The sequence below is a fragment of the Perca flavescens genome, chromosome 18 (assembly GCF_004354835.1).
Source record: "Perca flavescens isolate YP-PL-M2 chromosome 18, PFLA_1.0, whole genome shotgun sequence".
NCBI lineage: Eukaryota > Metazoa > Chordata > Actinopteri > Perciformes > Percidae > Perca > Perca flavescens.
The window spans coordinates 375,437-498,995 of NC_041348.1; the positions used below are offsets into that span (position 1 = coordinate 375,437).

At 42.5% G+C, this 123,559-nt stretch overlaps 1 protein-coding gene across 1 annotated transcript; it reads right to left on the bottom strand.

Annotated features, from left to right (window-relative positions):
- Window positions 1–18,611: 18,611 nt before the first annotated feature.
- bach2b (BACH transcriptional regulator 2b) lies at window positions 18,612–112,720 on the bottom strand. Its single transcript, XM_028605783.1, has 5 exons — window positions 112,373–112,720; window positions 45,779–46,033; window positions 30,746–32,254; window positions 20,172–20,378; window positions 18,612–19,156 (listed from the first exon to the last, which is right to left on the bottom strand). Exons 2-5 carry the CDS (start codon window positions 46,019–46,021, stop codon window positions 18,659–18,661), a joined length of 2,457 nt encoding a protein of 818 aa, XP_028461584.1. The 5' UTR covers window positions 46,022–46,033; window positions 112,373–112,720; the 3' UTR covers window positions 18,612–18,658.
- Window positions 112,721–123,559: the final 10,839 nt, after the last annotated feature.

The following is a 123,559-nucleotide window of genomic DNA, read 5'->3' on the forward strand; positions in this document are numbered from 1 at the left end:
CTGAGCTTCAACACACCTTTCTGAAATCTGATTCAGATTAACACAATCCAGGGGCCTGTTTCACAAAACCAAGATAAGGGATTAAGGAAAATGATTTAGCTAGCCTGGTCCTGACCAGGCTAACAGCCAGGATTTATTTAATCCTGGAACCTTTTCTTTTCACTCAGCAGTGGTTTAACCCTTTTGTTATCAGCCTGGATTAAAATACAACAGGTGCATATTGCTGTTCATTTAAGTACTGTTATTATTTAAAGCTTAGCTGCTTCTTACAGTGCAGACGCTCTATTGCTTGCTCCTGCTTCTGCTTGCATATTTCTGCTGATAATCTTGCTTTTCCTCTGAGAGAAACTATGAGCAGCGGCTCTTGGATACTTATAAATCACTGGACTATACATTTTTTGTAGACATAGTAGACTATTGTCATATTTGAACATTTTTCTGCGTGAGCGTGGCCTACCAATAGCTCAAGCCTGTCCTAAAGTGACTGTAGCTAAAGCTAATTAGCAGCAAGATGCCACCCTTCTCCATAGAGGACTACTACAAACTCCTTCAGAAGATTGCAGTTCTGGAAACCAAAATTTACCGGTTAGAAGTAAATATGGAAGTGAACGGATCATGTGGAAATGACACCACTTTACCAGTGACCCAAAACAATGGACAAAAGCATGCTAACACACGGCTAACTAGCACCAGCAAGACCACAAAGAAACAGGAGGGCTGTGGAACGGATAATAAATCAACAAGTGGCAGTCCTCCCTGGAACTCTTTTGGTGCAAAGCCTAAGAGTAAATCATTTTCCTGGGAAATGGGAGGACAACTAACGGGCAGAGCACAGTGCCCTGAGATTTGTGATACGACTGGCTGGCCTGCATTATCATCCAGAGCGCCTCTTCAACCCCTGTACTTAGCAGGACACAGACGCTGCAAAAGGGAAAATCAGCAACAAAATGCCTCCCCAACAACTGAGTGTGCAGGTGAAGAACAGATTTGCTCCTCTGCTGCAGGACCCTGGACATGACCTGGATTACGTCTCATCGTCACACAGCAGGGTAAGGACTAGGAGCAATTCTAAAAGTAAAAAGCTACAGGGAAAGCTAATGACTGGGCCCCAAACTCTGATTGTGGGTGACTCTGCTGTGAAAGATATAAAAAGCCGTAAAAACACCAAAATACTCTGTTTTCCCAAAGACATGGTGTCTGACTTGGCCCAAAGAATCCCAGATATCATAGCAGCACACCCAACCGTGAAGAACATTATACTGCATATAGGGTCAAATGATGTTGTAAAGCAAAAGTCTGAAGTGCTGAATCGTGACTTTATGAATCTGCTGAACACAGTCAGTATGGGGTGCCGTTTGTAAAGTGGCTCCCTCTGAAAATAACAGCAACATTTTGTCACATTTAGCTTCAAACAATGTTTAAAAAACTGGTATGAATTTTTGAGGGTCACTTTTTAGCACATTTAGAACAATATTTGTCGACTTAGACATATTTTAAATAGTTAAATCTAAACATTAAATGTTACACCTAAATGTTAAATTTAAATATAAATCTAAATATTAAATCTAAATGTTAAATCTAAATCTAAATCTAAATGTTAAATCTAAATCTAAATGTTAAATCTAAATATTAAATCTAAATCTATATCTAAATGTTAATTCTAAAATATTAAATCTAAATCTAAATGTTAAATCTAAATATTAAATCTAAATCTAAATGTTAAATCTAAATATTAAATCTAAATCTATATCTAAATGTTAATTCTAAAATATTAAATCTAAATCTAAATGTTAAATCTAAATATTAAATCTAAATCTAAATGTTAAATCTAAATATTAAATCTAAATCTAAATGTTAAATCTAAATGTTAAATCTAAATCTAAATCTAAATGTTGAATCTAAATGTTTCGAGTGAAACTAAATATTTAGCTAATATGCAAATTCAAAATACCGGTAATCGTAAGTACCAAAATAAAAGCTCGAGGAGGTCAGTGTGTGTTTATAGTGTCAAATAATGAATAACAAAACATCTCATCCAGGGAAATGGACTCTTGGACATGGATTATCGTGATAATAACTACCTAAATAATAAACACGTTTGGAGAAATAGGATTAGGGGTTAGAAGAGTATTTACATTACCATCTCACAAGTTTGAGAACATGTGCCTTGGTTGTAGTCTAAAACTTTGCTTTCCTTGGTCTTTTAACAGGTTATGTTTTGAGGCGGTTGCTGTCGCTGTTGAAAAGTTTGAATAGCCGCCAGGGCGGCTCTGCCGATGTTCTCGGCTAACGCCGATTCGTTGGACATTTTCGCAGCGTGACCATGGCCAACATTACCGTACCTGGTCAGGCTCTTGCTGGCCTTCATGCAAGCGAACATGACAGATCAGTCAAAGTGAGCCCCCTCGTGGCTGGCCATAGTGGCTACAGGTCATAAGTCTCGCCCCCTTCATAAAAGTGACACTAAAAACTCAAAGTACTCTTCAAATACAGTTTCTCCAAACGTGTTTATTATTTAGGTAGTTATTATCACGATAATCCATGTCCAAGAGTCCATTTCCCCGGATGAGATGTTTTGTTATTCATTATTTGACACTATAAACACACACTGACCTCCTCGAGCTTTTATTTTGGTACTTCCGGTTACCGGTATTTTGAATTTACATATTAGCTAAATATTTAGTTTCACCCGAAACATTTAGATTCAACATGTATATTTAGATTTAGATTTAACATTTATATTTAACATTTAGATTTAGATTTAATATTTAGATTTAACATTTAGATTTAGATTTAGATTTAATATTTTAGAATTAACATTTAGATATAGATTTAGATTTAATATTTAGATTTAACATTTAGATTTAGATTTAACATTTAGATTTAGATTAAGATTTAATATTTAGATTTAACATTTAGATTTAGATTTAACATTTAGATTTAATATTTAGATTTATATTTAAATTTAACATTTAGGTGTAACATTTAATGTTTAGATTTAACTATTTAAAATATCTCTAAGTTGACAAATATTGTTCTAAATGTGCTAAAAAGTGACCCTTAAAAATTCATACCAGTTTTTTAAACATTGTTTGAAGCTAAATGTGACAAAATGTTGCTGTTATTTTCAGAGGGAGCCGCTTTACAAACGGCACCCCGCTTTACAAACGGCACCCCATAAGTCAGCTCCCTAAACGCAAAGGTGTTTGTCAGTGGCTCTATACCACCAGTCAGAGGAGGAACTGAGAGTTTCGGCAGACTGTTGGCACTGAACAGATGGCTTTCAACTGCATGTACCAACAACCATTCTATGCAGTTCATTGACAATTTTAACATTTTCTGTGGCTGCAGACATCTTTTTAAAGCAGATGGACTATTCCTTAACAAGCCAGGAGTAAAGCTGTTCACCTCTAGCCTACTTTACTTTCTGCACCACACATCTGCTCCCTTGGCCAAGGACACGAGACAAGATGAACCAAAACAAGAGGAAGACACAACAAAGTGCGGCAGTGAGCCACCACAGCCCCCACCTGAGCAAAGATTTGACCATGGGAGACCAAAGACCGGAGATGAGAAATCTCAACCCCCCATCTCAATCTCAACCACAAAAGCTTTGAGGACCTCTTTAAGGATACGTAGCTCTCCCCTCTTTCCCCCATCCCCATGTTGGAGTTTACTGACCAGATGAAGCAGCTGGTAAATGCTGGAACCAAGTATGCCCCCCTTCCTTCTCCCATCGTAAAACGCCAGGCACCTCTGCCCCCTCAAGGACGGCAGTTAACTCCTTCTCCCCAAACTGATAAGGATGCTTGTGTGCAAAATGCAGTAAGCATTAACTGATATGGGCCGGGTCCAGGCTGCATGCCTAGTAGCACTCATGACTTTTTCCAAGACAAGCCTGGGCCCTGCGTATTAGATTCTTCCACAATTTATGTTGTGATAGGTAATAGAAAAAGAATGGTGAATAAGCACGGAACTGCAAACTTTGAAAATTTAGCATCCATTCCTCGTCAGCCACAGTCTGTCCCAAAAAATGAAAACACACTAACACTAGCACTACTAAACGTTAGGTCTTTGGCAGGAAAATCATTTTTAATCAATGATTTTATTATCAACCACAATCTTGATTTTATGGTTTTAACTGAAACCTGGTTGGACCATAATAACAGTGCTGCTGTTCTCATTGAGTCAGCCCCCCCTAACTTCAGTTTTATGAGTGAGAATAGAGTGAATAAGAAAGGAGGTGGAGTCGCCATTTTGTTTAATGACTCATTCCAATGTACGCAAATATCTTACGGAAATTTTGCTTCTTTTGAATATGTGGCTCTTCAGTTAAGATCCTCCCCTCAAGCTCTACTTCTAAATATCTACAGGCCACCTAAATACTGTGCAACCTTCTTTGACGACTTTACTGAACTGTTGTCTATAATCTGTATTAACTTTGACCGTGTAATTATTGCTGGTGATTTAAACATTCATGTTGACAACCCCCAGGACCGAGGGACCAAAGAACTGTGTTGTGTTTTTGAGAGCTATGGACTGACTCAGCATGTGACACAGCCCACGCACAATAAGGGGCACACTCTGGACTTGATTATCTCCAAGGGTCTAAACATTTACAAGGTTGTGGTGACTGATGTTGCTCTCTCTGATCATTCCTGTGTTTTCTTTAACGGCACTATCTCTCTGCCCAAAAGTGTTCAAACAAAGTTAATCAGAAAATGGTATATCACTGAAAACACCAGTGAATCATTCATTCAGCTTTTCTCCTCTACACCCACCCTCACTGGGGCCTCAGTCACTGAGCTTGTAGATAATTTCAACTATAAAATTACGAATGTTATTGATGTTATTGCTCCCACTAAGGTCAAAGCTGTCTCTGGTAAGAAAAGATCTCCATGGAGAAATTTTATAGTTGTGAGAACAGAAAAAAGAGAGTGTCGAAAAGCTGAACGCAGTTGGCAAAAATCTAATCTCCAGGTCCATTATAACACTTATAAAGAGAGACTTTGCATTTATAATCTGGAACTAAGGAATGCAAGGCGGTCCTTTTTCTCTGACATTATTGCCAGAAACAATAATAATTCATGTGCTTTGTTTGCTACTGTTGATAGATTAACAAACCCTCCAGTACCAATAGCATCTGAACTGTTGTCTACCAAGGCTTGCAATGACTTTGCCTCCTTCTTCACAGACAAAATTCAGAAAATTAGACAAACAGTCAGTGCTTCCACATCAAGTACAGGATATGTGTTGTCACAGTGTGCACGCAAAACAAATTCCAACATGACACAATTTCATACAATCAACCTTAAAAACCTGGAGGACATTATACAACATCTGAAAACCTCCTCCTGTTGCCTTGATATTCTACCAACGGGTGTTTTCAAAAATGTTCTGAATTGTTTGGCTTCTGATCTTCTACAGATTGTAAACACATCTCTGCTCTCAGGTATCTTCCCACAGGCCCTGAAAACTGCAGTCATCAAGCCACTCCTAAAAAAGAACAATCTAGACAAGACACTAATGAGCAACTATAGGCCCATATCAAACCTTCCATTTTTAAGTAAAATCATAGAAAAAGTGGTTTTTCAACAACCTTTTCTTATTGCTAAACAACAGTTTTGATGCCTTCCAGTCAGGTTTTCGACCACACCACAGCACTGAGACGGCTCTTGTTAAAGTCTTCAATGACATCCACTTAAACACAGATAGTGGCAAAATGTCAGTCTTAGTATTACTTGATCTCAGTGCTGCATTTGATACGGTAGACCATGACATATTGCTTGACCGATTGGAAAACTGGGTTGGTCTTTCTGGCTCAGTACTAAAGTGGTTTGAATTCTATTTAAAGAATAGGGACTACTTTGTGTCTATAGGTAATTATACATCTGAGCATACAAATATGACGTGTGGAGTTCCCGAAGGCTCAGTTCTGGGGCCTCTTCTGTTCAACATCTACATGCTTCCACTGGCTCAGATTATGGAAAACAACAAAATAAGTTACCATAGTTATGCGGATGACACACAAATTTACATAACCTTATCGCCAGGGAACTATAGCCCAATACAACAATTAAATATGTGCACTGAACAGATTAATGATTGGATGTGCCAGAACTTTCTTAAATTAAATGAAGAAAAAACGGAGGTGGTTGTTTTTGGAGCAAAAGAGGAACGATTGAAAGTCAGCGCTCAGCTTCAAACGACAATGTTAAAAACAACAGACAAAGCAAGAAATCTTGGTGTAGTCATGGACTCAGACCTAAATTTTAAAAGCCACATTAACATAATTAAAAAATCGGCCTATTATCACCTTAAAAATATATCAAAGGTTAAAGGGCTTATGTCTCAGCAGGATCTGGAAAAACTTGTCCATGCTTTTATCTTCAGTAGACTTGACTACTGTAACGGTGTCTTTACAGGTCTCCCTAAAAAATCAATCAGACAGCTGCAGCTGATTCAAAACGCTGCTGCTCGAGTCCTCACTAAAACCAAGAAAGTGGATCACATCACTCCAGTACTGAAGTCTCTACACTGGCTTCCAGTGCCTCAAAGAATTGATTTCAAAATACTTTTACTGGTTTATAAATCACTAAACGGTTTAGGGCCAAAATACATTTCTGATCTGTTACTACATTATGACCCACCCAGACCTCTCAGGTGGTCTGGGATAGGTCTACTTGTTGTCCCCAGAGTCAGAACTAAACAGGGGGAAGCAGCGTTCAGTTTTTATGCTCCACATATCTGGAACAAACTCCCAGAAACCTGTAGGTCCGCTGCAACTCTCAGTTCTTTTAAATCTAAGCTAAAGACCTATCTTTTTGATGTTGCTTTTCTTTAAATAATCTATTTTATTAACTTTAATTTCTTATACTGCACTGTAACTTTCATTCTAATACTGCACTATCAATTTTATTCTTGTCTTTTAATGTTTTTAATTTGTTTATTATTGTTTTTTAATTGTTTTCTAACTGCTCTTTAATGTTTTATGTAAAGCACTTTGACTGTTGCTGAAATGTGCTATATAAATAAAGCTGCCTTGCCTTGCCTTGCCTAAAGTTGCAACCATTATTTTTTTTTATAATTATAAATTTGTCATTGTTACTGTTATATTGCTGTATGAAGACTGCTGTTCATATTGTTGTAAGAAGTTTGATGAATATATTATGGCAGTTGTTGAGATAATTAGAAAAGGCTGATAAAATTTCAAATTAGTTTTAAATGAAGTCTGTTACTAAGGGCAACACATACAATGCTGTACATTTCTATAGTTCCCCAATGCACCTTAAATTATTTTAATTTATAATTTCCTTTTTTATTCTTTAACAATAAGGATCATGTTTGTTCTTTTGCCTGGGGGGAAATAACAATGAATATACTCTGTTCCATTCATGTTTATAGTGTGCATGGAATTTATCACTTTATTATCTTTATAGTTTCTAGATTTTACAGTGCAATTTCTTCAGTGTCTTTATTTTCCATGTCCATATATACCAGGGAGCAAGGCATATAATATGTAGAGAAGGAAACTCGTCCTCTATAAAAAATAAAAAAACGCGAGAAAAAGCGTGACAGATAATAGCGGATAGACTAAATGATAGTCTAAAAATATACATTTATGAACTACTGCTCTTAAATTAAACCATTCAATGTGTCACTTGTCATTTGCAAAAACAAACACCTGTACACTTTGCATTAAAAGCGAGTAGTGGAAGTTAATATCACTTAGGAAATTATTATTTTAGCCCATGAGAGAGAGGGAGGAACAGAGTGAAAGAGATATTTACGCTTCATATTCTAGCGTTATAGAAAATGGATCTTCATGGTAAATTTCCTGAGTAACATTATCTTCTGCTTACTTTTAAGAGTACAATTGTTAATTTGTGCAAATGATTAGCCTAATCATTGAATGGTAGGATTATGATGGTTTCCATTCAGAGCAGAGGTCAGGTAATGTATATATTTAGGCTGCTTACACATTCAGTCGGTCCGTGATCGTCTGCTGCTTTCTCTCACTGTTTCAGTATAGCGGTCGTGTTATTTTCTTTTAATTCAAATAATGTGTTTCACGTCATCATACTTCCACAAGAAGCTGATGCTCACTCTGTATAAAGTAGCCTATGTACAATGCGTATTCTCCATTTTGGCATCAGTAAATCTGTGCTCGACCTCGACCTTTTGAGGAAATCCATGGACGTGTTAAGAATTATCTAAAAGACGTGTTCGTTCTGATTTCTGGAGGAAGGAGGAGAGGCTGGGGTCGAATTGAAAGTTAAGCAAAAGGTTTAATGAAACAACATGAAAATGACAAGACAAAACACAATCAAACATAAAACATAAAACACTGCCAGCAGCAGACTGCAAAACATGCTTCCCCTGTCGGGTCACAGTTAGCAGCCACGCGACATGACAAACAATACACTGTAAACAGCGGACTGCAGAACCTTGTTCCCTTGTCGGGTCACAGGCTGTAGGGTCGAATCTTTCTCCTGCTCCCACATTTATTCCTGTCTCTCAGGATAAGGACCCACCTCTGAATTTCAAGTCACAGACTAAAGTTGTTTGTCATGGAAGTGTTGATTCTACAGTAATATGCATTTCCTTTGTTCCAATCACGTCTAGCTCAACAGGGGATGGCTCCCTAAAAAGAGACAACAGTCTCCTTTCCTGTGGGGACAATGAGTCTCCCACAGTATGCTAAATAACGGCCATGACCTAATTAATTCTTCAGAAGCCGGGCTTTGGGTGAGGCAGCCAAATGCTGATTAGTGTGGTGTGATGCAATCGGTTGATTCAGTGCTTCCTCCAGCTACAGTGTTCATTCAACTAAAAGTACATTTTTATCAGACATCACCAATGTTTAAACTTTTTTAAATCTAACAGACGCACATCTATCTGAATTAGTTCACCCTGGCTCAACTGTTGAAGTAAAAAGTTAAAACTATGCTTACGTTTTGAAAACAATGTACTTTAAGGTAAAAAATGTAACTTAAAAAATGTAAACTGTTGTGTAACTGAGTGAAGGAATGTTTCAATGCTGATTAAGCCTAATCAGCATTTGTCTGGCTCACACCTTCTCAAGCTTCTAAAGAATTGATTAGGTCATTGCTGTTATTTAGCATAAATGTAAAAGCGCTAGAAGACTTATTGTTTAAACAACTTTGAGAGCCATCCCCTGTTGAGCCAGACGTGATTAAGACAAAGAACGAGTATTGCTGTAGTTTGGAAACAATTGACACCGTCTCAGTAAGATCCTGTGACCGGGTGTAGCCTCAATACACTGATTGGGAATGTACACCTTTTCTTTTGAGAGACATCTGACCAATAGGGAAAGATTTAATTTGAAGGACGACCCAGGTGGAGGGAATAAATGTGTGATCTGGAGACTGTCTCAGGACTACAGCCTGTGACCCCGCAAGGGCAAGCTGCTGCAGTCCGCTGTTTACAGTGTATTGTTTGTCATGTCGCGTGGCTGCTAACTGTGACCTGACAGGGGAAGCATGTTTTGCAGTCTGCTGCTGGCAGAGTTTTATGTTTTATGTTTGATTGTGTTTTGACTGTCGTTTTCATGTTGTTTTATTAAAGGTCCAATATGTAATATTTGTACTGTAATAAATCCAAAAATAACACCAATGCCTCATCAGATATTAAGGAAACATGTTAAACTGAAATACTATCTTTTCTGACAACAATGCTAATTTCAGTATTTTTTCTTTTTGAAATTTACATTCCGTGACGGAATTTATGTTTATGTTTTGATCTGTGTGTTGTTATCAACGGCCCAGTTTGACAGGCAGGCCGGGTTGCCAGATATACCTGTAAAAACTTAAACCCAGCAGGCTACAGCTGTAACGGTAGTACAGCCATGAAAGCAGCAAACAAACGAACAGGATCAACGGAGATAGATTCTACATGACATAAAAAAAGAAAACAGCATGTTTCTAACAGTTGCGTGACCAGAGACGTAACAACACCCTGGTAAATATTGGAGATGTATTTGAAAGATGGAGACAGCTTAGATCCCAAAAGGATGCAGAGTTGGCTTATTTCCTCCTGAACAGGTAAGCATTAGCTTCAGGCTAATTTATCACAGCTACTAGGGACGGGCATTTTATGTCATTTCAACATTTGTGTACTCACATTGAATTATATAGCTAGAGTACCCGAGTTGGTTACTCGCAAAAACAATTGAGACATAGCCAGTAAAGTGATCCCGACTGGTCCTGGCTAATGCCGCCATGCTAACCCTGCTAACTGTTAACGTTACCGGGCAGCCCATGGCTGTTTACAGCGTGTAGCCTCTTCAGCGGCTGGAGCCAACAACGGTGAGTTATTTTAAGCCACGAGAGGGGGGCTGTAAATCAGAAAGAGGGGACTGTGAGTTTGCAGTGTGTTTAGCGATTGTTGCCATAATTCTAAGCCAATGAAGTGTGTTCCGTTGGCAAGGTAGTGGTATTTTTAGCGTTTCGTATTGTAATTCTAAGCCGAGGAAGTGTGCCTGATTGGCGTGTGGAGAGGACAGTGAGGTTGTTGTGTTTTTAGCGGTTCATACTGTAATTTTAAGCCGAAAAAGTGTGTCTGTTAGTTGGTTACAGAGCTCCACGTGAGCACGGGCTTTTATGACTGTCAATATAGCCAGCATCTACCGTTAGCTACTCCGCTGTGCTGTGGAGTAATGTCTGGCTATGTGAGACTAGCATCTACCGTTAGCTACTCGGCTGTGCTGTGGAGTAATGTCTGGCTATGTGAGACTAGCATCTAACGTTAGCTACTCCGCTGTGCTGTGGAGTAATGTCTGGCTATGTGAGACTAGCATCTAACGTTAGCTACTCCGCTGTGCTGTGGAGTAATGTCTGGCTATGTGAGACTAGCATCTAACGTTAGCTACTCGGATGTGCTGTGGAGTAATGTCTGGCTATGTGAGACTAGCATCTAACGTTAGCTACTCCGCTGTGCTGTGGAGTAATGTCTGGCGATGTGAGATAAGCGTCCAGCTACATTGTTGTGAATGCTGCGGTCTCAGCCTGGCAACCCCCGTGAACTTCGAGTCTGGGCAGGAGGGGGCGGGGGAGACGACTCTCCAGTATTTTGAATTGGTAGTGCAGTAACTATTTTAACCGCTAGCTGCCAGTATTACACACAATATTACATATTGCACCTTTAAACCTCTTGCTTAACTTTCAATTCGACCCAAGCCTCTCCTCCTTCCTCCAGAAATCAGAGCGAACCAAGTCGCTCCTCCTCAGCCTGGCTTGGCCTTCGTGAAACGCACCAAGCCAGGATGCACAGATTAGACTAGGTCAAGCCTCGCTTTATCAGTTATCCTGGATTTGGATATTCTGCTTTTGTGAAACAGGCCCCAGGTCCAGTTTAGGAAAGCCAGAAAGTTAAGTTGACTTAACTTAACTTTCCTTCATTCAATACTTCGTTTTGACATACTCTATCAACGCACTCTTCTTCAACATGATGCTCTATTATCTGTTTAACCATACTCTATCATGACTTTTTTGTTAATGATTCACATTGTTAATCTGAATCAGGTGTGTTAATGCAGACACATATTTAAAATCTTCAGGGCAGTTGTCCACAGCACAGTGGCTGATTAGATATATATATGATCATGCAACGCCAGGAGCTCGATCTCAGAACACAAACTAATGAGCTAATCATATCAGACAGGTGTGTTGATGCTAATAAACTTCTAAGATATGCAGGGAAGGTGTCCACAGTACAATGCCTGATGAGGTATAAGATGGTCAACTTGTAACTCTGGGGAGCTTGATCTTGCAAGCCTTGGGTCTGAAGGGAAGGGCTGGTCTCACTGAGCTATTGGCCAGAGGAGAAAGCAAAAAGCAGTGAATGGAGAAGAGGAAGAGGAGAAAAATGGTAGATACATGAGCATTCTGTCAGCAGAAGGGCCAAACTTTCCTGATGAGTGGTATTACCTTTCATCATACTCTATCATGACTTTTTTTTACATAATACACTATGACTTTTTTAAATACATCTTTCGAATTAAAGGTGCTCTAAGTGATGTGACATGTTTTTTAGGCTACAACATTTTTTGTCACATACAGCAAACATCTCCTCACTATCTGCTAGCTGCCTGTCCCCTGAACACACTGTAAAATAATGCGGTCTCACAGCTCAGACTCCACAAACAGCAACAAAAACAAGCCGTGCCAACCTGCCCCACGAACCATAACAAACAGTGTTCCAGCCAATAACAGACAAGAAGGAGCTGGTTGAGTTATGAATACACGTTATGGAAGTAGCCTACATGCTAATGCTGCTGGAGTGATGGCTCAACCAGCTCCTTCTTGTCTATTATTGGCTGGAACACTGTTTGTTATGGTTCGTGGGGCAGGTTGGCGCTGCTTGTTTTTGTTGGCGTTTGTGGAGTCTGGGCTGTCCTCAGAGACCGCGTTTTTTACAGTGTGTTCAGGGGACAGGCAGCTAGCAGATATTGAGGAGATGTTTTTTACAGTGTGTTCAGGGGACAGGCAGCTAGCAGATAGTGAGGAGATTTTTTTTTACAGTGTGTTCAGGGGACAGGCAGCTAGCAGATAGTGAGGAGATGTTTTTTTACAGTGTGTTCAGGGGACAGACAGCTAGCATAGCGAGTGTGAGCAGATGTTTGCTGTATGTGACGAAAAATGTTGTAGCCTAAAATGCGTCACATCACTTAGAGCACCTTTAATATACTATGACTTTTTATCATTTTTTTCAACTTACTATACTATGACTTTTTTTTAATAATTTGTTTCCCCCGACATACTATACTATGACGTTTTTAGAATTTTTTTTCTCAACACTGTATACTATGACTTCTCACAATATCTACAGTTGTTGTAAAAACATTTCTAGATTTAGATTTAACTGCAGAAATAGCACAAGTTTGCTCTGCTGCCCCAGAATGGCCAAACTAATGCAGCTTTCATACCGACCAACAAGATTTTTGTAGCCTAGAAATCTAGACTCCCCCTAGTGGCAGCAAATTTATTTGGCAGCCAGGGGGGAGTCTAGGCACTCTCCGTTGACTTTCAAGCTGCAAAAACCAAATTTTGGTCAGGCCAATCACATTGTGTATAGAGTCGGTGGGCGGGGCTTATGGCTGCTGCTGCTGGGGACAGCGGTCTTCTGGAAGACTTGGAGTTCAGCTTTTCTTTGATAAAAGAACAAAGAACGGCACAGAAATCATTCTTAAAAAAGGAAGATGTGTTCGGAGTTTTGCCGACCGGATACGGCAAAAGTTTAATCTATCAACTAGCTCCGCTACCTTCTTTGTTGCTCTGTCTGGTTGTAGCGCTATCCTATTACGTGCAACCGTTTATCCCGCCCCTCGGATCAAGCTCTGTCAATGGTGAGTGCCCAGACCCTACATCTGGATGTGGGTCTGGCTTGTCAGGCTAAGGTTTTTGTAAAAACATCCACAAAACACAACAATGATATGCATATTTCTTTATTTCATAAAGAGAAATGGTGTCTAGACAAAAATCATTTATTTAACACTAGCAATTGAAATGAATGAAAATGGGGTTTGCACAATACCGTATTTACAATGGTTATTAAGTCATTTTTAATTAATTAGGGTCATGTAGCATTTAAAAATGATAAAGGTAAGAACTCTTAGTAGAGAATAAGCAAATAACAGCTATTTCCAATTGACAATATTAACACAAAACAGTCATCTAGAAAAATGAAAGAAAAAAACAACTGAACTACAAGCTTAAGAGCTATTACATTAAAAAGGATGCACCAAAATCTACTAATACAATAATCCATATAATCTGTGTAAAAAGCATGTAGAAAAAACACCTGATGCAGTTTGCTGATACAGTCATTGACCAGTTATGAGAGGTATGAAGGATTTCACAGGTAGATAAGTGTGAGAAAGTCTGCACTGTTGACTCAGGGATGGGGGCCCAGGCCCCTGCATACACTCACTTCACTTGAATGTGAACTATGGCCTCTGCAAGTTCTAAGGCAAATATTGGAGGTGCACTTGTATCCATGTGACCCATCCAAAAGCTGGATTAAAGACAAGGTGTCTCTTTAAACAACACAAAGACCAGTACAATTGAACCGAGTGATTTTTACATGGCAAAATCTGATTAAACATGACATGACATCCATTTGTAAACATTTTCCATTTTTATATTTTACTCAATGATCTCAGCCTGCGCATTCCACCAGGATACCAGATTTCTGTTTTGAATAAAGTTGAGCAATCTGTGAGAAAGGCATGTTTTTGTTCATATTTTTTCATAGAACAACCTTTGGAGTTGAAAAGCCAGTGTTTGTTTCAGAGAAGCAGCAACAAAAATGTTTAACTGAACAAGACAAATACACAACAAAAAGGTACGAGCAATCAGTTACAGCAACAGCAACAGCAACCTGCTCTAATGGCCAAAACCCCAAAAGTATTCTGCTTAATGTGTCTGTGTATGCTTATTATTACTGTTACATCACTTAAAGCCGCACTTATCAATATTTTATATGAACACTGTGTAATGTTCATCTTATTAGCTTCGTTTAGCTCATTATTTTGGTTTCCAATGAGCAATCTCTGTTCTCGTTAATCTCTTTTCCAGCAGCAGGCAGCTTTGTGTGCTAGCTGCTGATGACACAGATACAAAGTTAGAGACTAGCTGGTGAACATAGTGGAACCAAATCAATGCTGTTGCTCTGTGTCTGCTCCATGCGCTAAAATTGTAAGCCATTAAAACGTTTTCAAGTGATAATATATCAATGTTTTGTTTCATTATTGTTCTGCTGCTTTAAGTAATATTAACTAATCATATTTAAGGGACGTTTGGTTTGACTCTCAAACAAAGCAAGTAAAAAAAAAAATCTGCTTCGTCGTGATATAGAGAGCAGGTTCAAATGCTTGGCACCCTGAGACACTAAAGGGTCGGTTCACCCAAATGGCAAAAGCAATATGTTTTCACTTCCCTCTAGTGGTATCTAGCCATGCATATCATTTGGGTTTTATTCACCAAAGTTTTGAGATTGTCTAAAAACAAAATACTGTTCACAGCAATGTGACTATCCGAGTAACAGGACACAACTTCTGCAAATTAATATTGCATTTCTTTTGTGATACACCACAAAGGAAATCCTCCACTGTCTAGAGTGGAGGCAGAAATCTCAACAGACAGATATCCCAAAACCTGGACCAATAAAACCCAAACTGTCCACATGACTAGATCCCACAATATATAAGTGAGAATTTTTTTTCTCTTATATATATTTTTTAACTTGAACTGACCCCTTAAACAACCGGGGAAATGTTGTAGATGCTGACATGAACTCATCTCCCCGTTGCAGCTGAGGATGCCTGTAACTCTACTCTGACCAATCAGAGGCCTCTGTTTACTCTATTACCTCTTTGTCTTCTTTACAGGAATCTAAACGTTTAAGTTGAATTATCGTCATTTGATTGGTATAAAATCCGCTATGCAAAAACAAAAATGTGATCATTGTAGGATTATTAGGATATCTGAGGAGAAACCCAGAGGCCTTTGTCACAATAGTTTTAACACAAACTTCACAAATGTATTTTCTCCAAACATAAAGTCAGAAGTCCAATGCAACAAACAAAAAGTACATAACCAGAAAATGAGTTGCATAACGTTTGCAGAAAAGAAGCTTTTGTAATGCAGATGGTTCCACTGTTTTTCTGGCTTGGACCTGGTAGAATCTCCACATGGGTAAATACTGCTCTGCTGCAGGAAATATGCAGGAAAGAATGAAAAGAGCAACAGGATAAAGGGCCGAAAACACGAAAAACCACACCAGTCGATGAAGAACAACGTGCTGTGTGTGTGTGTGTCGTATGAATATATACTGTATATATGTGTGTGTGTGTGTGCATGAATGGGTCTATGTACCAGTCTTTTAAAAGTTTAAAGACAGGTTTATAAAATACACTTACTCTGTCTCATAGTTTAAACTACATCTAAAATTTACATCAGTTAAAGTCAGGGGGAGAACATTTCACCAAACTTTAAAGCCCCGATACCAGACTTATTTGGCCAAAAATAGATTCGTTAAGAATTAAAATGTAGTCATTTTCAAAACGTTATACAACACTGTGTTAACAAAATGACCCACATATGAGGCTCACTGTCACTGTATTCTAAGATAAAGGAGGATTCACTACAGCACAGGTTTGAACCCTTTGTGATTAGAACGAAGGAAATGGTCTTCATTAAAGTTGCTGGTCCGCTTTTGTTGGAAATACAATATTACAAATGTAATGTGTGACTTTGAATTGTGTTTTTTAAATTTCACTTCAGCTGAACCTCCCTTAAATATGACTATTTTGTCAGACTACCTTTAAAGTATGATGTCATCAAAAGGGGTGGAGCTTTGTAGCAGCAGTTACATTATCAAACCAGGAGAGGGTGTCCAACTCAGGAAATAGCATTTCTTTAACATTATAATTCCCCATATACATATGAAAGCCTTTTTTTCTTTTTAATACAGAAGGGTTTTCTTTTTTATAGCATGTACTGTAGTGAAAATGAGTTTGTCTTAGAGTGCAGATAGTAAGCTGCCTACCGGAGACATTAGCTTCAGCTCTTTATTAGGCTAACAGGGATCGCCATCTTGGATTGGGGCTTTAAAGAATCAACGAATAAAGCTTCACATTTCAATTAAACTCAACCTTTGTGCTAGAGCTCGACCCTGGTTGGACTTATAGCCTGCCTCTAGTGAGCGTTGAGATAATTCAGCTTGTCTTGCCTGTTCATACATACAAAAATATCATTTTAAAATCAGAGGTAAACAGAAGCTAGACAAACTAACTAGGCCTATAGCTGTAGACAGCATGCATGCACATCACAAAGAAGGATGTTCAAACAATTAGGGCAAACGGATTAATATCTTATATGATTGTTACTCAATTATTTGGACAACACAAACACTGCTTTCACGTTAAATGAACTCTGAATTAGCTTATTCAATTCTTAAAGAAATACAAACATAAGGTGTGAACACTCTCAAACAGTAGCTTCTTTTATGTGGAGGCTTCAGATACACTTTATTTATGGAGATATTTGTAATTGTATATTTATATAATCATATCAATAAGATTGTTTCCTCTTGAAGTGCCAATTTAAGTGCTCCAGTCTGAGACGTTTGAGGGGTCTGAAGCAAGGACAAAGACCTTTATTGAAGTGCTAAATGGCTCGGAGCGCTTGGGGCCGGGAACAAAGTGCCTGATTTAAGTTAATATTTTTTTCAGTTTCTCAACAGGTGTTCATTTCTTTCAGGATCAATTTGAAAAACAAATGAAAGTATTTGTCACTTATATGTCGGCTGTGCTTTTTGCTATCTCTGAACAGCAACAGTGAAGAAACCCAAAGCATGTCTGCCAGAGTGGACACAAATATCGTCTTCAAATACTGATACAAAATAACATTTCCTCCAAAAAACACAATGCAGAACTCTTTTTTTTCACATTTAGAGAGGAGAGGAGCTGGCCTGAGCCTCACGTAAAAACGCGTCTTAAAAGTCTAACTTTTTATACATGCATGGGGCTCAATATTTTACACGTGTGTTGACGCATGTGTCTGTATGTACTGTATGTGTGTGTCACATGTGTATCGAGCTGATTTCCTGAGTTTAAGAACACTCACCGTGATGGGGCGCATTCGTTAGGCAGGACAGGAAACAGCAAAGCAAAGATTTTCCCTTAGCAAAAAGGTGCTTGATATAACCCCGTGAAAAAGAAACATCTAAGCCTCTACCTGTACAAAATCACTGTTACAGTCATCATGCTCCGTACTATATACATTTCTGCCAAACAAGCACTTGAAAGTCACCTTTACAACATCCAAATACAATGGTATTGCTGATGAGTGGGAAATAAAAAATAGCCATTTAACCGCCTGCAAAAACCTTTCTTCCTTTCAGTACAGTGCTGAGGAAGGCAAAGGAGGAATGTTTTTCGGTTACAGCCTGCACAAAGTTCTCCTGTACAGAAATACAAATGCCAGACGCTTGAAGACATTTTTTGCATATGAACATTTTACAGTCTAACTGCATCGTAACTTCCTCGTGTACAGAAACTGTATTCTCATTTTTGAATTAGGTTGAACATTCAGAGGATTTCTTTTCCTGAGTTTGAATTGCTGTGACGAAAAGGGCCACTTCCATTTAGCGAGAGGCGAACCACAGACAGACAGAGAGACAGAGAGTGAGACAGAAAGAGGTAGAGAAGATTTGAGACAGAGTGGGAAGAAGAGAAGAGCAAATGTGAGAGGGAAAGGCAGGAACAGAGAGACAGAGAGCTGCTGTTTAGGTCCGATGAGGTTCAACTTGGAGTCGTGATGCGTGACACATGAAGACCAGAGTCTCCAGTGCAGAGAGGTTGCTGTCGGGGTGAGAATAGCACCATCGAAGTGTTTGGTGAGAAGTTCCCACTCTGTCATGGTAAGAGGAGAATACCTGGAGAACAGTATTGCTGCTGTTAAGACAACTTTAGTGTCAACCGCTCAAAAAAAAAAAAAAAAAAAAAAAAACAGCACAAAAAGACATAAATACAAACAAAGCTTGTTTTTCAGTGGCGGAGGCTGAACGTCTCAGACACCCCGAGAGAGGGTTTGTCAGAAGAGTAACATTAAATAATAATAATAAAACAACAAGACTACTGAGTACAGTCCTTCCTCGGCTGCTCGTCAGTCGTACATTTGTCAGTCATTTCCTGGCAGAAGTCCACCGTTACCGTCTGGTTGGATTTCTCCAGCCCTGACTTTGTGTACAAGCTGGTGTCTCGGCCGTCCATTTCTCTGTCTGCCCCGTTCCTGACGGCCGAGTCGGGCTCGCTCTCCGAGGGGCCGGGGGAGCCGTGGAAGCTGGGCTCGGGCGTGGCCGATCCGGAGTGGCCGGTGAGGTCGATGCTGGTGGTGGTGTTAATTGTGGCGGGGCTGGGGGGGGGCCTGGTCTCGTGGCCAGCCGTGATGCTGGCAGTGGAGTTGGCGGGCCGCTGCACGGGGCAGTAGTGGTGGAGAGACTGGACCTGCTCAGGGCTCAGTTGGACGTCCCGGCAGACCTCCTGGGACAGGCAGGAGAAGTTCTCCCACAGCTCACCCATACACGCCTTCAGCTGGTTCCTCTCCGTCAGCAGCTTCTCCTTCTCACACACCTGCACGCACGCACACACACACACACACACACACACACACACACACACACACACACACACACACACACCAAACAAAGACTGTATTTATCCCCCATCACTTTGCATTGGGAAGGGATCTTTTAAAGGCCAGTATAAACGGGGGAATGAATACAGCAGGAAAACTGTTCCAATGTTCATACGGGCACCTGACTTGAAAAAATATCAATTCATACTTTAATGTCTCTTTCGTATACTGTGCTAACATCTCATGATATTATCAAAAAGTCAACTGTATTATCAGTTATCAGGTTGGTAATGATTGTCTTCCTGTTGCATCATAAAAGTCTTTCTCCCTGCATACATTACATTACATTACATGTCATTTAGCTGACGCTTTTATCCAAAGTGACTCAGAATTGCTACATATGTCAGAGGCTGCACACCTCTGGAGCAACTTGGGGTTAAGTGTGTTGCTCAGGGACATATTGGTGGATGTATCACAGTGGGAACTGAACGCAGATCTCCCACACCAAAGGCACGTGTCATAGCCACTGCGCCATCACCACCAATTCAGCTGGAGCCAGTCCGTGAGTGCTTTTTTATTCTTATTTCTGAAGGCTGACACAACAAATCAACACTTTAAGTTTCAAACCCATCACAGTTTCCTGCAGATTGAACCCGAGCTTCACCACACCCCCACGCTGCTCTGTTCACCTAGCATGGCCACCAGAGGGCACTGTGACGGGTGGCGGGGCAGAGAGAACGGAGCATGTGCTTGCTCAGGCGGTGAAGCTAACAGTTATTCCTGGTGAGAGGGTGTTTGATGGTAGACCCTAAATCAGATCTGCTAGAATGGTGGACATAGTTAGGTTTAGGCATTGGGAGTGGGGATTGGTTAGGGTTAGTGTCAGAATACCAGGGAAAACCAATACGAGGCAGAATAAGTCCTGTGGCTTCAACAGGTCTAGCAGATCCGATCTAGCATCTAGCATGCGGTGACAGCTGGGGACTGTGTTGGTGGAAACAGCGGACTCACCAGTTTTCTGATCTCACACTCCAGGTTCATGATGCAGTCGAGCTTCCTCTTGCGGCAGCGCTGCGCTGCGATGCGGTTCTTACTCCGCCGCCTCACGTCATGGATAAACTCCAGCTGCTCCGAGGTCAGTTTGTGCATTTTCACCAACATTTGGAAGTCGTTCCGTGGAAGATTCGTGATTTGATCTACAGGGAAAGGCAGCTTCACCTGGGGCAGGAGGAAAAGAAAACAGACATTATGTATAAAACAAATACATTTTCATTCATATTCTATTGAACATTAATTAAGGTGGACAGAAGTTGCCCAAAATGTACAAAATACTAAGTTCTTTTTTTGTATGGAGACTCAAGTGTGCCACTGGAATAATTATAGACTTTTCAGGTTTAATCCATTAATTTAACTTATTTTAATTTATAAACACAATTGACCAATTAAATTAAGGATGCATTGTGAATTGTGAGATGGAATCTGACACATGAGGACACAAAAACGAAAAAGGCAAATTAGTAAAAGCCTTCGTAAAACCAATTTTGCCATTTTAAAATATAAAGGTGTTTTGAGTTATTTTGGCTGGTTAGACCTGTGCTCAGGTTGAAAGAGTAAATAAGAATGATAGGGATGAATGTTGGAGACAGAGTGAAGAAGAGTCAATCAAACAGCCACACAGACCCGAGGGAGGGGCTTCATATAATATATTATATTACACTTAAATAAGTGACAATGGGTGTGCATTTTTTACTTTGGGTTTATAAAATCACAATTTAAAGAGCAACTTAACACTCCATCTGTCTTTGTACTGCCTTCAGTAGCTGCATCCAGGTTGTGGAGGTTGCATTATAAATATGCACAGAAATTACACATGGTGAGTTTTCAAGAGATACCCACCAATATCTTTAAATCTGCTTTAAAATACACAATATTTCTGCAGAGATACAATTGGATGTGTGGAGAGTTTTTTTTTTTTTAAAACAACTTATGACTACACATCACTAACTTCTTTTGCAGCATAATGTGTCTGGATAGGGGATGGGGCCTTGAACTCTGGGACAGAATTTCTGGATTTTCTGTTTTTCAAAGAATGTTGCCTGTTGTCATCAACACTACAGATAGGGACCACAATCATTTTATCGTATAATAAAGTGACTGAACATATCATTACTAAGTCAAAAGAGTGGATTTAGTATGAAGTCTTAGACTTGCTTTATTAGTTTATTAATTGATCATAATCAAACACTTAATTCTCCATACTTTGGAGCTGCAGTCCCTTTGACATTATTAATATCTTAATTTCAAAACACACAACAACAAAACATCACTGACTTGTTGGATTGGCTCAATAAACATCCCCTGTGTGATTTAATGAGGGAGATTAATGATGGATTATGGCTAAATCTACCAGGTACACAGAGGAGAATCTACAAGGTGAGTCGATGCATCATGCCTACTAACTGTAGGGCAGTTACTACACTTGACCACTAGGTGGCAGAAGAGCGCTGTGTCCCTGCCTCCCAGAGCAGGACTCAGTGAGCCTTCAGCGGTCTCCGCCTCACATTTAACATGTAGCACATTCTCAAGCAGAGGGGAAAAGGTGATCCAAGAAAAGAGTCCCTCTCCATCTGTCCCTTAGTGCCTGGAAAGGAGCCAGTATGACAGATTGAGGGGGGGCAGTGACTTGTCAACCTGATCCAAATCATTGTCAGGTGATTTCTGGGGGCATGAATATCTACACCGCCTTCACAGGCTGCAGAACAAAAGAATCAGTGCAATAAATGCAGCAGTGATTTGGCGGTGAAGAGCAAAACTGAAAGAAAGCTGTGTGGCATTTCTTCACTGATATGACACCATATCAAGGGTGTATGTGTTTATTCTCTTGTTCTCAGTTTGGAGCGCCTCTCTCCCTCAGGTGATGGCAAACCTTACGATAAGCTCATCATAGGCAGATCCACCCCAGCGGTATCTGTGTGCACCAGGGATCTGTAGCTGTAGGCGGCGAGGGAAGCAGTGGAGGCTTAACAAAGAGCCAGAGGAAGACAGCCAGCTCTCCTTCTCCCCTCACTTTCCTTTCCTTTCCTGTGGCTGCCTCTCAGTAGCGCAGGAAGTCAAACAATGGAGGAAGAGAGGAGAAAGAGAAGCCCTCCCACTCTACCTGGCTCAGAGGACTAGAGCACAGCTGCAGCAGAGGTGGCTCAGCTCTGTGCCCCCCCCTCCTCTGGGGGATAAAGCAACATGCCTACTCATGACAGAATCAAAATGACTCCTCAATGAAGAGCACATCTACATGTCAATCTATCCTGGAGAGAGAAAATGGCTTGAGTTTCCTCATTAGAAGTGCAGCCCTCTGCGCCGCCAGGAGCCCTCTTTCTCATCTCAGCGCGACATCTGCATGCAGACACATGAATAAGTAATGAGCCGGCTTGCAAGGCCACACTCGCCTCTCGCTCCTTTTCCAGGGCATGACAACTCCAGCCTCAAAGGGGAGCAGGACAGCTATCAAACATCAGTAAGAGCTGCCAGCTTCATCTAAAGCAGAGAGGGAGATGACTCTGTTTGTGATTAGATCGCTTGTGTACCATCATGCGCTGCGCTTACAGAGGTGGGAGCTTTCCCCCGACAGGGTCTGACGGAATCTTTGGCCAAACCAGGCTAGTAAAACAAGAGGAAGGAGACGCTGCGACCTTGTGATGGTTTCTTTCTCCCTCTCATCTACCAGTCACCAGTACGCAGGGGACGGCTAAATATAGTACGCTTCAACACTGGTCATAAATTCACACCACACTGTTCTGGATTCACATTTCTCTCTCTCTTCATTCCTCATCCGTATCCTCAGTCACTGTCTTTCTCTGGGTCATTAGGCTGCAGATGGGGGGAGGGAAACAGCGCTGTGCTGGACCTCAGCCCTGACACCAAGCACTATTAAAAAATAAAGGATGGATACAAAGGACAGGTAAAAAAAATTCTGTCAAACATGTGAGATGATCATTTTCACCTGCTGAAGGATGTTTTCATTCAATTCCTGTTCTATGGATACAATCGGTCTGATCTTCTGACTGCTGGCGTCTTTTGTAAAATGTTAATATCGTAGGAGGCATGAAAAATAGGCTGTAAAAATACTACCAACTACAAAAAACACACACGCACACAAACAAACAAACAACACACAACAGCAAAGTACAACTGATCTTTTAAAGGAGCAGTGTTTTGGAGGCTGGGCCTGCTGCTTGACACCTCTGCTCCAGGCCAGACCCTGAGTCAGATCCTAATGAAGATAATGTGGAGAGGTTCAGTAGGAACTGTTCTGTCCTGGGGGTTAGAGTAATAATCTGCAACATATCCAGATGCTGCTTTCTTGCTGAATGATATAGTCATGAATAATATCAATCTGTACTATGTTCATAAAAAGCTTTACTTATTACTATGTAAGAAGCATTCAGTGTCATGCAGAGATGCTTGTTACTTTACTGGCAGAAGCAACTGCAGTTTGTTTAGTATATACGCAAGAAGAAATGTGTAGTTATTAGAAAAACATGTCAAACTTCATCAACAGAAAATCCCACCAAAAAACAACACCAAACCTGCAGTACTGGACACACTGTTTGAATGCCAAGTTATTTCTGGGAATTTGAGTGCAAAAACACCACAGCACTAGCCGCAGTGCTGCAAAGACGTAGCCAAAATCAACACAACAAGAATCTTGCAGATTACCACTGTAAGGTGGACGCTAAATGTCTCAGTTCTTCCAGGATGGAAGGCCCTGCAGAGGACTCGTTTCTGAGCCCCAGCTGGCCCTGAGGGCCCACGTACTGTAACTCAGCTGCAGGAGCATCCTGATCACACTATCCTCTTCTCTGCAGACACGACAAATAAGAGCGCAAACATATCTCCTGTTTGGTCTCTATATTTGTCCCACTCCACTCAGCGCTCCAGAGCGATGCAGCGTTCGCTCCAGGGGCGATTTGGGGGGTAATGAAGAGGCACTGTATCTCATTACCTTGATACTACAGTTTTTGGAAATGCATCAAGCTAGATAAATATAGATTTCAAAGTAAAACGCCTGGGTAAACTGCACGCTACTTGCTCAACAAGTTTCCCTCTGCGTACTCTAAGGCTAGGAAATAAGGCTTCCTGTGATCCGTACATTTTTATATTCAACACCCTTGTTATGTACAGATTAAAGAGGGAAATGAACGAGCAAACATCTCCTAATGTTAAATAGCAAAAAATTGCCGGTGCAACACGGATGTCTTCTACTTGATGAATTTATTTCTTAAGGTGCATAACAGTGACTAACGTTTTGATGTATAGTTACATCTTCATCAGAGTCCTTGGAGAGAATGGGCAATGGAGCCCTTAATAAGGATCATCAACAGGTGTGATTGTGCTCAAAAGGGGCGGTGACAATCTAAAGTTACACCCATCTCAACCAAGGTGTTACACTCAGTAATCAGTCGTTAAAGGGCAAATGCCCATAGCCAAGCCAAAGATGAATATATACAAACAAAATATACAAAATACAAATGTAAAAAATGTATACAAATGTAAAAATTTTAAACGTTTTTTTACAAAGATGTTCACAGAGCAATGGGGACTAAAGTATATTTATCTAAATACTATACTATAACACACTTTGACATTAGAGAAAGTAAGTCAAATTAAATTCTTCATTTAAGCCTAGAGGTTCTAAAGAGCCGAGTGTATGTATCCAAAAGGCTTTCCTGCATAGGAGTTTATTGATAATATCACCACCCCTGGGTGGGGCTGTGATTTTCTCAATTCCCCAGAACCTCAGTGATGCAGGGGAGCCATGATTAGCCTGCTTGTAATGCCCCGCCATGGCATAAGTTATGTTCTGGGTCCGAATAGCTGTCTTGTGTTCAGATATCCTTAATTTGAGCTGAACTTTAGTTTGACCTATATACGCCAGTCCACAAGGGCATTTTAGAAGGGACACAACATGTGTACTGTTACAATTAATAAATGAAGAGATAGAATATTTCTTGCCAGTGCGGGGATGTGAAAATTCCTTCGTATTGGTCGAATTCGAGCATTGCGCGCAATTACCACATTTATAAAAACCAAGGGGTGGGTTGGAAAGCCAAGTAGTCTGAGGTGGGTTAGACATGTCTGAGTGGACCAGTCGGTCACGAATATTACCGGCACGCCTAAATATGAACCTGGGCGGATTGGCGCATATGTCTTTCAGTGTCGGGTCACTCTTAAGGACATGCCAGTGCTTGCGAATAACATTTTTCATTCTTCCTGCTTCTGGAGTGTAGCCGGTCGAAAATAATACACTGGGTGTTATTTGTAACTTAGGTTTTTTCTTCAAAAGTAAGGTGCGATCTGAACTTTGAGCCCTGTCCCATGCTTTTGTAATGTCAGATTTATCATAACCTCGTTGTTCAAAACGGTGCGCTAAATGAACTGCTTTGGACATAAAATCAGCTAAGGTACTACAATTTCTTCTGACTCGCAAAAACTGACCCACTTGTATATTACGGACCAGATGAGGCGAGTGGTTGCTATCGGCTCGTAACAGGGTGTTCCTACTAAGGGGTTTACGGTAAATGGTAGATTGTAGAATATCATTAACGTCCTTAAAGATGGTGAGATCTAAAAAATCAATGGACTGGTTATCACATTCCATAGTAAAGGACAAATAATCAGTGGAGGAATTGACATAGATAAAAAATTGATTTAGCTCACTAAGGGTACCCTTCCATATTAAGAGAACATCGTCTATGTATCTACGCCACAGTGATATTTTAGAATGAAAAGGATTATTTATGATATTATGTATATATTTTTCTTCCCATAGACCCATCACCAAACAAGCATAAGAGGGTGCAAAAGCACTTCCCATAGCAGTCCCTTGTAGTTGTAGGTAAAATTTGCCAGAATATTTAAAGAAATTATTCGATAGAATGATCTCAACAAGATTAAGAAGAAATTCTAGTGGAGGCAGAACATCAATGGGACGTTTAGCAAGGTAATGCGACATGGCGAGTAGGCCAATGTGATGGGGTATACATGTATAAAGACTTTGCACATCCAAAGACACAAGGACATCATTACTTTCACAATTTCAGGGGGGTAATGAAGAGGCACTGTATCTCATTACCTTAATACTACAGTTTTTGGAAAAGCATCAAGCTAGATAAATATAGATTTCAAAGTAAAACGCCTGGGTAAACAGCACTCTACTTGCTCAACAAGTTTCCCTCTGCGTACTTTAAGGCTAGGAAATAAGGCTTCCTGTGATCCGTACATTTTTATATTCAACACCCTTGTTAAATACAGATTAAAGAGGGAAATGAACGAGCAAACATCTCCTAATGTTAAACTTATGTTACATATCACATCAGTGTGCTGACAAGACTCGCTTGCTCTCTCTTTTGTTGTCTTTAACAGCTACTCCCATTCAGGTACACTTATCATCAGTGTTGATGCCATATACTTGTATTGCATTACATCATTTGAAAAATACTGTATTACTATTACTATACTACACTGATGGATGTTCTCATATTGCTTTAATAAATTACCCATAGTGCCCAGGGATGAAAGGGGAACCTCACTTAAAAAAGGCACTTGTTGCTAGATTTCATCTGACATCTTATGCATATACAGTACATTTATCACTATCAAATATGACTAAGACAAGTGAATAGCTTCACAGCTAAAATTGTGAATGGCAAATAGGAGTCCGACCACAGCCACGTCATATCTGGAGTAGAGCAAAGGTTCTCTGGCTGTGTGCAAGCCTAACACGACTGATATTAAGCTCTGTGCACTTCCTGTCACACGTTCTTTCTATTTCATGTTTTGCCTGATACAAACAAACAACAACAATGTGCTGATGTATCAGGACTACTTCCTCATTCCTCCCACTCGCTCTGAGATCAATATCTTCACGGCTGTGGCCAGACAATATGCTCGAATGAGCTCGCCGCCTCCACTTGAGCCATGAGCTGGAGCTCTGAGACCCAGAGAGAGACAGACGGAGGGACCACATGGATGATACATCTCTCCTTCAGCGCTGTGCTATCCAGGTGGGACTGTGGACGCCTGCTAGGCCTGTCCTTGACTAAAGAAATGTACCATGTATAAGTTACCAAAATAAAGCAAAGCTGTAGTGACAAAATGTCTGAGTGCAATGAATTAAACTAGAAAACATAATTCCCTTTAAGTTCAACTTTATTTTTTATTTTTTGGGTTTAGTTTTATTTTTTGGGAATTCTCAAACCCTGCGAGAAACAACAACAAACTTCGAGCTAGCAAGTTGCACGCTGAAAATGTCAATTAATATAATAATAATTATAATAATAAATAGGGTGTTTTCTATTGCAGGGTGCAAATGTTCCACCAAAACAAGTTCCTTCCTGAGACTATTTAGCAGAACCACCGTTGCTGCGTCCAGAGCTTAGCACCGCCCAAGACCATTGTGATTGGTTTAAAGAAATGTAAACAACCCAGAGCATTTCTTTCTCCTATCCCAGAATGTATCTGTGGTGTAGCCAGACCTTACTCCACAGCGCTGTGGAAATAGAGCTGGACATGCGAGACTGCTCTTTAGGAAACTCTGCTTCCTGCTGTGTGAAGCTGCTGGTAGTTCTCAGATGGGGCTCATATGAACACAACAGACCATAACCACAGAGCACGAGCTGCCCAGAGACCTCGAGTGACTCTGGCTACCTCGGTCGGACTGCCCCGCACTTTAACTACTTCCTTCCTCATCGGGATTTGCTGTGTCCAGTCCACAGTCCAGGGCTGCAGCTATTTTTACCAAAGCTGCTTTCCCCCCTGCCATTTGCTCTGCAAACACAGTGAGGCCAGCCTTCTCCATGTTTGTTTGTATGGCCCGAATTACAGAGAAAGAGAAAGAGAAAGAGAGCGAGAGAGAGAGAGAGAGAGAGAGAGAGAGAGAGAGAGAGAGAGAGAGAGAGAGAGAGAGAAAACAAGTGGCCCAGGAAGCATGAGGTAGCACTTCTTCACCACGTAAAGGTGAACACACCAGCCAGACGGCCAACCGTTAACAAAAAAGCCAGTATAAATGATCAGTCTCCCGTGTTGGTCCAAAAAGTGCCTCAGAACACACCAAAGAGACGAGACCTAATACGTCTCCATAACAGCAGGCGGCGCTAATCTGTATTGTTGCCCAAAAAATTAAAACCGGCAGCTGATTGGACGAACGCGTCACACGGGTTTGTTTTCTCCGGAAATTCAAAGCCAGACTGAAACATGTTTCTGAAAACATTTTAAGCGAGAAATAGGCCGTGCAGTTACTGAATCTGTCTTCATTTCAGATCAACAAAGGTCAGTTTAAAAGATTTTCATCAGATTTTGAGAGACTCAAGTCACGCTCATTCCGCTCCCCATTTCCGGGTGAGTCCCGACTGCCCTGCCACCGACTGATCAGGTCAGGTCGGTGAAAATGAACGCCGACAGCCCTTCAGACTGACGACGGCACGGGACACACCGAACAGACTCGAGTCAATGACCTCGCCAGACTGTTCAACGGCCGATTTTTGGCCCTGTGTGTCCCGGCCTTAAGACTGAGCTGCTTTTTGGAATTATCTCTCTGTGACCTCCACTTTAATACTAGAGCAAAATACTGTAGAGCAGGCAGATCTGGGAAACATTCATTCATGAAGGATCTTATCAACAGCCTGTGATGGTGAGTGGAAAGCTGGCAGAAGAGCTTGTGTAAGTCAATAGAGATTTGACAGAGGATATTGTGTGGAGTAATGGAGCACCAACAATGGCTGACACATACAAAAACACAGTCATACCCACACAAAGAACTGACAAAGGAAACCAAATGTCTCCTAGTCATCTTTGCTCTCCCAGTTGATAGCTGAATGCTGTAAATCAACCTTACATCATTTACAGTGGCACATTCAGCAGGCCCTTCAAAGGCCCATAAATGTAATGGCGATGGGTGTTATGTGCCATGCTAGGAAGGTAATAATTACACATTACTGCTGAGCCTCTTTATCTTGCAGCTCTGTTTCAGCAGTGGAACTGAATTCTTTCCACGGAAAAGCTAAATCCTGTCATGTAACTCCAACCACCGACTTGCTCTTTGAATCTGATCACCATGGCAACGCACCACTTTCTCTCTCTCTCTTTCTCTCTCTCTCTCTCTGCTCCCTCTGCACTTAGATAAGCCCTCTCCACCAAACTCATCAAAAATAATTCTGCCTGCACCTCAAGCAAACATCACTGAATGTAATATCACACGAGTCAAGATGGACTGGTGGTAACATGGAGCCTCCTGTAGTCAAAAGGTTGTGTGTTCAAGCTCTGCAACTGCCAACATGTGATGTCACAGTCTAGAGAAAGACATATGACAATGCTAGTGTCATGTGAAGACCTCATAATTGATTGTAGTGGGTGATGTATAATTTATTGTAAAAGCATTTCAAATCCCAACCAGGGAAACAGAAAAGAGCTCAAGCTCCTAACAGCATTTGAGAGACATTTTGGAGATACAGGCCTGAGATGCAGATGGAAATTTGAATCATTAATGTGAGTAAACAGCAGCGCAACGAGGAAGCAAATCTGTTCTCTGTAAATTCATTTTAATGCCTATTTCTTTCCCTCAGGTAGGAAATCTGCTCATTTTGATGTTATTACACCTGCGCCATACTTCAAGTGTGAATTAGAGGGTCCCTCGCTGATCTTTTCCTGGTAAACAACAACAGTGGTCCAGTCTGCAGCTTGGAGGACGTCTGCCCATGTGGATTAGGGGAGGATGATTAGAGGATTGGCTATTCATCCTTGTCAGCACTGTTGAGCTGCGCTACAGTCCCGCCATGAGACTGGTCTGAACCTCTCGCCCACACACATTAAACTCACAGCAACCGCCGGCCATTAAACCTTTATGGCCATAGAACATCACTGCTGTAATGTATTGGTTGTAATCCCTTTTGCGACGCACTGCACACCTTCACTGTGGCTGGGTATCACAGCTAATTATTGATAGTTCAGGAAGGTCAAAAGTCAGGCTAGGCTTCACTGAGAATTAGCATTATTGAATTTATAATTCATTAGTGAAATATGCATATTTATAGGGGTGGATTATAGATGTCAGTGTTTCTGCTGGGCTAAAATGAGCTAGTTAGGGTAGCTGGCATTGACAGGAAGACAGACAGAGCCAGAGGGAATCACTTCAGAGGCCAGTCCTACCCTGGGAGAATCCTGAGCCTTCAATCGCCTGCAGTGCCTTTCACACATATACGCTACTCTCAGCTAAGACGATGAACCACTCACAGTCGTAAAAAACAGCACCACAGCCTTCTGCATCGTCGTGGTGAATTTGGGCTCACATATTCAGACTCATTACACAGATCTCCAGCAGTGCATGAAGCAGATTAATAATATCAAAGCACATCTGTGCCCTTTGGTGATGCTGTAAATCTTGTTCTGAACACTCCTCCTTCAATTACATGATGATTTAATGACTGCTAATGCAGACCTGGAGAGCAGGGCACTGCGATATAATTAGCCATGGTGGAATTGAGTGTAATGGCTACATTGTGTGGTACATGTGGAAGACAATGTTTTACACTCACCTCTGGCCCTCTCTCCTGCACATGGCAGGACTCACTGTCTCCCTCTGAGAAGGAGCCCGACTCGTCGCTGGAGTTGGTGACATAGGACTGCTCACATTTGATCTTGGGCCGCACCTGGTTAAAAAGGGCCTCCCCACCGACACTTTGCTCCTGCTGGTCCACACTGAGGCAGCGCGCCACATTGGAGCATGGAGAGGAAGAGAACTCAAACTGGGGCAGGCTGCAGGGGGAGCCTCCGCTGCCGTCCTCCGCATAGGAGTACGAAGAGCAGGAGCTGGAAGTCCTGGTGCGCGTCTCACAAGGCGGCGAGCGTGGGCACACTTTGATTGGCACTGGGCAGCTGGTGTTGGGTCGTGGGCGGCACAGAAGTGGGGGCTCAGTGGAGGTGGTGCTGGGAGAATAGGTCTGAGAGGTGGGGAGGGACTGGCTGGCTCCTGCCCACAGGCCCTTTGGCATGTGATCAGAGAGCTCCATCTCCAAAGAGTTCCCACCAGGGTAGGAATGTGCTGGAGTTCCCAGACGGTTGCAGGCCCCTGAGGAAAATATGACACTACGGCGATCTAGCTCAACTTCCTGTTTGCAGACCCCATCGCAGGAAGCGGATTTTAGGGACAACCCTGCAGGGAAACCATCCACCTCCTTTGGGGATGTAACAGATAGACCCAGCTCCCCAGTTAAAGGCCAGAAGTCATTTTTATGATCTCCCTGAGAGTTGCCTTTGTCCTGTGGGCACACAAGTCTGTTGGGGAATAGCTGCTGTGATGTGTTGGGCAGAATGGGGAGGTCAACCCCTTTCTTGAAGAAGGCTCGGAGGCAGGAAGGGGACTTGGTTCTCTTGATTCTCTCCATAGATATGGGGCTATCCATCTCCATGGCTGTCACACTGTCCTTATCCCTGACGATCTGCTCATCCCCTGACAGGCACAATGAGATGGCCTCTTCCTCTGCCTGAGGTTCAACTTTGATCTGTGCCAAAGGCAGCCTGCCCTGACCCGGCACTGCCCCGCTAACGCTGTTCTGCTTTAATGTGCTTGGAAAACCTGAGGTACTGGTGTGTGAGGAGATGTCATTGTGCTTGTTGCAAGCCCACTGGTATTTCCTGTACTTGGGGCATCGTGGCAGGTCTGATGCTCCGTGCCGATCAAAGTCCAGCCGGCCATCTGTGAAATTACTGGGAATAGCTATTGCTAGCCGATCATCGTCAGGGTGTCCAAAGGAGGTGAGGGTGTCAGCACAGCGCCGTGCCTTTGGGGAGGTGGGCCTTTCCACCTCTGACTGCATGCTCTCATCCTCTGAGTTGTTCACCTCCGCTGCCACCTTGCGGCAGAGCAGCAAGCCATCCTCCTCGCTGCGCAGCTGAGCTTCCAGGAAGCGAAAGCATGAGTCCTCGAGGTTGTGCATGCGCAGGAATTCGGCACAGCGGATGACCTCCTGGATGTTTTCTCTGCTGAGTAACAGCTTAGCAGTGTAGGCAAACTGCAACAATGGAGCGAATCCCCTGGCAGTGACCTGCAAAAAACAGGGAAATTGCAAGAATTACCATCAGCACAGCCATTGTTCAGAGCACTTGGAGTGTGGTGAGACAACCCGACAGCTCCAACGACCATAAACAAACACTGTAAAGTACCGGTTAATCTTTTTATCAGGTCAGACTCAGCAATGAACATTGAGATCTGGTGCTCTGGGGATGTTAGTAGGTTGTGTGTCCAGCCTCATGTTCATAATAACAACCTGTGGGACATTCCAGCAGTTGACCACTGTCTGCCCTGTGGTCAGATCATTGGTTTTGCCTACACCCACTCATGTCACTGCTTTACATTTGCAAAACTCTTACTTACTTAAGGTATGATGCCTAAGCAGTAAGCACTAGTGCTGCTTTTTATTCCTTCAGTGACATGAATTCACTGTATGTCCAAAATGCTGCATTGCAGGAGGGCCAGGTGATGGTAACTGCTAAATAATAATCAGCAAAGATCTTTGTGACAATGAATTATACCTAGGTACTCCGTACTGAGGTTTGGTATCAGTTCCAAAAACTTTCAAACTGATACCAAGCTCATACTTTTCTGAACACCTTTTTCATTTCACAAAGGAAGCCAAAGTTCTTATGCGTTAAATATAGTTTTTCAAAGCGTATTTAAATCAGGAATTATTTTATCAAAAAAGAAGTAAACATGATTATGAATCAGACCACACTGATGCCAGCTTTTGCACTTGACAGTAAATTGCTAGTGCAATGAACTAAATATTTCGGTTTGATACCCTGCCCCTATTATAACTGGGACCTTCAGTTAAAAGAGTTTTACTTTCACAACACTGATTAGATGTGTCCAGCAGTGTACTGTAACCTAAGTGCCCTGTCAGCCCCACAGCCTCACTTTCTGTGTCAGTGCCCTGTGTCCTCAGGTCAAGTGCCTGTAAAGCCTAATGGTTTGTAAGACTATGGCTTATGCCTGTTATGGCCATGTGGCGCGGGATGATAGAGGGAAGCCTTCCATTTAGACTTAATACCAGATAATTAGGTAAACCCCTTAGCCTGCAGAAGTCCAGGCGGCCCTCTGCTGTTGTTGTCACAGAGCACACAGACGAGAGAAAGGAGCCAGAGGAGCCGGCTTTAATACGAGGCTTGTCTGCTGTTAGGAGATCAGCGTGAGTTTCACACTAGGTTGCATTCATCACTTTACTCAGGCTCTAGCAGCTTTATCCTGGTTCATTCTCTGACATTACTGTTAGTTGCTCGGGGAATGCAATCGAACAACGCACAGAGAAAAGGTGCGCTCACAAACACAATTGCAATGCGTTCACGTTGAATCTGAGACAGACGTATTGTTTGCTCTACAAAGCACCTTTTCAGAGACTGAGTGAGGTACAGTTTTTCTTACAAGACTTAACAGAGGCTCACAGATGTAAGGGAGGAGCGGCACAATGTGGTTTTAATGAGCCCACTGTTTACTGATTGTTTTGCTGCCTCTGTTGGGGGAAACAAGAAGATGAATTACCCTAGGTGAAACAGTATATACGCAGTGTGGGCACTGCAGCAGCTTCCAGTGTTCCAGCGGTCTCTGCCAGACACCCCAGTAGTAAAACAGGATTTTCCCTCTTTAGTATCAAGCTTCAAAAACCACAGATATTTGCTCTGTGGATTTTTCCGCCTGGAAAAACAACTAAGCAGTGTGCACGAGGAAACACAAATATGTCAGTAAGAAATAGCTTGAGGTCATTGGTGTGAGGCTAAGGCCTTTTTAAATCATCTGGCTTTGTGGATCTTTAGGAAGATGAATAAACATGTGCAATGTCTTGCTGGTTTTTTTAAAGGTTTGAAACTAGTAGAGCCAATATGTTACTGACTTTTTTCATGTTCACTTCTAAACATTGTGTTAAATTAGAGATAATACATGCTAGAGGCTCAGAACTCGCCAATTTGAATGGAACATGACCCCAAAATACAGACGGGGATTATGTGATTATAGAAGAGATATAATAATTAGAGCTTTTAATTGTAAAATAATCAACATAACTTTCAGCTAAACTCAATGATCTGCAAGGTAACAACTGTACTGAACTAAATCTGTGGTGGGATGGTACTGTCTACCACTGAATCCAGCACACGCCGCCGACGGTCATGATGCACTTGTTTAAAATGATCTTTAGCAGCACACACATTGTCTGAGCTTGTGCAGTGTCAGTGCTAGCATTTTAAAAACACTGAGCTCATGAGTCCACAGAGTTACAAATGTAGTTTTGGGGTAATCTAAAAGCTCTTTTAACTGAGTTTGATTGTGATGTATACAGAAAGTTTGTTCAAGTCTCCGGAACTCTACTGGAGGGATGAAGAGTATTCTTTTAAAATATATTCTCTCATTTGGTGGTATGATGATGATGATGATGATGGATAGCTCCAACATCTCCCATTGGTGTTTATCTGTTCAATCTGGTGACTGTGAGCATATGATTAAAATATATCATATCACGATGTATGTATGTCATCTTGTTTTCATGTCACAGAGCATGATGGCAACTTCTGTGTGTAACTTCCATCATTCATTTATTGTGTTGTCCCTCCATTTCACATTGTTCTCTGCCATGAGCCACTGTTGCTTATGAGGAGCCACTACTGTCTGTGAGTCCTTCTTAAAAAAATGCCATAAATAAATGTTTTCAAACTGTAATAAACTGCAATTGCAGTACTGTGAAATGAAGATTTTCTTGACAGCGAAAGCTGTCAAATCTTTCAATATTTCTTTCAACTGGCCCGTGACAGCTTGACATATTTCCCAGATGGGTTTATAAGCCATTACATGTGGCCTTGTCTACAATGTAGCGGTGACCACATTTAATCCACCATGCTATAAAAAGAAATGTAAATTTATACTTGAATAAGTAGATGTGTTTTGTGATTTTTTTGTTGCTGTTAAACAGTCAAATGGTTGGGATGTGAAACATCAAACCAGCACCAGTCTAAACAGATGTGTGATTTTCATCTGGATTTCTTTGTTGGGACTGCTCTAAACATTAAATAAGATATCTCTGTATTTTGGGATTTGCAGAGTGATCTTTAGCTGGGACAGGAAGGATGGTGCAGCCTCCCAGCATGCATGTGTGTGTGGATCTGTTGTATGTGTATAAATCACGCTTAACAGATGGTGCACATCATGTGCTGCTGACTCCATATCTATAGGGGAGGGGGGGGGGGGAAGGATGTGTGTGTGGATCTGTTGTGTGTATGGTGAGTCTGAGTGTGAGGGATTAGGGGGAAGGTAGTAGCTTTGAGTGGACTATCAGCTCTACTGATGAGAACAGGTCATCCTCCACACACACACACACACACACACACTTGTACTTGCTAAAATAATAAACCCAATCAATCATACTCTTTCTTTCATTGTATTTTTTATTTCTGCATTAAAGGGCTTCCACAGAGATGTACTATTACGCGTCTGTAAAACTTGGGTTAGAAACTGAATGGTCAAAATCTGTGAAGCAAAGACTGATATCCTCACTTTTAGTCACTATATGGATACATCTGCCAAAACCCTAGATTTTTTTTTTTTTTTTTTAATATAGAGCAACCAATACAATCTTTTCATAGGACCGTCTGCCTGGTAAATGCCCCGGTCTTTCAAAGTCCTAGCCCCCAGTTTGTTTGTCCAAGCGAGTTATTTCCTTAGAATTGACAAAGCTCCTTCAGAGCCACAGAAGACATTATCCAACGGTTTTCACTTGCTGAGTGGTGCTCCTCATAATGAATAAACTAATCTTCATGTGTAAAAAAAGGTGTAGTGTCCCTTTTAAGAGGCACTTCCCTGTGAGTATATGAAGCGAATAATGCCTGTGCATCACCATAACTTTGTATCTACTTTACTGTGGGCACTCCTCTTTGAAAGGTGTGAGATTGCTGGAAAGTAGCAAAAGGAAGTGGAGTCTCCTGGCGAGTTCTGAGGTCTGTATGAGTCTGAGCTGTCACACGCCAACCTAGAAACACTCGACAAACACACGGCACACACAGTCCAGTAGTGAGTTTGCACAACTAACACAAGGTGAAAATTTGCTTCACGGTGAGCGAAAACGTATTAGCATGCCTCACTGCTGTAGGAGCCATAAAAAACAAAGAGTTTCAACAAAGAACATGGACTGAAAGAAATCTGTGCTAACCCGAACAGGTCCGGTGGAATGTTCCTCAGCATTTGTTGTCATTTTAGTCAATGTGACTTCTGTATTTAAAGTAGTTTGTAGATGAAATGCATTTTATATTGTATGACTTGTGTATTGAGGATTGACATATACATTAAGATCTATTCTATTCAAATATACAGCACACACAAACATTTCAAAACAGCCTTCTAACCTTGTAGCAGCCTGAGTAAGAGTACACTTAAATAACTGCAAGTGGCCTCTCTTCACTCGTGCACACAGGCACACACACTAAGTGAGTCGATGTTGATGGGGCCACGGCGACTGTAATGGTGAGGCAGTGGTAGCTTAAATGAAGCTGGCCGGCTGCATCCAGGGCTGCTGATAAACAGCAAAGCTGCTGAAGGAAAAGTGCTGAGCGTACGAGGGATCTATTTTCAGCTAGTATCAGCAGCTGCTGCCTGCGGGAGCGCATCTTTATGTGCACCCTGCACCATATGTGATTACTCCACTGTTACAACCAGCACAGCAGCCTAATGAAGGAAAGCGTAAAGAGAGCGACACAGGATGGAGGGGCGGAGGACAGGGGAATATAAGAGAGGAAGGGAGACAGTCAGTGCATAGGAAACTGGGGAGGAAGATTGGGAAGATACACAGAGTGTTTCCTGGTCAGAAGCTGACTGCCATGACGTTTGATGCATTTCAGCTGTTAGCAGCACTTAGTATATGAGTTAAGACAAAGAGACAAATGTATCAACGTGCCTGACTGGGGCCATTTTAGGCTAGGAGTGGACAGGCGATACCATTACAGGGCAGGAAATTATAGGCAATGGCCAATCACAGACCCAGACAGTTCGCATGACATTTTTAGGAAGCCTGCCAAAAATCTTTTCAGAAACAGGCAGAGCAATACTACACCGCACTCCCCTCTCCTCCCTAAATCTATCTCCCTCTTTCCCCACCCAGTGCTCCTGCTTATGTCGGCCTTTTGCATCCAAAAAAGAGAGGGCTAATTTATGCAAATGTTCTCCAGTGAATTCCTGCATGTCATGCATGCTAATGAGGCATGGCATGGCATGACAATGGATTGAAAGAGAAAACCCTCCATCTCCATTGGGGGGAGCAGCCGATGCTTTAACATCAGATCTGCTGAGTAGCCTGACATTAACTTCTGTGTTCACGAACAAACAATAAGGAGCCTGAGTCACAGCACTAATGGGAATGAAACAGGCGCGGTACTGTACACTGTCATGACGCCATTGTGGGTTAAGATGTTATGCTAGAGGAGACGACAGGAAATGTGCAGGGACAAAGGCCTGCTGCGGAATAGAAAAGGTCTCGGCCAAAGGAAAGTCTTTTATAAAGACAGCTGGAGCAGTCATCCAGTCACTTACTAACCTAGCTTGCATTACATATATTATACTGATGACATACTTTATCATTACTAAAAGTCTGCATAAATCTGATGTGACAAGCTACTTGCATCACATTAGAAATCTACTGTAAGTAAATAAAGTGTCTTTTTATCATACCTGAGATTTTGCACGTTCACATCATTACAAATCACATTTTTGAAATGATTTTCAAAACATACCATGGTATCTAAGATTATTTGACTGATTCTTCAAGCAGCCATTCATTCCACTCATTTCGGTCTGGTATAAACATGAACTGTCAAAGACTCCAAACTTCCTTCAGTTAGATTATCACAGTGAACATATATGCTTTTGTTGTTGCCAATAGTTTCATTACTGCAACAAGTAACTTTATTACGGTAAGGTTTGGTGCACATCTGAATCAGTGTTAACAGTGAAAAGGATACTAATCACAGTGAAGACATTTTCACAAGGAAAGTGTCCTCCTCAGTGACAGCAGAAGCTCAGACGATCCTGGTGCTGAGCTGTCCCCCTGATAGAGGATTAAATCAGACGGTGTACATCCTAATCCTCTCCCAGTGCAGTTTACTGTGCAGGCCAGACAGTTGGGAGGACATTCTACTCCGCTGCACACACTGTGTGTTTCTGACCATACAAATATCAAATCATTGAATTTGTCCAAGCACATTACACAAACCAGGCTACTCTCAGCTCTGTGTCCATTTGTTTTGTCCAACATTGATTGTATTGCAGGTTTTACAGCCCAGACTGATGAAAGTCTGTGTATTCCTTTCATTAGGGGGGTGTTAGCTGCTTAACTGTGCCGGGTTTGGAGGTTAAATACAAAGAGGGTCACAACGGGGATCACCCGGCAGGCTGCCTGCTCAAGGTGCTCTTCTACCCAGCCTCTCACACTCAGACAGAGATCCTGCATCTTCTCTGTCAGCTTACAACATGCAATGTGTCCTTGTGTTGGCAGAGAAAGAGGGACCCCCTGCATCACTCCTCTCTCCACCGCCTCCTCTTCATCATCCACCACCCAACCCCCCACCTTTAAGGAAGGCAAGGCTCTGCTCCCACCATCTGTCTAATTGGCTGTATTTCTGTGACAGTGTCCTGGCCAGGCACTCAGTGTGGGGCCAGTTTGTGTGAGGCCCCCTCAGATTATCCGTGCAACTCGAGCCCTGATCAACAGCTTGACCCGAGGTGGTGGATGGATGTCACCCATCAACCCTCCTAAACCACCACAAGAGCATTACATTGACCTGTCTCTGGTCTATCTCAAGCTCCTTCTTTATCTCTGAGCAGCCAGACTTTTAAGTTCCCTCACAAGCAGCGGAGCCTGAAGATCTATAAGTCCTCATACCTAAACAACAGAACAGGTCTTTTAGCTACAACTTCCAAAATGACCTATACATGTATCTTGTGACCTGCCACCTCTATGGCTTATATCTGCTTTATGTAGGTAGCTAGAACTACTGGGTTCAGGTTGGGGCAAGATCATGGTCATTGTTACCAATGTTGTCAACTGTGACAAAGTCTGATGCTTTGCTGACTCAACCATTTTTGGACTGCTGTAACAACGTCCCCCTACTTTAGCCATTGCTTCCAAGAGAGTCCAGTCATTATTCTCACACAGCAAGAGGTAGCTGGTCAGGTTAATGTAAACATATGTCCCTTGCACTTGAAAGGGACACCAGTGCCGTCATTCTTTTTACTAGATTACCATGGGCTTTTCTGAGCAAATCCATGGTTCCCAATGGATGGTGGTGCTGAGGAAACTCCATTTTGGTCACTCTGTCACTTTTTCTTGAGTGACAACACCACTGTCACCTTTGCAAATGAGACAGTCAGAATCTAAACGTCAGATTGCAGTGCATGAAGTCCAAGGGATCATTTTATAACCTACTCTAACCCTAAACCGCCTCTCTTTTAACCTGTCTGTCCCATCTCTGTCTTGGATCTCTGCCCTGGCTTTTAATCCCTGGACCCTCTGCCCTCACCCAGACCGTCTCAGCTGGGATGTATAACCCCAGCTGGGTTTGCCTCACACATCCCAGTGTCTCCTGGATTCTGCTTCTCTCATCCCTCTCCTCCACTGACACTTTGTGGTTTAGGTGGTCCTCCTGGCTGAATGGGGGTCCACATAATGCATGGAGTCTTGAGTGTCATAGCTTTGGCTCCAGATTCCAAACTGCCTAACCAACGGTTGGAGCGGTGTAAAGTTCCATCAAAGATCTCTAACCCCTACACCCCTAACCACCATCAGGACAAACTACTTTTTTGCAGCAAAGGCTACTTTAAGTAGTTAAGTCACCATTAACAACAAACTCATCAGTATTCCATCCAACATGTTCAGAGTGTGTGGTGTAAAGAACACTGCAGCCTTTAGAGGCCACAAGCAGCACTTCAGACTTTCAGTCTTGTTAAAGTAAATCACAGCAAATCTTTTGCGACACTGCAGGTGGATACACTTTCCTTTTTAAAACTGGGGTCAGATGTGTGTGTGTGTGTGTGTGTGTGTGTGTGTGTGTGTGTGTGTGTGTGTGTATTCTTTCAAGATGATAGATGTGCAGTGTTCCTTGGCTCATGACTAAGGAAAGAACTGAAAAACAGGAGGTGGTTTGAGGTCTGTGAACCAGCGCTCTGCTGAATCACAGTGCTGCCCTCTCCTTTTTTCAGAATAAAACTCAGAGAGAGCAAAAATGGTAGGCCTGATGATCCTCCACATTCTGGAGCCCTCCACTGTCCCCACGAGTCTGGAATCATGCCAGCCAGTCAGCATACTCCAACACTGGATGAGGGCAACAGAATTATTCACTGATGAATTGAATTACTGCAATACATTAGGTTTCTGCTGTTGGGATGCATGGAACTCCACATATCAACTTGTTCATTTTTGCAACTTAAACTGCTGTTAACTGTTTACCTTTTACTTCTGTTAATGCAATGGTATTGATTTGATTTAATGCCATCCAGACCTATATTGTTGTAATGTTTGATAGCCACAGTTGGTGGTAGTTTAGGCCTTGCATGCAACTAACCCCTCCTTTCTTAACCTGGCACCTCAACGTACACAGACTGACTTTAAACATCTAGACACACACAAGTTAATAGTAAGCAAACCTCCTACCTTACAACCTTTGATTTGACTCAGACATTGAGCATTCTGTGAGAAGACTCAAGTTTCCCTCCAAATGTACTCTGTCTAACCCATGTGGCCTTAAAGTAACACTATGTAACCTTTAGCTGCAGCTGTAGTTCCAATGAGACAACCTGTAGGGGGACCGAAGCGGGAAAAGTTACATAGTGTTGCTTTAAAAAGATAAGCAGCCATCTTCGATTCGTTCATTTGTTTTAACCACATGTTTAGCTTCCCATGCATTCATAGCTCCGCCATCTTGTCTTTGTCTTCAACACACACACACACACACACACACACACACACACACACACACACACACACACACACACACATCCTTTCGCTCCTTTTAGCTTAGATATTTTAGTGAGTTAGATATTCTGTTTTACTTCTGCATTATTCATTAAAAAAAACAAACATTTAGGAATATACCTGCTGTCGATGTCATTTTGTACAAAAGTGAATCTTGCCAATCTCTCCTGCAACAAGAACTCCAAAATCCCTAAATTGATAGTTTAGTATATTTTATGAGACTTAAGTCACTTAATTGGCTATCTTGATGTTATCAAGTGGTGCCACTACAAGAGGTGAATTTAATCACATTGTTTAATTATAGTATACTTTTGATAGCCATTTAAATACTTTGACTAACATACAGTAGTTGGTATATCAAGCGTGAGGTTCCAACATAACGTGGCACCCCGAGGCCTGGTCCCAACATTTTGGTGCCTCGGCGTGAGGTTCCCAACAACAATCAATCAAGCAAATTTGATTTAAAGTGTAAAATTACCATTTAATATGGTCTCAGTGCACTTTACCATGAAAGGAACACAGAAATAACAGACAGCAACACAACTATTGAACATCATTAAAGCAGTAATGAGAAACAATACAAAACCAGCAACATGAGATGACGTGAAAAAGGTCTGTTTGTGAAGGACCCAGAAAGGATGCTGTGAAAAAAGTTCACTTTAATTTTCTGCACATTGATAGCTGTGTTGTAATTCTGATTAAACATTAGGCCCTAAATCACATTCAGTCTCCTTTTAACCTGCTATTGGCTGTAGTATAACGAGTAGAGGTGGGTTTTCTGAGTGAGCTTCTTTAACATGTAGTGGGAGGCCAGTCCACAGATGAGGGCCACGGTAGGAGAATGCTCTATAACCAACAGATTTTTTGTTTCCTAGGGGAATGACCAGGATACCAGAATCAAGGGAACAGAGAATGCGTGCCAGTGTATATGGTGTAATAAGCTCAACTACATTTGCAACTATAACTAAATAAACAACAGAAGTGAGGAACATCAGCTTCTTGTTCAGGAGAACAAAGGCAACGGTCTGTGCTAATTAGTAGCTGACAGCAGTCTGCTGTGATCATGGCGGTGAGTGATGAGTCACAGTTTTGCATACAGTTCCATCTCTCAGGTTATCTCTCTCTGTCACAGTGATGACTGCTCCTCTCCAGTGGAGGGCTCTCTTTAAAAGTCCTCTCCCTGGCTCCTATTTGTGGCACACTGATTCTTATGAATCCCCCTTTGTTCTTACACTCACAATAAATATGATGTAGAGAAACACTGTGTGTGTGTGTGTGTGTGTGTGTGTGTGTGTCTGTGAGACGTCATGCTCTTCTGTTCCTTCCTCCTGCTGGCGGGTCTGGAGGACAGCATCGCTGAGATAAAGCAGGATTGTTTTGTTCCCATGATGTGATGGCCAACAAAGCCCCTTGATGAAACTGGCTCCCTCTCTGCAAGCCCACAATCACATTAGATATAGATGATGTCACTCAGCAGCGCCAGCCCCGGCTACTCCAGGGGCGGCGGGGCCATGAGAGAGGAGTGATGAAGATGGTGGGGGAGGTGCTGCACCAACCTCCCCCTCTCTCCCCCCATGGCAGCCCAGGCCTTTTTGCCCTTTTTTACACATAGGTGGCAGCCTTCAGTAGCTGCTGAAGGACTTCTGTCCGTGACCCGAGCCACAGCTCCAGGCTGCTACTCTGAGCAGAGCCAGCCCTCCCCCATCATCAGAGAGAAGACAGAGCTGAGACACATGCGTCAGCATGCTTCAGTCACTGACCGTAAAGCAAACGGTGACAGGGACCTTAAAAGACTTGACTGGCCACATCAATGAAATGACATTCCTCCTTGATGCAACTGTGAATTGTCTAGACAGAGAGAGAGATGTACTACCTGCTGAACAGGGCAGAAGAAAGCTATTTAAAGGAAAATTCCACCTTAAATCGATGAACATAAGTCAGAAAAAGAGCCATTAGCAAAGTAACTTGTGTTTCTAAGCCAATTTGTTGTTACTCCTGTACTTGAGTATTTCCATTTTATGCCAGTGTGTACTTCTACTTCACTAAATTTATTTCACAGCCGTATTGTAATTACTAGTTCATTTACAGATTCAGATTTTAGATCCAAAATATTTAGACATAAAATAATACACAGTAGTTAAATGAGCTCACCTGCTTCTTACATGTGAATACATCAGTCTGGCCAATATATATATATTTTTTTTTACTGTTCACTATTTTCTGAAACTGACATTTTTGCATGTGTACACAGTGTATTGGCAGTGTGTTGTTAAATATGATGCAGTTACCTTATGTAGCCATTGTGACAGAATAAAGCCAATGGATTCATTATATGTTGTTTTGCCATTTAGATAAAGTGCTAAATATTTGAAATGTTGTCAAATTGAATGAGGATGGACAAAGGGAGGACAGCTTGGTTAAAACCTCCACAGGAGTAACTCTCTCTCTCTCTCTCTCTCTCTGGCACATTAAAGAGATGTTACTTTCCACACTCCATCTCACACCTGAAACACACAGCAGTGTATACATTATTCATGTGTGAAGTGAGTGAATGAAAGAGATGCTGCTCTGAGCATCCAGGAGCCGTTCCCTACAGTCCTTCTTTGAGTTTCGAAGGACAAAAAGCTCCTGATGCTCATTTTATATAAGACTACAATCTGATGCTGGCTTCTTTTTCAATGAGCGCAGTGACAAAGTCGTCGGACAAGCACTACTTTATTAATGCGCACTGGCCCCAGCGAGGAGCCACAACTACACAGCACATGGGGGATGTGCCCCAGTTTTCACAGCAGAACATGTATGTTCACGTGTGTGTGTGTGTGACATCAATCCGTCAGAGGGTTACTTTCATCATGTGTTCAGAGGAAGAGCTCTGAAAGGGATCAGTTGAAAGTGACAGTGCGAGAGCTGAGGTGAGCAAGAGTAAGGAGTGTTGCTAAACCTGATGAGCGCTGAGCCAGAGGTGACGTTAATCTCGCCACCAAACGTTACCTGCCACAGACAACGGCGGCGGTGGCAGTTGACAGGTGCTAATTGGCAATCACAGCCTTTTTCGGCTCAATAATTCACTTTCTCACACCTTTCACTGAGTTGTTATCATCCAGTGAATGCCACATCAAATTAAAACACTGTTTCACCGCTATCCTCTGGCATGGCAGATAAAGGCACTGCACACAGAAAAGAAACGAAAACTAGCTCTAAAAATATAGAAAACGCCAACAGCAAAGTTAAAGTTGGGTGATAAAGTGATAATATATTACAAATGCAGCAGATGGAGAAAATTGGATGGTGCCAGTGGGAAAGCCACACAAAATGCAGTTTAACTGGGCAAGCTGTTAGATATAAGATGATTCTGCTAATACAACATAACTTCTGTAGTGACTTTAAAACTAGCCAGTCATATTTAATGCGCCAACTGTACCAGCATTAGCTGGAGCTTACTATCAAAGTTCAAGTGCAGGTTTTTTGGAAATCAGAAAGTGTAAAGGAGTGAAAACAGAGGTGTGTATTTACAAAGCAGTAAGTGAGTGAATCAACTGAAACGTAGCGACCACACACAAAATTCATTTTGTCCCATCTGTCTGTTCTCCTCTATTAGTGATACACAAGATCCATAACAGTCCCGATTATTAATGCTCATCATCACTCATTTTTGTGAGCTCTTTGTGACACTAGAGAGGAAAAATATTCTCATGAGGCGCATCCTAAGATGCAGGATGACAGTCACTAAAACTGCCCAGCAAATGAGTTATCTGTCGGTCCATATGACTTCATGTTTACTTGTTCTTTTGTAAAAAGCCAGAGTAAATATGAACCGGACCAGAACTAAAAGGCAACAACGTATTTTATCTGCCCTTGGTTCGGACCAAATAAACTGAAGTGCAAGTGTGAAAGCGCCCAAGAGACTTTAAGGATTAATACCAGTGGCCAGCATCACCACAGTAGCAACAAATCTATTACTGGTTGTAGTTGGTATGTAGCAGAGAAAGGAGTGGGTTGTTGGTGTGAGTTTGACATCAGAATTCATGGACAGCAGGTTTACCAGCTATAGTCAGAGTGTCGAGGGCGTTGATTCATGGTATTGTAGCCTACTTTATAACACAGCTTTTATTTTTGCTTTGGACAAAAGCCTCTGCCAAATTAATGCATATAACTTATACACTTGTACAGTTATAAACTATATACTTGAAAATATAATTTACAAGTATGTGTCATACTTCCATGGATGCCCTTCGGACCCGTCAGTCATAATATTTTAGACAGCTGATTGCTTTTTTATGTGACAAAGATATAGTGGACATAGTACGGTAATTTCTGTGGCCAAGAGTGGCATTCGGAGCTGTGTGTTTTTTTTTCTTTTTAAAGGTGGAGGGTGGATACAGGGCCTTAGTCCAGTGGTCACACATCAGTGTGTGTGTCTATAGATGCTGGAGGAAAGTGCAGAGAGCCTGGTTAGTATTGCTTTTGTACTAGTGTCAGTGGGGAGTTTTAGTGTTGCATTGTCTAAAAGTCAATAGCACTTCCAGCCCTGCAAGTGAAAACTGTCAGGGAAAGAGTGTTTGATGGACGTACCTCTTCTGGAAGGCTAACGACTAAGCCATTTTCCGCCTGGCCCACCAGCGCCTGGAGGAAGTACTCGCTGCAGGCGGCCAGCACGGACCGGTGCCCGCGGAACTCCTTGCCCTCCACCAGGACAGTCACATCGCACAGGATATCCTGCTTCCGCTGGTCGTTGAGGCAGAGGAGGATATTGGTACAATGAACTGTAGACTCATACACATACATGGGGGCTTCAGGCTTCTCATCCACGGACATTCCGCTCACGCCCTGGAAATAGAAGCACAACAGAGGGGGGTCAGCTTACAGCCGAGCCCAGCGAGCGCATTCCACAGGGCTGACATCAGCCGGCACTCTGCTGATGATTCAACACATACAGGCCTGACCGACTGACTGCTGCTCTCTGCTTCACATGCTCACTCCCCCTTTAACATTTAAAAGCCAGCAAAATGTTGTTGTGCATGCTCCTGCTCAGTGTGGATTCACACAAGATTTCCATCCATGAGTCACAAAAGACTGCTTTGAGTGTAGTCCACACATTTCCACATTTCCACTTGTGCACATTCAAATCCCATGCACAAAAAAAGGTCAACAAATAAAACACGCAGAACACCTTTGATTTTTAAAACCAATTCCATTGAAATTAAAGGTAGCCAAGAAAGTCCATCTAAAGTACTGTTCCTTTAGTTTTTGCCCTTGAGATCCACATGTATTTGTAATCTAAGGAGGACTCACTGTGAAGGTATGCTGAGCAGCTCAGACACACTCAGCAAGTCAACAGATTAGCTGAAGAAGAGTAAAGTACAGGAACAGGATAAGAACTCAAATGACAGCACAGAGGTTGTTTTGTAGCCATGAGAGTGAAAACGATGAAAGCAGCTTTAGCGTCAGCTTTTAAAAAACTTGATCGACCCGACAATAAAGACACAATCTCTAGATCAAACAGCTAGGGGAGCTCTCACTGCTGCTGCTGTGTCTCAGTGTCTCATTTCAATTTAACACATTTATTTGAGATAATGATCCATGTACACATATTATCAACTGAAATATTAAAGGAACACATATAACACACATATATACATCTGTTTGCCCCTGTTTCTAGTCTCTGTTTCTAGTTCTAATGCTAGGCTAACCCGATCCTTCCTTGGATTTACAGGAACCCTTCCAAGAACAGCTTCAGAACACCGGAGGGACCGGTTGTCTCTGAGCATCGATCCACTGCATTTGCAGAACATTATCACATAAAAAGAGTCTCTCACACACACACACACACACACACACACACACACACACACACACACACACACACACACACACACACACAGCTGACATTTGTTCCATTTGCTGTTCTGAACCCTGGGGGGTTTGTACAGGATTCAAACTCTCTATAAGAGTAGAATTCTCATCTTGAGATAATGTGTGCTATATTTTACTGAATAACATGACATGTTCTGTCCGTTTGTCCTCGTTTTACACTAATAACATTTCCTCAGAAAAGTAGTTGGCTAGCAAGTTTTGAGACAAATGTAGAGATGTTGCAAATGTGATTACACACAGAACATGTCCACATTCATGGACTTGTTCTAATGAAATATCTCCTTGTCATGATTGGAGAGAAAATAATCTTAAGTGCTGGATGTTTGCATGTTGTAAAACTTGCTGCAGACAACACATGGTTTATGTTATGAAAGGGAAAACAAATTACTTTTTAACATCCTTGTTGTTAGCAATGACAAAATAACAGAGTTAAGCATAGGAAGCTCTCACTGACTCATATTTTTATGTAGGAAAACTGCTTAGCAAGAGTAGAAGTGGAACTGAAAATGAGGAAGCACAGCTAACATCCCTTAGGTAAATAAAGACACAGTGATGAGTTCCATCATCATAACCAAATCTGTTCTCAGAGTCTGTGGGACCTCCAGGATTGTCAGAGCCAGTGGATCTAGTAACGGCACACACCTCAGGAAAGGTGGTGTGTGTGTGTGTGTGTGTGTCACTATGACTACTTCAAATGTGAAAATGGAGATTGAGGTGTCTTTATGTGGCAAAAAGAACTAGCTCCCATCTTGTGAAAATAGGCCCTCACCGTGTAAGTGGGAAGAGCTCTCAACACTGCAGCTGATCAGCTGAGACTGGCTGTGCTTACATGAGAAAACTGTTTTCCTTCCGAAGGCAATAAATCCAGTTGACAAATTCCACAAAAAACATATAGGAGTGCTGGATGAAATCATTGGCCAGGCGTTCCGTTTGTTTCCATGTACCACAGTTAACGGTCCTGTTGACCGGTTCTACTTTTGAAAAACCTGCATCAAGTGTTTGGCACTATCCTGAAGCAACAATTTCATCAGGATACAGAGAAGTAAATCATGTACAATAAATGTATAATTTAAGAAATGTAATAAGGCGTGTGTGAGATATAGTCCGAGAAATAAATATATATAACTAACTGGTTGGAGCATTTACATGACAGCCCATAACATTGATTGTGTAAGGTTTAAATGTGGAAGTAAAGGCTGCATGTAATTCTCCAGGAGAACAAATTGGACTTGATGCAAAGATGAACAAGGTTGGAAAGAGATGGGATCCCTTTCCACATCCCTAAAATAAATGATTGTGTCATTTAATTGTGCAAAATCAAAGTTCTTAGTTTATTCATTAACTAATCAGTGATCCTTACATATTGCACTAATTCATTCTATGTGAGTTGTGTAGGTTGTGTGTTTTAGTCCTTGAATCAGCTGATCCTTAAAGTCTGGAAAACATCTGGACATACACCAACAAGCAACTGAGCCCAAAGAAAGCCATGTATAGTGTGAAGTGCTTTTTTATTTAATTATTATTATTTTTTTGAACCTTTATTTATTCAGGGAAGGTTCACTGAGAGGCAGCCTCTCTTTAGCAGGAACGCCGAAGCAGAAGCTCGCGTCTCTAACCTTCCGGCCACCACTGTCCCTTCAGTTGATGATGTACCTTGTCACCTTTAAAAACTCTTAAATGCCATGAGCATCTATGTAGCCATGCACCGCAGATGACATGACTCAATGAGTGCATGACCTATTTTTGACCTCAGGTTTATGAAGACTCTGATTTTGAGTAACAGTTGAGAGCATTTCTAGAACAATCAGCATCTTTGAAAACCAGAAGCAAAGATTAATCACAGCACAGACATCGATACAGAGAGCTCTTGTCAATCATCTACTATCTCCATTTGAAACAATCTCTTTTTTAACCTAATCTTACTTGTAACCTCATCTACTTAACTTTACTTTATTTACTTTGTACACTTGCTCTTTTCTTACTGTCATTTTTGCCTGACAGTGAGCAACTGCAACTAAATATTTTCCCTGAGGGGAACAATAAAGTTTTCTGATTCTGATCTATGTGTACAGCCGAGAAATGAAGTCTGCACCAGCAAATGCGTCCTGAGTCTAGTCCACAATGAAGGAAGTGGAAACTGTGGTCTGACTTTGCGGGGCTATACTAAGCCATACATTGCATTAAAGTCTTTTAATACCTGGCCATTTGTAGATGCAGGTTGTTAACTGTGACAGAGTTGACTGGAGTGTCTGCTGTGGGTTCTGTTGTGAAACAACTACAGTATGTCAGTCCAGACTTTCCTGTGGTTCTGCTAGTCCAACTGTTGTATAGTTTGCTTATTTCTACCAAACATTTCTCAGCTTTCTTCCTATGATAATGACCTGTCTTCCAAGAATAATGTTTCCAGTTTCCAGATGCGGTTGCGAGGTTCAGAGCAATCCAAACATGCTATTTCTGCCCTGGAATGCACATTTCGCTTCACTTGGACTTCAGATGGTTTGTCGCAGTGGGAGGAAAATGCAAAGATGACACAAACACACACACACACACACACACACACACACACACACACACACACACACACACACACACACACACACACACACACACACACACACACACACACACACACATGCACTCATACAGACAGACACAAACCGAGACAAACACACCACAAAATAGCAGGTTGTGGCAGAATTGTGATTTCTTTTCCTTTTTTGAGAATTCCAGGGTCAGTTGTTGACGGTAGCTCTTTCTGCCACACTAACACTGATGCCGCCAACCTTCTGGGTGAGTTGCTACCATTCCTGTGTAGCCATAAAGCCCAGCGTGATGGTGATGAGTGCGCTCCAGCAGCGGTCTGAGCTGACTGCAGGGTGTGCCACTGGCTGCTCCTGGTGCAAACCTGCTGATCTGAGGCAGGCTAAGGAACACTATGGTGCAGCGCTCCAAGCTGCCATAATGTCCAGAAGGTGCTCTCATTATGTTGACCTGTCACAGCCTTCACTGTAAATGGAGGCTCTGTATGACTGTACCTGCTGCTGCCTCACCACAGATTGATGCTTACTAACACACAGTTGGATTCTTTGGTTCACAGTATTTACTCAGATGTATTCTGTTGCTTCTTTCTATTTAGTTTGTTTAGTTTAACAGAAGTCATGCTCTCACTGCAGAAGTGTTCCCTCTCTGGAACTAGATAGACTTACTACACTATTATATATACTACTTCTACTACTACTACTACTACTACTACTACTACTACAACAATAGCTGAACAGTCAGACAGTTATTCCAACTGTTCAATCTTCTGCTGGCACAAAACTATCCAAATCTTCAATTGTTAATAATCTAAAAGTATTACTTTGAGATTTTTGCTTAATAACTCACTTCCATCATCTGAAATGTTGTCAATTAATGTCATGTTGACTAACTGATGAATGCATTTATCATTTCAGCCCCACAAGCTACAAAGAGAACTTGTGCCTGTTGGGAGAATTTAACACATACAAGAATGATTACTACAGGCTTACAGGCACATTAATTTATCTGCAACACACAACAAAGTGTGAACCATGTTTTTCTATTTTCTGTCGGTTATCAGCAGATCCTAGGTGTCACTGATTGTTACCATGGAAATGCAGCTGAGATACCCTAGGGGGTAGGTCAGATAATCAACCCTAGAATCAGTAAATCTTTATTTTCATGCATCAGTGCGTTAGAAGAGCTGAACTAAGACCGGACCAACAAACAGCCGAGGGAAAAAACACATCAGTGAGTTGAACTGGGCACACAGCAGGATGTTTGAGTCAGCTCATATGACGCCGTCTTAGTTTGGGGACTTTAAGCAGGAGGGGTGGTAGTGTGTGACATAACATGCCCTCTCTCTCTCCGGGCCTCAGCTGAATAATGTGAAGGGTGTGTGGAAGGAAGAGGCGGGGCATGATGGAATGAAATATATAAAGGAGCGAGGTTGGACAGACTTTGGGGCCTGAACTGAGCCCCCAGTGGCAGATTCATGACTGCTCCTATCATAACAAAACACCACTCAGGAAGCTTATATCACAACACATTCCTCTGAGACATCTACAGCACAATGATGGGCCAAAGAGCAATGCAAGGTCTTTTCACGTTGTTCATTTCCCCTTGAATCAACACCAATGATGATAGATACAGTATGAAGGATCCCTGCAGGCGAAAAGGTATTACACTCATGTGCATGCCTCAGAATAGATCTGCTTTCTATCTAAAGTTCAACTGTGATGCGGGCAAAAGCTCCAGAACAAGCCAATCAGTGGACCTTGAGTGGAAATTGACGACTTGGGTCTTATCTTTATAGTTTTGGCCATCATATCTATCAGTCATGACAACATTGTACTATAATACTATACTTAATCAAAGTCAGTGCTGAGATCATCAGATGCACAAGTGTTCCCAGATGTCAGCGATGAACTTGTGATCTTGGTGAATATAATGTCATTATTACCAATTGAAACAATGGTAAAGACCAAAGTAAGAACCATGTTGTAATAATAGGGACTATCCTGCTCCATGTCTAACACTTAAGTCTAAGAAATGCTGTTGTGTGATCAGCATGAATTTTCAGAATCTTTGCTGGAAAGGCAACAGATATATTAACGTATTGGTAATGTTTTCCATCATTTCCTGACAGATTAGGGCCCAATAAATCTGCACAGAGCAGAATGAGGCCCATGTTGAGAAACACCAGCTGCAAGCGTTGATCTCTTGAGTTACTGGCTGATTTTGTCAAATAGAACATCTACATGGCCGGATTATGACACAACATAAAGCACCCCGTGGCTCCTTGTAATAAACAAGGTTAGTCCCAACTGCTGCTGCTACAGTCTAATAACATTATCCAGTGAGCCAGTCCAGTCAGAGGGACAAAAACATGAACACTGTGTCACTGTGCACAGTTAGGGGGGAGGACTCCTGCCAGGTGACTGTAATTACACTCAGGATGAACATGGTTTTAATTGGAATTATCAAATTAGACCATGGCAATGAATGCCCTTGGAGCAGAACAAGGCAGCAAATGTCAACATGGATGGTGCTGATGATGATGGGGAGGTAAATGGAAGTCTTAACCCTGAGTGTAAATTACCACGTACAGTTCAAATGAAAATCACTTACAGGTCTGCTTTATGACAAATGCAAGCAGAAGCATTTTTAGCCACAAAGTTCATTCTGTAATGTATTGTTTTTGAATGTAACATGCAGATGATATTTTTGGAGGGGTTTCATTTCCTCGAATGAAACTATCTGCTTCCCCATACCCCCACATTAGTTTTTGTGGCAGTGTTGGGCAGTGTGTGATAGTACATATATCCATTAGTCTGTCTGACAGTTTTTAATACTTGCTCCAAGATATTGCCATATTGCAATGAAATTTGATTCAAAGTACAGCAGAGACGCAATGGCCAGTGGGAAGCACGAAAACTAGATAGATAGATAGATAGGCATAAAGCTGTGTAGGCCTGCTTGTCTGCAATGGATGAAATAAAATAAAATATGTGGCATCGGATTTGGGACTCAAATTTGGCACTACCAGATTTATTCAGTATTGTGGATTGGCTTCCAGCTTATATTGCAAGCTCCGAAAATACTACATTAATATACATAACGCAACTATCTTTTTTTAAACCCTGTCCTTCTTTCAAACTTCATGCAACTGGTTTGAATCGCAGGCTTCCTGTTATAAATGTGTGTCTCCAGGCTGAGGGAACACCTTGACTTGCTGTAAAATAAATGAAACACTACTGTACATTTAAACTTCATGACATTTTCACTTTACAAAGTTTAAACATTTCAGTTCATGTTTAAGATGGTACCAACATCTTTAAACATGTACATTGTACATTCATGCACTAGAGGTGGTTTTCTTTAAAATGTATCAAGAGGTGGTGCTAATCACACCCAGAGTGGTGCTTGGCTGCAGGATGAACTGCAGAGATCATCAGAAACGTGTTAATGCTTCATTAGGAGCATCAACAGGGATATCTGGCACGGGATGGATTAAACTGGGACCGGTCTACCTGGGCCCTAATAGAGAATGTTGTTGAGGATGGAGCTCCTAACGTTTATCAAATGTCTCCCTGGCTATATTGCTAATAACACACACACACACACACACACACACACACACACACACACACACACACACACACACACACACACACACACACACACACACACAAACACACACAAACACAAACACACACACAAACACACACACATATACACTCATTGTTTGAGACGCTGGTCTAAATGTTAAATAAATTCAATCATCCAGAATTGGTTGTGTAAAAAGGTTGTAACTATGGTGAATGGACTGCATTTATATAGTGCCTTTCGACCTTACTGGACAAAGCGCTTTACAATTTGCCTCTCACCCATTCACACACACGTACATACACCGATGACTATAACTCTGATCCAAGGTTTCCACTTCACAAATGATGTTTCTCACTGTAACGTTGAATCTTCAGTAGGATAATGTCTACACAACTCTCTGACCTCTGTAGCTTATGAAACTATTGCAATACATATGCATGTCATCAAGATTGTTTTTTTTGTTCTTGAAATTGTTTAATTACTCACTGTGTTTTTCATCTGCAAATGTTGGTATCCCAGACAAACAGCATGCTGTTCAGGCTTTATCATACACCTAGAGAACAGTATCAATTCAGCAGAAACTTCAGCCAACACTGTCAAATCACAAAGAAATGAGTTTTAGAGCAGAGGCCATTCTTAGTTAGAGGAAGAAGGCTGATGGGTCTCTGCATCGCAACAAGCAAACTTACTTAGGAAGTAACTGAGGAATGAATTCAAAATCTGAAGTGGCTTGAAACATAAAAAGAGAACTAATCTGCCAGTGGGATGAGATTTTTCCACGTGTTGTAACAAACTTCAGCTTTAACAAATTCCTTCACACCTTGAGGTAAGCATGATGAATATGAATGTAAATAAGAAATGTCCTGCATTAATTAACAATGAATAATCCCTGAAGTAATTTCCTCCTCTTAAAATTGAAGCCGAGCCGTTTTTTGGGGCTTTCCACTGCGACCACAGAAAGTTCACTAACATCCATAGCAGGAGTCCTCATCTCCACACTGCTGATAAGGACACAGCCCTTTAGAAGGCCACTGGGTTGCTGATATTGATCCTGAGATAATAAATGCACGGAAGCCACATCTGAGACACGGTGCTGATGCTCACCAGGCAAGTGTCCGTCTGCGTGGCCCAGAATGCACAAACCTGCATTTATCTGCAATCGGCCTAATTAACACCTGAGCTACTTCATCTCCTAGCGATGGAAAGGTCCAGGCAGTGACCTCCACCACGTGAATCAATACTCAAACCACCGGCAAGATTTACCTTTTAAAAGAAACCATTAGTGAGGAGCACAAGCTACATAAAACCATCAAATGCAGCTGGATTACATCCTAAGAAACTCATTATCAGAGCAGCCAGCATCTGCATTAAAAATGCATTGAGGCTTACGCCTTTGACAACCAAACAAGAGTATGTGGTGAAAGCCTGAGCAAAAAACTCTTGGGCTGTTTCCATCCCTGTGATTGACAAAAAGACCACGGTGTAGAAACACACGGTTAGCATCTTAGCCAGGTGTTTGAGGACGTGTTTGTAAGACATTGTGGTGTCTTGCACCTGTATCACAACAACAACAACAACAACAACAACACTTAAGAAGCTATTCATAGATGAATATTATTAGATTGCTGACTAATTGCTCGTGAAATATCTGCTCACTTCGAAGAACAGAATCAAGACAAACAGCAAAGAACACCACCCAGAGCTAGGGTTCACTATGTGGCCACATTAAATTACATACTATAGTATGCTATCCAGGAATAGTTGCATTGCTGAAATGCAATGAAATCTGTTTCACTAAAGCTACCTGCTGCATAGAACCAGTCTTGACTTTTACATCTCAAGAATAATCTTTTAACTATTCAAAGTCACAGAAAAAAGATAAAGAATGAAGCCTTGAAATGGTCAGCTGCAAGCATACATTGGCGTTACCTCAGAAAGGCATCAGCAGAGATCCAGTCATCTTGTTATTCCAGTCTTTGCTCTGACAACTTTCTAATGTCTCTCACTGTATGTTACCGACAGCATTGAGCCTATCAGTGCCTGTGGGTGGTGAGTATGACTGAGCAAGTGAGGTATGTGTGAGTGTGTGTGTGTGTGTGTGTGTGTGTGTGATAGTTGTATATGTGTTTGTGTGATGGCATGCCAGAGTATTTTTGGGCCCTGCCTGCTTAAATGCAGCTTGCATGAATCATGACTTCCCACATAGTAGGTTAGTGAGCAGGGTGAGTCATATTGCTGTCTTATATGGTAACACGCTGCACATGTCATAGAAACACTGGAGTTATCTATAGACTGGACTCACTGTTTCAAATGTGTCTCAGCTCTGTGTTGGCCTTCAGCTGATATTAGAACTCAAGCTCCTCTTTGTCTGACAACAATGTCTTTGATATTTGTGAATGTGATTTTCAGTTTTTAACAGTCTGCCCAACATTTTGGTGTGACTCAACATGACTCAGAGTCATTTGGTTTTTATTTGACACCGCTTCGGCCCTAAATGTAAATACCACAGCAGCCAAATGTTACTGCACAATGTGCAAGAGTCACCACAAAGGACAAATATAGACTTTGACAGAATATAGAAGGAATAGCATATCTACCTCGTGCTCGATATTCACACAGACAATGACAAGGCACACCTGCTCACACAATACTCTATCTGTCTGAACCTCTTCCTGGGCGATTGGCTGAATCAACAAGAAAACAGACACCTCAATCTGCAAGTACAGAGAACCACCTCACCATGGAAGCGAAACATCCCAAAACCATCACCGCCGAGAGGGAAAGTGGCCTTTCAGGGATCGGGATATGTGGTGTGTTTTCAGCAGCCAGAGAAAGAGCAGATCTTGTGCTAATTAGGCGAGTGATTGGCAGGCCAAAGGGATGCTAGCATGAGTTTGCCCAAGACTGGATTATGTGCTGCATTGTTAATGGGGCCGGTAGGAAATAGTTGCAGTGAAGAGTGGGGGGCAGGGCTGAGGTGGAAGCCTTTTATTTCAAACAATAAGTTCACTGTGTGCATGCAGTTGAAATTCAACTGTCAATTTTGTGAAAAAGCTCACACTCAGAGCACTCATGGAAAAAAGGCAAGCGGAAAGTCTCCCCACAGGAAAGAGTTGACACAGAGGAATCGCCCACGTCAATACCTTCAAAAACAATGTCTGTACGCATGTGTGTGTGTGTGTGTGTGTGTGTGTGTGTGTGTGTGTGTGCAAAGCCAAGACGTGTGTGATCATGTGTGTATGTGAGGGGGCTGGAGGGTATAACACCGTTGATAAGGTAAAGAAAAGCACTTTTTCACACATTGCTCTTGCATGTGCAACATCTAAAGTTTGAAGAATACATACAAGAACTCTAGTTGTTGTAGCAACATGCATAAATGTGCAAAAGTGGAGCAATGGTATCCAGCTGAGATCAAAGGGCTGCAAAGCCAGGCTGTGAGGAAGATGACAGACAACAATCTACTGATGGAACCGATTGTAATACACCGTTGACGAGCACAAAGAGACGTCCAACATGTCTGCAAATTCCAACTCTTCCTCGTTTCTTTGTGTGTGCTGTTGTCACATGTTTGTCTGCAGTTGTGGCTGTCATGAAGGACCACACAGGAGAGCAGAAGGCCATGTGAGGAGTTCCTGTCTTTCAGCCATTCACCAACAAGCTTGCTTAACAATGCACCTTGTAGTTCTTGTTTTCTTCCTTCACAAAAAGGGTCAAAAAGGGTGACTGTGCATCCAGTTGTCAATCATATTGGATGTTAACAATGACACCAGCATTTCTTCTTCTGATTATAAAACTTGATCATTTAGAAGTCTGATTTGAGGAATGTGTGGCACTTTTAAATACATTTTCACGACTGAAAGTTGTTAATTCATGAAAACTCCATGCATGCACCACCCTCCACTCCCGCCTCCCCCTCACAACGGCTCTGCTGCAAAGGGACGCCACACATTTTGGATTGAAAAAAAACCAAAACACAGCCAGTGAAGTAATCTATGTTTTCTCCAAATGTAGTACTAGATGAACATATTTACTAGGAGATATGCTTAAGCCACCAAGCATCGAGAGTTTGCATGGAATGCTTGGGCAGATTGGGACTTTCTTGATTCTCTGATCAAATACTTCCTCATATTTAAACAAAATCTGAACACTGACAGGTTTGATGTTAAATGAAAACAAGAAGTTGTAAAACATGTTTACATTGTTCAAAGCAAGACACTGAAAAGAGAATCATTTTGGTATTGTATAGGTCAAGGTTAATATAGTTTTGCATTTTTCATTAGTTTTTATTTTATTTCGTTTTGACTTTTTGTTTTCAAATTCAGTTTAGTTTTAATTAGTTTTTAAAGCGGGTTTGCTAGTTTAGTTTATTTTTTATTTTTTGAAAATGCTTAATTTTAGTTTAGTTTTTATTAGTTTTAGTGTTAGTCTTTTTTTGTAATGGGGGTTATTTGTCGGGGGTTTCAAAAAGGTCAGAAAAAGTATTGTGTAATAATAACTCAACAAAAACATCATACAATTTTAGAAATATGTATTCACAATGTATTCAACAATAACACCGGTACATAAAATGTACATATGATGAGCACAACTATGTAAAGAGTCTACACAAGACACCGCAGTAAGTACAAAATGTGTAAGTGACGTCTGTCAGGAAAAAACCTAAATAGCCAACAGACTAGAGAAGAAGACAGACATGAACAGGGGTCTCATTTCTAAACGTGGCGTACGCATAAAACGGGGCTGAAAATGTGCGTACGCTACTTCCCACGCAAAGGTTGTGATTTATAAAAAACAAACTTGACAGGAGAATGTGCGGTCCTCCACGCAAACTCTGACCCATGCCTACGCACATTTTGGAGACAATGGGAATTGGTGACGCAGATGGTGAGGTGGTGAACTGAAGTCAGACTGCAGAGAGTAAATGGGAATAAGATTACTCATAATATTTTCAAGTATTGATGCCTCACGCACATTTCTTCACTCCATATCATCCACTTTACCATGAAGATGAAATCCAGCAGTGTTATTTGCGCTTTGACTGAGTGATATCTGTTCCATAAACACCTCCAACTCAAATCTTAAATAAAAATTTGTTCTTAATATTTAATCAGCGCTGTCTCACCGTCACATTGTCTGCTACGGAGCGCAGGACGAGGAGATGGCCCGACTGCATGGAATACAGGATAGCATCAAATACCCTAGCATTAGATAACAGCAGAACACAGTGTAAATAACTAAATATCTGTCTTTAAAACAAATGTCAAAGTCTGAAAATACAGCCGTTATTCTGGCGCAATCGTTACCCTTAATGTCCTCGTTATCAGTCTGAACTTTAATACTGTTCACAACAAAACCTGCATGAAGAAAAGTGTGTTTGCTTACTACGCTTTCATCTTCAGATTGTATCTCGGGGTGGGGGATACCACTAGTTGATGCTGTGTTGGCAAGGTGTTAACAATCACAAATTGTTGTAAACATATAAATACTGCGGTGAGCCCCGTGCGTAATGCTGCATGACGGCCCTGCAGGAGGACTAACCCCCAATGGAAGAATCAGGAGAGAAAGAGACTTCAGGGACCATGACGATGACTTGCTCATATGCCGATTTAGATTCCCTAAAGCTGAGCTCTTGGATCTATGTACTGAATTGGGTCCAGTAGTGAGGGCAACGCGCCAGAACCGTGCCATCCCGGTCCAAATACAGGTCCTCGCCACTCTGGGGGCAACCGGCTGTATCCAGAGGGAAATATCAAACAGATAAGTGTTTTTTTTTTTAAATATTATATATAATCTTCAACTTTATCACTAAGGCTTGTTTGGATATAATATATAGTTCTGTTAAATCTTATCATATACGTCTGATATATCGAAGCTGTCCCCGAGTGCCGTAATGCCTGCCGTTTTGGACGTATTATTAATATACTGTATGTAGTCTATAGATCAGGGTTCCATACACTGTGCAAGAACAGGCCGACATTATAATTCAATTTGCAGCAATTCCTGAACGACTGAGAAGTTTTTAGCTTTTTCTCCACCAGTCATCATGATTCGGTGTAACAACTGCCAGTGTCATTCATATACTGATCAGCATTCATGAGGTGCTTTACATTGACTATTTATGGATAAAAATGGGCGTGTACAGGGCGGGATAAGAGGCTGATCCACGTACCCACGCTTGTAGGTAATCTCTGATTATTAAAGGGAACATTGGTTACAGGTGTGTGTACACATGGTTTTGTAACATTATACATCCAGGCCCTGTACCCATACATCCTGCCCTGTACCCATACATCCATGCCCTGTACCCATACATCCACGCCCCTGTACCCATACATCCATGCCCTGTACCCATACATCCTGCCCTGTACCCATACATCCTGTACCCATACATCCTGCCCTGTACCCATACATCCATGCCCTGTACCCATACATCCAGGCCCTGTACCCATACATCCTGCCCTGTACCCATACATCCTGCCCTGTACCCCATGTGCCCTGTACCCATACATCCATTACCCATACATCCTGTACCCATACATCCAGGCCCTGTACCCATACATCCTGTCCTGTACCCATACATCCTGCCCTGTATCCATACATCCAGGCCCTGTACCCATACATCCTGTCCTGTACCCATACATCCTGCCCTGTACCCATCCATGCACGCCCTGTACCCATACATCCTGCCCTGTACCCATACATCCTGTACCCATCCTGCCCTGTACCCATACATCCCTGTACCCATACATCCATGCCCTGTACCCATACATCCAGGCCCTGTACCCATACATCCTGTCCTGTACCCATACATCCTGTCCTGTACCCATACATCCTGCCCTGTACATCCAGGCCCATCCATGCCCTGTACCCCCATACCCATACATCCTGCCCTGTACCCATACATCCATGCCCCCTGTCCAGGCCCCCATACATCCTGTCCTGTATCCAGGCCCATACATCCTGTCCCTGTACCCATACCCATACATCCTGTACCCATACATGCCCTGTACCCATACATCCATGCCCTGTACCCATACATCCATGCCCTGTACCCATACAGCCATGCCCTGTACCCATACATCCAGGCCCTGTACCCATACATTCATGCCCTGTACCCATACATCCATGCCCTGTACCCATACATCCTGTACCCATACATCCACGCCCTGTACCCATACATCCTGCCCTGTACCCATACATCCAGGCCCTGTACCCATACATCCTACCCTGTACCCATACATCCTACCCTGTATCCATACATCCATGCCCTGTACCCATACATCCAGGCCCTGTACCCATACATCCATGCCCTGTACCCATACATCCAGGCCCTGTACCCATACATACCCATACATCCATGCCCTGTACCCATACATCCAGGCCCTGTACCCATACATCCTGTCCCCATACATCCACGCCCTGTACCCATACTTCCTGTCCTGTACCCATACATCCTGCCCTGTACCCATACATCCAGGCCCTGTACCCATACACCCTGTACCCATACATCCTGCCCTGTACCCATACATCCATGCCCTGTACCCATACATCCCCGCCCTGTACCCATACATCCTGCCCTGTACCCATACATCCATGCCCTGTGTAGGCCCTGTACCCATACATCCTGCCCTGTACATCCATACATCCCTGCATCCTGCCCTGTACCCATACATCCAGGCCCTGTACCCATACATCCTGTCCTGTACCCATACATCCTGGCCCCATACATCCTGTACCCCCATGTGCCCTGTACCCATACATCCAGGCCCTGTACCCATACATCCTGCCCTGTACCCATACATCCTGCCCTGTACCCATACATCCATGCCCTGTACCCATACATCCTGCCCTGTACCCATACATCCACATCCCTGTACCCATACATCCATGCCCTGTACCCATACATCCAGGCCCTGTACCCATACATCCTGTCCTGTACCCATACATCCTGCCCTGTACCCATACATCCAGGCCCTGTACCCATACATCCTGGCCCTGTACCCATACATCCAGGCCCTGTACCCATACATCCTGCCCTGTACCCATACATCCAGGCCCTGTACCATGCCCTGTACCCATACATCCAGGCCCTGTACCCATACATCCATGCCCTGTACCCATACATCCTGCCCTGTACCCATACATCCTGGCCCTGTACCCATACATCCTGCCCTGTACCCATACATCCTGCCCTGTACCCATACATCCTGCCCTGTACCCATACATCCATGCCCTGTACCCATACATCCTGTCCTGTACCCATACATCCTGCCCTGTACCCATACATCCATGCCCTGTACCCATACATCCACGCCCTGTACCCATACATTCATGCCCTGTACCCATACATCCAGGCCCTGTACCCATACATCCTGTCCTGTACCCATACCCATCCATGCCATACATCCTGCCCTGTATCCATACATCCAGGCCCTGGCCCTGTACCCATACATCCTGCCCTGTACCCATACATCCTGCCCTGTACCCCATACATCCTGCCCTGTACCCATACATCCTGTCCTGTACCCATACATCCTGCCCTGTACCCATACATCCTGCCCTGTACCCATACATCCTGCCCTGTACCCATACCCACATACCCATACATCCATGCACCCATACATCCTGCCCTGTACCCATACATCCTGCCCTGTACCCATACATCCTGCCCTGTACCCATACATCCTGCCCTGTACCCATACATCCTGCCCTGTACCCATACATCCATGCCCTGTACCCATACATCCTGCCCTGTACCCATACATCCATGCCCTGTACCCATATCCTGTCCTGTACCCATCCATCCTGCCCTGTACCCATACATCCCTGCCCTGTACCCATACATCCCTGCCCTGTACCCATACATCCAGGCCCTGTACCCATACATCCTGTACCCATACATCCTGCCCTGTACCCATACATCCAGGCCCTGTACCCATACATCCTGCCCTGTACCCATACATCCTGCCCTGTACCCATACATCCTGCCCTGTACCCATACATCCATGCCCTGTACCCATACATCCTGCCCTGTACCCATACATCCTGCCCTGTACCCATACATCCTGTCCTGTGTACATCCATACCCATACATCCAGGCCCTGTACCCACCCATAGGCCATCCTGTACCCCCATACATCCTGCCCTGTACCCATACATCCTGCCCTGTACCCATACATCCTGTCCCCCCTGTACCCATACATCCTGCCCTGTACCCATACATCCTGCCCTGTACCCATACATCCATGCCCTGTACCCATACATCCTGTGCCCTGTACCCATACATCCTGCCCTGTACCCATACATCCAGGCCCTGTACCCATACATCCTGCCCTGTACCCATACATCCCTGCCCTACATCCTGCCCTGTACCCATACATCCAGGCCCTGTACCCATACATCCTGTACCCATACATCCTGCCCTGTATCCATACATCCAGGCCCTGTACCCATACATCCTGCCCTGTACCCATACATCCATGCCCTGTACCCATACATCCTGTCCTGTACCCATACATCCTGCCCTGTACCCATACATCCATGCCCTGTACCCATACATCCAGGCCCTGTACCCATACATCCTGTCCTGTACCCATACATCCTGCCCTGTACCCATACATCCTGCCCTGTACCCATACATCCCATGCCCTGTACCCATACATCCTGCCCTGTACCCATACATCCATGCCCTGTACCCATACATCCTGTCCTGTACCCATACATCCTGCCCTGTACCCATACATCCTGCCATACATCCTGCCCTGTCATACCCCTGTACCCATACATCCTTCCCTGTACCCATACATCCATGCCCTGTACCCATACAAATTGTCCTGTACCCATACATCCCTGATACATTGCCCTGTACCCATACATCCTGCCCTGTGCCCTGTACCCATAATACAATTATCCACCCATACATATTTGCCCTGTACCTTCTTCTGTACCCGGGGAAGGGACTTGTTCTCCATACATCCTGCCCTTCTCAAATGTACTTTATTACCCATACATCCCCTTTAATAAATTATCCACATATTTTACCACCTTCCACTGCAAGGGACTTGCTTTTATCTGACACAGTCATAATCAAATAGGACAAATAGGGGCAGGGACTATGTTGTGTTCAATTTGACATGGAATGTCGGAATTTCTGAGTTCCCAGTTGGAAACTATACATGTCTACGGGTAATGTCATGGACAGAAAGATATAACGTTTTTTTTTTGCTCTATGAAAGACATTGACAAAGACGAAAGCTAAGGACATTTACTCAATAATTTTATTTTAGTTAGTTTTGCAAACAGACATTACACTTTTAGTTTAGTTATGTTTTTTTTGTAATGCCTCATTTTCATGTTTTTTCCCATCTAGTTTTCGTTAACGATTATAACCTTGGCATAGGTACCAAAACCCAGGTATTCAATTATTAATAAATTAATAATGCTGGAATCTCACATAGGTGAATATAGGCAATACTTTGCAAGTTAAGCGTGGATAATGTTTGACCTTTGAAATACTAGTTTGGCAAAGAAAAGACTTTAACTCACACACTTCTCTGAACTGAGCCGTTGACTGTGTGATGCAGTCAAAAGCTCCGTTAAAAGGTAGATAGTGGACCTTGAGATTTGCTTTTGTCTCCTAAGATCCCGCATGACAACTGTGCAACTAACTGATTACTGAAATGATTTTTGAAAAAATAGGAATTATTACATAAGAGAGTTGAAGTGACAACGGAGATGAATACATGTGCAGTGTATGGACTCATCATCTGCCAGAGAGCAGGAGAGTTTCAGAGATGAATGTCTGCAGCATCACAAGAACACACAGAGTGATATTGGTGCCAGTGTATTGTGATATGTTGCAGTATCAATGACCCTGGTGCACACAACCTCAGGAGCTGCGGCGCTCGTCTCTCTCTGTGGTTGCTTCCTATGGAAAATCTGAATCTCTTTTACAAGGGAGTCCTGGCTAATCACATGATCTACTATAAAGCATCAGTGCAGAGCATCATGCTTCATATATCAGTCAGAGGTGTCAACGTACGCCAACACAAGCCCCGACTGCTTAAAATCAAGTGACATGGCACAGAATGAAAGGTTATGGTTTCAAGTGTGCGCACATGTGACACAGAGTGCGGTTTAGTGGCTTTTGGGCAGCAGTATTGATGACTCAACCTGAGAAGAGAAAGCAGTACTTATTTGTTGGACACCTTCGCACGCTCAAGCATCACAGTCAGTCACAGTGGAAATATTCTCAGGGAGGAGGAACTGCATCACCACTGAACACTTCAAATGTCTGGTTCCAACTGTAAAAACATTGATGACCCCATCAAATACATTTCAAAATCAAGATTAAAAAGAATCCTTCAAATTTCTTTAAAGGAACGTACACCGACTTATTGGGACTTTGTCTTATTCCCCGTATCCCCCAGAGTTAGATAAGTCCATACATACCCTTCTCATCTCCGTGCGTGTTGTAACTCTGTCTGACGCCCCACCGGTAGCTTAGCTTAGCACAGATCTTGGAGGTAACCGGCTCCATCTAGCCTACTGCTCCCAATAAGAGACAAAATAACGCCAACATGTTCCTATTTACATGTTGTGATTTGTATAGTCCAAGCGTGTACAAATAACAAGGTCACATGGTTTGACACACAGCCATCTTCTAACTGTATATAAACTGGGAACTATATTCTCAGAAAGGCGAAGCACTGCTACTCTATGCTCGGGGCTTCTCAGGTGCTGCAAGCATATCACTCTGCCCAAATAGCAGAAGTAGCACTGCTTGGCCTTATCTAACTCTGGGGGATACGGTGAATAAGATAAAGTCCCAATAAGTCGGCGTGTTCCTTTAAAGCTTAATTCCACAACCTGTGACATCAACCTTTCTTGTGTCATAGGCTGGCAGAGAAAAAAAGCAGAGCTGTGACTTGTTCACACATGGGTGGGCCAGCTGTGTCATGCAGCCGTTAGAGCAATCTGGTAAACAGTGTAGCAATCTGACTATTAATGTGTGTTGTGCACGTTCACATTGGGACAGTAACAGTCTGGGTGAAGAAGCCATGACGGCTGCATCCTTACACACACACCAACACATCCAAGTGAAAGGCCACTGCTCCAATAACTCTGTCTCAGTCTTGGCCCAGTCAGTCAATACTCAGAAGATCAATATTTATCTCTGGGATTATTGATTTCTTCTTGATTAAAACACTGAATTGTAACACGTTCAAGGAGAAAGAGCACAGAGGGCAGCAGCAGGCCGGTGGTTCTGGAGGGCAGGAACCTGAACTCACAGCTCAGCAAACAGACTGGTATGTATGGGGGGGGGAATGACATTTTTCTGAGTGATGTGCGATTGATTTTTCCATCACAGCTGGAAATGACTAATCCAATAATCAGTTGAAAACACCATATCTATAGGCAACACGCAGCCAGCCAGAGCTGGACTGTTAGTTCTCACATATTGATCCTCTTCTGATGTGATTGGGTTTTTCTCACACTACAAAAAGGAGCAATGATTTAAACAAAAAACACTCAACAGTACAGACTCTTTGTTAAATATCCGATTCATCATCAAGTGCAGTCTTTGTAGTGACTGCAGCTTGTGAGTGCCATGTGTTAGTGTCATTATGGCTGAGGGCAGCAAGGCTGACTGATGAATCAGATGCCAAACGTCTATCCACCTTCTAATACAGACAATCCGATATTAAAAGCAAAGCACCTTGATATGCCAGAAGCCATTTAGTGTTCATCTGATGTAAGTCCTTTTCTGCATGTAAGTTTCCCTTTCAGAGCAAACATGCAGAGAGTGACTGAGGGAAATTTTTATGCTCGGTTTTATTCCCGAGTGAATCATAGAGGAATTAACGTAGCTCATATGCAAATGTTCTTTTAGTGTAACTAGTTCAGATTTGGAACCATGCAACTTTCCATCACAGTCAGAGAGGTGTTTTGCTTGCTGCAATGAAGTTAACATTTGTCGTATAAATATTGGATCAAATGACTGTGTCATGTAAAAAAGAGAATTTTCATTGAACAGGTAGCAGAAATAGCCCGTGTCTCAGAGGTCACTCTCCCCTCCTCAGCCTGAAGCCAAGTGCAGAGCAAATATGAGTGACGGAGGAGGCCAGCTTTCCTCTCAGATCAGCCTGTGGAAACCTCTGGGGGAGAAAACGCAGACGCAAGCTGCTGCTATTTGTGGATGAGCGGCAGCGTTGGCTGAAAGGAAAGGTTGGACGACGGTCTGCGGGAGGACGTTGTCTTTTCTAGTGGCACACAGTTCTTGGAAGGCATGATTGATGCACATCTCTGCTCGAGCGCCCTAAGCATTTTAGCTCGTCTGTGGCTGTGCAGCTGCCACACAGTGGACGCGGCCTGTGAGAGTTTCACTCTTAAGCTCTAAACAGGGCTAAATGGCCCTTCTTTATCCTGCCGTTGTTTCCTAACCGAGGTCAACCGCTCTGCACACCGCAAATTACTCGCTGAAAGGCTGCCAGACAGGGCTGTTTGTTTATGGGTAAGACTGTTGTAAGACACTATTTTTAGCTGCCTAATCCTTCAATGGATTCATAACGGTCCAAACTGGCCAGATGACAGAATAAACATAAAAAAGCTTCATGTCAAAGAGTATACTAGGTTTATGTCTAATCTGTCATTATTCTTGCCCTTTAAATTTCCATTATGCAAAAAACAAATCTCTGCATCATGCAGTTGAGGTTATGAAAAAAAAATGTACATCTCAGCTTTATTATGGAACATGAGGGCATTTCTGGGACAGCAACCATGATGATTATGTATAATAAAACCAAGCCACAGGAGGGAGAGTTGAGCCATCAGCGTTACCAACAGCAGCTTCTTCACGGAGAGCGTCTGATGAACTTGTTTCAGGACTGCTGGATGTGTTTCACACAGATCCTGGACATTCTAAGCAGTAACTGTGTAGCTAATCTGCTGAGGTGGGTGGGGGCAAACATGACCACACACAGACTGCATGAAGTCCCCCCTCAAGCTTTTATCAGGAACAAACTCTTCTAACTGTCTGGAATCCTGCAGACGCTAACATGGAGAGGCTGGGCTTGGCCTCAGCCTCTTGCGCTTTAATAACTTTCAAGCATCGCTCTGGGACCTGTTTTCCCATCATTATCTACCATTATTAGGATACACTGCTGTGGGCCAATGGGCAATCTACAACTCCACAACAAAACCATATGATGCATGTTGTTTTCAACATATTTACACATGGCGAAAGATACACTTTCTCAATAAGTCTTTTTTGTCTTTATGTAAGAACATATTCACAGGTGCTTTATTAGGTATTTTATTTGATCGCAAAATAAAGTATCATTAAGGTACATATCTGATATCAAAGGATAATTTATGACAACGTGCAGTTTTTGTTAGGACTTCTTTCAAAGGCAGTTGCTGAGGTCTGGAAACACAGGTACGTCGGAGTCAAGTGTGCTGCACATCCAGGCAAGCAAGCTGGAAATAACTTCACAGGGAAGCAATAGTGAAGATCTCGTCCATAATGGACCAGTACAGTCAGAGATTACAACAATTTGAACGATAAGGGCTAAGACCTGGCAGATGAAGCAGCGGACATGTACCGGAGAAGAAAAGGGAACATGAGAGAAGAGCACTTCTGGATGATGTGATGGTAGGTGATTTATTTCCCAGGAGTGCTGTTCCACATGTCAGAAGTAGGTACTCAACCCTAACCAGCGGCTCTCTCTGCCCTCCGTCCATGGTGAAGTCCTACACATGTCCCACTTCCCTGCCCGGTCCAGCTCGCTGCTCAATATGATCTAATGTAAAGCCAGCCATCGACTTACAGGCAACATGGGCTCAATAACTCTGTGACACACACGCCTGCCTCAGCCACTCTGTACAGTGTGAACGTCATCTAGTACAGTGTCATTTTTCTACATCTCATCATGCAGAAGCATTGATCAGGCAGCCCAGTCTCATGCCAGGTCGTTATATAGTCACGTTATTGTAATCTATTAAGTCGTTGACAGGTTACGTAAATGCCGTTTTTTACGTGTGGCCATTACGAAATTGAAAGCAATGCATTTTAATGGGAAGCATATTTCGTGATCCCAGAACGAAAGCGAGTAGCGAGTAGTTGATAAGGCGAAAGTCCCCGTTGTGGTGTTTCATTTCCCCGTTGTTGTGTGGCCCTGCGCGGGTCGCGAGTGGCGGCCCGTCCCGTTGTTTTGGCCGGCGTGTGGCGCCTCATTTCCCCGTTGTCGCCTCCCCCAGAGCAGCAGGTTCGAAAAGCGTGACATGTAAACGTTCAAAAGTCGTTGCATATACACGAAAAAAACGGCATTTACGTAACCTGTCCACGACTTAATAGATTACAATAACGTGACTATATAACGACCTGGCGTGAGACCGGGTTGGATCAGGACCATCAGGATCAGATCCATCAGATCCATCAGGACCACTGATCCATCAGGTATAAGTAACCTTATAAGAATTCATCTAAAATCTTTAAGATCTACAATCTGAGTGGTGCTGCTTACTAAGACAAACAGAAAAAGTAATCAATCATGGCTGACCACAGTTGACTTGGACTGTCTTGTATAGGTTTTGGGGGTTTGGTTTGTCTGCTGAGACGGTTTCCTCAGCATGGTGAGCATTTGGCTCTTGGCAGCATGTTGGCTAACTGGTTTAGGTGGAACTGAAGTCAATTCAGGGCAAGGTGGACTGTTGTACACTGGTTGTAGCCATGTTTTCTGCTTTTTGTTGCACACACAAGCTTCAGCATGAGCACAGTTTACTAGCGTGGCTCAGCAGTGCCTCTGGTCCTCACTTGCCTCATTTGGTGAACTTTTCTCACCTCTGCAGCTCGCAGAACTCGTAAAAGCCCCAGCTCAGACTTCACCTGTCAGGACAACAGCCCTGAGTGAGTCATGGTCCATTCATCATCCCTCTGCTGACTGAAGGTGATTTGAGGACAGAGCTGACGTCAACTAAACTGACGGCTGCTGTTTTGCCTCAAAATTAGTTTTTCCAAAAGATACATTGTGAGCTCTTGCCTTCTTTGCTTGTTAAATTGACTGTGACTTGTCACACGGCCGACAAGATATAATTTGATGGTTTATGCGAGAAGCTGACTGAATCTGAACTCTTTCACATCCTGTGTGGCTGTTGTAATCTTGTTTCTTAACAGTTGCTCAGACTCGTCACAACAAACTGTGTGCGGCGAGGTGACGGGGGCGGCGAGTGGTGGAGGTGCTGGGCTACAAACGAGACTCGTAAACAGCTCACAAAGCACCGGGGTTGGCGTAGGACATGCATCCCCTCCCATTCTTCCACAGACACACACACAGACTGGAGGTGGAGGTGGAGGTGGTGGGGGCATTCAGACTCTATTTCACTTCCCCATTCCCACCGAGGCAGAGCCGTGCAGGGCCACACACATGTAGCAGCTATGTGAGGATTACTCAGTATGAGCAAACATAAAGAGGCCCGTCAGTTTCATTTATTATACGTCAATATCAATAACTGCAAAATCTCCATGTTATCAAGTAATCAAGTTAAAGGTGCCTTATCCCATCGACGGTGTTAACTGACGAGTTTGAGTTGTAGGGAGGTTTTTTTTTGCACTTCATGGTGGTTTTTCCTAATGTCTGTGCAACATTTCCTACTGCTATGTATTTTTAACATTTTCACTTCCTGATTTATTCTCATTTTTTATGATATGTTGTATCAGTGAAGCTTGGAAGTACAATAGTGAACTACATTTTCCAGCCCAGTATTGTAGTTGTGTAGCTGCCATGCAGATATTGTAGAAACTTTGGCTTTGGCAGATTATGACAGAGTGTACATTTGGATTTATCATAGCAACAAAAGCACAGGGGTAATTATTAACATTAATGACAGCTGCATCAATGGCATGGCTTACTGGAATGGATCCATTATTAATGCTAGCAGTTCCACCTGTGCTTTTCTTGCTCTGTTAATAACAGGAGAGCCTTCCTTTCTTTATGTTGGAAAATTAGCTCACCAAACTGACAAATCCTGTCTTTTCTTTTATTTAAAAAAAATAAGAGTTACAGGACTCATTAATGGATAAAACATCTTGGTAAAATGGAAGATGCAATAAGATCAGTTAGACCCAAAGTAGTCTGGATCAACAGAAGCACAATTCCAGTATAAAACCTGATATACCGGCTGTCCCTCCCCTTCCTCTCTTTGTGTGTTGGTGTTCTCAAACTCCGTTATCTTCTGGAAACAACTAACTTGTAGCTATGTCTAAATGTCATGTTTTGAAGAACATTAACAAGACAGACCTGATTGGTTCTTTCAGGGTAAAGATTTATAAAGAATATGTTTAGGGCATTTCCTCTCTAACTGGGAGGTTTTGGGACTGATTGGTGGGGTTGCTGTGGACCAAGTCCACACGGAGATACACTGGTAAAAGCCAATGAGGTTTAACCATGTATCAGCTCATTTAAATAGCTCACGTTACTGTCAATTCAGTTCATCTAATATTGTATGTGGAGTTTTCTTTAGTGGGGTGCAAATGTTCCACCAAAACAAGTTCCTTCCTGAGACTATTTAGCAGATCCACTGTCGCTGCGTCTGGAGCTCAGCCACAGTAATGGGATCACCTAGTTTCAGAAATGTTTCCAGGGGCGACTCACATTTCTAATCTGATTACATAATTTTATGAATACAGTACTGCCCTCTTGCATCTCTCACTCCTGCACATACACACACACACACACACACACACACACACACACACACACACACACACAGAGAAGAATGCTCTGAAGTCTGAAACCTTTTTTTCACTGTGCCTCTGAGTCATAATATGAAGGAGGAAGCCAGGAATGAGTCAGAAATGTTCCACAAGCCTAATAGTACATCTGAGTGCTGCATGAATGGCTCTCAGGGACGGTTTGTCTCTTGACACAATAAATAAGTCCAGTGACGAGACTGAACTTGCTGTCTGGTGTCTTTCCTCAATACAAACTACTCTAGATAAACACTGATGGTGCAGAATTCACTGCAGTTAGAAAACAGAGGTTTCCTGAGGTGAACTGCGTGCCTGTGTGACCACCTCTGATGACGACACACTCTAATTCAAATACAAAGCACATGCATTGCGTATGGTAACCCAATGCCATTCTCTTTGCAAAAATCTGAAAAATATATATAAGGCCCAGTCTACAGCCGCCCTTTGAAGTGCTGAATTGAGAGGCTTAGTGGAGCAGCGTCCCATCAAAGCTCCACCAATTACGTTGGGTATCCCTGCTCCGTTGAGTATAGCGCCGCTCGCCGTGAGGGGAGATGAAAGGCAGATATCAATTCAAGCTTTGACTCAAGTCTCTCTGTCCCTCTCACCATCCACCTTACACATGAGAAAGCATATTGTTCAGCACCGACTGGATTTATGAGCCAATAATTTCAACTGAACTGAAGGACAATATTTAGACTATGGCAGCTATTCCTTGGCTCCACGCATTGAGCTTTATTTCTGCCTCCAGATCAGATCTAGCTCTGAGAAACCTGTCATCAGACAGAACATTGATATCACGTTTAAAAAAATACAATATAATTTCATCTATGGCAACTATGGTCAGGGTCTGGAAACTAAAACACTTGGTTAGAGCTAGAGAAAGATTGTGGATACGGTTTCAAAGAAGCAAACTTCAAATTCTGAACTGTAACACAACTCTACTTTCATCGTCGCTACATAAAGGCACACTCCTTCCTGCACTGGCGCCGGACGTTGGCGCTGGACAAAAGCTGTGCACTGGAGCATGTGAAGGGATGCTGCGCCAAACTGGCCACGCAACACAAATCATATTATAACAATTAGGATGGATCTCAAAATGAACAAAGTAATACTGCAGTTGTGAGTGCTTGCTCTCGAGCACCAAATCAATCTATCCACTCTATACACAGGTAAATTCAATTCAATTCAATTACATTTTATTTATAGTATCAAATCATAACACGAGTTATCTCGAGACACTTTACAGATAGAGTAGGTCTAGACCACACTCTATAATTTACAAAGCCCCAACAATTACAGTAATTCCCTCAAGAGCAACAGTGGCGAGGAAAAACTCCCTCTTGGGCAGAAACCTGGGACAGACCCAGGCTCTTGGTAGGCGGTGTCTGACGGTGCCGGTTGGGGATATGATGAACAGTGGCGGTAATAGTCACAGTAAACTGACAACCAATCACAGGGCTTTGTTTGGAGCGTGCTGTGGTCCTCCATGTTTCTTTATCTGAGTTGTGGCTGCAGGTTAGAACATTGTTACTACACAGGCGATTAATGTAATACAAAACTACTTTTCATTTGGTTACATCGTATACATACAGGTCTAATTCGCTTCAAGCAGACAGACATTATAATTGAATTGCATTATTTTTATGGAAGATTTATACATTTGCAGATAGTTTTATTGTACAGTTACATTTAAAAGATCATTTTTGACCTTACCTTGATAATATTAATAAATGCATACAAACCAGTTTGAAACTCAAGGTGCACTTACTAGCTTTTGCCGGAGCTTTCAACTGCATCTTACGGACTTCTTTAGAGGATTGAGTGTGTTCTGCTTTTCACAGAGGGAGAGCAGCTGATGTGGTTAAAAGTTAGTAACTGACCTTGGGTTAATATCATTTTGTCAAACTATATTTGTGCATATCTACTGATGTTTATTTCCTTTAAAGTTCAACGTGTGAGGTGAATGAAACTAGTGCTGCAGTAGATCGATCCATTCAGTATTTTTCCAATGAATGATCAATCACTGGTCGATTGACTACTCAATTTATTGTTGCTGCACTAAACAAAAAAATGAATTATTTTGATGAAAATCATGATGCTAAATATACAAAACACAATTACCATGCTAATAACTGTACCCATAATCCTGGATGCCTAATTCAAAGTGACAGGTATTCTGTTTACTGTCAAACACTTGCCCACTAGAAGGTGACACGCTACGCATTACCCCACATCATCGCTGTCCTAACAGAGTGTCAGATGACAGGACTCAATATAATGCAGAAAATGTGCACATCAGCGCAAAACTGAAATTCTTACAGAGACACAGGAGGCTTCATTAGCAGATCAGCAAACTAAGTGCTATCTCAATCTTTCTCCTGAGGTTAGGCAGTGTGAAGCTGCACCAGCTCAGGCATTAGACGGGCACTGGCATTGCTCACTCATGCCTACTTTCTGATTCCTTGTAGAGAGGAGGAGGATGATTCCTACCTTCTACATATTCCGCTGCTGCATGAACCACTGGGGAACTGCAGCCATTCATCAAACTGCTGGGCAGCTCCTGTGTGAAGCAGAGCCACCCATCAATGACTGCACAGGGAAAAATAGTAAGATGGAAAAGTAACAGAAGGCCTTTGCATCATCTGCGGATGCAGTCAGGGTTTTCATGGCAGCTATTCCAAGAGACAGATCTCCTCAAATTGCCTAATTAGCAGTAAACATGTCATCAGTTTTCCAGGTATTTAGTCATAAACTAAAGTACTGAATGAACGGAAATGTTTAACTCGTGATGGAAAGGTCACTACATTAGTCCTAAAGGGTACATGTGTCTGTAAAAGAAGATTTCATGACACTCCATCAGAAGCTTTTGGGATATTTTACTCAAAACATGTTAACCTCATGCTGGCACTACACACACTGGAATACAGATTTTGTGCCAATCCATGATGTGTTAACCCTGAGCTGCTGGTGATTACCAAAGACATCTCACCCAAATGTCATGGCAGTCCATCAGGTATTTGTTATGACATCTCACTTAAAATAAAAAAGTGTCAACATCATGGTGATGCTACTGGAAAAGTCAGAGGCTCACCAGTCATTAGGATTCTTCCTCTGGGGACCATTGATGTCTCAGAATTTCCTCTGAATCCATCCAGTATTTGTCAAGACCAAAGTGGTTGAGTGACCACTAAACAGAGCCATTCGTAGAGCCACAGAGCTAGCATTTAGGAGAAAAATCTATTTGTGGTATCCTGGGTGGTGATTTGCAATAAGCTAGTTATGAATTATAAAAAAAAAGAGTATCAGCCTTTTTCTAGTTAATAAGTTGATTTGGTTTCTAAGCACAAGTGTCACTTTTTTCTTTCATCAAAAGTGTGCATATTCCATTCTGTAACCAGACTCTTGCACACTTCCTCAGTGGGAAAATGAAAGCTGTAGTAAAATCCTCAGGCGTCAGTGAAACCCCATCCACATGGAAGACCACTCAATCACCCACATAAACCGTCCCAACAGTGATTTATTTTACAATCCAATAAAAACGCTGCGCGCCAGAGTGGAATGGAGGGGGGAGTCCGTCAGCGCCACAAACCACTAAGGCGTGGTCGTATTTAACCGCTGATCGACCAGGTCTCCTGGTCCCGTCGACCGGCACTTAGATGAGGTGGCCGTGTATGGGAGGCCCAACAATGCACAGAGGCGGGGGGGACCATCAATGAGTTCCTTTCTCCCCGGGGAGCCACTGTTTACTCAGCACAGGGCGAGCTGGAGGGCAGCACAATGGTGTTGCTGGGCCTCTGCGCCTAATATTGATGTCATACTACTCATCTCCACATTATCCCTGCTATTGATTAGTCTGATCTCAGCCTGGAGCGCTGGGGAGCAACAACAAACACAGCTCTTTTTACTCCTCTGTCTTTCCCCGTCTCAACGCACTGACTCCCACATACTGGGAGAGAGAAACCGAGCCCATTCTTTGTTCCAACCTCCTCCGTGAATCCCCTGCACCCTCCGTTCATGGTTTATCGATCAGAGCCGGGTCAATGCTGCTGAGATTCTAAAGTCCTTAAACGCACAATCACACAGAATGAGGAGAAGCTTTTCAACCCTAGTGGCTAAATTGGTTTTGCAGCAAAACAATCATTAAGAAGACGCAGTTTGGTCTTCACGAAGCATCAGGTTTCACTTGTGATTTGTTTACCGAAAGCTCAAGAATATAAATATGTTACTATATAACAGCATCTGCATTGACTCAACTTGTGTCAGATGTGACGATGAGTTGTTACAGAGACGTAACCTCTGTGCAGAACCACTTTGAAGATTCTGTATCATCATGCTAGCAGAGAACAAATTACTCACAGAGAACCTTCAGCTGTCACCAGCTTTACACTAAGTGGAAAATGTGAATCACCCACTGTAAAGCTTCAACCCCCCAAAAAATCCGTGGAAATGTAGGCAGGACCCACAACCCTCATTGTTTCCACACAGGAAAATGTACAGGGGTTTGACATTCATCAGATCAGACTGTATGAGATCCCTGAGTGCAGAGGGAAGTGGGCTCAACACCATTTGATCTAAAGCATGATGAGTAACTGCATGACATTTAGTAAAACACATCTTTTGATACATTACAAGACACAAGGCCACACAAATTAATGTCAATGATCTACACTGCAAAACATTTTTCCATTTTAGTCTTAAAGAAACAGTGATCTGCTTGCACTCCTGCTTCACGGCAGTATTAACTTATTGAAAGTGTTGTACCAATGTGATATTACAATATAATAACTTGTCAGGCAATTAGTGTATTGCATAAAACACACATCACTTCAATGTAGTTAAATGTTCTGTAATTGTTTCTCAATTGAGTGTCCAGAAAATAAAAAGTATTATATCCTGATATGGGTATTGCAATATAAAATGACACATACTGTGAAAGAGGATTTCATAGATTCATAGATATCGTGCATGTTACAGCAGCACGTTCGGCTTTGAACATGAAGCACAGTTCAACATAAAGTGCCTGTTCTGTTTTGTAGTCAAGTACAATAACGCAGCACAATAAGCCATACACTGTAAAAGGTAATTTAGTTCCACATTAGTATTCCATAGCTTCATTTTCAGTGCACTTTATTCCAGTTAAAAGTAACTAATGATACTTACTCAAGTACTATGCTTCAGGTTAATTCTGAGGTACTTGCAATACTATTTATCATTGTTGCTACTTTATATGTATCCTCCACAATTAGTTGATGTCATAGTTTCCGCCGCTTACTTTGTAAACTAAGAGTTTTAAATCCTAAAATGAGCGAATAAAATATGGTGCAATGTTATACAGTACATGCAACTGCCCAAAATGTTATCTTGACCAGCTACAAGATTAAAATGCTTCTTACATGCTAATGCATGATCAATAATAATCCTATATAGTATATAATAACAGTACTATTCTGTCTGTGAAGCTAATGATAATGTAAGTTTATTTTAATAAACGTTTGAATGCAGGAGTTTTCACTTGCAAAGGAGTATTTAAGTGTTATTGCTACTTTTACTCAATTGTAGAAAGTTCTTGAAAGGAGCTGATTTGTATTGGAAACTGACCACGTTGTGCCTTTTAGTTTTAATACTAAAAATTGAGATATTTGGACTTCCTAATAGCCTGGAAGTGTTGTTGTTGTGTTTGCAGTGGGAGATGTGTGTTGCTGATGCTCTCAGGTGGAACACGGCCCTGGCTCGGCTGGCCCTCCGCCTGACTCTGTCACTCATTCAGCCCTGCCTCTGACATCAGCGCTGCCCGCAGGTATCTAAGGTTTCACATGAAGCAAGGTGTAGTAGGAGGATCATTTGTCCTCCGATGCCTGGCGGGTCACAGTATCTCCCAGAGCTAAAAATACCCCCTCGTGTGTCCGCCTTCATACGTGTGCAGAGGGAAGCCCGGGGAGGGCCGGCCGAGGTTCATAACCCGTTTATTGATGACGGAAAAACTAATTAGAGCCATCTTTGAGCAGCCCAAAGTGTGCCAGTCTAGCTGTCACGTTGGCGGCTTACTTGGAGAATTCCTTAGAGTTCTCTTTCAGATCATGCCTCCATACGAGCTGCAATGGCAGAATGTGATAATTCACATCAAGCAGATGTACTCCCAGCACACAGTGTTGCCTTGTCTCCTCAAATATACACCTGGTTAATTATTCACAGCCCTGAGGGTCTGCAGTCTAGCAGGGTAGCTGCCTGCGTAAGGGCCTGTCTTTCCTGATTGTATCTCTCAAGATTTTCATTATGGGCACAGAGTCAACGATAGGCACGTCATAAGAATTTCTTTGGTTTCTAGTAAGGGAGGGGAGGATGGGGTCACAGAGCAGTTAAACCGACAAAGCTGGCTGATAGAGCAGCTAGGTGAACGAGTATGAGTGGCGGGGAAAGGCTGGCCTGCGGGGCTTGCTAGAAACAGATGTCAAACAGGAACTTGTGTGTTTAACGTCTCCTCTGCAGCGAGCTTCCTGGAGACACAATATGCCTCGACTGAGGCCGGCCAGCAAACTGCTGCTTCATACTTGACCTCGGTCAGCCTGTGACCTACTTTCTGCTGCGATGTGGAGAGTCAAAACAAAAAGTACAAAAAACAAAAGGCGCACTCGCTCCCTGGTTGATTTGGAAAGAAGGCTTTGTGGAATGTCTTGGGGGAAGTGTTGGGAAAGCGTCTGTCTTTTCTAGCTGCTTTCTTACCCACGGGCAAAAAAAAACACAGGCCAAGCTTAAACGTCTTTAGAGGGAAATATGTGAGATACTTTCAATACTTGGAAAGATATTCAGCCGACACAAAAATAAGCATTTCTAACGAGACCACAGGCAACAGTTGTAACTTTTCACTAAAGAAGAAGAGCAGGGTATGCTGGCATGGTAAGGCAGCATGAGTGGATAGGGAGAGAAGAAGGGATCCCACTGTTTGAGTGACAGGGGATCTCTGAGGTGCAACAAACCAAAACCATACTCAAATATGAAGTTTGTGCTGTAGGGTTAGGGCTGGGCGATATATCGATATAAAAAATATATCGATATATTTTTAAATGAGATATGGAATTAGACCATATCGCATATATCGATATAGTTCAAATGTGATCCTTGCTCCCATAGATATATACACAGATGTCGCCTTGAGGTTCTAAACATACGTCAAAACCGCCGCCATCTTGGAACAGGGGTCCGAAGCATTCAGATCAACGCTAAAGATGCCGGACTTTTGTACTGCTTAATTATGTTCGATAGAGGAAATGAAAAGAACAAACAGCAATGAATAACATTTAACAGGTGACAATGTGTTTTATGATTATGTATGCCGCCTTCGACCAGCAATCTGAGCTCCGGCGGCAGCGGAGGCGGAGAGCTCCGTGGCCGGCCGCAGCGTCTCTTCCCCCGGGAAAAACACAGCTTTGCCTCGCTGCTGCGCTGTCCCCGCTGATCCGGATCGGACCAGCCAAAGACAGAGTGGTGATCGGTAGGATCTTACACGTAGTCCAGGACGACCTGTATGTCGATATCGGCGGAAAGTTCCACTAAGTTTGCCGGCGGCAGGCGGACGGAGAGAAGCTACAGCGGGGCAGCAGAGACCGTCTGCAGCTGCAGGATCTGGAGCTCAGTGCCCGTTAAAATGACATGTAACGCATAAATACATACAGAAATAAATAGTGGAGGAATGAGCCTGGACATTTCAGTCTGTTTTAAACTTCACCTGAAGCAGAAACTCTTAGTTCAGAAGGGTGAAGTTTCCGTTTGGACTCAGATCTGTGAACCGATCATAATAAATATTCTTTGTATTAACACATTAATTAGTTTCTTTGTTTTGTAGTCGATAGTTCATCTTTTAGTTTACTTAAGTGGAAGCAGTATCAAGTGGAAGAATGGGACTATAAACCTAGGCTTACAGGCATGAGGCATTACATTTTGAACAAAGTAAATTATATTAATATCAAAAGCTTAATTGACCTTTGGAACGAATCACAAATATGGAGCTTTGATTTCAAAAAAGGTAGGCTACTCCTGTTATACAGTATTTAGGTTTACATTTTATTATTTGAACAGCTGAGCATTTAATCATGAACCAGGTGAAGAAACCGGTTTATTATTTATTTGATTTTGCAACTGTTTCTATGAAACTACTTGTGACATGTCATATTTGATTTTGGCTTTGACTGAACATTTGCTCTCACTTTGCGGAAAAAAATATCGGGATATATATCGTATATCGATATTCAGCCAAAATATATCGGGATATGACTTTTGGTCCATATCGCCCAGCCCTATGTAGGGTTGACTAATAATCTGTCTAAATGTTTCTCAGTATTTGTCTCAGAATGATCCACTGCATATTCACGACTAAAGCAGACCTGTGGTAAATCCTAATGGCTCAGACTGGATCTCCTAAACGATTAGAAAACAATTAAAAATGCTAGTGCTGAAAGAATCAGTGAATTATTTGATGAGTCAGTTGACTTGTCATTAATGAGAAAACTACCAAACATTTAGTTGTGAGGATTTCCTGCTTTTCTCAGTTGCAATGACAAAACTATAGTTTTCAACTGATAACTGAACAGAATAACAACAATATGTTCAAATGGCACTTTCTCCTAATAAGCACATTAAGCACATTCTTTAAATTGCATTTGGATCCAGTTTAACCCCCCAAATCAACCACTTATTAAAAATTTGAGATATCCTGCTAACTAACGGACAAATACATTTCATCTCCTTGCTGGATTTAGGGAAACATGGAGCACATGTAAGGGTATAGAAGCTGCTGCTCTAGGGTGTCAGCCGGTGACACGGATCAGTCCCGTAGCCAGAGGAAGGTGATAATGTCAACACATCCACACTGGAACAACTTGTTCCTTAGTGTTCATTCAATATCCACACATGCACATGCACACGCGCACACACACACACACACACACACACACACACACACACACACACACACACACACACACACACACACACACACACACACACACACACACACACACACACACAGCTGACAAAGGCCAAAACACCCATCTAACATGCTATTCCTTTTTCTGTCTTCGTAAAATAGAATCTGTTTGCACATTTCCCAGTGCTAGTATGCAGACTGACAAGACCACCGAGTCATGGATTATTGTTCTCTCAACACTGAGACAGCTATTAATGATTATCGTTATTATCATTACCATCAATCACCTCCTCCCATGATGCTTCTCTCACCAATCCTGTCTCTATCAACATGCTCATACATGGAATCTGTATATTGCCATACATGTTCGTTAATGGCTTTATTCAAACATGACAGGGCGATTACGGAAGGAGACACGGCGCTCACACATTATTTGGCAAGTGATTTGATAATTAATTAATGACCAAAGCAAACGTGAGGGATACTGTCTCTTGCTTACCACTAGTGGAGGTCTAAAGAATAAAGAATAAAGACTTCTTTTTCCTATTGTTTACAGTCTGATGGCACCCATAGTTAAAAATAACAAGACCCTAGGTTCTATTTCATTTCTGAGTTTGTGTAAATGCAGGGCGTGATAGTGATGGCTCCTAGTACTCCACACACCGGCCAGACACAGGGTTACACAGTCCAACTGACATTTGTTTTATTACTCATCATGAGCTTATGACCTCAACATTTGCTGTGGGGGTCAGGTGGGGGTTGTATTAGGTCGCTCGGGTGCATGGGCGAAATTGAAGACTCCAGCCAATGAGAAGCCAAGAAGTGGAGTGTCTGTCAGAGGATAGGAGGGGAGGGGCGAGCAAACGAGGAGCATTAGGGTAGGTTAAAGAACAAAACAGAGAGGAGTGGGAGGGAGGGGTGGGACAGACTGGCCACGGTGGAAGTGGCTGACTAAGGCAGGGTTCACTCAGTTCAGCTAGTAAATAAGGGACTGACTGCTCCGAGTGCATTCCAAGGCTCCACCTCACCCTCCCGCCCAGTCTCTTCTCGGGGGGATTCCTGGGGTTTCTGGGGCTGTCAACATTTCCAGACCCCGCTGCCAGCAGTGAAAGGAGGGCGGCTGCTGCGTGGCCCATTCACTTTTAGCGTGTTTGCTGCAGATGAAGAGGTCCGCCCTCCCCCCTCGTCCCCTAACAAAAACATCCTGAGGGTCCCAGTCAATCGGCTTGCCGCGGTAAATGAGCCAGCTCCACCAGAAACCTCACACACTGCTGGAAAAGACTGACTATCACACCCCCATTCATATAACTACACACACACACAACATTCTCACAGGCAAACATGGTTGTCCGTTGTATCTGCAGATTAATGCACCCCTGAAGCAATGCAGAATCTGGACGTGGCACCATCTGCCTCGGCTTTTGTTAATCACCTCAGCCAGATGGGTTAGCAGGTCTTTAGGAAGCTTGTTTTCCTGCTCAATAAAAATGTGTCATATCAGGCCATGGCACAGAAATTGGCACTGTTTTTTTATCTAAAAAGGAAAAGTGGTAACGGTCAGTGGCTTTGAACGATCCCAGGTAATAGGCTACAAGATTGCTGAGCGTTTCAGGTTTGAGAAGCATGTACTGCCGACAAAATACCAGAGGGAAATCTCTGTGAATGGCAGAAAGGTAATATCACTGTGAAAGAGGGGGGAACCAATCATATTTAGAGCGGTCTGTTCAGTAGGTAGCGCTGAGTTAATGACACATACACACACATGCACAGCTCGACAATACAAAGAGCATTCTGAAGGAGCAGCACTTTTAGTGAAATCGGAGTCTCAGCACATCTGCTCTATATGAAGTCTTCATCTTTCTGGTGTTTTTGCCACGTCAGGAAAAACCGTGTGGTTCTTTAGCTCTGCAGTACAAATCATTTCATTTCTCTGATCAAAGTTGAAATTGAGGTTCTGCACTGCTACGGTCTATATGAGTCAATGAAATGAATCTTTTTAATTGGATTTATATAAAAAATAGACAAGGTGAGAATTTGGAGGCATTGGAGCTTGACTGGTGGCAGGTTTGCAGGTTACAGCCTGTTTTTTGGAGATTTCAAACCTCAGCTGACAGCAGATGGGTTGTTTTTAAGTCCCTGCGTGGAGACAGGCTATAAGTCCAACATTCCTGAGCCGAGGCCTGAAATCCTGAGAACAGCGCCTGAAGTAAACTAGCTCCAGGACAATGGTGAGAGGCTGAAGGTGAGGAGAGTGGGGCCTTTGCAGCTACTAATATATTCCAAGGAGATTTCTAAAGTGTTCTGCCACCAATTGCCCCACATAATGGTTTCCATGGAGATGGGTCCTCAGATCCAGGGCTGCGTTACAGAAACAAACTGGCAGAACAATGACCCCAACTTCCCCCACGTTACTGAACATTTTTCAGCCGGCTACTTTTTCCGTTCTGTGTCAGAAGGTAAGTAAACTCTGATTTCCAGAAAAGAAAATCTGCTTTTGTCTGTGTTCCGTTTTCATCTCTGCTGTTCCCATGGTCCATGGATACAGCCCCACACTTCCTAAAGCTTTTTTTGCCAGAGGCATCCTTTCAGGCTACGGGAGGAATTTGCATGCATCAATAGTTTGGAACAAAACAACATCCTTAGCAGAATCCACAAGTCTGGAGAACCACATCCCTTTGGAAGCAAGAGTAGAATAATTGGGAAATTTACATTATTGATTTGAAGCAGCACTCAACCTTCTCTATAGTCTCTTATGAGCTGTTTATGAAGCTTTTTCAACAATAATCCTTTTTGCAATTTTACATTTTCACAGTTAATTACCATTAAACTCAACAAGCCACAACGTAGTATAACAGAAAGAGAACAAAAGAAAGGAAATAATATCAGTGTGTGATGTCACACTGAAAGAGGGAACCATGGGTAAGCTCTGAGCGCCATGCTGACTACAGGCATAGCTTTGGCACCCGTTATGCCCTCCTTGGTTTAAGCCTCTTTGAACAGTGCTGACAGCAAGGGGGGGGGCATCCCATTTGTAGACCCCTGGTCATAGGCAACAAAGGCTCGATGCCACACAACATCAAACACTGAGAAGACAATAAATCTAGTCAAGCTCAAGAGTTTGGCTCAAAGATGAGACATCAATCATTTGGGAGGGGGGGATAGCACCAAGAGTACCAGAGTATTTGTGACATCCACTCCTGGCCCTTTTAACTGTCTGCAATGTCTTATTGTAGAGCTGTATTTACTCTATCTACTCACTTAAAATGGATGGTGCAACACAGCTAATAGGCTATGATAGCTTCCTCCGTTTTGGACTCTCTGGCTCCTCAATATATGCAGCTTGAAACATCACTGGGTAACTCAGCTGACACAAAGGCCACTTCTACAGTACACACTAGAACTCTATTGTACAGCGATGACACATAAAACATCAGCGTTGCGGTTAAGATCTTTTTTTCTTTGTATAAATGGAGCACCTCCTCTCATCCCCTCGTGATCATGCGTAGCAGCATGGGAGCATATAGCAGAGACAAAAGTCACACATGCACAGACGGAGGATCTACAGCCTCTTGACAGCTCTAACGGGAGTGGGAAGACAGCCTATAATGGAATCTAAATAACACTTGTACAGTGCTCATTAAAGTTGCCCTGTGTGTTGGTCATTAACTCTCCTTTTCTGTCACCTTCATCGCTCAAGGTGGGGTGGAAGGGGTTGCCACTGCAGTGTACAGCCTTGTTTCCAACATGCTTACACCCTGCAAAGACAGACTGTGCTGATTTATGTTCAGTGAGAGTGTTATTATTAGAAATATTAACCCACTAAATGTCCTCTAGTTTAATTCCGCAACGGAATATCTGCCATGTAAAAAAGCCAGTGCCGGCAAAGATAATACTGCTGTCAAAGAAGAAAGTTAATGCAAATTAGAAATGAAGTGGAGTGGATTTAACACCCAGAATGCATTGGGCATCAGTGCCACTGGCTACCAGCCATCGAGTTAACCTGAACCTGATAGTAGCATTCTATGCCAGTCCAACTCTAAAGTTAGCTCAGATTCAATTATTGATGCTAGATAGGCATGCTTTCTCTCTCTGTCTTTAGTTGCATAACAAGACAATGGGTCTAGAGCCACGCTAGCGCCTTTGTAATTAGACACAGTTGTGCCGAGAGCTGAGTCCTGCACCAAAAAAGTGGTGTAATAAATATATTTATATAAATTCACGGGAACAGGAAGGCTACAGATATGGGCAAAAATGAACTAAATGCAGACAGGCAGTTTTTTCTGGAGAAATCAGATATAAATCAGAAATAAATATGATGAATATGTGCAGGTGCCTATTTCTACCATCATAATCAGCTACTATTATCAAGCCTAATCAGCCGCCAGGATTTATATTTCTTGTGATGGCCTGCGGCATCGAGCGCAGCCAGTGAAAGAAACTGGATTTGTGATTCAAGAACGGAGAACCAAGCTTAAACCAAGGCCTGTAGACCATGCTATGTTTCTGCACAGCTCAACTGAGGGCAATTACATGTCAGCATAGTGAGTAGCAACATGGTGACTGGTGATTGAATCTGCTAAATAGGCTGCAGTTAATTATGATTTCAATTCATGTTTCTTTGTTACAATTGTGCAAGTAAAAATAAGGCACTGTGTAGTGTGTTTACTCACGGGTCAGGTCGCGTAACTCATATTAAAGGGTCCGGGCGGCTCGATAATTATGGGTAACGGGTCGGTTCAGGTACTGAGCTCTGCGGCTGTAGCCAAAACTGGACACATTGTTCTTTGAGCTACTATAAATACTGTCTGCATGCTAACATGCTAATAATGACAATACTAACATGCTGATATTAAGTGAGTAATTGTTATCATTTTCACCATCTTAGTTTTGCATGTTAACATGCTAACATTTACTAATTAGCAACTAACTAAAAAGTACAGCTGAAGCTGGTGGGAAAGTCATTCGATTTGCAGTTACTAAGTCATAAAGCAAAGTACTGAACATATTCAAAATGTGACCTCATGATATGACTAGAACAAAAGTCAAGGGATCCCAAAAATTATGACAACTCATCCTGTGGGGAACATGAATGTCTGAACCACATTTCACAGCAATCCATCCAATAGTTGTTGGGACATCCCAGGACCAAAGTGGACAGATTGACTGACAATTCCATCCCAGAGTCACGCTGCCAGGGTGGCTAAAAAGTAAATGGCACCACAAAACCATCCTAACCATTGTTCTATCCTGATGCTGAACTATACTGTAGAGGCTGCAGCAACACGTCAGCCAACCTCAGCGCAGCCTGGATCTATGGGATACTACACATACATATTAGCAGTTTCTGATTTTTATCCTTACAGCTTTTCAGTTCATTAGATTTGGAAGGTACGACGTCTAACTACAGTAAGGTAACTTCCGCTCACTAGCTTTTTCCTAGGCTTTCAACTGCAAGAATGAGCTTTTACACATAATCAATAACTCCACTTATTATCATATAATGATTTTTAATTTTATTATTATATATATATATTAAATGATTAATTAATTAACTGAAAAAAGAATCAATAGACTCATTAATTGTGACATAAATGATGAGTTACAGTATCTCATTAGTCAGGTAAGAAATCTTTGATTGTCTAACGCTTCTACGGACCATGAGCCAGCAGACTCTCACCTCGCTGCATACTGTATCACTGCCATGCTAAATACAAGACTGACATGGCAAATCCAGAGCTCCCTGCAGGGCAACTCACTCCAAACATGCATCTGTGAGAGGAGCTGGTCCACCGCATGGAGACAGCATGAGGAGAACCAGTTCAAACTGAAAACAACCAGTGTGATCATGCAGATTCAAAGGTCAAAGTTGGACTCAACTTGCCTCCTTTCAGTGTTTTTATTCTCCGGTGGTGGGTTTGTCTACTGAAAGGTCTCGTCTTGTCCGAAGTGTGTCAGTGGTCCTGGGACGAGCGTACAGGCTCCACATCCCTCCCCCCAATGGCACAACCAGCAGTGTATTAAAATAAATCTGTGCACACGTCCCACCCCACCATGCTCGCTAGACATTACCTTATACAAGGCCAGCACCCGCGCGTTCTGCTGGCCTGTGAGCAGATTTTAGCTCCCTTGCTGCCCCTGGCCTTAACCCCACCCACATCATTAATCCCACAGCCCCCTCCACCTTCAGCCCCCCCCCACCTCCTGTGTTTCTGTGTATGATCTCACATGACTCAACAAAACCCTGGGCCTGGAGCAGGGCTGTCCGGAGCTTTTTCCCAAGAGAGGAGGAAAAGACTGACTTTGTGGAAGGGACCTGGAGCGCTGCCCTCAGTTTGGCTCAGATTGCCCCACTTGTCAGGCCTGATGGATTTTGGCTAAAAATAAAAGCAGAAAGGGGCCCTTGACAGGCGGATTAATGAACTCAGCGGTGCTCCTCCTGCTAACCGAGCTGCCACATTGTGCAGATTCTCCGGGTCCCGATGCCTGAAAAACAAGGATGGCGTGCGCGGCCCAGAGAGCGATGTGTTTCACAAACAAAACATCCCCTTTTCCATGTGCGGCGGGGGAGATTCAGCAGAGGAGTAGAGCAAATGCAAGATGAGCCAAGTGAGTGGGAACTCTTGCGTCCAGTCCCCCGTTACCCCGCCCTCTGCACATTCCCCCGCCATATTCATAGCAGCAGACTGGAGACCCAAACAAATACAGCAGCAGACGAGCCTGCGCTTTTTGAGTCTCCTCATCACTGACGGACATCTAAACTCAATAAATGTCTGTTTATTATTTATAGGCTATCATTTGGCAACTTTTTATGTCTTTCAGCCTTCAACCCTTTGAACATTCAGCTGCTGTCTTTTCCAAAACCGACAATCCCACTTTTTTAGGTTTATGCAGCGATTGGCAAGTTGGGAGCAGATGACAAAGTAAGAGGGGTTGGACCTGCTTGACCTCCCGATTATTATAACCCAGTTCACTTGTTTAGGACACTGTGACATACTTCTGGCTGGCTTTTTGCCGCACCTTTCAGAGAAAGGCAACACGTGTGCCTCAGATGTGTTCTGACGACATTTTATACGAACATCCCATCCAGAATCTGTATCCCGCCCACAGGACGCTGTCCATTGTAAATGAACTGCTAATACTACAAATGCATGGACCATCACTTGTTTACAGAGTGACCCGGGTGCAAGGCTCCTTAAAATATTCCTTTACTGTCCGCCATATGTGAAGCTCGTACAAGGTCTGCACGGGTGTTCCAGACTGCCATCTGGATCCTATCAGAGACCACAAATACAGATGGAGTGAAAGCGCTTGGTAGCAGCACAGGCCGCCCAGCCTAATGAATGGGAAGAGCACATTTTCAACCCTTGCAACAGGTCAGTGGCAGGCGTGGGCTTCACCTCCCCACACACACACACACACACACACACACACACACACACACACACACACACACACATCAGGCAGAGGGAAGATCAGTTGTCGGGGAGAGGAATAGCCTCACCTCGCCTCCCACGCTACCAAGAGTGTCCTGAAATATCCCTCCTCGCAGAACAAAAGAACAAAATGGCAAGAGGTGATACGTGATACAGCAGGGTTAAAAATAGACTCTACATAGCGCTCTTGGTTTACACCCCGAGTAGCTGTGACTAAGACTCCTACGACTCAGCTCACCATTAAGAACAAAAAATTATGGACCACTTATAGATTCAGAAATAGGATGAGGAAGACTCACTTCTTTTAGGATTTTATGTGGCCTGGACTTGAGAACTGAGAGAATCAAACATTCTCACGCAATCAAAGAAGGCGTTGTTTAGGGGTATCAAAGGGTCTCATGGTATGTGAAGCATACATGATCTGCCTGAGAAGACAGAGAAGTCCACCTTTTCAGCGGGTGGATATTTCTTTTGTTTGGATGTCACTGCACATAGCATCCTACATAGAGGATCATGAAAACATTACATCATGCAGGAAAAATCCATGAGAGAAGCTGCAAGCGTTTCCAACTGTGGTTTGCTGCACATCAATCAAAGCTCAGTGAGAAAAGAAAAGAATGAGGGAGAGAAGTCGTGAAAGCCACTTGTTCTCTTGCAAAGTGTTAACAGGCTGCTCGACTCCGAGGATCAGACATGTGAATCAGGCTCTGGAGGTGGTCTCTGCTCCAGGTCAGGCTAAAAATGAAAAATGCCTCAATGAGGAAGGAAATTAGCATAAAACAAGGTGTTGCTTTTGATTTGAAAAGTTTTAATACTGTCTTTCTTCTTCAAATTCCATTTCATATTATACAATACTTAGTTTCCCTTCCTTTCAAAACTTTTTTCAGAACATTTGTGACTAAAGGACTTTGTAAATCAAAGTCGGCCAAACAGCAGCAGTTATTCATACAGAATTGATGGATTCAAAGACATTCCAGGGGTATAAAGGGAATCATTTCTCCCACTCTGTGTCAGAAGTGCATGCAACATGCCTCAGAGTGATCGGAACAATGGCCTCTTTCACTGCCTTCGCCAGGCTGGAGATGGGGAGGTGCATCATGGGAAGCAGACAGACAGACAGGCTCGTACAGTTGAGCGCAGATACTTCAGAGAGGCCTCACACAAACCCCGGCAACAAGCAACGGCACTTAAACTTTCAGATATGGGCCATGTGTGAATTGTGAGCTTGGATTACTCCTGCTTTGTAAAACACACAGCGCTGCAGCACTCAGCAGTTCCCAGAGCCAGCACAACGCCTGATCTTACACAACAAACCATCAAGTAGGACAAGTGGGATGGGATGTTTTTCTATTAGGGCTGAACCATTAATCGTATCGCGATTTAAAAAGAATGCAAAAAGCTAATCGTGAAGAGCACGATTAATCAAATGTGTAATATTTAGTTGAATGTTTGGTGTAACATTTGATTTAACATTTTTTATTCCTCTTTTCATTACTATATTTACTGTTATTTTCATAAGATAAATGCTGGAATATTGTTACATAGCACAGATTGTTTACAGAAACAACATTTTCATTTATTTTTTTTATTATTATTATCTTTATTTAACATGATCAATCGCAAATGGAATCGTAATTGCAATATCTGGCAGGGAAATCCCAATTAGATTTTTTCCCCAAATCGTTCAGCCCTCCTTTCTATATTTCATATTTTTACATGTTCTGCCTTATTTCAAGATGTTTGACTAACTCACAACTGTGACAGTGTCCATGCAGTTCATAAAAGAAAAATGGCTCAGGTGCATAAAGCATTTGAAAAGAATGTTTTGCTAGTTCTTCTCAAGCCAACGCCTCAGGAAATATCCTAAAATATATATAAGGATTTATTCTTAAGTACAGTTGAGACTATGGAATCCCATACAGCCTGTATTCTATTGCACAACATCCTCCACAACAAAAAAAAAGGGAAATGTGTCATGAATGTAGTTTGGAGAGAGAGAGAAGCCCCTTTGAATACTGAGCATTTGTTTTTGACATACAGTATTTGTTGCCTGACTGGATAGGAAACTTTGGATTACATTCACGTTAGGCATATTCATCTGCTCCTAGATTCAAGGGGCCTGAGCAGGAACAGGAAGTCATGCAGGATTTTAGAACCCTGTTTCAGACATTTCGTACGCCCCCAGGTAGAAAAGTTAAGAAATATTAAACAACAGATATTACACCAATCAAATTACAGCACCAATATCATTAGCTGGCACCAAACGTTCAAACTGAAGATCTCAGAGTAGGGGGTGCTGTCCATGCAGAGAAATAAAAGATAATTCAATTTCTTTTTTTTTGATAATTACAAAGTTAACCCAAATTGCCCAAAAATAACATGGATGGTCCCGTACAATGCTCTTTACAAGTTAAATTCAATTTCATTTGAGAAAAACAGTTTAAATGGTTTCAAAACTAAACTTTGACAGAACTCTTCCTCTGATTTTAACTAGTTTAACTTAAAATCATATGAATGAGGTTTATTGACCATGAATTAAAAAAATAATTGTGAAACTAGCAGTAATAAGTGGTGTATATACTGGTGGTATTGTGGGGGGGAGGGGGGGTACGCCTTAAGACTCAATGTCAAAAAAAGCACCAATAATGTTTTAACACTCTGAGGTCTAAGGGCATTTTCACATATCTTCAAAATTCTCCTTTTTAGGGTATTTGAATATAATATTCTGGATAGTAATTCTTTCTAGAGCAGAGTGTGAAGAGATAATTTGACGCTAAAGCTGAAACGTTGAATTCCTTAAAATCTCTTTTGAAAACAAACCTTAACTTATGATGTGTTGTATGAACTGTTTCGGTGCTTGGAAAGAGTTTACCAAAGTATTAGGTTATATATGATTAAATTAGTAAATAAATGAAATGAAATGTAATATCGCTTTTTGAGTAGTGTTGTCAAACATTGTTTGGACGCGCCACTGCGTCTTTCGTCCTCAGACAACAGAAATGTTTCAAAAAAAGTGTTAATTCTCTGGGAGGACAACAAGGTCATTAGATCAGATCAGATCAGCTAGACGTTATGGTCGACAGAAGGACAACACAAGGGTTAACTAAATGCTAAAAACAAACACCAAGGAGATACATATTGATCTGTCAGCCAAAGTGAACTGTGATTTGAGCTGGTCTCAGAGCTGCCAGACGCCACGTTGAGCTGGTCTCAGGGCGCGGTACGCACACGTGCTCTGGGCTCAGTACTCTGACAGCTTGTACTCTTACTACAGCGGCTTAAACACCACTATATACGCTAAGCCACAAACTGGCTATGAGACTAAAAGGCTCGGGGACAAAGAAGGCCTTTGTGTTGGCTCGTAGTCTCTTAAGAAAAGCAGGGCTAACAGTTCTGACTCCATGTACACGCCAGAGCTGCCATCAAGAGATCATGTCACTTTAGAGTTAGACATTTCCTTTTAACAAGCACAGATCCAACGGGATATTTCGCCAAGATCTATTATTAGAGGGCAAGGGTTGAAAATGTAGGTTTCCTTTTATTCTTTGTGTTCTCTGTGTTTACTGGTCACGAGACTTGTTACACTAGCATAGGAGAGACAGCTGAATCAATTATCAGTGAATATTAGTCTACTACAGCCGCTATTCTAGCACCTGCAGAGGAAGTCGGAGAAGGAAGCTTTATTTCCTTTGCAACAGTTAGTTATAAACTAAAATGCACACAATGTATTAGTTTTGAACAGTGCGGTTTTCTCTTGTTGTTCGAGAACACACCGTTATATTCTCAGTCTTTAAGAGCCTTCAAATTATCTGTTTTAATTTTTATTCAAATTTTTACTTCAAAACATTAAGGATCCATGAATTATTCTACAGCTAAATAAATGCTGCTGGGAAGATGAATGATATATTGAATAAATAAAGATAATAAATGAATCAGACTACAGCAGCGTTTGGATTTCTGTTTGTGGGTGTCAGTGTGACAAATGTTCACAGTCTAACCACAACAGGAAAAAAATAACACCCGGCCAACAGAAAGTCATGCTCGACACAGAAAAACAAAAGCTGGAGTGTGTGCAGTATTAGAGCTACTTACAGACGGGTCCTTCATCTACTGACGCTGATTAGTGATCATTTATCCACGAGCAGCGTACACTCACACTGACACATCCACATCATATCAGTCAGACAGACGCAAGGAAAGGGACATGATTGGCAGGTTGGGGCGGGGGGGGGGGGCTGCAGCGCGAACACAGAGCCTCCCATCATCCACAATCAGTCATGCAAACACACACCAGTGTTCATCCATCCACACTCTCACTAACTCTACCTCATTCCCTGCCTCACACCTAGACAGAAGCCTTGCTGCTATATGGAAGTATAGTGCAGGTTATTCTGTGTTGTAATGTAACAACTTAAGTAGAATTTTCACGTATCTGTACTGTATTTTTTTATTTATATTTCTGGAGATTTTCACTTTTACTCCACTACTTTTCCCCTAACCCACAAAAAAATGAAAATTCGCTTTGCTGATGTCAGACTTTAAGGTGTGGAAACCCTGAATATTGTGCTTCACTATAAGAAAGCCACAATAAAGTTCATAATCAAAGTTTCTCTTTACTTTTAATAATGAAATACATTTAGTATCAGAAAGTTTAGATACCTAAGTATAGTAAATAAAAAAATACTGTAAGACTTTTACTCAAGTAATAGTTTTGTAGTATTGCTTTCAAATACTTAATGCAAGACTGATGTCCTGTATTTATATTATATGTTTTCAGTATTTTAGTATATTTGTAGTATATTCTAGTATATTGTTTGTACTGTGTATTCTATCGGTATTCTATAGATATACTTTATATATCTTATATTTATAGAGCATGCTAAGGTTTGTTCTTGCATTCTGTATTGAGCTCTCTTCTTTTCTGTTGATATCATCCATCCATCCATCCATATATTGATCTACTGTATATATCCATTTATATATCCATCTATATATCCATCCATCCATCTATACTGTGAAGCATTTAAAAACAAGCTCAAAAAGTCATTTCTTCTCTTTGAATTCAGGTTTAAAAATACTGTGATAAGTGGAATACTTGTAATAATAGTTTACTTGTTTCAGGAATGTTCCAGAATCAAGAATCAGAAACGGAACAAGGTGAGATTAATCTAGATATAGAAAAGAAATGCTGTTTGATTTGCCATGGGGCTGTTGTCAGCCGGCTGAACGTTGGAAGCCAAAGAGAACAGGAAACCACAGCTAGCTTAGCTCTGTGCTGAGCTTTCACCTGTAGCTCACGCTCCTCCTCACTTCGCTCTGAAAAAGCTCCACAGTGGACTTAGGATTTGTTTTGTCAATTCAAATTGTTGACTAATTCTATTTAGAGTTTTATTTTTCTGTTTTTATATATTTCCAAATCTCCATGTTGACACAATCTACCCACTGTATTTCCAGATGTACATCCCATCACCGTACCTTAAAGTTCCATTTTCCTAAAAATAAACCTCCATCCTGATAGTGCCGAGAAAGTTGATTCTTCTTTTTGATTTCTGACTCAATTCACTATTGTTTTTCCCAAAAATATCAAACATTTCATTTCTTAAAAATTAAGCTTTGCTCATTGTCAGTATACCAATAGATTTTTGGTACAGTTGTTTGGACAAAATCTACTTTTTGCAATGAAGGTTTTTGGAAATTACAATTGCCATTTGTCAACCTTTTCAAACATCTTTAAGGCTAAATATGGAGTTGACAACAAGCGGTTTCATCGCATCTCACAGTCTTCAATGAATGGAGTTAGCTCAGTTGTCATGAAAACTTCATCCACCGATGAAGACCATGATACTGTATGTGGTTGAAAGCCCTGGAAGAAGCTAGTAAGTGGCCCTAACGTTGAGATTTTTCTTGTCAAACTTCTATTTCCAAGGTCAAGAATGAACACTCAATTGATGCATTCATTTAAAAAAAAAAGCCAGATGTAACAATGATTTAAAAACAGCTGCAGCCACGGATATTTGGCCATTTATTTTGAATTTTAAAATCTTATTTTCTTCTAATTCACAAACCTCACACACAACTCATCCGAAGATGAAATGAGATTCCTTTGGTGTCAGTGCAGCTGAATGAAAGAATCACTGATACTGTTCTTCAATCTGCTGGATGCTTCACAGTTATACAGAGACATACAGTAGACTGTCTGAGACAGCACAGTGGCTCTTCACTTTCACATTTTAATCAGCTGTGAAATCTCCTTTTTTCCCCTTCTCTTCTTATTCTGCCACCGGTGTGCACTGATAACAATCACGCAGCTCGACCTGAACCAGTCACAGCTGCACATTTGTGACACAGATCTGATGATGGCTACAGCGGCCCGCTGATGAAGCACATTTTGGAGAAGCTGCCGAGCAGAGTGAGATAGATGAGTCTGTCTGTGGTCTGTCACTGTGCTCTGGAGGAGAAGATGACTGCGATAGTTGGCTTCCCGCGCAGCAGAAATGTTCCTCTTGTACGTCATCCTGACGGAATATACATGGCAGTGTTCATACAGACAGCTAGCAGAATGAGACTGAGCCTGCCCTCCACACACAATCCCTGAGTGGGATGGAAGGGAAGCTGTTCTCCGGCCAGCTCCTCCATCCTTCATGCAGCCACGACTACCGATCTCTACTCTCACTAACTCCCCCTGTGTCTGCCTTGGTTTCCACATCTTTCCTCTTCTTTTCGTTTTATAGGAAAGCCTCTGTTACTGGACTTTAACCCTCTGAGGACAAAACACACACCGGCGAGTCCAAGTGAGGTTTGACAACATTCCTACTCAAAAAGCGATATTACAAAATTTCATTTTATACATTTATTTATTATTTTATTCATACATTACGCTACCATCATGAACCCAAGACTTTTGTAAACTCATTTCAAGCATTAAAACAATTGAGTGTAGGTATTTTTTCTTAAGAGATTTGAGAAATTTCATAAAGCGAACATCAACTTTTCAGCTTTAGGGCCAAATGAAATTTGAAATTTTGAGCATATCAAACAATTTTTTTCCTGCATTCTGGTGATTCTTTCTGCTACAATTTGTGCCTTTTCTGCATCAAGTTATGGTGCAAATGTCTGTATTTATGTAAAGGAAATTATAATAGGTTTTTGGAGGGTTGCACTGGCCAGTTATGATTATTGCGAGGGTTGTAATCCCCCACCCCCCTTGTAAATTTCGCCTATGCAAAACATTGTTCATAACAACAATGCCTTGGTTCATTGTTTAAACACACACACACACACACACACACACACACACCACAGAAACAGGTGGTGATGGCTTCAAATGCTTCTAAAGTCTAACCACATAGACCCAAATCTAATTTCCAGAAACAAAAATTCACTTTTTTATGTTTACTCAAACATAAAAACTTTGAGTAAATGATTAAAAGTCAGAGGCCGGTTGGTTCTTCACAGATCTTGTGACTCAGTAACAGTGGACCGTTGTTGACCTTTCAGCGTCTGTCCCTATGACCCGGCCCGGCCAGTGCTGACTCACTGCAGGACACAGGGAGACACAGGTGGACCCCCACTCAATGGACCCCCACTCTGATCACTCCCACTGTTAGTTCCCTGGGCTGCTTTAGGTTCATACTCCCTGACTGCAGACTCAGCAGCACTCAAACTCACTGCATTTCTTTTCTCTTCTGCTCCTAATGACCCAGAATGAGGTTGCTGTGCAGGACAGCAGTTTCTTTGGTGCCCCCCCCAGTTGAATTGCATAGAATGCCATCTGAGCAACAGAGCCAAACCAACAGGAGTGAACTCTCCAGAGAAAGAGTCAACGGCTCCAAACAAGATGGTGTCATCACCCTGGGAGGACTTGGGATCCTTACATTTGTACAGGCTCATTTGATTGAAATGACAGGATGAAATCAGCATAAAGCTGTCTATCCACACAGATTACTCCCCCATAGGAAGGGCTGTGTACATGGATGTAACCCAACACATAGACTTTCATGTTTTCCATTCCACTGTTTGCAACAAATGGAAAAGCCATCGTGGTAAACGTCATGCTCTCAGTTTTTAATGCTTTCATTTCACAGCTTTTTCTTGCTGTAGAATTATTGTTCCTTTTCTTGCTCCTTTTCCTGTGCCATGATTAAAAAAAAAGTATGAGGCACAGTGGGGCACTAGAGTGCACATACAGGATCTCCACCTATGGCTGCCTGCTGTGAGATGGCAGGAAGCCACCGGCAGCAAATCCTGCTGATCTCGCTGTAAGCTCACTGTTTTACAGTAGAGCACGGGGGATCGGGGCAGGAAGTGGGCACATTACTGCACTTCCACGCCCACGCCCACACCCTCCCCTCCCCTCTCTCTACCACCACTACACCAACCCCTCCCAACCACCTGTGCTGGTCTCACAGGATGTCTCCCCCCTTCCCGCCCCCCCTCTCCTAACCCTCCCCCTAACTCCTTTACAGCTGCACTTCTTTACCAAACCACACACTCACACACTTTGTTGTTTTACACTCCACTGCTTCAACGTCAATGAAGAGGATTCGGTTTACTGTAAACTGCCTTAAAGTGCCCCCCCACCACATCCCCCAAAAAACAAGAAAAGAGATCCATTTACGGTATCAAGCCATGCAGATAGTGTTGGTTGGAATGACTTCATACAGAAGAAGGGTAGGGTCAAATTTGATCTGTTTTCAAAAAGTTTGTAAATCAGAAATTTGGGTTTCTTGCAACCAAATTGTCCAAAAAAAGTAACGTAGATGGTTCCCTATAACACTCTTCTTTATTCATGTAAAATAATTGATCAGTTCACTACTTTCATCAAAGTGTTTTATTCAGTTAGCATTTGAAAATAAAATTTACATCAGGAAAAGTGACAAAAACGTTGGAAAATAAGTTTTAATTTTTAATTTTGTCCCAAAGAAACAAAAAGTTGCTAGGTCGACGGGAAGACAAAACAAGGGTTAACAGTTCCTCTGGGACATTTCAACCACTCCTCACTATTACTGCCAGTGTCTGCCCAGCGTTAACTAGTGACAGCTGATTCATGTGCTGTTGTCAGTTCATTTAAATGGGGTCTTTTGGATTTAAAACTGCACTTATTCAAATTGCAATTTTGATATTAAAAACAATCAGTCATTGAACTATAGCTGCATTGTATCTGGGTTTAGACAGAAATCTTAGAGATAGATAACTCAAAACCAGGACAGATCCAAACCTATCAGCATGCAGAGGTACCACGAAGGACCAGGGTTTGTTGTACTTTGAGGGATCTGTCACTTAAAAAAAGTCCGGGTGCAGTTCATGATCTGATGTTCTCCTCAGCTGGCCATCGAGCATCCCTCATCCTCACAGATCAAACTGGTGTGTTAACTGAGCAGAGATGTGGACTTAAGACTTGGTGACTTGGACTCGAATCCAGGGTTTTTCCTGGCTCAGAATGGGCCTTTGGACATATTGAGTGGCGGGTATGGGGGGTCAAAGACTTAATTTCCTGCATTCTGATAATTTTTTTTCCTTTTTTATGACTTGCGACTTGAATGGAGAATAAATAAATGACTTGAGGCTCGATTAAGATTTGGAAGATACGAGCGAGACTTGACTTGACTTGAGGCAGGCTGACTCGGATCACTTGTGTACATTCATAAGTTTGAATGTTTGAATGTTTCTATCTAACTATCAAGTATGCTATGTAGCGGAAACAGTGAGTCATGATTGGACGACTCAACCCCCCCCCTTCATACTGAGCGTCCTACCACAGGTCAGCCCAGGACCCCCCCCACACACACACTAAAACAATGATCTCACTCCCGTACCAGGAATCCGCTGATTGTTTGAAATACCTTCCACTATGCTTGACTGAGTGCCACTTCTTTTTCCCATCGACCCGGAGGACGGAGAGAGAGGTGGTGGTGGTGGTGGGGAGGGGGGGGGGGGGGGGGACTAAACGAGCTTGGCAGGAAACATCTAGCCCTCCAGCAGGACGGGAACTCGCTGCATTTGGCCTCTTGTGTCTACCGGTTTCAATTACAGTCAGTGACTCTCAGTGACGCTCATCAGAAAACACAGAGACAACCTGTTTGGACAGCAACAGCAGAGTCCCCGTTTGAAATGGGAAAAACCACTGGAATTAAAATCATTTCAACTAATCTATAAACTGTAAAAAGGAGCAGTGCTGGATTGAAATTTGTCCGTGGCACTGATTATGGATAACAGTCAAGTACTGTTATGAAGATGCTAGATGAAGCCATGTACTATATGTCTTTAGGACTATTTTATTTAGTTAAGTTCTTGTAACAGGGTTTGTTTTTAGACTGTTTACGTTCTTTTGTTAAATTAAAAAAATTCTTTTAAAGAAAACCATATTCATATTTCTGAAATTAAAAACTCAAATCGCAATACATAAATAAAATAAATAGCATGAACACCAGTTCCTAAAGATTTTGAATGACACCTAGCCATTATCAAGACATAAGAAAACTGTATCAAACCTGAGCTTGACCATTCATTCCACTCAAGGTCCATTTATTCAGGACCTTTCAACCACAGCATGGTCTTCAACAACAGACTTCTAACCCATGTTGGTTTAACGAATGGAACCAGAACAAGTAAACCTTCAGTTGTCGACCTTTTAAACTTGAATTTGGAAAACTTTTAAATATACAAAAATGCTGCTATTATAAAAGTGCAGTTTACTAATTTGGAATTCCTGTTTGAGTTTCTGCCGACATACACCCCATTAGAGATATATCTGTTATAATCAAAGATCCGCAGAAAGCTCGGCTCTACATTAGAACAGACGCTCTCAGAAGAAACGACTGGACAGAAAGGCTGAACCATCAATGGTTTTCAAATCCAAATCCAGATTTGGAAGAATGAGATTAATCGAGAAGACTGCGACTAATCGAATGTGCAACATTTAGTTAAATGTTTGGTGTAATATTTTTTTTTTTACAGTTTTTTCAAAAGATCAATGTCAGTATAATGTTACACATCACAGATGGTTTACAGAAAGTTTCTGCGTCTTTTTCATTTATTTCCTATAACTTTATTTAACATGACGGTAGAAGGTGTAATATGTAGATGCTGCTGTTAAACTGAGGCAGATCACACATTTCAGTTTACAGGAAATAACTGATATTTTTTATAACTTTATCTTTTGTGATAAATGTTCTGTGTTTGACTGTTCAGTGTTCCATGTTTATTAAAGGAAAACAACCTGTTTGCAGTTCATATCTATGTTCTTCTCATCCCTGTATAAGAATACAGAGCAGTTTTGATGGTGTCCCATGTTATAATGCTCCATGGCATGTTTTATCTGTTAAAAGAAATTGCAAAATCCAATCGTCACTGCAATATCTGGCAGAAAAATCGCAATTAGATTCCCCCCCCAAATGGTTCAGCCCAAGACTGGACAGCGTATCCCTCCAGCATGGCTGCAGATGACAGGATTCCAAAGAGGTCAGCTCACAAATGGCCTTAAATATACTTTGATATCATATTGATTTGAGAGCCAGCCCTTACTGCAGCATGCAGGAGTCTGTCTGGCTTCGGAGGGTTTTATAGCCCACAATGTGTTTCCTCCGCAGCACAGTATGTAACAGTCGTGTGCACACACTGTGATAACACAGAGAACAGTGATGATTGCAGAACACCGGCAAGATTTTCAGAACTGCAGTGTGCGCTATGATGTCAGTGAACAGAACAACAGGGTGTCACATAAGGATATGAGCTCAAAGGAAGCATCCTGTGTGTTGAAACTAACACCTTTTAATTCAAATGTAATTTACACTTTAGACATCTTTATATTTAGAAACACAAATGTTGGTGACCAACAACCTGTAGAATAACTTGATTCTGTCACATGCTCTTCTATTCACAAATGAAAAGTGGAAGAAGCACAAATCAGTCTGTTTTCTAAAACATGCTACTCTTTGCAGTCTTAGCTAGGAGTAAAATGATGTCATCTATCACTTCAGCCTGGTGTAGCTGCTGGGATAGGAGTCCTTTTTTTAAAGTTTGTATAGTTTCTATTTTTATTTTTGTTTCTATTCTTATTTTTATTTAATATACTTCTAATTATTTATTTGAAACTGTTCTCTATCTTTAGTTCTTTCTGTCCTTGTGCTGCTGAATCTGCCCTCTGGGGAACGTAACAGGCTTATTTTATCTGATCTTATACTTCCTTTTACTTCACTTCACTCAAACTATTTGTGCAGATTCATTCATTTTAAGTCTTAATAAAAGCATGCCATTAATGCTATATTACTTTGTTGGTAAATTCATTTCATTTTAATATGTCCCCTCATTACATTACCGTCTTCACATCTGTCTATATGGGTTACATTAACACACATCTTTTGGACACTGAATATTCTTTTTCTACTTGGTACTGTGAGCCTTGGACAATGTTCTCCACAAAACTACCACAGTCCTTTCATTTTAATATTAACATTGATATATTATATTGTACATCTTTTTATAGTATTTTCTCCATATATGTATGGTAAGTGTCTTTTTTTCAATATGTACAGTATGTTTCTGAATTTGTGCAATACGTGCTTTTATTTGTAATCTCATCTGCTGTGTATGTTATGCATCAAAACATCAAAGCTATGTGTGTGTATGTTTAAAACCTACTGAGCAATAAGCTCATTCTGAATGAAGTTACATTTGTGTCTCTGTATTTATTAATATCTCAAAATATCACAGACAACAGTGTTTACTATGAATAACCTCAGCATCCCGAAGAAAATCAAAGCTGAATATCAGTACACATGCAAAGCACTGCATATCTAATATATTAGTCTTTTTAAAAAGGTACAACAAATCACTTTACACATGTATATACACACTAGGCCTGCACAATATATCATTTTATTTATCACAATATGAACTGGTGCAGTACACATATGGAAGAAAGGCTGCGACATATTGCCAAGGACACTGATTTTTTTGTTAGTAAAAAACTTTGAAATGTAACTGCCATTCTTTTTTTAATGCTGCCTTTTATGTTCAATTCAATGTTCAATTTATTCAATAACAGAATGTTGGAAATTATTTTTTTTCTTTTGTTTAAAATCCAACAAGCAGTTTGTTGTATTTTAGAAGAATACTGAAAGCAGCAGAACTGAGAACACTTTAATATCTGTTTATTTATCACAAGTAATATCGTTATCGCCATATTCAACAACGTCATTGTAGATTTTCCTCATATCATGCCGCCCCATACAGACACATAACATGTTGTTTTAAAACTCAAATTGTTAGCGCACCAGTATTAGTCTATGCACATCGGAGGGGTATTGCACAAAACCAGGATAAGGGATTAAGCCGGGATATTCAGGTTATCCTGGATGAATTTAGCTTTGACTTGGTTGCACAAAAGCAGGGTGAATTAAGCCCAGCCAAGTAACCATGGAGATTTATACTTTGCAGCTAGCCTGGTCCAGAGTAGGCTAACAGCCAGGCTAAGATTAATCCTGGAGTCTGATGTGTTAAATCAGCTGACGCTCTGATCCGAAATAAACGTGTTTAACAGTTATTCGGTTGTCTTCTGAATGTGTTCTGCTTCATTTTATTAACATGCATTAGCCTACTTGTCACTATTGCTGTCACGAGTTTGATTTAAATCCTACTACTGCAGTTGTTGAGATGGTAATGGTAAAAAGTGGGACGATACGGAGGAAATGGGCTTTTCCTCTGCTGCTGTCTCCGTGAAATGTGCCCCCGCCCGTGCAACGGGGGGAGGCAGGGGGAGGCAGGGGGATCCTCCCCCACCGTGCAGCGGACTCTAAAAGGAGACTTTTAGCATCAATAACGACGACAATGGCACCTGATCAAATGTCCTTTTTTACCAAATGGGAGTGAGAATGTGTTGGAATGCCACAAAGCTTCTCAATCATTTTATTTTGGTGCTGTCACTTGTCATCTTGGAGCTTGGGAGTGAGAAAAAAAAAACATGAATAATAACAGGCTACATTGTTTTACAGATATGCTTACAGTGTGTATTGAAGTCACTTCTTTTTCTAGTTTTTGTCCAGTCATGTTTGTTCTGTATTCATACAGAACAAACATGACTGTCTCTAAATATCTTTCTACATTAATTGTCCAAAATCCATATGTATTCAGTCGGTCCGCTATTGTCTGTCGGGCTTGATAACAGCCGTATTTCCCTTTTTGCATATTATATGTTTCACCTCCTCGTAAATTTCCATTAGAAGCTGCTGCTCAACGGGTGAAACATAAGCTGCACACGTCTTCTCCATTTCTGCATCAGTAAATCTGTGATCGATACCGTGGTCTATTTAAGAAAGCCGTGAACGAGCACTTATCCCAGCTATGTACACCTGGCTGACACAGCTTCACCTACTGATCCTGGCTCGGCAAACGTGCAACCGCGATGAGTAGATCACACTAAGTCAAGCTGCGCCTTTTCATTTATCCTGGATTTCTTTATTTTACTTTTGTGCAATAGGCCCCAGATCATAATAATAATAATAATAATAATAATCAGTATGCAATTCCTAATCTCTCATGTTGACATGTTAGTTCTTGACATGTAGATCTAGCCCCCCCCCTCCCTCTCGTATTTGATTTGTATTTATTATTTGTTTTTTTATTTTATTGTCTTCTCATTTATTTTGGGGGATGGTAGATATGGGCCCTTATGTTATATTTTATTGTGAATAATATAAACATTGTGCTCAATGACTGTACTGATTTCAAACTTAAATCCAATCATGTTTTAAAACAATTCCAAGAACAAACATATTATTATTATTAAAAGGGAAAAACACGTAATCTTCAGAATTGTAACTTCTTAATTCTAAATATTAACGATGGCTCTGAGAGCTCAGCGCTCTGCAAATGAAGAAAGATGAAAAAGACCCAACACAAGCTCGTCAGCCGCACACAGCATTTAGGAGATACAGGAACTTTTGTGTGTCTTTTAGGGGACACTAAAAAGTGATGCACACGGCTGGGACACGCTTGTTGTTCTGCTATCCGTCATTGTGATCGCATGATTTAGATATTATAATAATCACCAAAAGGCTAACGCTAGGCTAACAGCAGATATGTGCAATAATATCTGAATCATGCCTTCATAATGTTAAAATAAGGGGAAAAACTATTCATTTTTAACTTTTCCTTTTCAACATTTCCCAACACCACTGACTGACGTGTGCATCACTGTTAAGAGTCCCCAGTGTGTTGAGAGCTTCCTACATGCTGTTGCTCAGATCTAGATCAGGGGCCTGTTTCACAAAACCAAGATAAGGGATTAAGCCGGGATTTCCCCGTTATCCTGGATGAATTTAGCCTTGACTTGGTTTCATGAAAGGGTAGGCACATAAGTCACCATGGAGATTTATTCGGTGACTCCCGACCAGGCTAACAGCCAGGATTTATTAATCCTGGAGCCTTTTCTGATCACCCAGCAGTGTTTTTACCCTGTTGTTATCAGCCTGGATTAAAATACAACAGGTACATATTGCTGTTCATTTAAGAACTTAACTATTTAAGTTATTATTTAAAGTTGGGACCATTATTTATTTTTAGAATTATTCATGTGACAGTCATTGTTACTGTTATATTGTTGTATGAAAACTGCTGTTCATATTGTTGTTAGAAGTTAGATGAATATATTACTGCAGTTGTTGAGATAATTAGAAAAGGCTGATAAAGTTTCAACTGTGTTTTAAATGAAGTCTGTTACTAAGGGCAACACATACAATGCTGTACATGTGTTTCTATAGTTGACCAATGCACCTTGAATTATTTTGATACATTTTTTGTAATTCTTTAACAATAAGGATCATGTTTGTTCCTCTTCCATGTGCATTGTATCTGGCATTCTTAGCACACAATTTGTGTTGTCCAATAAACTGGGACTATGATTTGGGAGGATTGTACAATTAAGTAGAACATATCCTAATTGTACAATCCTCCCAAATTATAGTCTTAGTTCACTGGACCAGTAACTATCTAGTGATGTAGACTACTGTACATTTATGTAACAACAGGGAGAGGACACCCTAATGGTTTTTGACCTTAGATTTTGCTGGGGGGAATAACTGATGAATATACTCTGTTCCATTCTTGTTTACAGTGTGCATGGAATTTATCACTTAATTATCTTTATAGTTTCTAGATTCTAGAGTTTTTAGAGAATTTCTAGAGTCCAATTTCTTCAGTGTATTTATTTTCTATGTCAATATATACGAGGGAGCAAGGCATACAATATGTAGAAAAAATAGTCTAAAAATATACATTTATGAACTACTGCTCTTAACTGAAAACATTCAATGAGTCACTGTCATTTGCAAAAATGAACAGTTGTACACTTTGCATTAAAAGTGAGCAGTGGAAGTTAATATGACTTAGGCAACATGGCATCATGACTTTGCGTAAATATACACGCCACTTTCATAAAGCAAAATGGCGTGTTACTGTACTCATTTTCAGCTATCCACGTGTATGCCTACGCTGTATACAGCTGATGTAAACATACCCACCACGTGGCCTTGCCACGTTGCGTGTTATCGCCAGAACGCGACGTACTATCGCGAGAACTACGTCACATGCCTGTTAAAAAAAAAAAAAAAAAAAAAAAAAGGTTGGGTTTAGGAAAAGAACACAGTGAAAGGCTTTAGTAACAAAACAGTGAGAAAAACACGGAAAATAACGACAAAAACACGCTTAGGAAAACAATAAATGGTTGGGTTTAGGAAAGAAACATTGGGTAAGGCTTATTAAAAAAAAAAAAAAACAGCTGAAAAATCGCCACACGCCGGACGCGAACCTGAGTCTCCCGGGTCTCCCGGGTGAAAGTCCTGTGTTTTTTAGGAAATTTATATTTTAGCCCATGAGAGAGCAAGAGAGAGAGACAGAGAGAGACAGAGGGAGAGAGAGAGAGAGAGAGAGAGAGGGAGAGGGAAAGACAGAGAGAGAGAAAGAGAGGGAGGAACAGAGTGAAAGAGATATTTACGCATCATATTCTAGCGTTATAGAAAATGTATCTTCATGGTAAATTTCCTGAGTAACATTATCTTCTGCTTACTTTTAAAGCAAAGAGTACAACTGTTAATTTGTGCCAATGATTAGTAGCCTAATCCCTGAATGGTCTGATTAGGACGGTTTCAGTTCAGAGCAGAGGTCAGTTAATGGATATTTTTAGGTTACTTACACATTCAGTCGGTCCGTGATCGTCTGCTGCTTTCTCTCACTGTTTCAGTACAGCGGCCGAGTTTCTTTTCTTTTTATTCAAATAATGTGATTCACGTCATCATACTTCCACAAGAAGCTGCTGCTCTCTCTGTATAATCATTGTATTCTCCATTTTGGCATCAGTAAATCTGTGATCGAAAGCCGTGGATGCGCATCTATCTAAATGACTTCATCCTGGCTCGACCTAGTCTCTCCTCCTCAGCTCCTAGTCTCTCCTCCTCAGCCTGACCTAGTCTCTCCTCCTCAGCTCCTAGTCTCTCCTCCTCAGCCTGACCTAGTCTCTCCTCCTCAGCTCCTAGTCTCTCCTCCTCAGCTCCTAGTCTCTCCTCCTCAGCCTGACCTAGTCTCTCCTCCTCAGCTCCTAGTCTCTCCTCCTCAGCCTGACCTAGTCTCTCCTCCTCAGCCTCCTAGTCTCTCCTCCTCAGCCTGACCTAGTCTCTCCTCCTCAGCCTGACCTAGTCTCTCCTCCTCAGCCTGACCTAGTCTCTCCTCCTCAGCCTGGCCTGACCTAGTCTCTCCTCCTCAGCCCTGACCTAGTCTCTCCTCCTCAGCCTGGCTCAGCCTAGTCTCTCCTCCTCAGCCTGACCTAGTCTCTCCTCCTCAGCCTGACCTAGTCTCTCCTCCTCAGCCTGGCTCAGCCTAGTCTCTCCTCCTCAGCCTGACCTAGTCTCTCCTCCTCAGCCTGACCTAGTCTCTCCTCCTCAGCCTGGCTCGACCTAGTCTCTCCTCCTCAGCCTGGCTCGACCTAGTCTCTCCTCCTCAGCCTGACCTAGTCTCTCCTCCTCAGCCTGGCTCAGCCTAGTCTCTCCTCCTCAGCCTGGCTCGGCCTAGTCTCTCCTCCTCAGCCTGACCTAGTCTCTCCTCCTCAGCCTGGCTCAGCCTAGTCTCTCCTCCTCAGCCTGACCTAGTCTCTCCTCCTCAGCCTGGCTCAACCTAGTCTCTCCTCCTCAGCCTGGCTCGGCCTAGTCTCTCCTCCTCAGCCTGGCTCAGCCTAGTCTCTCCTCCTCAGCCTGACCTAGTCTCTCCTCCTCAGCCTGGCTCAACCTAGTCTCTCCTCCTCAGCCTGGCTCAGCCCTAGTCTCTCCTCCTCAGCCTGGCTCGGCCTAGTCTCTCCTCCTCAGCCTGGCTCTGACCTAGTCTCTCCTCCTCAGCCTGACCTAGTATCTCCTCCTCAGCCTGGCTCGGCCTAGTCTCTCCTCCTCAGCCTGACCTAGTCTCTCCTCCTCAGCCTGACCTAGTCTCTCCTCCTCAGCCTGACCTAGTCTCTCCTCCTCAGCCTGACCTAGTCTCTCCTCCTCAGCCTGGCTGACCTAGTCTCCTCCTCAGCCTGCCTCACCTAGTCTCTCCTCCTCAGCCTGACCTAGTCTCTCCTCCTCAGCCTGGCTCGGCCTAGTCTCTCCTCCTCAGCCTGGCTCAGCCTAGTCTCTCCTCCTCAGCCTGGCTCAGCCTAGTCTCTCCTCCTCAGCCTGACCTAGTCTCTCCTCCTCAGCCTGGCTCAACCTAGTCTCTCCTCCTCAGCCTGGCTCGGCCTAGTCTCTCCTCCTCAGCCTGGCTCGGCCTAGTCTCTCCTCCTCAGCCCTGACCTAGTCTCTCCTCCTCAGCCTGACCTAGTCTCTCCTCCTCAGCCTGGCTCGGCCTAGTCTCTCCTCCTCAGCCTGACCTAGTCTCTCCTCCTCAGCCTGGCTCGACCTAGTCTCTCCTCCTCAGCCTGACCTAGTCTCTCCTCCTCAGCCTGACCTAGTCTCTCCTCCTCAGCCTGGCTCGGCCTAGTCTCTCCTCCTAAGCCTGACCTAGTCTCTCCTCCTCAGCCTGACCTAGTCTCTCCTCCTCAGCCTGGCTCGACCTAGTCTCTCCTCCTCAGCCTGACCTAGTCTCTCCTCCTCAGCCTGGCTCAGCCTAGTCTCTCCTCCTCAGCCTGACCTAGTCTCTCCTCCTCAGCCTGGCTCAACCTAGTCTCTCCTCCTCAGCCTGGCTCGGCCTAGTCTCTCCTCCTCAGCCTGGCTCGGCCTAGTCTCTCCTCCTCAGCCTGACCTAGTCTCTCCTCCTCAGCCTGACCTAGTCTCTCCTCCTCAGCCTGGCTCGGCCTAGTCTCTCCTCCTCAGCCTGACCTAGTCTCTCCTCCTCAGCCTGGCTCGACCTAGTCTCTCCTCCTCAGCCAGCCTGACCTCCTCTCTGACCTCCTCAGCCTGACCTAGTCTCTCCTCCTCAGCCTGGTCTCTCCTCCTCAGCCTGACCTAGTCTCTCCTCCTCAGCCTGACCTAGTCTCTCCTCCTCAGCCTGACCTAGTCTCTCCTCCTCAGCCTGGCTCAGCCTAGTCTCTCCTCCTCAGCCTGACCTAGTCTCTCCTCCTCCTCCTCAGCCTGACCTAGTCTCTCCTCCTCAGCCTGGCTCGGCCTAGTCTCTCCTCCTCAGCCTGACCTAGTCTCTCCTCCTCAGCCTGGCTCGACCTAGTCTCTCCTCCTCAGCCTGACCTAGTCTCTCCTCCTCAGCCTGACCTAGTCTCTCCTCCTCAGCCTGGCTCGACCTAGTCTCTCCTCCTCAGCCTGACCTAGTCTCTCCTCCTCAGCCTGACCTAGTCTCTCCTCCTCAGCCTGGCTCGGCCTAGTCTCTCCTCCTCAGCCTGACCTAGTCTCTCCTCCTCAGCCTGACCTAGTCTCTCCTCCTCAGCCTGGCTCGGCCTAGTCTCTCCTCCTCAGCCTGACCTAGTCTCTCCTCCTCAGCCTGGCTCGACCTTGGTGAAACGCACCAAGCCATGCTGCACAGATTAGACTAGGTCAAGCCTCGCCTTATCAGTTATCCTATCCTGAAATAAAAAACTTTGAAAATGGGTCAAATTTGACCCGAGGACAACACAAGGGTTAGTACTACGGTGGCCCTGGGAGATGGGTTCCTCACAACCACAATAACTTGGATGCATGCATGGACATCGCCGCAGGTCAAATTCATGATTACTTCCATTGAATATGGGGTGTTTTATTCAATTTATTAGCATTAAAAAAAAAAAAAAGTTTTAAAATAGTATCCTGACTAAACTTTGACACAAACCAGTCTGTGATTATCCATCAACATCCTCTGATCTGAACTATTAGTCAAATGAATTCATGATTTCTGATTTTTTTAAACAAAAAAATTTGATAAGTCATATAAATTAGGTTAATTGAGCATGAGTAAAAAAAAAGCTGAAATAAGCGACACAAATGTCAAAAAAAGCAACAACAAAAAGGTGCATGTGTAAACAGAGCAGAGGTGATGCTCTCTAGTCCCTCGGCAGTAGTAGTAGCACTAATCCAACACTAACAGGTCATTACACTCTTCATTCACTGAACTCCACTTTACACACAGCTCATTCTTCTGAACTGCTTCAATAACGACTGAACCTCCTGCCCCCTCTCTTCCACCCTTCCAGTGTTTTATTTTCCAAAGCTATTAGGACCAGATGTGCATCATTTTATCAGCTCAATATGTTTTGCACAGTTGTAAACGTACGGATGACCACAGGATGGGTTCCTAAAGAGGATTAACTCAGAGTTCAGAAGGTGAAGCTCTCGGCTGGAGGCCGTCTGTGAGATCAACAAATAGTTTGGGCGCAAGCATCAGGCTGATTTACATGTCTTGATACTTTCTTACAGGCAACACAAGACAAAAAAAGGACCCAAAACAAACCAGAACAATCAGAAATCTGCCGGGGGTGTTTTAGATTTGATAGCTTCTTGGCAAGTCTCCGCTGAGCAGCACTGGCACCATAATGCAATCTGATTTCACATGGTGAGCCATAGTGGCAGTGCACATGGCTGCCGTGAACCAACGCTGGGAGGAGAAGAATGAGCAGCCATGATATGACGGAGAGAAGAAGGGATCACAAGAAAGAGAGAGGGGGGGGGGGGGACAATAGCCCTGGGTGTAAAGTGCAGGATCTTAGATTTCTGCTGTTCCATCGACGCCTCACACTGGCAGCAGCCCAGTCAAACATGCCTTTGTGCTGACGTGGGAGAGCTATGGGAACATGTTTTTTTCTTTTTTCTTTTCTGGCCGAGGCGCTGACTTGGGATGTTAAGCTTAGCTGGTGGGGGTTACTCAAATATCCTGAGTGATGCAAACGATCCTTTAATGATGCAGAGAGAAAAACATCTATGTGAGAGACGGAGGAGGATCTGCTCTTCTGTTATGATTCATAAGAATCCAAAATGATGCCGCTTTAGCACCTCAAGGGGCTGCTGGGATTGCTTTCTACAATCACACAAAGAGATTCCTCTATCACTATACTCCAACTGCAATTTCATGAATCATTAACCCATAAGTGCTCGGTTACTTTTGAACACAGGCAGCTTCTTTTGTCATCAGCATTTTAATTAGCTGGATAGGAACTTCAGTAAGAGAACATGATTACTACAGGCTCAGCAGAAGGCTGGAGGAGCTAGCCCTGGACGCTGCGGTTCCCTGAGGGACTCGTTATGTCCAGATCCCCAAAAACAGCCTGGCTCAGACTGAGACATGTTCCCAAGCCAGGCTCACCCTCAGAGATGCTGGCCGCGTTATGTTTAATAACTTCACTATGACTTTGCTTTTTTTAAGGACTTCAGTGGGGTTTTGCTACATTTGTTTTGGAGTTGTGACGTAATGGTGGGGTCCAGGGGCAATTCTAGGATCAGAGCTTTAGTGGTACCTGGAACCCTTTCAACATAGTTTTAGTGGTCTTCTACTGGGATAACTGTGCATTTTAACAGCATTGTTGGACCATCATAGTAGGGAAACACGGAATTATATGTAAGTAGAAAGACACCAACAATTCTGAGACAACGTCCTTAAATGCTGAGCCACAGGGCTATTACTACAAAAGGTCAGGTGGTATTACAAATGCATCCATAACTTTTGAAAAATAGAGATTTATGTGATTTTGACTAATGGCTGACAAGCATTATTCTGAAAATGGCTCAGAATTTGTTTCTGAATGATCTGGTATCTAGATTCTGGGTTGAGTTACACGATGCTGTGATATTCCTAGAGCACAACTCCTTAGCTCATATTAGATTAACACAGACTTTTTTCTTTTAGCAATTCCTTTTTAGGGGTGCTGAGATGAACAGGGCTAAAATCACCCCTGCTGGGGTCACAAAGTAGAGGAAGAGGAAGATTCAAAATGTTTTGTGCAGATTGTTCATTGTTATAAACTGTGGATGCTTTAACCAAAGAGAGGTGAACACCCCTAATAGAGCTGCAGCTCCTATTTTGGGGCACTGAGGTCACGTGTTTTCTGGGAATTGGGGTTTTAACTTGAAGTGTTTAAACCTTAAAAAACTGTGAGTGTGTCACAGGTGGAGCCCAGTGGTTCTGTACACGCTACTTACATTTGGCTGATTTTAAGCCAATGTAATAAAAAATATAATAAAATAATTTCCCCACTACAATTATGCTCTTAGTAGTGAGAATAAGGCTTCAACAGCATTGGATCTTCACATCATCAGCTATACAGAAAATATGATATGAAACAGAGAAATTAATAAATCAAATATGAAACACTGCACTAGTTGGAAAATGTTTCGATCCTTTCAGAGATAGCCGTTGGTGATGTTCTTGTATGAATCAGCGCTGTATATTGTGTGTGTGTGTGTGTGTGTGTGTGTGTGTGTGTGTGTGTGTGTGTGTGTTGTCACCATCAGGTGTGACCCCCAGTGACATCATAGTGTTGGCTGGATACATTGGGTTCACCAACTAAAGCCACTGTACACGCAGCACAGCTCAGTGAACAGAAGTCAATGGGAAATTTGACTGATGTTTGTTGAGAAATATGTCTCAATCACTGAGCTATTATTATAGACTAATAAAAGATAACAGGATGTGTAGCCTATTATTATATTCCTCATTATAATATACAGAATTTGCTACCAATGTAAAACTATCATTTAATCCCTCTCTTGATTGATGGACAAAGAGAACAGAGGAATAAATATCAGATCAGATGAGAGTAACAGCAGCATAAATAAAGAGCTGCCGCTGTGATGAAGTGGCATTTAAGCCTGACTGAGTCACTGTGTGCCCCCCCCCCCCCCAATAAGCAACGGATTGCCGTTCATAGGATGGCTACTGTACTGAACAAAGGCTCTCTGCGTAAAAGTGGGCATGAGTGCTGCTGCCGCGGTGCACGTGCTGTGCAAGCAGAGCGATGTCAGTGAACGACAACGTGTTTTCAGTTCAGATCTCACTAAGACACCGTCAGCGTGCACTCTCCGCGTGCACTCAGCTTCACCTGCAGCACGGACTCATACACTGTCACCATGCCAGAGACAGAGCAGCAGGACACATGCAGGGGGGAGAAATGGGTGCTGGAGGTTGCTGCTGCTGCTCAGCGGCATCTGCGCGTTGCATCAGCACAAACAGACAAAGAGCTGCCGCTGCCGCTGCCGCTCAAAGTGCTGTTTCACCGCATTCATGGGATTTATGATTTCAGGCAAACACGTGGCGATCAAACAATAGTAGCATATCCCGAAATGAACACACTGACTCTGACTTGTTATTGAGCCAGTCAGGACACGGCAGGCTGCCTGACACTGCAGACACCTCTCAGTCCAGCACACACTAACAGGATGTAGCCTATTCTCCTTTTGTCAAACACACATTGAACAGGCTTAGCCCCCCTATATAGGCTAACATGGATCTTTAATAACTGATATGCAGAGGCTACAGCACGTGTCATCCAACTGCTTTGTTAATTAACCACAAAACACCACCTTCTTTTTCCAGACGGAGCGTATATCATCCCAGCATCATCACCACTCCGCGCTGACAGGACGGACTGATGCAGCAGCCGCCCACATGACAATGCAGCTGTTTGATACAGTCACCGCTGGATTTAACCCCCCTTCTTTGGTTTGGGGCAGGTTAATTGGATCTTTATAACATAACTTATAAGGGGTCAATGGGGATGCCGATGTGGGTTGTTAAAAGACACCGCCGAGCCATTCAGATGATTCCATTGGCTGGCTCGTGCTTACACAGCAAATCTTTTTTTGCTGTTGATTATTTCCGATAATTTCAGATTGGGAAAGAGCAGAAAATGTAGAGATGCACTGTATAGCCTAATAATAATAATAATAATAATAATAATAATAGGCTAATAATAATAATAATAATATAATAAGTTATATTCTATTCAGCTGCTAATTTATTTGATGAATGCAGTGAATGATGCGCTGTGTGTGACAGCGTCTTCTTTTCTGGAGTCTTTTCCTCGCAGAAGTAGCGCGTGCCTGTGCCAGCTTCTACCGTATACCGGGGGGGGCGCACACGGTGCACCGGTGACTCAGAGCACAACAGGATGCGGTTCAGAGTTGGGTTTCACTCCTGAACACTTCATACTTCACACCCTTTAATATCCGCAGCCCCGCCAAGCGACCAACAGTCATGCATGCGCTTTTCTTCTTGTATGTTTTGTTTTCCCAGCAGTGACTTTTCCAGAGACAGACAGACAGACAGACAGACAGACAGACAGACAGATCTGCTGCTGCAGCTCTCCCTGCGACACTTATGCAAGTTTGCAACTCGGTTGTGAGCGCACTAACAATAGATGAGGCTGACACGCGGTGAATCCGCGGACTGAACACAGCGAGACCTGGTTCTCTATCTACCAGAGAGGGAGACCTGGTTCTCTATCTACCAGAGAGGGAGACCTGGTTCTCTATCTACCAGAGAGGGAGACCTGGTTCTCTATCTACCAGAGAGGGAGACCTGGTTCTCTATCTACCAGAGAGGGAGACCTGGTTCTCTATCTACCAGAGAGGGAGACCTGGTTCTCTATCTACCAGAGAGGGAGGAAGGACCGTGCAGCTCACCTTGTCCCGTCTCCGGTGCTCGTCTCGCAGCCTTTTGTCCGTCCCAGCAGCTCTTCACATGGTGCCTGCGAGCCTCCGGCTGCACATAGCTCGCTGCTTGTCCCGCTGCTGCACACAAACACCGTGTGTGTGAGTGTGTGTGTGTAACTCGCCGGTCTGTTGTTGCCGCTGTGTGTAGCCGACGACTGCGCGCGCGCGTATGTGTGTGTGTGTGTGTGTGTGTGTGAATGTGTGCGTGGCGATCCACGCGGCGTGCCGCTCCGTCTCCGCTGTTTGTTCCACTCGACTGGAACGCCTCCTCTCTCGCGCTACATTGTTGACATTCGGCCGCTGACGTCACTCCATCCCCTCATTCACAACATCGTAGCGCGAGGCGGCTTTGCGTTGGTGCCTGCGGGAAGCGCGCGCGTACTCCCTGTAACGTGCGCAGCGGAGCTTGGAGAATCGCACTATGGGCCGTTAGCTCAAAGCCCTGCCCTCGTGCTCGCTACACCCCCCCCCTCCCCTCCTCCTCTCGGTGCATACAGCGGGAATATGACGGCCAAAGATGACGCAAGGCATTTTTCACAACAGACGACTGAGTCCTAGAAAATATATCCAGCTGACATCCTTCAAGAGTTGTTTAAGGAAATGTTATTGTATATCTTTAAAATCATATTTTAGTTTTTTTTATTCCCTTCTTAATCCCTTTCTTCTTCTCAAGTTTACATCATGATGTATGGTTGTAATGCTCACTGAATGGAAATTACTGCCTTCTTTATATATATTTAAGTACGATGCCGAATTGTTCTACAATTGTTTATTATATTACCATATTTGTGAAAATATGCAAATAAAGCGGTTAAAGGTGTTTTTGAGCCAGCACCGTAAAACTCTTAGATGGGGATGTTTCATTTCTGTCAAAAAACAACTTAATAATAATAATAATAATAATAATAATAATAATAATAATAAAACACACAAAAAATGACCAATGTCATCAAAGTATTCCAACACACACAGAGAAGTGCAGCTGTGCTGAGTGTTGGTGTCTGTAGATGTGTTGACATGGTGGATTAGATCAAACTGTAGAGGAATATGCACCATGTGAGTACAATTACACCAAAGATCAAGATTTTGAAACAGATTTGTTAACTCTTTAGTTGATGTTATGCTTTAATGGTACAAATATGACCAAACCCATCTGACCATACAGTAAACCTGGATAAAGTGTTTGGGGCCCTATAGGGTTGGGGGCTCACCTATGTCTTGCCTATAAAAGGTTACAAGCCAAAAAGATTGGATAGCAGTGGTGAATTGTACGGCACAAGGACATGTTTTTGTGGTACTTCTAATGATGTGCATAGGCATAATTTACATTACCCCTCCCCCCTCCCAATAATCAAAACTGGCCAGTGCAACCCTCCCCCAAAAACTTATAATAATTGTCTTTACATAAATAAAGACTTTTGATGCACAAAAGGCACAAATTGTTGCAGAAAAAATCACCAGAATGCAGAAAATGAAGTGTTTGACGTGGAACTATCAACCCCCCCAATGTTGAACCCAAAGTTACGCCCTTAATGATGTGAATGCTAAAGTCACTATGAACTATGTATTAAGTTCCACAGATACAATGCAGGGCTCTATAGAAATGTTTTGTTGGTAATATGTTAGAATATTGCCAGATGACTATTGTATTTAACAAGAAAACCAGTTACATAGGGGCTTAAGTTTCCAGAAGTGAAAACAGAGCAAAGCAAACAAAGAGAAATGCAGCTGCATGATGCTCAGCGCTGCTCGGCTCAAACAGCAGCCGTGTGAGGGGGCACGCTGTTTGTTCTGGAAGGAGCTCACATCCTATTTGGACAAGCAAACACTCACTGGAGATGTTTTAATTTCTAATGTAAAAACTACCCCCAGGGAGTTTGCATGTCATTCTGAATTATCAGAGTACAGCAGACAGCCCCCTCTTCATAGCAACCGTCACTTTCCACACCATACTCCACCCCCCGGCGCTGGTTAGGAATTAGACCTATGCATACTGTATGCAAAGCAAGGCGATGATGATGATGATGATGATGATGATGATGATGATGATGATGATGATGATGACGATGACGATGACGATGACGATGATGATGAGTAGGGCAACTTATTAAATGCAATGTCAAAGATGAAAAATAAGTCTGAAAAATGTCATCATAATTGAATTCCAATCTTTAACATCCAGAAATACTTTATTTAATATGCACCAAGGACTACAACCCTTAAATAATACAATTATCCTCAACTCCATACTTTACTTCATTACTCCGTACTGTCTGTCTGTCCGTCTGTCTGATGGTCTGTAGTTTCAGCAGTATTTTAGTACTACAGTAACACTGCTGTCAGTCACCTCCTTATAGGTGCTGTAGAACACTGGACATGACCTCTTTGTGGCCTCATTTGATGTCTCACTGTAATAACAGACAGTACATACATCTGCACCATGGCTGTTCACTTGTCACTGTACCACAGCTTTGCTAACTGTTGATAGCTAACTGCATGTGGACCGACAAATGGGGGGATCAGAGAATCAGCTTTCCGCCAATGTGTCCAGAAACAGTTTTATGCTCTTTTGAAAAATCTGCAAAATAGTATCATTATAGTTTATATTTCCTTAAACAAAAAGTGAAGAGAACTCACATTTCAGTTAGACTTTAGACGTGCTGCTTCTCAACCACCTCTGGAGACAACAACCAGAGGGGCCATTTGCGAAATCCTTCTTTACGTGCAAAGTCAGTTTTCCTCAAGAACTCAGATGACAGGCACATATTTCATTTCAGGCTGCACATACTGCCATTTGGAATTAGTATGCATTACTAATAATTTAAAAGTGAAATGTGAGAGAAAAAACTCAGAGGTGTCCTGGAATAAGAAGCTACATTTTAAATAAAAAGCACGTCACCAAAGGAGAATTACAATCTGTCAGGGGCTGGTTTTTGGGGTCCAGAGAAACAGTTTGACAATCCAGCAGCTAATCCCCTAGATTAGTGAAGGTATTCATATTCATATCCATCCATATAGAAACCTCAGAGACATCTGAGGGGTTTTAATTCCAAAAGCTAAAGTGGAGCTACAAAGCTGGGACGGGGGCCTTCAGCAGGCAGCAGCGGCCCCGTGTCTAAAGGGACTGCAAGACCAGCCTCCACCTCTTTGTCTCAGTGCAGTGCATTCACAGTCAACATCTTGCTCAGGCTCCCAATGCACTAAATGCATGAGGGGAATTTAATTACAGAGCATAGACTCCCTGACCACACACACACACACACACACATGCACAGTGGCATTCCTGCACTCGCTGACCTCTCTCTCCTCCAGGCCTTTCCAGAGAGCCGCAGACTTAAGTTGGGTGGCGGAAAAGGGGGGAAGGTGTGGGATATGAATGGGGTAATGGAGGTGGTGGGGGGGTGAAAGAGTCGACAGAGTGATGGTATTGGCCTAGCCTTCCCGCCCAGCGCCCATACGGTGACAAACACTGTGTTCTTAAGTCAGGAAGTCTAATTAGACTTAATAAAAGCAGCATGTGAAACGTCCATGCAGAGGGAGGCCCGGGCTCTGTGGAAACTCAGGAACCCTCAGCAGCTTGAGGACAAGGCAAAGCTGGTGATTGGGCAACATGTGTGGAATGTTATTGTTTGATAGTTGTCAGAAGAGAATGAGCCCTGTCATGCATGCATAACTGAGAAGCAACTGCTGATATATGTAGCATATCCACGTCAACATTGGGTTAGTCCCACTCTCAGACACATTATGTCCAACATAGTCTTGCATTGCCAAACCTTCCTCCACAGCGTTGCGGAGGAAGGTAATCCATGCAACATTCCTGGTTGGGAAAAAAACGTGTTCTGGTTTATTGGCATTTCTTTAAACCAATCACAATCGTCTTGGGCGGTGCTAAGCTCCGCACGGAGCCACGGTGCCTCTGCTAAATAGTCTCAGGAAGGAACTGGTTTTGGTGGAACATGTGTACGTTCAAAAGTAGTTTTAGTCGTGCAACAGAAAACTCTGATTGGACAGATAGTCTAGCTAGCTGTCTGGATTTACCCTGCAGAGATCTGAGGAGCAGTTAACCATAGTCCTCACAAATCCACCAGAGGTTAGAACACCAACACAGAGACAGAGGAAGGGGACGGACATCCGGACGAAAAGGACATCCGGCGGAATTTCCAGCGGCACCGGAGCAATCCCGATGGTAGAACATCGTGGATATAAACTATGTCCAACATGGTGTCCAACAGCTGGACAGCAGATTGAGGTAGTTGGTCTCAAAATATTCTGTTTCCAATGGCTTCATTATGAAGCTATTAGTTACAATATCAGTTGTTGTACTATTTGCATACAAACACAGATTTGCACACAGTAGCGGCAGCTGTATCCAGCTTCCTGTCTGCACAGACAACATTCATTGTCACAGCACTCATGAGAGCCATTGGCAACATATTGTGGCACTACAATGTGTGACAGGTTTTAATAACTCTTTTTTTATTTATTCAACAGTTTGGGGATTACACAAGGCTGTTCATTCAATAACAGCAGTACACTTTATATCCACAGAAGTTCAGTAAATTTGCACTGTGAGCAAAACAGGCACAAGTATAGTCCTGCATCTTCTCAAAGCAGTGACTCATAGGAAAAGCCTTCAAAGCAAATCTAAAAGCATGAAAAACGAGAGACACGTCGGTCAAAGAGTCATCACTTCGAGAGCAAGGATGACTCATTTCCAAGTGATTCATCAGGGTTTGTGGTCACACAGATAGACCCGCCAGCCAAAAAGAACTTCCACGAATTCGCTGGGTAAGGAGAGAGACAAGTCCAGGCAGATTCACAAAGACGTAAATGCAGCGCTGTTGTCAGCCAGCGAGCCGCCATGTGACCCAAAGACAAATGCCTTTGATTACATCAATTACTGCGAGCCTGACGGGGCCTCAGGGAGCCATCTAACCGCCATTCAGAACAGCGGCTGGCACAGACCGACCTATCAGGCTCAGGTATGCTTCAGGACAGAAAAACATACAAATACATACACAATTTCACATGCAAGAAAACACAAAAGCAATGCACACGCACGTGTTATTACTGTCAACAAATGCACGCATGCATGCACGCACACACACACACACACACACACACACACACACTGAACTCTGATTCATGTTTTCGATAGTGTTTAACACATTTACATGTCACTAAAATTGCAGCTTACTGTACTGTATGATGTTAAATATTTAAATGCAAGATGCAAACAGAAGTGCACATTGTACAAGTTTGTGATTTTCATATTTTATTCATTTAATAACAATACAGTAAATGCATACATAAGAGTGCATATTTTATTACGCTTTATGTCTTCGTATGATTTTTTTTTATTCATTTAGGCATTGTAAATCTTCAATACACTTGTTCTAACTGATATTGAAACAAAAGACTCCATGTTTTACGTCTGCATCATTGCATTAAATGGACATTTTCCCAGAATTCATCCATTCATCAATTCATCCATTTATCTGACATATATGATATCTTTGGAAACTCTTGGTACTCCACAATAATTTAAAAACAAGTTCTGGTTGAAGGTCAAAGTTGGACAGCCTGAGTGTGTAATGCCGTTGATCTTCGGTGGGCAAATGAGGTTGAAGAGGATTTATTAACCCTCAGTATTTGTTCTTTGAGTGGCAATCAGAAAGGACAGCCAACAAAGAGCTTTTTCTATATATATATATATATATATATATATATATATATATATATATGTAAATATCGCCTTGAAGCTGAAATGCTCTAATAGCCAGTGCTGGCTTTGACGGGGTCAGAGAGGTTAGCAGACAGAAGAAGCCAGCTCCCACTGTGTGTTCTCTAAGGAACTACTGTTTGGCTGGCTGAGTGGAAGGAAGTGTAGAGTCAATCCCTGCCTCCGGCTTACTGCACCATCCATCTGACAGACTCTCCATATCTCAGAGACTAAAAGGTAAAAGCCTGAACCTCCTCCGATGACAGGTCGTCTTTGTGTGTTTGTCATGTGTGTACAAGTGTGCGTGGCATGCATGGGTGTGGGCGGTGAGCTGCAGAGTTCACATCATGGGTGGAAAGCCAGTTTCTTGGCACATACACACAACAATCATAGTTTGGTTTACAAACCAGAAGTGCAACTGGGCTCTGCTAATCTGAGCTACAGTTTGAACCTCGGGAGGGAATCTGAACGGATCTAAACACACACAAATGTATAATGGAAAGGTGGTGATTAGGTCACGACAAAACAGATGCTGATCTGATGTTTTTCACACTGAAACTGGCGACTCACCACGCCTGTTGAATCCGGCTCATGCATGCACATCCTGCAAGATTTGTATCATAACCAACAAATAGTGACAGTACAAAATGAACTCCATTCATCTCCATCATTGAACTGTGTTCTATAATGCTATCTGTGGCTAGTCCTCACACAGGGACACTGTTTCTGGATGATATGCTGCTGTTGATATTTTTAGACACACAGTTTCCAAAGCTGTGAGCAGCACAAACCAAATTCCATTTGCCTTCATTGTATCGGGGATGTAGGCTGAAATCTCAGACAGATATCTCTAAACCTGCACCGATCAAACCCTGGTTCCATGCCACCCCAGGTTTCATTTGGTTGAACTGACCCTTTAAGCCTTTAAACTTTTTTTTTTCCTATATTTTTTTCAACATTGTATGACACGTGCCATTTATATTAGCAAGTCCCATCTTTTCATCTAATCTGTACGATGTTTACAGAAAAGTAGGATTCAGCATTATTTTTATTATTATTTTTTTTACAGCTGCACTATTCCAGCAAAAAGAAATACTTTAGCTGCATCATTTTATACACATTTCCTCAACTTTGAATCTATATGAAACAAATGAATGAATGAATGTAATAAATAAAGGTATTATGTCTAGCAGTCTAATCCCATCCATGGTCTGGAGTGCAGTTAGTAAATTTAGAACTGTCTGGCTCGACTCGGTCCAGTTAACAGAAGCTTAGAGTCTGCCAGCTCAGGAGGCTGTTTACATGGCAAGTAGATGGACCTAGATCTAACTAAGCTGCTTTTTCTGAAGTCTAAACAGGTGCAATCCTTTAAGATGACCCAATCATTGGGTGACAGTTCTCTGTCTGTCGGCCCTGTGGCTCAGGCTGGAGTAAACAAACTGGAGGGAGTAGGGTGTGAGAGGTGAGTCATCAAGTTGTGCGCTGTACGCGCCTCAGTCTGCTGAACATCCGCTCCCCTGAAGGCATCGTCACCGCAGGCATACTCCAGCAATTACCTCCTCGCCCACACGCTGTCAGTCATGGGCCGTAATAACAGGCTACTGTCCACACACACACACACACACACACACACACACACACACACACACACACACACACAGACGGTGATATTAGGTTGACAGATTTCAGGCTGATTTTCATTTTTTTTCTTTCTTCTTTTTGTATAAATGAAATCATAACTTATTATTATTTCGTTTAAAATGTTCATCAATTTAAAGCTGCAATAATTATTATTGGATGAACAAAGATCAAATGACTATGTGTAATGTTCACAGAGAATTATCTCTAGCTCTGCAGCGTTATGGCCTCTTATTTTTTTCACCCATATTGATACATGATTGATAGGGAATCTTGCTACACTTAGACACTTAGTTACTTAGAAAGAAAAGTGAGTATATGTGTGGGACCTGTGAAATATCTAGATCCCAAAGTATAATTACATAGTGAGGTTACATTTGTCTGATTTCTTGATTATAATTGATTATATGAAGACTTAAACTTAACAAAACTATATCTAATAAAATACTTACAATAAGAGTGTACTTTTTCTACCACATAGATCATGATTGCTTTGTCATCAACCTGGTTCCAAGCAGCAGTTTTGGGTGCCAAAGCTCTGATGAACCACTGTACACTACGAGCCCAGCACCAAACAGAGACATGCAGCTAAAAGTAGAGACACTGTTGGACATTCATCATGTGGACACAAATATGTCTCCAAATGAATGATTACGGTGTTCAGCGTCTGCTGCATGTGGAAATAGCTAACACATTCATGAGGTGATATGTCATGTGTGTTTATAGCAGACTGTATTTAAAGATGGACAGCTTGATAGTTCCACAAAAGTGAAGCAAAACCATGTAGATCGCCCCCTAGTGGCTGCGTCACACCTCAAATAAACTTGAGGTAGTTCTGATCACGCTGATGTTTGTTCAAGTGTTCATTCTCCTGATCACTTTGGGTTTTATTACTTATTTTATTATTGGCTGTGTCATAGATGATAGCCAATCAGCAGAGACGTGATGGTAGGCTACATCCACGACGTTCCAATTCTTTATTTAGCAGAGGAACCGTGGCTTTTCTCCGGTGCCTAGAACCGCCCGAGATGATTGTGATTGGCTTAAAGAAATGCCAATAAACCAGAGCACATTTTTCTCCCATCCAGGAATACTGTGTGGACTAGCCAGACCTTCCTCCACAGTGCTGCGGAGGAAGGTCTGGACATGCAAGTCTAAACTCGTGGTAATAAAAAGGCAGAGCGCTTGCGCACACAATGTTCAACGCACCCCCGTTTCAGTAAAAAAAACATGTTGCTACATTTTGTCGTGGCCCGATCACTACTGCACAGACTCTGGCTCCAAAATTACAAGATGGCGGCTCCCGTATCCGGCTTCAGTTTGTACAGCGGGAGGAAGTGGAGACGCGGCGGCCATCTTTAGCTACAGGCCGTGGTTTATAGCTTGTTGTACTGAAGAATAGGCCAAAAAGAAGAATACATACATAAATGCGTGCAGCTTTCAGGCAGTGATTTTTACTTTAAATTGATACAATAGATATAAAAACAACAAACAAATTATTATATTACTATAGAACAAAATGCACAAATTACGCCTCCAGACCAGCAAAGCTCAGCCAAGCAGCTCTCTGACGTTTGACCTTTGCTGGTGGAAAGTGTGCGGGTTGATGCGGGTGGAGGCCTCGTGTTGCCTCCCACAGTCAGTTCCACCTGCTGCTCTAAAGCCCCCCAGTCATGTCATGTGGAGAGGGTTAGTAATATCATAGCATCAATACAAGCTCAGAGGCTTCCCCACCCTGAAGAAATATCAAGTTGACACACACACTCTTGCACATATATAAAAAAAACGTCCAACAGAAGAATGTGGCTTCACAAGGTGGGAGGAACTTGCTGACGCAGTGTACAAAAGGTATTTTACTTTCTTTTCTAGCTGCTCTCATCACTTCCCACTCATTCTATGGTGAACCAGAGGGCATCTGGGAACAAGATGCTCATCTCACCGTGACACACCGATGCCTCAACAGCACGCTGTCTGCAGCATTCAACACACCACAGGCAGCGCTTACAGCAATTACAACTCACCTGTTGTCTCAAAAACTCTCACTCATTTCTTTATTCCTCTTGTTTTTATGGATGCTATTTTGCAACTGAACAACTTATACTTAGAGAAAGTTGAAATGCTTCAGCTTCCATAGGATTGTGGAACGATTGTTTAATGGAAGTCAATGAGCAGAAGGTTGAAACAAGCATCACGCCTGTTGAACTTTGCACTTCACCTACAGTATACCTGAGCATGCTTTAAGCCATACATGTCATTCATCCTTTAGTACAAATACATGAGGTGCACACTTTGAAGTTACACATTTCCATTGAAGTGTTCATTTTTCGTGTTTATAAAGGGCATGTCTTGTGCTGGTCAGTGTACATGTACTTCAACCTTTTCATTGCAATGTGTATACTGAGTGTATTGTAAACTAGTACTGTGCCTTGTTTTATTCTTCAGTTACCTGTTGTATGCACTGTATTTATGTATGTATGACATGTGCATGTTGTCGTAGTCATTCGTTTCCCTAGATTTGTCCTGGTGACAGCTAACCAGAATCAGCTCCGTGTTAATGGATAATGATACGTAGATTGACAGCCAGCCTAACTCCATCCGAGTCAGGAAGTTAGCATCAGAGCTCTCTAATGTCTTCCACGTTGGCATCACATTGATCTCATTGAAAAGGAGTTGAAAGCCTTTGCTTTCTTAAGCATTACAGCCGAGGATGGAACGTGATTCCTTCTGGTGCTGGTGCATTTCTGGCAAACACAGAAGCACGAGGATGGGAGGCTTTTTAAAAACGACCTATTTTCTACTTCCTGTTTCCTGCTTCCTGTGTGCAACACACTTCATATGAAAAGTCCAATACGTGGCATGACTTCACATGAATCCAGGCAGAGGACAGAACAAAGATAAATACATTTCAGAATGTTCACTTCAGCTAACTTGAACTGACTCTTGAACTTCCTGGAGTGCGAGCTAACGGTCTGATTCCTGCTGCCTTCCAGTGGTTGGCTGCAGTGACGTGGTAGTGTACTCCATGACACCCCCGGGGTTACACACTGGATCCTCCAATAAGCGAGGGGAGTGAAGCACTGCTTTCGTGCCCCTCCAGTTATGTCAGTGTCTCGGTTTCAACTTGTCTGGGTGCTTCAATACAAGAACACAGATTCCACCTTGTCAGATATTAAAGCAGTTTCAGTTTTTAAGGTTAAGGGAGTTTTCCTCCATATTTTTCGTGAGTTATCCTACAAACGTCCAGCAACGTGAGCAATCAGTGCGCCTGCAGTGCAGAACCTGTTCACTCAACAAAACAACTTGGTTAGTTTCAGGAAGAGATCCTGGTTTGAGTTAAAATAAGTATGATTGTTATGTAACTTACATACATGGTGTTACATTTGACTTTTGTTTGTTTGACCGATCCATCCACCCCGACCTCCTCCCTACGCAGACTTTGGCGCTCTTTATACTACGTCGCCTGACTTCCTCCTATAGGCAGCCCTGTACGTCCGGGCTCCCGATTACAAATGAATAATGCATTATGTTTGGTAGGTAGGCCTAGCAGTAGGAAGAGTGACACAACAGCCTGATGAGCTGTACACACAGGCTCTCTTCACACCACTGATATGCCAAGTCATAAAAATAAAATGACATTTTTTTTCCCCCAATGCGTTTCCTCCCAATTTTGCATCAGAAAAGGAGCAGCGGCTCACACTCCCCCTCCCCTCACCCTCATTAGTGCCCCTCTAAATAACCCCCAGTGAAATTATGAATGGAGAAACAGTTCAGTGCTGTTCCAAATAACAAATTAATTC

Coding starts and splice junctions, on each gene's coding strand:
- bach2b (XM_028605783.1), bottom strand. CDS start 46,021: ATGTCCGTGGATGAGAAGCCTGAAGCCCCCATGTATGTGTATGAGTCT. Junction 32,255..45,778: donor TCGTTAGCCTTCCAGAAGAG/GTACGTCCATCA, acceptor TGTTTTTTGCAG/GTCACTGCCAGGGGATTCGC. Junction 20,379..30,745: donor TGCAGGAGAGAGGGCCAGAG/GTGAGTGTAAAA, acceptor CTCCTGCCCCAG/GTGAAGCTGCCTTTCCCTGT.